Source organism: Denticeps clupeoides, chromosome 6 (genome assembly GCF_900700375.1).
Source record: "Denticeps clupeoides chromosome 6, fDenClu1.1, whole genome shotgun sequence".
Lineage (NCBI taxonomy): Eukaryota > Metazoa > Chordata > Actinopteri > Clupeiformes > Denticipitidae > Denticeps > Denticeps clupeoides.
This window is the reverse complement of record NC_041712.1, coordinates 22,673,930-22,793,335: the sequence shown is the minus strand read 5'-3', so window position 1 is coordinate 22,793,335 and position 119,406 is coordinate 22,673,930. Positions and strand designations below refer to the sequence as shown.

Genomic DNA, 119,406 nt, shown 5'->3' with positions numbered 1-119,406 from the left:
TCACTTACATCTGGGACATTTACGTATAGCCAACAGTACAGACTACTGCTTTGAAGTGAAGTGACACAACATAATGTGTCCTCTGCTCTTAACCCATCACCATCACCCTGCAGTGGGCAGTCACGACAGGCGCCCGGGGAGGGTGTGTGGGGACGGTGCTTTGCTCAGTGGCACCTCAGTAGCACCAGATCGGGATTCGAACCGGCAACCTTCTGATTATGGGGCCACTTCCTTAGCCGCTAGGCCACGGTGTGACCCCGAACTGTATGAATGAGGCATCTGTGGTGACAGAATCCAAATTCTCTTCCTTCTCAACATTGGTTTCCACTCTGAAAGCTTGCATAAGCTCGTTCACCACGTTGGATGAAGGTAACGTTTGAAGCCTTTAAACCATCTGCCCGAGAAAAGTACAGCGGACTGAACGCTGAGCCCTGATGTCATTAAGATCTGTCCTCACCACAGTCATCTGTCTCACGCTCAACCTCAGCGGGGACGCCATGGCCAGTAATTAAGCCCAGCAGAAGTGTTCTGAGTGTGAAGCGGAACGGCAAATTTCTGAAATGAGCACTTGTTCGGTCTACGGCAAATGTTTGCTTTATGCGCCAGTGGCCACTGAAAGTCTCGGCGTTCGTTCCAGTAGCGTCTGGTGTGTGTACCCCACAACCCTGCGAGGTCCTCATCTGATTAATGATGGTGAAACAGCTCAGCACAGCACAAAAACCACAGCCGGGTCATGTGTACGGGTACAGAATGGTTTTTTTTATTGCCAGGAGCCCTCTGCTTGACACAGTTCCAGTCTTTTCACTCTGAAGAGTCAAATAAACAGAATGAAGAAGGATAAAGGTCCAGATCTCGACCACCGCAGGCCCGAGGGCCAAGTTCACTGCTCTGGGACCAGTTACTGCTCGGAAAACCATCATTTAAACATGATACTGCTCTCAGGTGAGTTTTAAAGGACCTTTCCTCAGGCTCGCTGACATCTGATGCCGGCCAGAGATCTGCCGTTTTTTGGTAGCTCGTGGTGTCGGTGTTCCCACATCAAACCGCAAGGTGAAAGCAACAGCTGGAAGTAAATGATCAGCGGAATGTTAAAAAATAAAGAGAGCAGGAGAAAAGTCACTGAGTTTGAGTTCAGACCAGGACGGGGAGGTTACAGGTTTGCATCCATACATTTCATCATAAAGCATGACACAGTGGCTGTAGCTTCAAGTCTCATCTGCAGATGCAGCTGCTGATGTTATAATATTAATAAATCTTCTGAAAAAAGAAAATGAAAAGCTTGCTTTGCATTAAAGGTACGAGTTTGAGCCACACAGCTAGAAGGCATGACTATTACAAAGAAATTCAAATAAAGACGCCCACGTGCGTTTTTGGTCCTCGTACGGGAACAAGCAGAACAGTGAATGGAAGAATCTGGGATCTGAATGGAGGTGCTACAATCAGTTCAGGGCTCAATTCAGGATTTTTACTGGCTGAACCGACCCCTAAAGACTCTGTGACCACCGATGACCGTCCAGTCCGGTGGGACTTGATAGAAAAAAACAAACCTGTGTGAGTCGATAATGATGTAGGCACAAAATGTAGTTATGCCAGTGCTTACCAGTTCCCTTGGGAGCATTTCCATCCATTAAGGCATACCTCATGTCTGACCTCAGATGCAGAGCTTAATTACCTTCACAATTTATAATAAACGCATTAAAGAGAAAGAAAATAACTGTTTTCATCTGACACAATTTAAACATGTCCCTTGTATAATTTCTGTGACTTATTAAAATAATGTTTCTAGGAGGTAAGTAAAAAAAGAAAATGCCAATCACCACCGTCTCAATTTACCATCGCACCAATTTGCAGATCCTCCTATTAGGTACTAAGACATCTAACAATGATTTGCACATCAGTATGATTAATAAATTATTACAATTTCTTGTTGATTTTATACATACAGACACACAGAGGGGAACTCGGAACGCCCCGTTCGGCCACCTCCTCCAGGCTATAGAACTATACAGCACAAAGTCAAATGGAGTATACAGTCTTATACAGTCTCGGCGTTGTAATCAGCGCTGAACAGATCTCCCGCTTCGGAGGGCACACGCAGCTGAACGCACTGACGCTGGACTGGTCCGCTGCACGTAGGTCTTCACACAGAAAAAGATGTTCATATTTATAATTTAATTGTCTTAATCTGCTGGTACCGGTTCATCACAGTGGCTCTAAAATAAAATGCAAAAGGAGAGGGAGCAGCGGGGACTATTTACAACATACAGGTACAGTGGATTTCAGATTTCAGTGCTTGCCCGGAGTCCCTTTGAGATCCTTCAGTAGGTGTGTGTGTGTGTGTGTGTGTGTGTGTAAGTGGCTCAGAAAAACGAGTCCTGTCTGCGGTGGGGGAACGAGCTGCCATGTTGTCTGCAGGCATGGCGGCCGTGGACGCAGCTGTCTGTCTTGCTCCATCATGCGCACCTGAAGGTGAGGTAAGGAGTAAGAATCCTTCCACTGTTACAGATGCAGAGGTGGAATAGAAAATTCCCTGAGCAGCCAGCATGGAGGAGGGAACAACTGGCTGCTCTTCCTGCGGTACAGTGGCGCATTTACACTACCTGACAAACACGTGTCACAAAACAGAAAGGGAAGAATAAAAAAAAATGGCTCAGATAAATCAATGATTAAAGGAATCCATTTCAAGTCATGTCCATTACAGTAAAAGGTCCACTTTTGAAACACAAGCATTTCACGGCATGTCCAGCAGGGGGCACAATGCCATCTCCAGGTATGGGTGCCCTTCTGAGAAGGTGTTGCATGCAACGTTCGAAGAACAGCAGAGTGCCATCTCCATGCGCTGCCATCTCCATGCGCTGCCATCCAGTGCGCGGGAGGGTGGGTCCAGTCACTGAGGCGTCTTCTCTCTTGTGTAAAATCCCCCCATTGTCAGTGTGTGTGTGTGTGTGTGTGTGTGAGCACACCCAGCGGCTCTCAGCAGAGCCAGTTGCATATTTCTGAGGGGGCTGAGGGGAGTTCACAGTACTGATGTGTGGCCTGGGAACATCTGGAGAGCTTCGAAACCGGACTATTGACACAACTTGTTAGCGTCTCTACAGCAGCTGCCATGCATCTCAAATCTCCCAGTTTTGGCAATGAACCCACGTAGCAAATGCTATTCTGCCACACTTGTCAGCAAGAAAAACACTGACACATACACATACATACATCCACACATACAGCCTGCAGTAACACATTTAAACCCCGCCCTCTCCCATCATGCTGAAGTCAGCTGCCTCGCTCCTATTCCTTCTGTCCATTAGCAGACATGCTCGTAGCACTAGCGGGGATCGCAGACGTAAATATGTCCTCCGTGTTGGTAAATACGCTGGTGGGCATCAGTGGGGTTAAGCAAGGTGTGGTTGAGAGTATTTTGGTGGGTGGAAGGACTGTGGAAGCGTCCCTACGGATGTGCAGCATGTAGGCCCAGGCCTTACTGAGCGGCCCGGGCGTCGTCACTTTGACCTGAATATCTACGGGCGTGTGGGTGTGGGTGTGGGCTGGGTTGGGCTCGGGGGCGACTAGCAGGGCTTGTTAACGCTGCACAGCAGCTCGGTGACTTTGATGAGGCGGGCCACGGTGCTCTGGGACTCCTCCTGCAGCCGCTGGTTGTTCTGCCTCAGGCTCTGCACCTCCGCCTGCAGCACCGCCTTGTCCTCTTTCTCCTGACAGGGAGCAGCACACAAGAACAGCCCACTGTGAGAGCTCTCACAGGGGGGCAAAGGGGCAGGACAGGGGGCAAGGTAAGGGTGGAAAACAACACCGGTGAGGGGAAGAGGGAAGAAAGGGAAGGAGCGTGGGATGGATGTACACGCAACCAGGCGACATCTAGGACACACCTATGCTTTTTTTTTGTTCCAAAAACTGCCAAAAATATACATAAATATGGTGAAACCAGCACATATAAGACCAGGGTTGGCATAATACTACTGACATATTCCATTAGAGTAAATACTTTTAGAATACATATAAAAAAATATATTTTAATAGAATGTGAAACAGCTGTCCTGTTTCATTATTTGCTTATACACCCGGGTGGTGAATCTGTCCGTTACTTTTGCATAAATACCCTGGTGTGTCGATACTAGCCAGTTTATTCTTCGTTTTTATTGAGTTTTTTATTTAATTTAGCATGTTAAACGTTGAAGCGTGTGACCCTGGTCACATTTGCGCTGATCTAACACTGATAGAAGGTCCTCATTGTAGGAGTTGCATCAGGTAGACAAGTGAGAAAGATCTACCATGGCCAACAGATAATACATGAAGTCCTAATTTTTTAGAATCCAGGTTAGTACCTTTCAGTACTAATGCTGGCAGATGGTAAGCCTTCCAAAGTCTGATTTCATGAGCAACATTTTGCACTGGACTTCCTGACCACTGACAGATGCAGCCCAAGATATGGTGCTGTCATACAATCCCCCTTCCCCTTCTCCCTTCCTCTTCATCAGCACATGTGAAGAAAGTGAGAAAACGGTAGAAGTACACTAAGGTTGTCTCACAAAGACAGATCCAGAAGTGAAAGGTAATGACCCGTCAACCACCAGTGCATACAGCCAAGTGTCCTGCATGCTGAAAGTCTATTGACCTTGTGACCTCTATTGCCTTCGATTAAAGAGCAGATTATATGACCACAAGGCCATGAGAATAAGTCCGCATACAACTGCCCTTTAGAGGTGAAAAAAATTTCAGGACAAAGATTTTGAGCCTCGTTTCAATATTCAATAATAATGTAACTGAATAATGTCCTCGTCAATTAAATAATTAAGATGATTAAATTAGCTGTGCAGGAAATATGCATTCTGTAATATCTGTAATAAACCCTGTCCATATTACCCGACCTGGTTACACGTGCACTGGCAGACTGTAAGCCGCAGATGTTTGAGGGCATGGCAGGAGTTGGATGGGTTCTTGTTAGTGTATGGTCAATGAGATGAGGGTTAAGGTTGGCATTATCATCAATCTGCTCAACGAGGTGTGTACCATACTCTTATCAGGGGACATGGGGAGTGTACGGCATTTCTGATTGTGACTAGGGGTCTATTGGGAATCTAACAGAATTACAGCTTAACTGTGCATTAGGATCTGGCTGCTGAGTGGTGGTGAACACCAAGGCAAGAAATGGTTTTGTGCACTGATGTCCCAGTTAAGCATTTGTCAGTGCTTAATTAAGCATTGTGGGTAAGTTGGATAACTGTGGGACGCGACACAGGCAACCATGCTCACTCTGAGTCTTGGACACTAGCGCACTGCTGTGATGTTCTTGCTCCTCATGAGTATCTGGATCCATGGCAAGTTCGTTTTGGAAGGTCCCTTTAAGCCTCTCCGTGACTTCCACACTCTGTGCTGGGGGTGGGTGAGTCAATAGCTTTGCCACATAGTTTCAGGGTGGATTGTAATGCTGTGCAAGAGGTTGGAATTTCCCAGCTGAAATTTCCAATTTTCTCAACGTCCAAGCATTCAAGGTACAAAATGCAAACATAAGCATGACTGACCGTGACACACCGATTGGACCAGACTGTTGTCTGGAACCGTAAGCAGTGCAAATTCCTTTCACATATGGTTTAGCACTCATGGCCTGGCAAATATTTACTTCAAATGACTTTAAGTGGCTTGTTCACCATGATACCTCAGGTGACACCATGCTAATGCTAAAGCTAACCATGGCTATGGGCAAAGCTAACAGTTGAAGGAAGTCAGTGTCCTCAGGGCGTTGTGTTAGATTGATGATAATACAGCGTTAAGGGTGAGTCGTGTTAGAAGGAAAAGGATCTTAGAAAGGAAGTGAAGGTTAGGACTTTGTAATGTACAAATTCTATTGACAGCATTAATTGGGTTGGCTGTCATGATTTTTCTTTTCCATGGAAACAAGTTGAGAGAATAGCATTTGCATTCAAATTGGTGGCATCTTGCATGACAGAGACTGGTCCCTGGCTATGGTCTAAATAAAATGACAGTGCTTCCACCAGGGAATGTTTGAAACTGGTTTCTGGAAACGGATCTGTGCCTCTGCCGACTGGATGGGCTGTGTCCGCCAAGAAGTGGCTTCATTCCCAAGGCAAAAATCTGTGCATTTCTGGATCTAAACTTTAAACCCTTTCCTGGTTAGTCGATCAGCAGGCTTCGCTTTTAGTTGCCTGAGGTGTTAAAAAAGGCTCCCCTGGCTCGGGTAAATTTGAGAGAGTGTTATTTGGGTTGGTTTTTTTCGAGGAGGAATCTCATGCTGTACTTGCCTCGACTGTCACTGGTCGCTTAGTGTTGAGAGAGTGAGCATGGCTGCCCAGCGTCCCTCCAGCCATCTTCTCATCTCCTCTGTTCACCCTGCCCAATGACAAGACAGATTTCTTTTGCTTGTCCTGCCCCTACCTCTACAACCGCCCCTTCCCCCTCCTGTCTGATTGGCTGAATGGTGCATCAGTCGGGGTCTGAGGGAGGTTAGGTGGACGGGATGGGGCTGGTTTGGAGAGGGGAGGGGCGGGGTCATTGCGTGGGCAGAATGCTGCGAGCGGGCTCTGGGGTTGGGTTGAAGTTGGCCGTCTGAATGGGCAGTACCTTTTGGAGGTCGTCCTGCAACCGTTTGAGCATAGCTTCCAGTTGGGACACCTTCTCCTCCAGGTGGCCGGGAGAGTCACTGCAGCGGGACAAATATGACAACGCTCACTTTCAAACAAAATGCAGACTCTCCTTTAACTCAGAGATGAAAAACAGTGATTGCGTTACATTAGATGTGATAAAATAAAGTGTGGGTGAAAATGAAAGAAAGATTCCAGCAGACTGAGTCATGGGACACAGGAGAGAATGAAAACAGAGACATCTTGTTCTTTTACTCGGTTTAACTTGAGTGCATTAAATCACATCGATCTGAGGAGTGCTGAGAAAAGACAGAACGAAACAAAGAAAGGCAGTGAATTGATGTGAATGCAGGGGACGGAAGCCCAGTCTGAGCGTAGCGCTGGACCCACCTCTCTTTCGCATCTTTAACCCTGGCATCCGTCGACCCCGGCAGAGCAGGAGAATCGTCCTGGGTTCCGTCTCCTGCCTTCCGGTCTGCACGGAAGATTAGTCACCATTACTCACGCGCTGCATAAAACACCACACACAATGCCCGTCTCCCACGGCGCGAGTATGATGGCTATTTAGCCCGCAACACACACACACACACACACACACACACACACACTCTACTGCACTCGGCTGCATAGTCATAACCAATTCAGGAACAGCGGCGTTTCTTCAGAAGTTCATCTCATACGAGTGTCCCAGTCCTCTTAGTCACTGAGGCATAAATGCCAATACAGGTCCAATCAAATGAAATATTTATATGGTTAAATTGTTCTACTTGGTCTTTGCTGATCTCATCTGAGCATCTGAAGACAAACCGCCGTCGCATTTCAGCAGCATTCGCACCACGACCTCCGGAGAGGGGGTGCGAGTCACCAGCGAGAGCTCATTACAAGCTCCATTAAATGTCACATTACAGGAAGCTAGGACCACATCTGGGTCCTCTCGCTTTGTTTCAGAAGGAAACAGCTCCTACCCTCTCTGGACAAGGCCTCCAAGATGCTTCTGCATGCCGTAGCCAGGTCAGAGATGGACTGCCACTCCTCCTCAGTGGAGTCTGTGGTTTCTGAAAGAACTGAGGAGAAAAAGAGAGGTGAAACATGTTAAAAGTAGACACAAGAATGACTTTGAGGTGTAAATTTGACCTCTAAATTCTCCAGATCGCAACCCAATTAAACGTCTGTTGGATGTGCTGCAAAAACAAGTCCGATCCATGGAGGCATTGTGAGTAAAAGGATCAGCTACTGATCCTTTTAGGATGTGCTTCATTCCCCTTCGCACCCCAAGTCGTGTCACACCTTCAGAGGTCTAGTAGAGTCCATGCCTCGATAAGTGGCATGTTTTGGTGCAAACGTATCATAATTTTACCAAAATTATAATTGACTGTTGTATAGACGCACAAACGAACTTAAGGAGGTACCTTAACAGCGTGACTATCCTACTGTATATTTTAGTAACCAAGCTCCACCATGAGAGGGCGCTGTCACAACAAGCAGAGATTTCAGCCTGAATCAGGCTCCGTCTGCAGCGGCGGCCGCAGCAGTGTCATGCAGAGGGGCAGGGAGTGGGACCGAGAGGGGACGGGGCCCAGGGGCGTCCATGGGAGGCAGAGAGAGACCAGATGGCCTAAAGGACCCCTCAATTTGGGGCAGAGTGAATTGCCCACCCCCCACCTGCCCTGCATTAATCTGGAACTGAAGGGGGGTTTGTAGTGTGTGTGTGTGTGTGTGTGTGTGTATTGCAGAGGGGGGCTGAACATGGACAGAGGGCACTGGAGATGAAAGAAGGGACAAAGAGAACGACAGTAAAAAAAAAAAAGGGAAGGGCACATTGAGGGAGGGGTAAAGATAGCAGAAGGAAAATTCAGAGGGATTTTAGCCATCTGTTAATTCCCAGTCAACTGGAATAAAAAATATTTTCACGCATTGCTTGGTGAAAAAAATGTGTATAATATTTATTGAATTGGAACAAGAAAAGGCTGCTTAAAGCTACTGCATTTATTTATTAACTTATTAACTCATTAATAATGCAGGCGTCATGTGTCTGAACTCACTCTTTGTGATGGAGTTGTGGAGGCTCAGCGCTCTGGAGTTCCGTTCTGCTCGGTCCAAACATGAGGAGCGAGCGACCGGGTCGCTCGCCGATGGCCTCTCCTCGCTCAACTCTTCCGTCCCGGACTGCAGAGACGTCGGGAGAGAACCTTTTATTATGATTTTTATTATTTTATTAACCTCACACATCAACAGTACAGCAGAACCACATGACCCCCCCCCAGCTCTCAGATACACATCAGTGGCCGAAGGCCGGTTTTATACAGATCTATAAGTAGAGAGGCGAGTGTGGCGCAGTAGGATACTGTTGTAATGTTATCTCTTCATGTTCAGACTCTGTATGTATGTTACGTGTGGATATGGGTCAGCAAGTCTATTGTAAGCATGTTGTTTTATACATATTATTATATATGCATTTGAATATATGTGAGTCCTACCATATGAACGTTTTTGTGAATATACTCTGTGTATGTATTCTTGTAGTTTCATTAATGGATATGAAATGCAATGTACCATTCTTTTTTTCCAGTGTCACCCTATTGTAGAACATTTTCTAGTCCCCCTACCAACTACCACCTTCATACAAAACTCATCACCTTTACAGCGGAACTGTTAAGAGATACATACATTGTGCATCTTAATAGTAAAATAATAGTAAAAATTGTTGAGCATGTTTCAGCTGTGGTTCATGCGCATGTATGTACTTCCTGTGTTTTTTGGTTGCACTGTTCTGTGTGTCCGTGGTTTTCTCGGGTCACCTGCTTCTGCTGTGCCTCCTCCTCCACGGTCACTTTGGGTTTGACGGCCAGGATAAGGTCGGGCGTGGCATCTCTCAACTCGCCGGGGTTTTCGTAGATGTGCTGGTCTACCCTCAGGCCGACGTTGTCATAAATATGACTGCTACACAAATACACACACACAGACACACAACAAGAAAACAGGAAATATGTTATAATGAGTCCATTCAAAAGCTGAAAGATCTGAGGAGATTAAAGTGGAATCAGAAACTGACATTTGGTGCCATTATGCTCTGCTGTTTTAACAAGAACACACACACACACACACACACACACGCAGGCAGCAAGAGCTAAGTGAGTTTTATCCGCTTTTAGAATCTTTTGGAGAGCTGATGAAATGGAAGTGTAATAAGATTATGTGGGTGTGGACAGGAGGCGGGGTTTTGTACCCATCATAGAGGTCCTGGTGAGGCGGGTGTCGCTCCAGAGAGTAGCTGCGTGTCAGCGAGGTGGCCGTGATCTCCGGAGCCGAAGTCGGGCTGCTGTCCTGGAGTGACGTCGCCCGCAGGAGGGCCAAGCTGGGCGGGGAGAGCAGGAGCTCTGGCCCCGCTTCTCCCGTGGGCGGGGCCCTGTCTAAGGGCTCATCATTTATCCCATCAGCGTTGTCTCTCGACTCCTCTCCTTCACCCTGCACCCTCTGGTTTTCTCCCATGTCATCCTCCTCCTCCTCCTCCTCCTCCTCCTCTTCCTGCTCCCTCTCGTCCAGAACCCAGGCCTCTCCTGATTGGCCGTCCTCAGACTTGCACTCAGCGTCTTGAATGGATTTTTGGTAGAGCTCAGAGAAACTCCTGCAGGCCCAGAAAACCCCCAAAAAACACCGGTTACAGACACGCCCACTCGACGTGTGAGAGAACAGCGATCACCGTTTCTTTATATTAACATCCTAAATGTTTTCAATGAAATCCCAGTGATTGACGCGTTCATTTTGACAGGCCCGTTAGTTTGGGAATTCGTTGAACGTGGTCTTGTCAGTCGAGAAGCGGACAGTTTGCAGTTAATGAGCATTCCTGCCGGGCACCGGTTCGCTTTAGGATCAGGTTATAAATATTATTACCTCTCTGGAGCTATTTTTTACCCTTTAACTTCCCCTTTTCATCAGCCACGTTTGCACATGGAGCTCAGGGAGGATTTCATTTGCCCTGGCGGCATGTCCGTCTGCCCGACATCGGGAGAATTTGGCGTCTGATGGAGGGCGCATACCTGTTCTGCCATCACTAGAGCTTATTAGGAGGCCCGAGTGGTGGTTTGCCAGCTGGACCCCCTGCGATGGCCGTCTTATGACTCCTCCTGCTTCCTGACCCCGCCCACCCCGATCCACTACATTATCTTCCGCTGTTACCGCACCATCCTATGGCAGATTATGGCAAAAGCTCCTACAGTCGCTGCTATATTGAAATAAAGAGATTCTCCACGTTAAGACGATATGCGATACGTATGAATTGGTAGATGTTTATGGGTCTTAATATTTGAGTCCGCAAAAGCAGAAAATGTTTGACTATTGAAAATACTTTGAAAGTGAAGTGATTGTCATTGTGAGGCACATGCACAGGGTGACATAACAAAATGTGTCCTCTGCATTTAACCCATCACCCTTGGTGAGCAGTGGGCAGCCATGACAGGCGCCCGGCGAGCAGTGTGTGGGGACGGTGCTTTGCTCAGTGGCACCTTGGCGGACCACTGTGAGGTAGGATAGTCACTTCCTTAAGCCCCACCCATCCTCCCCTCACCTGCGGGGTTTGCCGTTCTCATCTGGCGGGATGACGGTGATGTGGATCTTGTGGGCGGTGCGCAGCAGGAGGCTCCTCTCGTCCAGGCTCAAGTGGACCAGCGGCTGCCCGCACAGCCGCACCACCCGCGCCCCCACCTGCAGGCCGCCGCTCTCCGCATAGCCGAAGCGCTGCAGCTCCGTGACGAAGCCCTCCTCGCTCATCATGAAGCCGGGCTGCCCCACCCCGTCCCGCAGTGGCGTGATCTCACGCGCCTCGCACCCCCGAGTAACCAGCTGAGACAGACATAAAACACAAGGCAAGGCTTTTAACAAATTAAATCTAAATCAATCAATGAGAAAAATATTGAAAACAATAGAAACAGAAGGCATATAGAATCATAAGCCATCATTGGGGCTACAATTGTCTACATAAATTGTACAATAATTATTATAATAATATTCGTTTCGTGGTCTGGACACCCACCTCCAGTCTCTGAACTACTTCCTTGACGTCCTCGGTGTGGCTCTCAGGCACACTGATTGACACGGACTCCCCCCTCTCATAGAAGATGTCCAGACAGGGCGCGCCTACAGCGCCCGCCTCCGTCAGCGCCTTCCAGCCAATCACATCGCGGCAGCAGCAGTTGAAGACCACTCGGCGCGAACAGCGCTCGATCAGCACCACCGACTCGGCCGAGACTCCCAGCAGGCACGGCAGCCAGCTCTCGGTCTCCCCGCCTCCGGACGCCGTGACGGCCCACACGAGAGCGCCGGCGCTGTGTAGCTCCGCCCCTTTTGCGCCCTTCAGCTTGTCTTTGCGCTTGCCGCCCAGCGACAGGAGCGGGAACTTGGTGGAGGAGTCGATAGGTGTGGTGGTGACGTAGTTCTCGGCCAGGTCCTTCAGGTATTCCTGCCGCGTGCGAGTGGCCATGGAACGGAACTTCTCCGACTTCTCTGCCGCATTCTCTGCGTTCACCACCTTGGCCAGCAGGAAGTTGCGGAATGCTGGAGAGCGTGGGAAGTGGGCTCCTTTGGGGAAAAGTGGGCCGAACAGTGGGATGTCCTTAGAGCGTGTCACTGCCACCCTGAGAGCGAGAACATTCCCGTTCCGTTGTGATGCATTACAAACAGAGTCTCATTAGAACACTGCAGAACACTTCCTGCCCCAGCCCTCCTACCTGTAGTAGGTGTTCTCTGAGCAGGGATTATGGGCCTGGACGATGATGAAGACGTGCTGGAAGTGGGAGCGGATGGCTTTGGGTGTGAAGGGCAAAGCGCCAGGTTCCTGGAAGACTATGGTGACAATATCGTTGCCGATGTGCCTCTTCCGTAATAACTGAGAGATGGAGAGAAAGGGAGGGGAACATGGAGACACTTGAGGTTCTCCGCAGTACATCACAGGAACAGCACTAGAACTGAACCTAGTTGTTAATTCCAGCATACAATATATAAATATAAAGTGAAGTGATTGTCACTTGTGATACACAGCAGCACAGCACATGGTGCACACAGTGAAATTTGTCCTCTGCATTTAACCCATCACCCTGAGTGAGCAGTGGGCAGCCAATAGTTCCACTTCCTGTATTATAACCCTTTAGCAGTAGCCTAGTGGGGTAACACTCTTGCCTATGAACCAGAAGACCCAGGTTCAAACCCCACTTACTACTATTGTGTCCCTGAGCAGGACACTTAACCCTGAGTGTCTCCAGGGGGGGACTGTCCCTGTAACTACCGATTGTAAGTCGCTCTGGATAAGGGCGTCTGATAAATGCTGTTAATGTAAATGTATGAAACGGAATAGAATCAAAGCGTCCAATGACTCTGTTGCCAAACAGTAATTTCTTATATTCTCAGTCAAAGAATCACGCAGATTTGTCATAAAATTTGTATGCCATGTGATTTGAAATTTGGATATGCATAAGACATTTTTCTATTTTCTATTTTGTACTGCTGATTGGATGAAAAACATGCATGAATGCATGCATTCTAAGTCTGCAACAACGAATCGATTGAATCGATAAAAATCGATTACTAAAAGAGTTGGCAACGAATTTCCTAATCGATGCGTTGTGTCGCGTGACGCGGAGACATTTGATTATTAAAAAAAAAAACTTTATTTGAGGGCGGAGCGGAGTGAACACACTCGGTCTTTCTTGCGCACAGATGCTAGCAGAGTTTGGCGCCTCATAGACAGCGCGGAGCAAAAAAAAAAAAAAAAAAAAAACAAGCGGAGGTAGAGGACAGACACATGGCGGAGGCAGAGAAATCTGTGCGAAAATATGGAAAAGCGACATGGCATGGCACGGGAGCATGTTACGTCCCTGGACGTGTGCTCCCACGTGTTCTGTGTGTCTGGCTGTGTTTTTGCATCCTGTCCCTTTTAGGTTGACTTCGTGGGAGGAGTTGAGGCCTACCGGCTCCATCTACCATTGGTCACCTCCACCTATTTAAAGAGACTTCAGGTGGTGTTCGGGAGGTCCCCAGGGTCTGCTAGGCCCTTATGCTTTTGGGAGGTCCCCATGATCCACGGAGATCTGCATGGAGCTCCGTTGGGGATCTCATTCGTGTTTCTTGTTGCTTTGTGTGACAGACCCTTTGTTGTTAGCCTGTTAGCTGTCATGTGCCGTTTTCGGTAACTTGTACGTGTTTTAGTCATCCCTGCTGTTATCCCATCCCTTCCTTTAAGCTGTTTTGATGTTGGTTAGCTGTCCTGAGTCCTCTGTCTTATTGAACCTGTTAGCACACTGTAAATAAAAGCACTGTTTGTATCGTTTGTTTGGTTGCATGTGTAACAGGGACCTCCTCCTCTCCACACCCTTGTTGCGTTTCCTAGACCCCTAGACTTAGGAACGTGACAGAGCACCACGGCAATGATCCAGCACCTGAAACGCGTGTTTGATGAGGATGAAGGGAGTTCAGCAGCAGGGTAAGTCACTACAGAATCCTACTTTAGTTCCGTTTTGAAGTGAGGAACGTAATGTCCCTGGTGCTGGTGTTTACAAGTTAGCGTTAGCTCGTTAATAACAGTAGTAAAGCAGGGGTGCTATAGTTACTTGGCAATAAAAGACTAAAGAGATGTTTTTATTCACTAGCCGTTTTTGGACCTTTCATTTTCCAATCTGTTGTCATGTATAGACACACTGCAAAAAAAGCTTTTCTTACCTAGTAATTTTGTCAAAAAAATATTCTGTGCTTTGTCCCATATAGGTTATTATTGACAAATATATTTGTGTTGTACTTTTTAATTTAATTTTAAAGTTATTTTATAGCACTTGTTCTGACATTCAAACAAATCCTGTTAAATTTTCTGATTTGTATTGTTTATTTTTTTATAAATGATTTATCGTTCTGGCAGCTCAGGTGGCAATTTATTTAAAAAAAAAAAAAAAAAAAAGTCTATATTTGGCAGATGTAAAGCATACATGTGTATGTTTTTTGTGTTAGTTCATTTTTATTTTATTATTATTATAACAGCTCAAGGAGCAACATGTTTGTGCACTTTCTAAAGATGTTGGTTCTGTTTTTGAATAAAGGGTTGGAAATGAATGCTTTTCTTTTTTTTTTTCCCTTTTCTTTTTAAACCCGATTAATCGAAAAAGAATCGACAGATTAACCGATTATTAAAATAATCGTTAGTTGCAGCCCTAATGCATTCCGTCTCCATCTGGATGGGGGACCATTTCCAACGCAATATGGACGAAATGACGGTTCTTTTCTGAGACGATGCCAGTTTGAGCATGCAGTGGAGGAGAGCAGTGACAGTGACTGATGGCTCAGATGCAGCTTTTTTTTTTTTTTTTTTTTCCCTCTTTGTTAATCGATCGGTGACCGCGTGACTGCAGCCGTATTTCAGGTCTGGCATGTCCTCCTGCTGCAGTCCCCATCCTGCACAGGACAGTGAGGACTTTAACAGACTTTGCTTTCCATTTGGTTGGCAGCCAAAGTGGCATTAGTGGGTGTCACCAGCGGGACTTAACTCTCATTTGACACCCCTGATGCCGCAGAGCACTTTACAGTCAATGTGCAACGAAAGCATTTGATTGAGAGGTGAAAATATATTTTTTTAAAAGCTATTGTTTGTGTATCATTAATAAGCATTTAAACCACATGAAGCACGATCAGACCACCATGCATGTTTACCTGTTGCGTGTTGTTGGCGGTGTAAGGCAGCATCGTGGACACATGGAACATTATCTCGTAGTCCTGGTAGCGCGTGTACAGGGAGTGTGTACCAGTGGAGTCCGCTGCAGACACACACACACACACACACACTCACTAAATTATTTCTGATATCAGAACAACCAACTGATATCAGAACGTATGCACAACACTGTCCATTTGGAATGCCTCTAATAACTTCTAGGTCTTTTCCTATTGGACAATCCAGACATTTGAGTTTCTGCAGCGACCACAACCTCTCGTCTAGGGAATAATGTTAAAAATCACTGTAACCTACGACCCAAAACACAGACTGTTTATACGAGCAGAAAAGATTTAATCAGATTCTTCCGTAATCTATTTCAGCCTGGCTGCAGAGCACTCAGCGCAGACGACCAAGAGTACAAAATGAGCTCATGAACGGTGACTTCTGCGGCACAGAAAAGACAAACGTTCTCCACAAGGACAAAAGGTCATGTGTCATCTATTTCTGCGGGCGCACTTCATCTGCCTGCCACCACGTTAAAAGCAGTGCATTCAGTGCGGTCCTAATTAACATCCGTCCGTGCTGGAGATGGAAGAGCATTTGAAATTCAGCAGCCTCAAAGAATGAGGGCCCTGTTTCTAACATCGATGCTTTTAAACCATTTAAAAACAGCCCAATTAATCTTCTAACTACTGCCCAGGTTTTACATCGTTCATTAACGAAAGAAGCGTTCTTTCCACAACTTTCCACTCTAGTTTTTCTTTGCTTACTTTTCATCATTATCACTAATGACTACATCCAAAATGGATCACGAGTTATTATAGATATGTGACTGCAGTGTCTTGTATAAAAATGCCTGTTATTTTAACAGGTGAAAGTGAACAAATTAAAGTGATTTTTTTTTGTCATTGTGACACACGGCACAGCTCACTGTGCACACAAGGAAATGTGTCCTCTGCATTGAACCCATCACCCTTACTGATGGGTAATGAAAGGGCCAAGGGCCATGAACGGCGCCTGGGGAGCAGTGTGTGGCGATGGGAGCAGTCAGTGGCACCTTGGTGTTTTGGGATTTGAATCCGCACCTTTTCGAGTCCGCTTTCTTACACACTAAGGAAGCCACTGCTGCCCCTGATGATTAAGTTACTACACCACTAAAAAATAAAAAAATAAAAAAACCTTTGACTTTTATCTACTCCAGTAGGTAAGGACCAGACTAGTCCTGAAAATCTAAACATGGATAAGAAGGTTGGGGACTTTTTTCCTACTTGATCACTGACATTATTGTCTATTTATTAAACATTAATAAATAGACAAACCCTAACTCTAAGTTGCAAAGACTTATCAGCATTCAGTGTAATAAATTAAAGTGCCACTACATGGAACTGATTAAAGGAGATTACAGATGAAAAGGTCCACATTGTCTCAGCTAGCTCTCCAGACCTCTTTAAACTAAAGACAAACAAAATAAATAGCATTGTACATATATATCCTGTCTAATCTAAATCTTTCTTTAATGTCTATAAAAAATGTGCAGAGCAACAGCATTAGATAATGAAAAAATGTATATATATTATTATTATATTGGCCCTTTATACTAATACATTAAAGTGTATTATGATGGAGAACGATGCTGCTTATCACACATTCATGGCACATTTTGGTCAGATGGGTCTCTTACTCTTGGTGTCCAGCTGAGCTCGGTACTTCTCCCAGCCCTTCAGCCTCACTCGGTCTCCCAGCAGGTCCAGGAACTCGTCAAAGGCCTGCCCAGCGCTCTCGTTGTTGTACATGTCTTCTTCTGTACTCTGCCCCGCCCTGCAGTACATTATTCCAACCTTCCTCTGGAAATTCAGCTGCACACACAAAGACAATTGTGTGCAGGTGATTATCAACTATCATAAAAAAACTTAAAAGTAAATCATATTTCAGCAAAAAAAAAAATCCTTAACCAACCCCCTGTTCGTCTAGCTTCAGCAGGGTCTCTTTGACCTTTGGGGAGGTGGAGGCCAACCGTAGGCAGTGCAGGTTCAGCTCAGGGATGATATACTCCAGCAGACGCTTGGGCGAAAGGCCACGTGGGGTCGTGTGTCGCGCAGATGACGGCACCGACTCCTCAAGAATGGAGCCACGTAGAGTTTTGAGCTGCCGGAAGAATAAATATGCAGAAGTAACGTGTTTCCCCCACAGTAATAAAGGCGATTTGCATTTTTCTGCAGCGCTCACTGTGGATAGCTTGAGTCTCATGTTTATGAACACTGGGAGTGGACATGTTTTGCACACCAACTACAGGCTAACCGTATCCAAAGAATGCTGAGTGTGACAGACAGAAAGCGTGAGATGGTGTGAGAAGGTACCGATTAGGGAAGTACGAAGAGGACGTTTCTACAGATGATAATGTAAAGGTCTGTTCCAATTCGTGGTCTCTTTACTTCCCTTTCATCTTGTACAAGCCGCGCTTTATTAGGTCCGTAATGAGTGTTCCTACTTCTGTGGTGCGGAAGATGATCCTGTAGTTGTACTGGGCGCCGCTGGATCCCTCCTTCTCTTCCCTGCGGAAGCTGATGGCCACAGGGCCGAGGCGGTCGTCCACGCCAAAGAAGTTCTGGTGATCTGAGGACACACGGCACATAAGGGATTCATAGCCAACAGAGCGTTGCGTAACGTTTCTTACACGTTCGCACCGTGTTGGACATGTGAATATATTCTGTTCTAATACCTTCCTAATTCCAATTCCAATGCAACGCTGGGATTAAAAAAAAAAGCACCTCAACTGCACCTGAACTACCCTGCAGAGTCAGAGTGGTAAAAAACCCGATGCTGGCAGCATGCCGCGTCCCACTTTCACGCCTGGTTTTGCCTTGACAAACGCCGACAGCTTATCAAGGGCCCTTCGGAGCTGGGACGAAGCACGGAGCATCAGCCCACGCGGATGCATGAACGTGCAAGCCAAGTCTCACCTTTGTTGTAGAAGTACTTGTGGTAGTAGCGCGCCCCCAGGTCCGCGTGCTCGACGAAGTAGTTGCTCTTTCCCTGCTGCTGCACGTGACTCTCCCGGGGCTCCTCCAGAACCGACATGGCGTCGTTGGGGCACAGCAGGCTCCTCCACAGGCCGCCGTGGCCCCGGGGCCGGCCCAGGCCCGTCCTCTCCTCCCCGCCCATCTCGTTGCGGAAGTGCGGGCAGCTGAGCAGCAGGTCGTTGTCGTTCCCGTCGCCCTCGTCCAGCAGCATCAGGGACAGGTCGGGGTCCTCGCCGGCCCCCGGCCCGCCGGCGACACCGGTTCCGCCGCATCCTTGCGAGGGCGAGGCGGGGTTCGGTTGGTTGAGCGGCCGGAGCTGGGAGGCGGCCGACGCCCCGGAGGTGATGTTCTTCTTGCGGCCGATGCTGTCGCGGTTGGAGGCCGCCTCGGTCAGGTCGAACAGGATGCTCTGCACGTCGTAGTGCGCGAAGTTCCGCACCCACGAGCCACCGACGTGGTGATCCGAGGGGGGCGGCTGGGGCGGCTGGGGCGGGGAGGGTTTCGCCTTCTTGTTCAGCCCTTCCGGCTTCGGGGGCTTGGCTGGTTTCGGGGGCTCCCCGGCTGGTGCGGTGGGGCCGTCGCTCTCCACAGGAGGACCTTGCAGGCCGAGCAGAAGGAAGGGGTCCTTGAAGCGGAGCTGATTGGGGCTGAGGGCCCCAGGGTCGGCCCCGCTGCGCTCCGCGGCCTGGATCTGCCTTTCCAGAGAGGACAGGCTGCCGTACTCCCGGTGCAGGATCACCCCCGACTCCCCCTGCCCCCCCGCGCCCACCTTGTCCCCCACCGTCCTGGCCGCCTTGGCCCCGGCCTTCGCGGCCGAGTCCAGGTCCCCCAGCGTGACGTCGCTGTTGCTCCTCTGCATGATGTGTCCCCGTCCGACCGAGCGCAGGTTGAGCCCCACTCGGCTTGGGGTGACACTCTCCTCCTCTGTCCCCTCCCGCCTCGGCGGCCACTCTACCTGCGCCTGCGTCCCCGGGCCGTCCCGTTTCGGGTCAAAGCTAACACTGGCCACCGTGGGCCGCGGGCTCTGCCGGCGGAATTTCCGGATGAAGAGGTCGTCTGACTGCATGGCGCCGGGTCCAACGCCTTCCACGCGAGCCGACTCGTTTTCTCACCCCTCCCGGAGAGGAAGCCGCTCCGGGCCGCACCAATCGGAGCCACGCGGCAGCGGGGGAAGAGGAAGTGGCCTGTTCTACCGCCCCGCCCGGTCTGCTATGAAGTGGGAACTCTGCCGTGTCCACTTCTCCATCGGCCGTGTGACTTCGGGGCTCTCAGGTGCTGTCCTGGAACGAAGAGGAGAAACACAAGAGAGGGGGTTTGTGTCCCGTCCCAGATTCCCCCACCAGATTCCCTTCGACCTTGGACACGTGGCTGTATGAACGCAACGATCAAAAAAAAACCTACACAAGCATCCTCAGCGATGCAGCACTGTTCTGAGGACTTGCTTAGGTAGCCACATGGGGACCGAAGACAATGTCCACGCGCTGCGGCTATTCCGAAAGTCCGCCGAGCGAAAAGAACAAGCGGGCGTGACGTCGGAGTCATTGTTTCACTTCAACCTCAGACGCTCTGCTGCGGCTCACTTACGGCTCTTTTTTCCCGTCCTAAAAATAAGCGCACGCCACCCAGCAGCCGCCCCGCAGACCTCCACAATGGACGCTGGGGCGGGGAGGGGCTTTCCTGTGCGCGCTCACACCACTCCGGCATTAAAACGGTAATGCAGCAACAATGCTGGCCGCGCAACGTGATGCCGAGCTTCTTCTCTTTATCGCCTTTCCACAGACGGAAGCCTGGAGAGAACGTCTTTCGGTGACAGTGGCCTTTCCGAAATCCGAGGCTGCCGAGGACCGTCGGGCCCACTGCTTCTCGGCTTTAAAACGAGTGGGCAGCGTGGCACAGGATTCGCTGACAGCGACAATCTAGCCGAAACATCCAAAAAAATAATTAAAATCGCATCAAGACGCCGTCATTTATGCCAGAAGAGGAATGAAGAGGTTTGGCAGCGAACCTGCGCAACACAAACACACTGAAAAATGCTGATTGTTGAAGGAATGCTAAAGGAATACTATAATATCATAGTAATTAAAGGCTAAGACCTTCTTCACTCCTTCCTATACTTGGCACAGACAGGTCATCGAATAATAATCTTCTTGAGGGTGGAAGTAGTAGCCGAGTGGGTAACACACCCGCCTATGAGCCAGAAGACCCAGGTTCGAATCCCACTTACTGCCATTGTGTCCCTGAGCAAGACACTTAACCCTGAGTGTCTCCAGGGGGGGACTGTCCCTGTCACTACTGGTTGTAAGTCACGTCTGATAAATGCTGTAAATGTAAGGAATGAAGACGGGAGTCTGTGTTTAACTTAGGTTGGTTTTATTTGCCAAAAATGCCACTCAGAAACGTCTCCTTGGAAAATCTGCCAACTGTGAGGTGACGGTAGAAAATGGGACGAAATACAAAAAAAAAAAAACTACGTGTATCACCAAGAATTTAAGAATTTCGTTCTTCAGAAACGAGAATATTATAGCGCGGTAGTGGCCTAGTGGGCACAACCCTTGTCTATGAACCAGAAGACCCAGGTTCAAATCCCACTTACTACCATTGTGTCCCTGAGCAAGACACTTAACCCTGAGTGTCTCCAGGGGGGGACTGTCCCTGTAAATACCTATTGTAAGTCACTCTGGATAAGGGCGTCTGGTAAATGCTGTAAATGTAAATGATCCAGTTCAGGATTTTTTTTTTTAGCCAAAACACTCAGACCATCCTGGTCTCAATTTTTCTGTATATTTACATGCCACTGACTGTAAAAATGAACACTACGTGGAACGTGAAGCCACTGCTGGCTGCAGTACACATTTTAGCCCCTCCCATCCCATTCAACGGGAAAATACTTCACACGTCGGATTCCAAAGAAGAACAAAGATCGAGGCTGAGAAAGACTCACAACGCCAAGTACACTACAAGTCAAACGTGAAACCGGGATGATCTGGCTGAAACTGGTACAAATCCCAATACCACTTGATGTCAGATTTCATTTTTCACCAAACTGTCCCTCTGAGAAGGATTTAGTGCCAGATTAGGATTTATCGGTCCTTTGGGTTCTTTTGTTTTTTTTTTGTCCCTCTTAACTCTGCAACGTCTAAACCAATGTACAGACACAATAAGAACGACCAGAAAAAAGTAAAATATTGTGAAATGATGTGAATTCTACAGCCTATAGAAAATCTGCACAAAATAATGAATGAATAAATGGTGCATTTCAAGCAGAAAGGACAGACGCTGGCTGACTGCATCGTGTCTCCAAACTGAACTTCTGGTCACACTGATGTCAGTGACGTTTAAACGGAAACCAGCCTGTCGTCGGTTTGGAGGTGGAGGGACAGTTTTATCCTCTTTTCGAAGCCACTTCCTGTCTTGCTGTGATCTGCAGCCCAGAGCAGGTGCAGCGCTGCAGCGAGAGGGAGGCGAAGGAAGTCGATCTTTCGCCACATCTCTACATGCCACATACAGAAGACCGTGTGCACGTATGAAAAAAGAATGAATCAATATCGCTGTACGAAAGGTACTTACTATCATATTTATTAGCACCCGGACAATATTAACAACTTAAATGAAATTAGAGAACATGGTGCTCATTGTGACATTATTAAAAACATCATGGAAACACCTTTAACTACTAATACCCAGTGGTTGGCCTGCGGGTTCGAATCACGAACTGCAAACGTCCACACACACTGCTCCCCGGGCGCCTGTCATGGCTGCCCACTGCACACCAAGGCTGAAGGTTAAAAGCAGGGGACACATTTTGTTGTGTCGCCGTGTGCTGTGCTGCAGTGTTCCACAAACACAATCAGTTGGCTTTCATTTAAAAAAAGAAAAAAAATATTAATACCTCCCATCTCATAGGCCAAATGGAGGTCTTATGAACATGCATTTACATTTTCATGCATAAACATGTACAAACACACACTCTTACTTGTTTAGACAAGACAATATCAGAATATTAATAACAAGGGAGAAATATAATTATAGTTACTTGGTTATTTTGGTCCTACAAAGCTCACTTTATACCCATCATAACTGGATTGGAGCTGATGATTTCCAAAAAAACATTTCTCAAAATTGTATGCCCAGAAATCGGCGTTCAAAAAACCCTCCTTGTCCTTGACCGACACTACAAGTAAAGAACAGCAAACAGAAAACATCTGCAGCCATGAAGCCAAAGGAAAAAAGTCATTCCGTGATGGCCCATTATTCCAGAGAGTGACCAGGCCACCAAACTCCATTTTCGGGGCATTTCTTTTAATAACATTATAGCACAAAATAAATATTTCATTCTGAAGGGGAGGAGAGTTTTTTTTAAGCATTAAAAATTCATGCATGACGGTTAGCATGAGAGGGTCTGCTGTTGAGACGAGTGATGGGACGAGAAGAACGTGATTCACTTGTCTAGCTCTGATTCGAAGGAACCCAGGATTCCGATGAGCACTTCCTCCTCGGACAAATGACTCCATACTACACGCCGTGGGGAGATCCAAGCTAGACCTGCGTCGTCTCTACCTCTCAATTCAAAGATTGTGGCGACTTCAACTCTACTTGCCAGGTTTTCCTGGGGTTCCTAAACCCCTCGAATGGTATAAATGTGGGCGAGCATTGGTACGGTCAACCACGTATGTCTTCGCGCTCCTTGTCTGTTTCACGTCTTGTGTATTAAATCCCTTTTTCTTTTCTTTTTTTCAAATCCCGGCGTGACCTCAACGCCGACCTTTGACCTGCCGTTTCTGTGTATGTGTATTTTGAGTTGCTGCTGGAGCCTCGTACGGCCCCACGCAGCTCTTATTCAACACCATGAATCACAGGGCCCTGGCGCGGAACCTGGCGGTGCCACACCGACGGCCCGCGATATAAATACGCTTCTGACGCTGCTGACGCACCAGCGTGTTCTCTCCCGACCCCGAGGACCCCGCCCAGCGTCCTGCGTCAACGTGAAAACGGCCGTGGCTTTCTACAGAAACCGCGGGGACGTGCGTGTCACAGTTGTTCCACGGTCTGACCGTGCTGACCACGGGTTCCTCGTAAGGTCCCCCTCACTTCTCACTTCTCGGTGTGTAGCATGACAATTTAATGTCCCCACACACACAGAAACCGTGCGTGTACGGCATTGTGCCGCAGCAGAATGAGTGTCCGTCTGGATCCAGCAGGAACTGCACACTTCCTCTCCTCCTCTGCCGGGGGCTTAAGCAAAGAGGGATTATGTAGGATGGGCAGCCGGGGGATTAAACTGCTCTCCAGGACTCACTTCAGAATGGGACATTAATTACGGAGGCGGGTCCCCACACTTATACTGGTGCAGGCAGAAAACCAGAGTGGGTTTTCATTTCCAGTGGGGCCAACAGGTGGTAGTAGCCTAGTGGGTACCACACTCGCCTGTGAACCAGAAGGTTCACATCCCACTTACTACCATCGTGTCCCTGAGCAGGACACTTAACCCTGAGTGTCTCGGGGGGGGACTGTCCCTGTAATACTGGTTGTGAGTCGCTCTGGATAAGGGCGTCTGGTAAAAAGGCCACTAGGGGAAGTTATTGTTTATTGTGACGCATGACCAATAGAAATATCACACTTGCTGGTTATCTGTACGTTGGAGAGGAGCAGCTAGCTACTCGCCCGGCCCTTTGCGTTGGTGTATAATTACTTCTGACATGCAGATGAACTTTAATTATGGTCATTTAAGCAACGTTTTAAAAGGGGAGGAGCCTGTAGGCATGATTGACAGCTCTCACACACCCCGTTTCCTCATTCTAGGCGGCTGCAACCCAATCCTGTCAAATACGCCACACGCGTAGGCCGCAGGCGTAGGCCGCATCCATCTCCTCCGTTCCTCTCTGTTCTTTACACTCCTAATAACCAACGTTAATCGGCACTTTCATTCAGGCACTCTGATGGGGGAACTAGCACGAGGTCTTAAATGAAGACCATAAAGACAAAAACAGGGGCCTAGCGGGTAAGGAGGTGGACCCGGAAGGTTGCCGGTTCGAATCCCGAGCCGCCAAGGTGCCACTGAGCACACTGTCCCCACATGTCACCGTGTCACTGTGTGCGGTGTATCACAATGACAATGTGGTACATGTGACTGCAAAAGTTGAAACTGTAATTAAATGATTAACCTCCATCATGGGTTTTATGTGGCTTCCGCTTGTTTAATGTAAGGAAGGGGTGAACGCTGTGACCTCTACCTGATCTAGGAGTGTTTGATTTTATAAACCCTGATGCACTCTCGTCGGGGTTGTGATGACCTCTGATTGGCTGCAGGTTAGAAAGGGGCGTGTTGTGAGGGTGTCGTCATCTATCCAGTTTTGTCCACCCGTGCGGTCGAGGCGAAGGCTACGGAGCAACTCGTCCTACCGCATCAGCGTTTGGCAGGGAGGGCTCGGGTGTCGGTGCGGCAGTGCAGGACACTCACTCATTGGAGGGAAGTGCCGCTTCCTGCGCACTCGTTTCCACCATCGCCTTGACCCCTGGCTTCCTATAGGAGGCCTGTTTCCTGCGTGGCGGGAAATGATGTCACAGCCGCGTTAACCCACACGGCCCTGGGAGGACACGCGCCGTTATCCTGTCCAGCACCCAGACTAACTGCTCAATCCCAGCGTGGGACACGTCATTGTCAAGGCAAGAGCGTCCCGGAAAAGAAACTTGTGCGGGAGCAGGGGCGAAATCTGATAGGACGCCGCCGAGCCCTCATGTGACCTGCATCTGCTCAGATCTCCGGCCTTTCGCTGATGTGTGGGCCGGGCCTGGATGAAGGGGAATATTCAAGAAGAGATGACTAAAGGCCCGCCTAAAGAGCGAAGGACCAAAGCATCAAATTTACTTTATTTTTACTTCACAATCACGATGTACAAATCAGTACTCTCCGTTTATACAGAAACCTATTCTAATTTTATTATCATTTTTGAGTTGCATTAAGCATTAATGTCCAATTTCAATTAAGAATGAACACATTAATTACACCTTTACAAACCTTCAACTGATCTTTTGTCCCCTTTGTTATTCTCTTTTTTTCATATTTCTTGTATGATCCGGTAACATTTTTATTAGTTATGGCCAATACCTTGTAATTTTAGTATAAATGAAATATGCAACAACTAATTGATTAAATCGATAAAAATCGATTACTAAAAGATAGTGTTGAGTTGCGTCTACTTTTTTTGCACGCGTCACATGACGCCTGTAGTTCGGTTTTCACAGCTGTCTCAAAATTATTTGGCAGCGCATATTAAACTGCGTGGCTGTTTGAAAGTGGATTTTTGCGCGATGAATTTGCATGTTTGCGGTCCAGTCAAAGCTGTAACATTCTTGAATAATTTTTTATCAGCGTGAGAGTTTGTGAGTGTGTACGTCTGCAGTGTATTGTAGAGAACAACTTCTGGCATTCGAACAAATCCTGTTAAATTTTATGATTTTTACTGTTCTTTTTTTTTTTTAGAAATTATTTATTGTTCTGGCAGCTCAGTTGGCACTTTATTTAAAACCCAACAAGTCCATATATTTGGCAGATGTAAAGGATACATGTGTGTGTTTTTTGTGTTAGTCCATTTTTATTTATTAACAGCTGAAGGAGCTGAATAAAGGGTTTGGAAATTAGTGCTTTTCTTGTTTTTTTTGTTTTTTTTTTTCCGATTCTACGATTAATAAAAAAAAAACTAAAAAAGTAATGTAATTAAACATTTAAATGCATTATATATTACTACACACATACTATGAAAATACTATGAACATATAATATAATAAATATTGTATTGTATTATAGAAATAATCAATATATTTTGGTATGAATACAAACACATTTATTAACATATAATACTCACATTAAGTTAGGGATTGTGAGAGACTTAGTGGATGTCATACATACTGTGTTTGTTTCACTTCAGACATTATTGGGATACGGAGGCAGCTGTATTGGGGTGATAGACACACCTCATTTTGTATTTTCCATGTAATGGTCTCATTGTGTACAGTTGTGCCTTATATTGGGGCCAATACCCAGAGACAAACTTTCTCAATGCGGCATCAATTTCAGCGTTCTGTGGGTATAAAAAGCTGTCATTCCAAGATCATCATTCAAACAGCCATGAACACACGACGTCACTGAACGGACGAGCAGCGTCACCTGGCCATGGCGCGCCTTCGGGTCGGTGGCAGGCAGGCAGGTGTTGCTCGTGAACTTGGTGCATCTCAAAGTGTCACCAGCAGACTTGCATCGAGACACAGAACTACTGGCAGAGTTCATGGCCGACCCGGGAGTGGAGCCCCACGAGTGACAGACCGCAATGACGACCAGAACCTAAGGACCTACGCACTCAGACATCGTTGTGCAACTGCCACACAGCCGCAGGCACGTTTACGAGACGCGAGGGGTACTGGGGTCTCCAGGCAAACCCTTCGCAATTATTCCGCCAGCACACCCCCAACTTTCTGTTCATGGATGATAATGCTCCGCCACATCGTGGCACAATTGTCACAGCTCGAAAGTTGGGGTGCCTCGTATGGCACGGCCATCAATGTCCCCTGACCTGAATCCCATAGAGCAGGTCTGGGACCAGTTGAATCAGAGGCAGAATGATCGTACCCCGACCCCCACGTGACCTGGCAGAACTGCGTGTAGGACTTGTGGAAGAATGGAACGCATCGCCTCGGAACAACATCATGAGGTTAGTGAGGCGCACGAGACGTCGCTGTCAAGCTGTCAACGCGGCAAATGGTGGAAACACCCGCTACTGACAGTCAATTTTTGTTATTTGGGGCTGTCCCTCTTATTGTCCAAATTTTTGGTGTAATGGTGTTTCTTCTCATACATTATTAGTAATATCAAAGGGAACTTTTACATATTTTATTACTATTCTGAGCAAATAGGAAAAGCACTCGTGTAAATAACAATACCGCTAACTTACTAGCGGGTAACCCACTCGCCCATGAACCAGAAGACCCAGGTTCAAATCCCGCTTACTACCATTGTGTCCCTGAGCAAGACACTTAACCCTGAGTGTCTCCAGGGGGGGACTGTCCCTGTAACTACTGACTGTAAGTCGCTCTGGATAAGGGCGTCTGGTAAATGCCGTAAAGGTAAAAATGTAAAATGAACTCGTATATTTGACTAGATAACAAAAGAGAGCAGGCGACTCTTACTTCAAGTCGCTAATTTACAGTAATTGTTACGAACAAATCGCACCCTTCCCAGCAGCAGCCAGTCTCTTTCGTTTCTTGATGCACTTAGCCGCGCGATCCGATTTCGGCGCGTCTGCTCCGAGATTAATGGCGGACTATTTCCAACGTACAATTTAACCGCCCGGGCCTCTCGTTTCACAGGTCGGTTCTCTCTCCCTTCCTCTCCCCCCTCCCTCTGTCTGGCCGAGGGGACGCGGTAGGACCCGGAGACGGCTAAGTAATTGCTTCTTGGCCAGCGCTCTGCCTTTGTCGTGCATTTGGCGTCCTTCATTCCGTACGGTTAGGAATTATTGTCCCCCGTAGACGCTCCTCTGCCCCGCTCGATGGCCCGGCTTGCTGTCAGGACAGGGCCGGAGTGCGGAGGGGCGACTTTTCAGACTCTGCGCCGAAATTCCGGCCGCAGATTCAACCGAGCTGCGACCGCGGCCTCAACGCCTCCATTCGGCGGCGCGGTGGCAAGGAAGACGAGCCGGAGACAAAGTGCGCGTGGCGAGCGTGTGCGGCAGGGCCATTCGCGGCTGTACGGAGACGCTTTCCAAGTTGAACCGAACCTCCAGCGGCGCATCAGCTGAAGTATGTTTGGAAAAACGGCGAAGCCGCCATCGCGACAAGCGGCGTGCGGTGAAAATAATAAAACCTTGCGCGAAGCGGGCCGCGCCTTAATTTTTAATGAGGGTGGATAGGAGGGGGGGTGGGACGCTGTTTAATTATTAAAGCTCTGTCCCGTCCCCTCCGGTCCTTAACCCCCGTGGTACAATCCGACCCGTTCTGCATCAGCACCTTCCCGACGGCTCCGCCCCCCTCGCCGAATATGAGACCGAAAGAGGAAGCTGGCCCCGTCTGTAGCATTGTTTGAGATCTACGCTCGAACCTCCATTTCCTCCTTTTCACCAAGGCCGCGCTCTCTTCGTTACTCGCCCGTGCGACGGTCGGCGTTGCCGCCAATGGTGGAAAATACGTCTGAAAGCTCTGAGCGCGAAGGGAGGGACCGTGGCAGGAAGGCCAGCTGTCCCTCCGCCACGCCGAGACACTGCCTCTCTATCCCCCCCCCCCATCACTGGCTCCATTATCCCCGCCGCCGAGCGCGCGCCGGCGTGGCTCCGCCGCCCCTGCAGCTGGTCCCGAGCGGGCGGAAGCTGCCCCTGTCCCCCTCGCAACACTGTCCCCTCTCTTCTCGCCGCGGCCCCGAATCTGGCCTGGCGCCCTCTGACCTCTAAGTTGAAGCTCAGCTAAAGTGAAGACCCTTTTTTTTCCAAATCGAAGTGTGTTAAGTGAAGTGATTGTCACTTGTGATACACAGCAGCACAGCACACGGTGCACACAGTGAAATTTGTCCTCTGCATTTAACCCGTCACCCTGAGTGAGCAGTGGGCAGCCATGACAGGCGCCCGGGGAGCAGTGTGTGGGGACGGTGCTTTGCTCAGTGGCACCTCAGTGGCACCTTGGCGGATCGGGATTCAAACCGGCAATCTTCTGATTACGGGGCCGCTTCCTTAACCGCTAGGCCACCACTGGCACCTAATATGGAACTTACAGTGGTTGTGTGTGTGTGTGTTGTATACGATTTCATGATTTAACGCGATGGTCGCACCATGATCATTTCAAGCCAAACGAGCCGAAATGACAGATGCGGCGTTCCAAGTTACGTTCCATGTTCTCCGGCTATGGAAACGGACGGTGGCCGTGATCCAATCAGAACACGCAGCACAGACATGGGCGCGGTCTCACACCGGGGAATTTAAACGGATTAACGCGAGGCCATGAGGTCACATCCTCTCCGGCGTTTTCCAACGGGCCACGCAGGTCTGGCTCCAGGGCGCCTTTAAACGGCGTCTCGGGCGAAGGCGAGGACCGGACAGGCGGTTCCCGGCATCCAGAGTCGTCTCCGCATCGCTTGTCACCGCCGGCGATATTCCGGCGAGACGTGGGATGTTTTGTTGTTCCACCGTCGGCCATTGGATCACTTCCCGCCGCCGGAAAGCGACGCGGCGGCTGCGAAGAGTGATGTCATGCGGTCCAGAGCCCCCCCGCCCCCCCGCGGCGTTTTTGACACGTCCCTCTCCCTCCACCTCGTTGCGCAGTCAGCCGCCGCGCCGGCGTAAATCTGAGTCTGACGGGAGCGGAGGGAGGGAGGGAGGGAGGGAGGAGCTCCCGCCGGCAGCATGGTAACAGCGGACAGGTGACAGAGAGGCGGCCCATTACCCATCTCCCCCTGCGCCTCGTACCCCGACCTGGCGCTCCTCCGCGAACGCGACAAAAACTGGCGAAGCAGCGTTTTTACTCCAGACATGCGGATTAGATATATTCCCGATGGGAAGAAAAAAGGAGGCGCGGCACGAAACCCCGACAATTCCGAATAAATAAGCGCGTGTGCACATCCTGCCGGGGCCTCGGGAGGGTCCGAGGAGACCTCCCAAATTTATTCGTACGCACAGGCGTGGCCCTGAGGGCAACGGTGTTTACCGTAGTTAATTACACCAACGAAGGTTTCCTATGCAAGCCTAAGTATGTAGGCCGCAAACACACACACACACACACACACACACTACTGCAAGGCTAAAGCTAATGCTAACACTTTAATACGATGTATAAGATTTGGATGATGGGTAATATTAACTGTGGTTAAGGTGGTAGTTGCCTGGTGGGTAAGACTATGAGCCAGGAGACCCAGGTTCAAATCCCACTTACTACCATTGTGTCCCTGAGCAAGACACTTAACCCTGAGTGTCTCCAGGGGGGGACTGTCCCTGTCACTACTGACTGTAAGTCACTCTGGATAAGGGCGTCTGGTAAATGCTGTAAATGTATAAGATTAGGATGATGGGTAATATTAACTGCGGTTATGGATAGTGAGCGAGTATAAGAATAAATATAAATAAAGTGTAAGTGTAATAACACACACACACACACACACAGACACACTTTCATAAAGTCAATGCGACACTTTGAAGCTCGAAATCCCCGTGTGCTCAAAAGCCAGCGCGTTTGTGCCGCGTTTCCGCCATGTAGGTCAGAGCATCTAATATTTAAGGGCCCCGTGTTAACCAGCTCTAAGTATAGCAGCGCGTTCCGAGACTCTGAACGAGAGCAGCGGCAATTCCCGCCGAGGCCCGCCGAGGCTCGGTTACCGTCTGCGCGCCACATCAGGCCACATCAGGTGGGCGGGGGGTTCCAGCGGCCGCCCATGCCGCTCTGGCCTCTCTTGGAACGAGCGGCGCCCTTCGGATTTGGGGCCAGGCCACAAAATCGCTCGCGGACCTCAACCCGCCACCGGCCCGTCACGCTCTGACCTTCGAAGAGGAGGACCACGACGGAGACGGGGCTTCGCTTCACGTGCCGTTTTGAGGACACGTGTCCCTAATTATGCAACAGCAAGTCGGATCAGGAAGGATCTTCATCACCTGCAGCCGGGAGCCCGTGGGGTAATGAAGGGGATCGGAAGCGTCGGGGGGGGGGGCATCAAGGGGACACTTAAGCCCCATTCGCCTTTTTGACGGGACACTTGGCGCGGTGAAAGAAGCCACGGAGCTGTCCCCCTCTGTCTGGGCGCGCCACGAAATACTTTGTTCTTCCTTCTCCGAAGTTTGGACGCGCCGAGCTGACAGGTGACACGCGCTCGCCAGGCCTGATCCCAGAACAGTGCACTGCGATCCCGGCCCCCTTCGCCGGCCCGGCCGTGTCTCCCACGCGTCCCACCTTGAGGGACGCCAGCGCCTCTCGGCACGGCATGCGGCAGCACGGCGCCCCCACCGTCCTTCCTCATCCGCAGGGACCCCGACAAACGACGCCCGACAACGACGCCTTACCTTTGTGTGTCAGCTCGTGCGTCTCCACGTCACCCCCCCATTTCTGTCCCCCACGTCTCCGTCCCGCAGCTCCCCGAGCCTAGAGCAAGGTCTGCAGCGGCTGCATGTCAATGTCACAACAGACTGCGCGCGCGTGTGTGTGTTCATGTGTGTGTGTGTGTGTGTGTGTGTGTGTGTGTGTGCCTCACACACCGTTTCCTCTTGAGCACAAAGCATTTCCCTTATTGTGTTGACACATCCTCTGCTGGCTGCATATTCTCCATTTCTGTACACGTCAACTGGAAACACACACACACACACACACACACACACACTCGCCCCACCACCTCCATCTTTTTTTCTTTTTTTTTTTTGTCTTTTTTTTTTTGCATCTGGACAGAAGGGCGTCTGGCCGGTTTTACCTCCGCATTTCACCTCCGCCGCATCCAGGCCGCCTCCATCCCGGCCGTGTCCGCGTCCGTGTCCGCGTCTCCCCGCGGCCGCATGTCCCCGCTCTCCGCACCGGCGGCTTTTGTCTCCCCGCCGCTTCCGCTCCGTTCTTTTTTTTTTTTTTTTTTATAAAAAAAGGGAAAAAACGAACCGGCACCGGCCGACAAAGCGAAGCGAAGAAAGACGAAACGACAAAAACCAGGCCGAGAGGAGCGGCGACGGCGCTCAGGAGCTGATCCTCTCCATCCCGTCACGGTGCGAGGGGAGAGAGGCAGGTTGATCTCTCTCTCTCTCTCTCTCTCTCTCTCTCTCTGTGTTCCATCCACGCCTCTCTCGACCCTCTCTCTCCCCTCCTCCCTCCGCCGCAGCGGCAGCGACGCCGTCCGTCCCTCCGTCCGTCCCCTCCCTCCGTCCCCGGCTAATCCGCTCGCCAGACGCGGGCCGCGGCGCGTCGTTCCGCGGCCGTGTGTGTTCGCGGAGGGGCGCTAATGAAGTTCAAACAGCGCAGATGTTTGCCCGGCACGTCGCGGGGCTCCTCTCTCCCGGGGCCCCGGTGGCGCGTCGCGGGGCCCTTTTGTGAGCCTCCGACTTCGGCAAATTAAGGTTTTTTTGGGGTTTTTTTTTTTTTTCGTTCCGCGGGGGATTACGCTGCTTTCGATGTGTCGGCCGCGTCTCCCGTCATTTCTATTTCCGAATTAAAATGACATTCTTGGAATTTATTTGGGCGTCTGCCGGTAAAAATATATTATAACCGGGCGTCCGAGGTGCGACTCTGCATTGTCCCCTGATTACGGGACTAAGACCTCCATGGTCCCCTAATCACTGGCCGAGGCCATATGGCCCCGGTTGCGAGGTCACCGGCTCCGGTCGCCGAAAACGGGGGATGGCGGTGCCGGTGTAAGCGTGTCGTTCTCCGCGTGTTGCTGTTTTTTTAATATTATTATTATTATTTAAAGAAATCAATTCTTTTCTTTGTTGAATAATAAACGTCTTTCGGCGGCCTGCGTGCGCAGTTGTAATCTCCCGTCGTGCAACAGCGACCTCCGGCGGCCGCCGCCCGAATTGCAGGCCGCTCAAGCGCGCCGCCCCGTGGCAGGAGCGACAAATGCATATTCCAAACATGTTCAATCTGAACGCAAACGTTGTGTTGGGTGTTTTTCCTCAACCTATGTGTGAACGTTTACTTACACCGTTTTGTCACAAACAATAACGTTTGATTTTACTGGTAATACGTCCAGTAATCTACACGCAATTAAGGAATAGCTAACTATTCGAAGGAACCCTGACATAAAATAAAACATTTTCTTTCTTACTAACTAACTTTAACCGGTCAGTAAAGACCAAAAAGTAAAGTAAAAGCGAGTAAAAGCGGAATTTGTTCTTGCTTTTTCCCCGCGGCGGCGGCCTCTGCTGGCGACGCGCGGTACTACACGCATGTCCTGGCCGCCATCTGCCCAGGAAGCCTCCCCTGAATCTGCTGCCATCCTTCAAAACGCAGAATTAAATTACCCCGCCGTGGCTCCATGCTGACCAGGCACTACCGCCTGGAGGCTCTGCATCCACACAATGGATAAGTACCTTCAAATAGGGCTCCTAATGAATTCCGATCAGTTGATCACGATAGGGAACTACTTCCCTAATTCAACCATCGCAAAGTCTCTCCAGTTTCGTTCTCACTCACCAATAATTTGTCTTGATGATTACAATGAAAGACGAGGCCACAAACATAATACACACAAATTTTACACAAAGTTCTGTGAATGCAGAACGAAACGTCTCTACATTAAAGAAAGAAAGTCGCCAGTTGCCATGACTCAACTTTCAGACCAATTCACCTGGATGACTGAGAATGTTCACAGACATAATACACACAAAGTAGGAATCTGCTAATGAAAAAGTTTTTTTGTTTTATTGCATCCATTCAAACGCTGTAGAATGTGCCCAAGGGGTCTGGCCTGGAGGATATCTGCAATGCCCAGGAATGGACGTGACTGATTTGGACACGCCGCTGAACGTTTTTAATTGGAAAAGAACAGCAGCAGGTTCCTCCTGGCAGGAGCTCCTGAAGTGGAAGCAGATGCTTCAGATGTGTTTACAACAAAAGGCCGTCAGGCAGGATTCAATTACCGGCACAAACCGTGGACCAGAAAAAGGCAGATTCCAGCGAGCAAGGCGGGTAAACTCAGCTGCTGTCGCAAAATACACATGTGACAAGTGACAGTTTAGCACCAAGCTACAGTAAATGTGACAAAAGTTTCAATCTGTAGTGGTACTAATTAAAGGTTCTAATGAAATTTTCATTTCCTAGCAGTAACTGTGGGCGTTCAGGAAGGGACCATCACACATCATGTCATTGACAATGAGGAAATTGTCCAGTTAATGCTTTAGGCAAATCAACGTTTTATCAATGATTGACATTGAGGTTTTTACAAAATTGCGTGGCACTTAGATAAACAGTGCTGGGAAGTGTGAGCAGTGCGATTCTGAACACGCGGAAAGCCCCAGAATGCGATCTGTAAAATAAAGAGTTTTCCGCCCATTTTCAATCATCATTTTCACCTCGGTAAACACCACCAGGGAACAAACAAGATTTAGGTTTGGGAAAATGTACTATTTAGATGTGCTGAAAGCAGCGTTCACTCTCTGCTGTGCGGAGCCTCGTTTAACTGGACATCCAGGTTAGTGCTGGTCGACTCACATCAGCAACCTTTCCCGCTCATGTAGATTCCTTCTCTACAATATCAGACGAATCCGCCCTTATCTGTCAACCCAGGCCACCCAACTACTGGTTCAGTCCTTAGTAATCTCACGACTGGACTACTGCAACTCCCTTCTAGCTGGTCTACCACTATGTACCATCCGACCTCTTCAACTCATACAAAATGCAGCAGCACGACTGATCTTCAACCTTCCCAAGTTCTCCCACACCGCCCCTCTGCTACGTTCCCTCCACTGGCTCCCAGTAGCTGCACGCATCAGATTCAAAATACTGATGCTGGCCTACAAAGCCAAACATGGAGTAGCACCATCCCACCTCACAGCCCTTATTACACCTCGCACTGCACCTCGTATACTCCGAGCCTCCAGTACTGCTCGCCTGGTCCCTCCATCTCTGAAGGTAAAAGGAAGATGCTCATCTAGACAACGTTTTTGGTTAAGTGTCTTGCTCAGGGACACAATGGTAGCGAGTGTGGTTTGAACTTCTTTGGTCTTTGTGGTCTCCTGGTTCATAGATGAGTGTCTAACCCGCTAGGCTCCTGTTAAAGGTGAGCTATTGACAGGTTTTTCAAGGTTTACAGCGAGAAATGGACATGAACATAAAGTTTAAGTGAAAGTGATTGTCACTTGTGATACACAGCAGCACAGCAAATGGTGCACACAGTGAAATTTGTCCTCTGCTTTTAACCATCACCCTTGGTGAGCAGCGGGCGGCCATGACAGGCGCCCTTTCCTCAGTGGCACCTCAGTGGCACCTTGGCGGATCGCTAGGCCACCACTGCCCCATGCACAGTGTGTTTCATGTCCCCGTTCATGTCCATGAAACACACTGCTCCTTTTCAACTATTTCACAATTGTAATATGTGTCCTTTATACGCAATCCCAACGGCAGTTTGCACGGAAGAACTTAATTAGTTTAAAGCGGCGGTCATGTGACACGAAACCCAGGTTGTCGCATTCTTCTCGTCCCTCCATCTGCGGAATTCGGCTGAAGATTCCTCAACAGGGGTGGGGCGGATGGAGGGCGCGTGTCATCCGATTGTGCGCCACTGAAAGGGGATTTGGTGGGGTGGGGGTGGAGGTGGGTCTTTTGTTCCCCCACTGTGCTGCTGTACAGCTGTATGCTAATGGGACGCAACCCCCCCCACCCCCCTCGACGTCCCGGTCCCGGCCTGGAGACCCGCAGCATACCACGCATTTTATTCATGAAAAAAGAATAAACTCTGCCTCATTCATCGCATAATGATTTCCTGCCTGTTTTTAATATTGATTCAGCGGCTCACGTCTCCCAGCTGTCTGAGGGTACAGTTGGTTCATGTATATACAATTTCTAACATTTATACATTAATAAAAAAATTCTACATTATTAAAAAAAAATACTCGTACTCGTCTTTATTCTTTTTCGTTCACATTTGTCACAATTCGTTCCAGTCCAAAATGTTTTACCACGACTGGTATAAAACTGACCTGCACAATGCAACATTCATCATTGTGGCTCAATTTTACAAAAATGAAAAACACTGTGAGGTAATGGCCAAATGCAATAACACGTTTGCATGAATTCAGTTCGCTTTGTTTTAATACAGTTATAAAAATTGAACAGCTAGACAATAAATGTAAGAGAACCTGAATAAAACATGAACTGTAAAACTCAACCTCATGTGAACTTTTATTATGCTCCCCACAATAATGACCATCATGAGTTGTGTTTGCATTTTATTTCAATATTGCACGCAGCTTGTAGAATAAAAGAAGATCAGGCTTCCTTGTCTGTGTGCTGTCGCGTCTGCAGGTTTCTTGTTGAGCTGGTGCCAGGTGACACCTGGCGAGGACACCTGCTCAGATCTGAACATACCTGGATTTACCTGCCAATCCACCAAAAAAGCCCAGACACACATAGATAGATAGATAGATAGATAGATAGATAGATAGATAGATAGATAGATAGATAGATAGATAGATAGATAGATAGATAGATAGATAGATAGATAGATAGATAGATAGATAAATAGATAGATGGGTGATGGATAGATGGATGGACGAATAGACAGACAGACAGACAGACAGGACCCTGACCCATGCAACCTTTCATTTAAACACTGTCACCAGCACTGTCACCAGCCAGTTCCGGTCCTGACACCTGATTGGCTGAGCCGCATTCTGGTCTCTCCTGGACTCAGGTGACTGTACTCTGTACGTGCTTGGAAGTGCTTATTTGTTTAGGTTATAGGTCCCCGTCGTGCATCGTGACGCTCCACTTTCTGGATTTTGAGGGGACCGGTGGGGCATTTTGTCGTGTAATGTGCAGCTTTATGCAAATTGGGGTCGCGGGGGTCACGGCGGGCGCGTGGCTTGTGCCTCCGAAGGCACACGCTCCAACTTCCAACTCCAACAAAGGCGGAAAGTAAAAGAATGGAGGGGGTTGGTGGGTGGGCATCCCCTCACTCTCTCCCCCCGAGTCCCATCCAGCCTCCCCCGGGACGACAGGCCGGCCTGGGGACGGCGCGCAACGGCTGCGGGGTGGGGGTGAAGGGTCAGGGGACGTCGTCTCGGGGTCGAGTCATGTATATTCATCTCCTCCGACAACGGCTGCTTTTTTTTTTTTTTTTTTTTTTTAAGCAGCAAATTGAACATTTGGAATATTTCTTCAGACGATTCGGATCCGATCATTATAACGCAACTGTGACGAACTCGACGACCCTCTCTTACCGTTGTAACTTAAACCGAATTAAAGCAATTAACCAAGCAAGTCCGATTTCAGGACGGGACTTCTCTGCTTTTGTTCCGTTAAATATTGACTGTATTTACCCCCTCCTCTTCCTCCTCCTCGTCCTGATGAATGGATGAAGGGCGGTGGCACGTGTGCGCTGAATGGACTCCCAGAGGACCCTGCGGTGGGCGGGGTGGGGGTGGTGGGCGCGAATAAAGATGCTGGATACGAGATGCTGGAGTGTGGCACGTCGTGACGGGCACAATGGCGAGGGACCGTCAAGGACGGGGCAAGTGGCCGCGGGGAGGGCGGGGCCGGGGCGGGGCCGGGCGGGGCCGGGCTCCGACATCTGCCGCTCCGCTCCTCTGAGACTTCGGGGAGGATCGTGTCGCTATTGACGCCTGGACCGCGGCCATCTGCGTCCTAACTGCCGCCCGGCGACCGGGCAGGAGCCAGACAAAACAAGCCCGGCCTTCCAGCGCATGTACGTCCGAAATAAGAAATAACAGTAAATCACACAACACACGACTTTACTAAACGAATAAAACACATAAGCGACATAATCTGCTCCCGTCAAACAAACAAAACACTTTTTTATTAAACAGTAGTATTTTTCATAGTTTTAACATTGTTGGAATTATGTTATGACATATATCTGGCACCATATATACCATAAAACTATATATATGTGTGTGTGTGTGTGTGTGTGTTTATGGTATATATGATTTTTTATGTGTGTGTATATATATATATATGTGTATATGTATGTATATATATCATATTTACAAGGTTCCATACATATATACCATAAAACTTTATATATATATGTGTGTGTTTGTGTGTGTGGTTTTATGGTATATATAATTTTGTATATATTTGTGTGTGTGTGTGTATATATGTATATGTATGTATATATATATCATATTTACAAGGATCCATACATATATACCATAAAACTTTATATATATATATATATGTGTGTGTGTTTGTGTGTGTGGTTTTATGGTATATATATATATGGTACCTTGTAAATATGATATATATAATTATAATGGATTTATGTAAACGGAACACGGCGGCCTGTGGTGATCGGCAGAAGGACAGACCGGGGACCGGGGGAGAGGTGTAACCACGCCCCTTCCAACGTACCTCCGGGGGGTTTAAAAGGGACCGAACAAGGGACTGGGGAACAGTGTCGCCCGGCCGTCCCCTGCTCGGAAGAAAGACTCGACTCGCCGGAATCTGGAACCCCGTCATGCCGAAGGGGTTTTTGGTGAAACGGTCCAGGAAGGCCGGTCCGGCCTCCTACCGGGTGCGCGCAGAGCCGGTGGACGCGGCCACGGCGCCGGCGTTCCCGTCCAGCGTCAGCGTGGCGGCCCTGTCCCTCTTCATGGACCGAACCCGCGCGATGACCATCAGGTTCCCGGGATGCCGCGGCCTGGCTCAGCACGTCCCGTCGGGCGGGATGGCGCCGGCTCCCCGCGCCCCCGCGGCCGCGCTCGGTCCGGCGGGGCGCGTCGACCAGTGTCCCCGGGACGCGGCGTCCCCCGCGGCGGCGGAGACCTTCCCAGAGCCGCCGTCCCCGTCCCCGTCCCTGCCCGAGATGACCACCAAACTGGGGACCCCGAGCGCGGCCCCCGCCGACCCCAACAAGGGGAAGCGGGACGCGGCGAGCACCTCGCCGGTCCTGGGTCTGCGCATCAGAGAGGGTCCGGAGGAGGACGCCCGGCGGCGGCCCGGCAGCAGCAGCAGCCCGCTCGGGGAGTTCATCTGCCAGCTGTGCAAGGAGCGCTACTCGGACCCGCTCAGCCTGGCGCACCACAAGTGCTCCCGCATCGTACGCGTGGAGTACCGCTGCGCGGAGTGCGCCAAGGCCTTCAGCTGCCCGGCCAACCTGGCGTCGCACCGGCGCTGGCACAAGCCCCGGGCCGAGGAGCCCGGGCCGCTTCCGGCCAGAGAGGAGCTCGGCCCGCCGCCCCAGGCGTCCGACCCCGGTCCCGGCTCCGGGTCCGACGAGGAGTCGCCGTTCAGCTGCCCGCTGTGCGCAAAGAGGTTCCGGCGCCAGGCCTACCTGCGGAAGCACCTGGCTCTCCACAGCAGGAAGGCGCAGGCGGAGCGCGGCGAGCCCTTCCCGTGCCGCTTCTGCGGGGAAAAACTCTTCTCGTCGCCCGGCCTGACGCGGCACATCAACCGGCACCATCCGACGGAGAGCCGGCAGGTGCTGCTGCTCTCGGCGCCCGTCTGACGGAGCTCCGTTATTTATTCCTGTATTTATTACCGCCTGCGTATTTATTCTAAACCTATTTATTTCACTCGGACCTTTTATGTCGTTTTTTATGCTTTTTTTTTTGTGCCTGCGACGGTTCTGCTGCTCGATGTGACCAAATCATGAGTTTTTTTTTTTTTTTTTTAAACGAAAGTTTATTGCATCGTGTGTACATAACTATTTTTTAATAACCCGAAATAAACTATATTCGCATTCTAAGCAGTGTCTGTGATGTGATTATTTCACGCCGAATTTACACGCCCCTCCTTACTTACAAAGGGCTTCCATACGGCGAACACGAAAACACCGACAACTCATTAAGATGGCGAAATAATTATTTAATCAAGTACATATAATAACGCCAGGCAAATGTCACACTGGAATTTCATACAGTGCATCCGGTTTTAAATTAAATACTTAAAAAGATTTATAATGAAGTGTTTTCCTGGGGTAAATGTTTTTTTTTTTTTTTTTTTTACAAATACAGTTAAACCACATTCATATTAATAATCACTCTCCAAATAAAAAAATAAAAATAATAAACGTATGGAAGCCATTTGAAAGTTCTGTTTTTCTGTAAAATTCTGTGATACACAGTAGACACATACGCACAAAAAAAAACCTTCAACATCACAAAAGTCTTCTTCCCGAGGAGGAGTGTCTGAAGCGGCTGGTGCCTCGTTGTGGACCAGCTATCTTGTTAACTACTTGGGAATTTCACGTTTCGTGCGATATGTGGCCGAGCTCCAGCAGACGGTTCCAAAATTCAGCTTTGCTCTAGAGAACGATGAAACCGATAAGCAAACCTTGTCTGTGAGAGTGGAATTATAAAATGTTCACTTTTCACACCATTATAAAGATCGGTCTCGAAATAAAACCATACGGTTGTAGTTAATACACACTCCTCCTGACTGAATTAAAATAAAAGACACGGTGTCAGAGTGTTTTGCCGGTTTACATTCAGTTAAAAAAAAAAAAAAAAAGACATATGTACAGGTATCCAAATGTACATTCTAGAAACAGTTCAACATGGCTTTTTTTTTTTTTTTTTTTTTTAAATGGACGTCCCTATACACTTTGTTCAGTACACAGAGATGCAACACCATAAAAAAAAATAATAAAATAAAAAAAAAATATGTACAAACACGTATGAACACACAAACACACCGTTTACTTGTGGTCTGGCAGAAGTGGGATTTTTTTTTTTCGTTTTTTTTTTTTTTCCATTGTGCGTTGAGTCCAGTCGGACGCGGAAAACGACGGCAAGGATAGCGTGGGCTCAGGTGAGTATGGAGGGGAAAAATAAAAATCCTGACGACACGGACATCCCCCGAAAAAATTAAAAAAAAATCAAGCCACTAACAAATGGAAGCAGGCAGTCCCAAGATGGGTCAGTATTTGGCCTAGGGCACACGGAAAAGAACGATATAAAAAGAAAGAATAGAGTCCGTTCTCTTCTCCGCTATCCATTCCCTAAGCTCATGAGGGATGATTGTGAGGTCACAACGAGGCTTCAGCACGATCCAAACACAGAGGTCATTAAAAACTTCAGTATGAACCATTATCACCTTTTTCTTTTTATAATGATGCGGGGTTGAATGGATGTAAACAAGCTGCGAGGACCTGGCACGGCTGGCCAGATAGCCTCCCGTGAGAGGAGAGTGAGAGCGCACAGCGGACGCCCTCTGGGACCGGCTCTACCATTTGCCCCTTTTGCTCCAGTCCTTGGGGGTGAAATGTAGGCATTTGGGGTCGATTCGGAGGTGGCGCTTCTGCATGGCCCGCTCATGGCCTTCCACAATGTCCTCAGAGAGAGTCAGAATGTATTGACCCTGAGAGAAAAGAGGAACTGATGTCAAATTTGAATAGTCCAGTGCCTTTGACTTCAAGAATCTTTCAGGATTTAGTTCAATGTTTGCATACTATGTTATGTACAAATGTCTATTTTAGCACAGCATGCCTTACCTTATAATAATTGATTAGGTTGAGGTACTGAAGAGTAGATATGACATCCTCCTTCTTGACGCTGGTTATTTCACTGATCTCGCTGGATAAAACAGAAAAATACAAATACCTAATGACTGCTTTATAATTACAAACATATCTTCACTGACATTATTAACACGTAGACAATGAGCGAAATGTAATTGTTTAATTCCTTTATTAGAGTGACTTAATTTAATTTCACTGCTACCAAATAGCTGCCATATTGTGAGTTCCTGGACCAGATTGGACAACACTAGATGCCTACTTGATGGTGATTTGTGGCCTCTCCCCATTTTCAGACTTGAGGTCCATGAGGATCTCCAGGATGGTCTGGGACCAGTAGGAGCGGTAGGACAACAGGCCCAGGTCAGAAAGGGGCTTCTCTGGCGTGCCCGTCTTCCCCTCCACCTTCGACAGCTCATAACCTGGGGAGATGCAGGAGGAGAGGAGGCTCAGATTTCATGTCCATATCGGTGTTACAAAGCACAAGTATGAAACTTTAAAAATGTCTAGTTCCAGAAAACACACCAATCTGAGAACTTCCTCAACCAGTACTCTCACATTATTCTGGCAAAGCACGAAAGGTTGCGTTAAAAGGAGCAGACTTACTGAACTCAATCAGCAATTTCCCATAACCCCTTCTCTGATATGGCGGCAGGGTCAAAATACAGGCCACATTATAGTCTTCCGTCGACTCTTTCTCCTACAAGAAAAGAAAATTATACACAAGGTACAGATATGTAAAAGATGCATTAAAATATTTTATGCTACATTTTACCTTAGAGAAATAGCCCACAATATGGAAGCCCTTGGGATCATATTCTGTCATGACGTAGAAAAGGAAAGGGTCAGTGTCGTAGTACAGAGTTTTGTGGTCCAGGAAGCACTTGGCCAGCAAACACAGGTTCTGAGAGTACGACTGTCCAACAAAAGAAGGGAAGAACATCAGTTATTAAAAAAAAAAAAAAAAAAAAATCCAAGACTGCACAAAATCCGTGTATAATCTGTACCTTGTTTTTTCTACCATCGATTTCGAAGAAGGAGATTGTCCCTTTGCGGTAAATCTCATTTCCTGGTGGATGCCGAAGGTTGCACTTTGTCTGAAAGAACAATAGATAAACCACAAATTGATGGACTGAATCCTCCAAATGCAAGACTTTTCCTGAATTTGTGAGGTCAGTGGACGTCACCATCCTTACCAGATGTCTCTGTAGACACTTGAGGCTCTTGACATACTTGAGGCAGAACTCGCAGAGGTAGAGGATTGGCAGGGTGGTGAGTTCCTGCGGATACGGTGAGAAGTACCATGGTTTCAGCCGGTGCCGCCCCAGCTCAATGCAGTCAATGTTCTTCATGCGAGTGACTATGTCGTCATGGCTGCGGTCCGACACCAGACTGCCAGTCATGCGAGGGGCTGATGGGATGCCGTCCGAGCTGTCCTGGGAGTCCTGATGAGAACGCATTATTAGGGACAAAGATGGTTACTCATGAAGCCATTATGTAGACATAACGTAAAACCGAAGAAAGAAATGTCTAACATTACATCAGGGAGGCTTACATTACTTTAATTTGCCCAATTTAGTTCATTTCAGGGTGCCAACATGATTATGTAATTGGTTAATTTGATCAGAGAGACATACAGAAAGCATTTTCCACCAACTACAAGCGGTCCTGGTGTTAAACCAGGGTTCTTACAGGATTTTACAAAATAATTTTCATGATTTTTCAACTGCCCTAAAGCAAATAGTCATGATTATATGTTTTCTGATATGTCAAATTATTGTTAAACTAAATTTATGACAACCCTGAAAAGCCTAACAAGGCCTGGAAAATTCTCTTCAAATTCCATGACTTTTCCAGGATTGTAATGGCTGTAGGAACCCTGTTAAACAGTGTGATAAGCAAAGCCTCAACTACTGGAGGACCGTAGGGACAGGCAACAGACCTCTCCTGGAGGCAGACAGCCAGTGGCACATCGAGGGCTGTTGTTATACTGGAAAACCTTTATTATCTAGTAGAAAAACAAGGTTTTAGACAGTGTCGTGTTTGTTAAATGAAGCAGGCGGAAGAAAAATATTCCCAAACAGGGAGAAGGAAATTAAAATAAGAATCACCTTATTTTTTTCCTCACTTCTAAATCAAGAGTATTTCTAATTAATAAAACAAGGTCTTAAGATAAGGCATCAATTCAAACATCACAATGAATTAGTAGATGTTTAAACCGGCTGTGATGTATTTGTATTTTGTGCTAAATAATATATTATTCTATTAAAAGAGAAAACATAATTGCATGAAAGATTTTTATTTTTTTTTTTACCTCATCTGTTCCTCCACAGTTAGCTTTCCTCTTTCTGCCAGGTTGTGAGGGGATGAGGCGACGCGTTGTACCATTCTGCATAAATTTCGAAACAACGCATAATAATAAGCACATGTAAAAATGCAGTACGGCTTCCGATGCTTTTGCTGACAGCCAGCTTACAGTGATGGAAGTGAGCTCGTGCTCCTCACGAGTGGATTTAGGGGTGAACGTTTCTCTTCCTGCCGGGTAGACGGACGCCTGGCTGGCCTCGGCAGGCCCTGGAAGTGATGGTACAGGGGTTGCAGGAGACACCTGTGTAGCCAATGGCACTGATTCTGTTTTCCTCTTCTGTTTAGCAAGACAACAGAGCAACGGATCATATATGTGTATCTGATACACAGAATACATCTAAATAAGAATAATAAAAGAAATAACAACAAAAATCTAACTCACTCCATTAATATCTGTAAGTGTGCATTAAAATAAAACCACCCACACACAATCAGGTCTTTCCAGCACCACAGTACTTCAGAATAAATAATAAACATTCAGTCTAATACTGTTGGATTGGTCTAATTTTGGACATTGAAGATCTTGAGTGATTAATAGCCATTTGTTTTTGGTGTACGTTGGGTGTGATGAGGTTGTACCGGTGTGGGAAGTGTTTTTCCTCTGGAAGGAGCTGAAGGTTGAGACTGAACGTTGAGCTCTAGACTCTTCCTCTGAATTGAAAAACAAAGGAAGAGAATTGGGGAGGGAGGGGTTAAGTGACAGTGAAACTCTGTTATCCAAGGTCTAGAAAACTGCTGCCATTTGTCTTTCAGTAAATACAAGACTAGGGCTGCACGATTTGGGGAAAAAGACATATTGCGATTATTGAGATCAATATTGCGATATGCGATATGATAAACATACAAACTACTTATAACCTGAAATGCCCAGTGCTTTCAAAATACAATATTCTACAAAATTAAATAAATCACAAAAAACTCTTTTACATTACTGTCGAACGACAAACCCTGATAAGGCTAAACAACTGTTTTGATTATATTTGGCCATTATAAAATCCTGTATTATAGTTCTTACGTTTAACCAAAACGTTGTTTGGAGGCTGACTTGAACACAGGGATGCATAGCTTTGCTAACATAGCTAAGGTTAAGATTTGTAAACTGAGGTGAATTTCTTTAGGAAACCTTCAAAGTTTGAAAAAAGTTAACTAAACAGCTAAGAACAGTCTAAATAGTTAATGCCTACGTTTAGCCAAAACGTTGTTTGGAGGCTGACTTGAACACAGGAATGCATAGCTTCGCTAGCTTAGGTTAAGGTTAAGACTTATAAAAACGGGATTTTATAATGGCCAAATATATTCAAAACAATTGTCCCGCTTTACCTATGAAATGTAATCCCCCTGGACCTGGTTTGGAGCGTACAGCGGTTTGTACAGCCCCAAGCAGCACAAGAGTGAGGCATTTTTATTCACTTCTCTCCATAGACATGTATATGCTTCACGCCACTGCAGAGCCTCTCGCAATATGGCGGCGACGTTGACGTACGATGCAGCGCGTCATGCGGCGTCTACCCATATTGGCGTCTCCGAATCGAAAGTCATGTGACCAAACACGTCACATCCGACTGAAGTGAGACTTCAGTCAGCTCGCAAACTTTGAGAGAATGGATCAGATATGTTGCCGATCCAATCCATGTACTAATCATTTAAATCGCAGCTTTTTGCGTTCATGTAATCGCACAGACTGACATCACGATTACGATTAGATTAATCGTGCAGCACTATACAAGACTGTCACATACAGGACATTTGGACAAAAAACACCTGCTAAAATTTGCTATTCAAAAAAGCATAACAGCATTTAAACTGGAACAAAACCACAATAACCATGAGGTCAAGCATGCTGATTTCAGAGGCAAGACCCGATTGTCCATGCGAAGTATGTGTCTTAACAAAACAAAGTCTACATTGTTTGGTTCAAAAATGGCCATTTTTGAGCACATAGATAAAAAAAAAATTCTAAAAAAATAATCAGCATCAGATAAGTCAGCTTGAATATTTAGATACAATTTCGAAAAAATGGAGCACATACCACATCCCTCTCTGGGGAACTTGGCCGTGATCCTGAGAGCCCATTTTTTGTGGGGGTCTTGGCCTCTTTCTTGGGGAACTGAAGCTTCTTCAGATCCAGCCTATCTGGAGTCACCCATTCATCCAAGCGCTTGTTGACTTCGCGAAAGGAACAGAAGGTGGTTTTTAATTTTTCAGAATCCAACACCCATAGTACCAGAAGTAGTGGAAAAAATAAAATACTCACAGTCGATATAGTGGACATAGTATAGCTTCCTCCCTATCGTCTCTTTCACACTGAGAATTTCTGCCAGAGCTGTTAGACAAAGGACACAAAATGCGATTAAATATTTGAACATTTTAAACCATCTAGTGAAAGTGAAGTGAGTGTCATTGTGATACACTGCAGCACAGCACACAATGACACTTAAAAATGTGTCTTTTTAACCAACCACCCGAGGAGCAGTGTGTGGGGACAATGCTTTGCTCAGTGGCACCTAAGCTCGGGATTCGAACCGGCAACCTTCTGATTCAGGGCTTCCTTAACCACTAGGCCACCACTGCCCCAGTCTAGGCACCTTTAAACAGTGTACAGCAGGATGGTAGTAGCCTGGTGAGCGTCTAATACACTCGCCTATAAACCAGAAGACCCTGGATCAAACCCAAATTACTACCATTGTGTCCCTGAGCAAGACATTTAACCCCGAGTGTCTCTGGGGGGACTGTCCCTGTAACTACTAATTGTAAGTCGCTTACAGTAAATGTATGAACCAGAAGACCACAAAGACCCAGGTTCAAACTCCACTTATTACCATTATGTCCATGAACACACTTAAACACACTTAACCCTGGGTGTCTCTGGGGGGACAGTCCCCGTAACTACTGACTAAGTCACTTTCTGTAAATGCTGTAAATTTATGAACCAGAGGACCACAAAGTCCCAGGTTCAAACCCCACTTATTACGAATATGTCCCTGAGCAAGACCCTTAACCCCGAGTGTCTCCGTGGAGGGGACTGTCGCTCTGTATAATGGAGTCGTATAAGTGCCATAAATGTTGTTAAGTAAAAAATGTAAACACGTGCTTGCCGAACCTCCGTGACCGGTTTAAAATATCGCGAGAGAGGCGCCCGCTGCATTACAGCGCCCCCTCTGAGGCGCTCGGCGCACTTCGACTCACGCCGCTTCACTTTGTTTACATGTTCGCACCCTGCGCCGCTCGCGCGGCCATGACAGTTAGCATTCGGTGACGCGTTAGCGCCGCTGCTAACGGCGGCTAGGCTACTCACGCCACTCGTCCTCGTTTTCCTGGTTTTTCCGGAGCACCGGGAGGCGGCAGCCCTCGACAATTTCGACCTGGCAAAAAAGAAGACGGGTTTAGAAGCTCGCCGAGCTCGCCGGAGCGGAGCGTAGTGGCCAATTTCGCAGACGCGGGACCGAGAAGGAGCCCGGGTTGGTAGCTTACCGACGAATCCGCCATTTTGGTCGTCTGTAACTAGCTGCTGGCGCGAAGACTTCTGGGAAGTGAACTGCGAGCGCAGGGTTGGACTGTGCGGCGACGGCCTTGCGTTAAATCTGAAAAATATACCAATCATGCATACTTTACCTTATATAAAGTATGCTTACTTGACTAAAAGCACTCATTTTATTAACAAAATGGTGTTTCAGAATAAAACACATGCTGTGTCCCTGGAATAAATAGCAAAAGTATTTGTCTCTCCTCTCTCTCTCATCTATATAAAATAAAAAATCACATACACAGAGTACAGGCCAAAAGTTTGGACACACATTTTCATTCAACGTGTTTTCTTTATTTTCATGACCATTTACGTTGGTAGATACTCACTGAAGGCATCAAAACTATGAATTAACATATGTGGAGTTCTGTACTGCGTCCACAGAACTTTGTCAATCTGATTCCAAATGTGTTCATTCATAGTTTTGATGCCTTCAGTGAGAATCTACCAATGTAAATGGTCATGAAAATAAAGAATTATTCAGTAAGATGCATTAGTCACCCTGAGTACGTTGAAATAAAACATTATTAAAATGTTAAGGAACCCAGGTTTACTCTCATTTCTGCATAGCACATAAAACTCCTGTACTCAGAGAACATTGTTTCAGAATTTGAATTCTTTGTAACTAACTAAAAAGTGGAAGGTCTCCAGGGGCAGTGGTGGTGGTCTAGCAGTTAAGGAAGTGGCCCCGTAACCAGAAGGTTCGAATCCCAATCTATCAAGGTGTCACTGAGCATAGTACCATCCCGACACGCTGAGCCCCGGACACCTGTCATGACTGCCCACTGCTCGCCAAGGGTGATGGTTAAATACAGAGGACACGTTGGGTCACCGTGTTTCACAATCACTTCACTTTCATAGTGTTTAATTAGAACGAGAAATATTTCATACTTTAGTGGGGAGTATGTTCATTTGGTGTCAATTCCAAACAGCTCAAACTTCATATTCCATAATAACAACAGTGTATGTATCATTCAAAGTGAATAAAGTGGTAAACATATCACAAGACTTTTAAAGAAAATGTCATTTCCACCACAGTCATTTCCACATCAATGTTCAATAAAATGTCAAATGAATGTAAATAGTTGGAAAAAGTCACCACAGCTGCAGCCACAGTTAAAGGCTGTAGCTCCTGCCTATTTAATGTAATTCATTTGCTTGCATATGATGAGTTGTGTGGTTTTTGTGTGCAACTGCTGTGTTACCACAGGACATCTGAAGTTAATAATGAACATGACATTATACACACACACACACACACACACACTGGAGTTTGTAGAACAGGTATGAAGCTTTATTCTGGAGAATAGTACATGATGTTCACTACATCACACCTTTTAAAAAAAGGATTCATTTAAAGGGAATGTTCTCCAGCTTCTCTGTCAGTGTGCTGGCCTCAGAGGGCCTCGTGACCTCCCGTCAACTTGTGGAAGAGCTCCTCATTAAGGGTTTCTCCAGGCTCCTTGCCGCGCGTGGACATGAAGATGTAGCCGCCGATGTACTCGTGAACAATCTTGCAGTCCGCTGTCAGGCAGCTGAAGGCGATGTTCACGTTCCCATTGAACTCGATGGCAACCTACAGCCATCAGCGGAGAAGAGGAAGACGCAACACGGTCAAACGAACAGATCAAGAGCCAAGAGATCCACCCACTCTGGTATATCGCCCACCTGCCGGATGTCCCAGTTGACGTTCCACTGTTTCATGGTGTTGTACCTCCATGTTTTTACCACATCGCCCACACCCAGGTCAATGCGTATTAGACGGTTGTTGGCGATTCCGAGGACTTCATCCTTACGACAGCCCTTGAACCTGCACAGCCACAATTTAAAACTGTGAACTCAGTTCTACAGGGTGGACCATTTATATGGATATTTCTTAATAAAAAAGTGGAATGGTTGGTGACATTAAAGTCCTGTTTGTGGCACATTAGTATATGTGAGGGGGCAAACTTTTCAAGATGGGTGGTGACCATTTACATTTACATTTAGAGTATTTATCAGACACCCTTATCCAGAGCGACTTACAATCAGTAGTTACAGGGGACAGTCTCCCTGGAGCAACTTAGGGTTAAGTGTCTTGCTCAGGGACATAATGGTAGTAAGTGGGATTCTAACCCGGGTCTTCTGGTTCATAGGCGAGTGTGTTACCACTAGGTTACTACCACCATAGTGGCCATTTTGAAGTCGGTCATCTTGGATGCAACTTTTTTTCAGTAGGAAGAGGGTCATGTGACACGTCAGATTTATTGGTAATTTCACAAGAAAAACAATGGTGTGCTTGGTTTTAACGTAACTTTATTCTTTCTGACCACTTATAAAATGTGTTCAATGTCACCAACCATTCCCATTTTATTAAGGTATATCCATAAAAATGGCCCACCCTGTAGGATCTAGAGGCACGTCAAATGCAACGCGGCGTGGCTCACCTCACCACGAAATACGACACTCCGAAATCGGGCAGGGCCTGCCATATCTGCAGAAACCTCTGAACTGCGTCCGTTAGCGAGAGCTGAGCGACATTCTGGTAGGACTCCAGGATTCGAGGGGTCAACTGGGAAGGACGGCAGTAGAACACAGCGCACCTTAAGAGCAGCCCAATCCGTCACAGTTCCCACGCACGGCCGGGGGAGCCACAGCCGTACCTGCTTTGCCTTGTACTTCTTCTGGTACCGCGGCGACACCAGGCTGTGCGTGTTGATGCTCTCGTCGGTCTGAGCGTCGTTGCTCCCTGGGACGCTCCTCTGCATGGCCAAGAAGGACCGGATGCTCTGGACCTCGCTGGGGTAGGAGCTGTCCGCCAAGGTTTTCCCCTTGGAGGCCAGCCGACAGGCGGCCATCCAGTTGCTGTACTGCTGCTCCTGGCAACACGAGGGGGGGGGGTTGGGGGTCGACAGGGCTAGCGTTCATTCGGTGTCGGCATTTTCGCACGATACAGGATATAAGCGGGACTTACGTTCTCACAGCGGAGGCAGACCTCGTTCATCCCGTCCGGCTCTGGGATCAGCAGTTTAATGCAGAACTTCTGATTGGCCACGCTTACATCGGGGGTCACTTCACAGCCTGAGGAATTGATCGGTCACGTTCATATCAAGCTTTCGATGTACAGGAGTGATTTTAAACAGGCAAAGTAGATGCACTTCATGTTTACATTTACATTTACGGCATTTACCAGATGTCCTTATCCAGAGCGACTTACAATCAGTAGTTACAGGGACAGTTTCCCTGGAGCAACTTAGGGTTAAGTGTCTTGCTCAGGGACACCCGGGTTCATAGGCGAGTGTGTTACCCACTAGGCTACTACCACCCTAGAAATCACCATGGAGATGTCTGATAAATGCTTGAACCTGGGACCTCATACATGCAAAGCATGCGCTCTACCACTGAGCTACATCCCCACACCAGAAGGCCCAGGTTCAAACCCCACTTAGTACCATCGTGTCCCTGACATTTTAGGGTTAAGTGTCTTGCTCAGGGACACGATGGTACTAAGTGGGCTTTGAACCTGGGCCTTCTGGTTCATAGGTGAGTGTGTTACCCACTAGGCTACTACCACCCCAGATAATGGTAACAATATTTTTGTATTCAGTAGTATATCAACACTTCGCCTGAACAGGGACTTGAACCCTGGACCCTCAGATTAAAAGTCTGATGCTCTACCGACTGAGCTATCCAGGCTCATGTAAAAGAGAAACAGCTGTTTTTTTCCCCCGACTTCAGGCCGCCAGGTGCATCTGTGTGACCTTTTCATTTTCATACTCTGCACTTCTCTGCTGATGAGGTCTTAACCTTTAAGGTTCATCTGCTGAATGGGCTCCCGGAAGCTCTCCTCTTTGCTTTTGAAGTACGAGATGGACATGTCCTTGAACGTGAACCAGAACTGCTTGTAACCTTTCAGAGTCAGTCTCTTCGGCCTGTAGGAGAAGTGGGAGGTGGATGCAAACGATATCGCAATTATGATCATTGCAGTGATTTTTTTTTTTTTAAAGAAAAAAACAACACACAGGATCTCAAGGTTGAAATTAACGTTGTGTTCAGTCGTGCCCTGTTTTCATGTCCTTTACCCTCACATGACTCTTCTTGTGGGGATTCATTAAAAGGAGGGTTATAAAATCCTACTCCAGTCTCAGGCGCATGCGGGGGATGAACGTAGGAGAGAAACATTTTCACCATCTTACCGACTCACTGCAAATGGGATTTTTATCTTTTAGATGCCATCCTACCTGAAGATTTTCAGGTAGTCGTGTAACTGCGGAGCCGTCATGGATTCCTGAGGCAGAACAAATACATTTAAAAAAATGTGTAGAACGTGTTTTATGTGCTGACAAGCGGCCTGAGCGAGGAGGTTAGGGTCGAGTGGAGTAACTGGACAGTGGACTGTGACTGACCAGCATGTCAACTCCACTGCTCTCCCCGTCCATCTTCACCTCCAGGCATTGCAGCGCAAAGTCCAAGTCGTCCATGGCTGGGGACGGTGTCACCAGGGCCTCTGTGAGAGACACTTTTCCAATGTGGTACTGGTTACACACACACACACACACACACACACACACAGGTCAGCCTCCAGAAATGAAACCACAAATGATAGAATAGTTTTTATACGTCAATTCTGTGAATTCTTTTCTTTATTTCTTTTCCTGGCTTGAATATGGGGTTAGTAGGTGGGGTGGGGTATTGACTGAGGAAAATGGGGGAATATTTTCTTTATTCAGCCACATTTCACTGTTAGTTATTTATTTTAGTGATTGCTAATGGTATTTACTCGTGGTATAATAATTTTTTTGGTTCTGATCTAATAAAAACGTCTCTCAGAAAAAAAATGAACGAAACAGGACAGAAGGGGGTTCCCTCCATTGTCTACCTGTAGGGCAGCGAAGAGCATCATCTCCTCCTCAGTGCATTCGATCTCCTCCAAAAGAACGGCCCATCGCGCCTGCTCATACAACTGCGTCAGACGGACAACATCCACCTGGCCACGGGGACAACGTTTCAGCAGAACTCTATGCGGATTGGTACGGACACCAACCTAATAAAGGACAGCGAAGCTGATCACGCACTCTTCCCTGTCTGGCTTTTTCATACCTTGGGGACCAGGTCGTAGAAACTGAAGTATTTGAAACGCAGCAGCAGCTTGCTGTTTTCCTGGACTCCCTGCTGGAGCAGAGAGCGAGATGAGTCCAGCCACCTAGAGCGAAAGAGGGTGAGATCAGTCTGTCAAAAGAGACGAGTGCTGTTGCTTCACCTCACAAACATCTGAAAGGTTGCAGGTGTCAGTCAAGTATCTACACAAGTATCAAGTATCTCCACTGAACACATACAGTAGAGGCCAAAAGTTTGGACACCTTCTCATTCAATGAGTTTTCTTTATTTTCATGACCATTTACGTTGGTAGATTCTCACTGAAGGCATCAAAACTATGAATGAACACATGTGGAGTTATGTACTTAACAAAAAAAGGTCAAATAGTTTTATATTCTAGTTTCTTTGCTCTGATTACTGCTTTGCACACTCTTGGCATTCTCTCGATGAGCTTCAAGAGGTCGTCACCTGAAATGCTTCTCCAACAGTCTTGAAGGAGTTCCCAGAGGTGTTTAGCACTTGTTGGTCCAGCTCATCCCAAACCATCTGGATTGGGTTCAGGTCCGGTGACTGTGGAGGCCAGGTCTCCACTTGTTGTTAAGTACATAACTCCACATGTGTTCATTCATAGTTTTGATGCCTTCAGTGAGAATCTACCAACGTAAATGGTCATGAAGATAAAGAAAACACGTTGAATGAGAAGGTGTCCAAACTTTTGTCCTGTACTGTACTGTCAGCTTTCCGTTCGTGGATCAATCCTAGTCCGAGACTAAATAAAGCGGAAAAGTGTCACATTTGAAAAACATTTCTCACAGGGGGGCAGTGGTGGCCTAGCGGGTAAAGAGGCGGACCTTTAATCGGAAGGATGCCGGTTCAAATCCTGAACTACCAGGGTGCCACTGATGTCCCCTTGATCAAAGTGCCGTCAGCACACACTGCTCCCAGTGGCTGCCCTCTGCTCCCTCAGGGGAGGGGTTAAATGCACATGACATGTTGTGTGTCACTGTATGTTGTGCTACACATTTTCACAAGGATAATCATTTTACTTAAAAAGGGAAAAAATGGAGAACTTTAATGAAGATCTCTTTTAGTCTAGGACTGGGAAGCTGGGGTGAGACTTGCTTACTTCGATGTGCTAATAGAAACTAATAGTAATACTGATAATAATAATAACTAATAGAATTGAAAAAGAACAGTGTTTGTAAACCTGCTGTTCACTTGCGCCTTCTCCACGACGCTGGTCGGCCGGTAGAGTTTATTAATGGTTTCAGGAGCCGGGGCTGGCTGGCTGACGGACAGCATCTTGTACACGGCCTCGGCCTCAGGAGACTCGGCGAAGTGGGCGGGCATCCCATCGGACAGGGTCACCACGGCTCCTAATCCTGATTCATGTTGATAGTTGAGGATCGTTTTACATTTCTCACACCACGCCAGTGAATGGTTTCATGTTTGGCACCATGAGCATCCAAAATGAAATGAAGACACGTCTTCAGGTTGCACGATACCTGCCGACAGCGGAACGCCGGTGAGGTCGTACAGCTCCTCTTGGGCCGTGTCCTTCTTTTTCTTCTTCTCTTCCGCTGGCCGCAGTAGTGAAAGCTCCTCAGGGTGCCGAATGTCTTAACGCAGGAAAGGAATTAGATTTGATGGACACGAGAACGTTACTACAGGTGACCCTAACCCTAACCTTAACCCAAATTCCAAGCACCCTTTTAAATAAAAAGAACAGAAATCAGCAGACAGGACAAATACATCTAGATCACTGTGTTCTAGACCAGCCTAATCTCTGTCTGATTGGTGAAGAGAGGCATGGAAGCCCCTCCCACTCACTCAGGAGCCGACAGATGCCCATGATGGAGCGGAAGACCGGAGAGGAGAAGCAGGCCCGCAGGCTGACCGTAGCCCCGTTGGGAAGGCCCAGCCTCAGGGGCTTGTGCTGGGGAGTGAAGCAGAGCCGGGCGTCGGCGTGGACCCCACACTTATCCAGCGTCCAGGCCGGCTTCAGCAGCCACTGCTGCTTCTGCTCCCACCACAGAGCATGGTCCGACCAGTCCTTCTTTATGTCTGTGGGATTCAGGTCAGAATCATCAGAATAATACACTGCACAACACTGTAATTGAACTATGAGGGAATGAACGTCATCAAACAACAGGAGCAACTTACCTGTCTTTTGCACTATTTTCAGAATGACCCCACCTACATGGAGGTCGGAGGTCACACTGACTTTCAGAGCGGGGGCTTCGGGACCGAGCTCCTCCACCATGACAGACAGGTCCCACACAGCCATGCCGGGGAGGACTCAGAAACGGCACTTCCTGAGACAATTTATCGCTGTGAATTCAGCATACGTGTGTACGGAACGACAGAAAACGTGTCTTGAACCATTAAGAAGACCTCCAGTGTGCCATGAACAGCATTTTTAAACAGCATTTATACACCAGGTCTTTATATCAGCACATGCTCCACCATAAAAAAAAGTTCTATAAATGCATGTGTACTCACAAGGATCCAAAAATGATATATATATAAAGTATAAATCTGCTGAACTGCAACAGTATTGCTTTTAAATGCAATAAGATTGCAGAACCAGTACACGAGAGAGAGTGCTGTGGTTTTGAAAGTCTTTGTTCTTTGTAGGCCAGAAAGACCCATGGATTCACCCTGAATTCGCCAGTTCCAACGCACACGCATCATCTTTCCTCTGCCCGCTCGTCAAATGGATGACCTACCTTGCGTGTGGCAGCAAAAGTCTTTCGGAAGAAAATGCCCTTGTCGCCGTGGCGATCTCGTTCGTCGCCCTGCCAGACTCTCTGAGCCACTTCCTCTTGTGCTCGTCTCTTTCTCACCCTCGCTGTGCCTTGCCGCGCGGGGTTTCGTCATTTGCGCTGCATAGGACAGGCCTGAGCCTTGAGAAAGCTCTCTTCCTCTTTTAAAACCATTCTTTTCCACGCCCAGCCCAGGGTTTTTTTTTTTTGCGAGGCATTCAGAAAAATATTCACCCATGCACACATTAAAGGAGCGCAGAGAAGGCGGCAGATCCATCAAATACCGTGTCCTATAAGCAACAGGACAGACATGGAATGGAATGAATGATTTGGTCTGAGTTTCATCTGTTTTGGTGGTGGGTTCCTGTTAAGTGGCCTTTTTTGGGGGGGGATTGTGGACATCTTTTGCAAGACGCGGGGGGATTTTTACAGCGACAGGAAAAGTTAATAATAAATGCCACAGAAAAGTGCTTAGCTTTAAAAAGCAGTGCAACTTCCCCCCCCAAGCTGGCCGGCCTGCGCGCTCAGCAGAACTGCGGTCACCTTGCCTGCCTGCACCGTATCGGCTTTAGCACATGCAGGAACTGGCACTCAGTACGACTTGTTTTTTAAATGCCCATTACATCCTAACCTCTACAATGATGATTAGCGCATTTTATCAGGCCCACCCACCTTCATCCTGCCCAGTTCCGAGGTGGACGTCGAACCAACAGATGAAAACTGAGAAAACCCAATACAGCCTAGATTTACATTTACAGCATTTACCAGACGCCCTTATCCAGAGCGCCTTACAATCAGTAGTTACAGGGACAGTCCCCCCCCTGGAGACACTTGGGGTTAAGTGTCTTGCTCAGGGACACGATGAAAGAAAGTGGGATTTGAACCTGGGTCGTCTGGTTCATAGGCGAGTGTGTTACCCACTAGGCTACTACCAGCCTAGATGGTAATAGTCGAAGAGATAAATGAAGTGGCCAGGGACAGACCTCCAGCTTTCATTAAAGTGAAGTGTCTGTCATTGCGAAACAAAGCAGCGCAGCACATGGTGACACAACGAAGTGTGTCCTCTGCATTTAAACAATCACCATCACAGGTGCCCGGGGAGCAGTGTGTGGGGACGGCGCCTTGATCAAGGGGACCTCAGTGGCACCTAACCAACAACCTTCCAATTATGAGTCTGCTTCCTTATCTTGTAGGCCACCACTGACCCTTATTATACTATCGTGGGCACCACCTACAGACCAAAACTGGGAAGATATAGAAATGCCATTTAGAAGGGTAGGGATCACCTCGTTCCCTTGTGTTAATAATCACACAACTCAGTTCCCAATATTTCAGTGGTGAAGGCTTTTTGGTGTTGTGTTATTTAAGGAAGCATCACTAGGATGTTGTGGTGCTGATTGTGAACATGAGAACTTGTCAGGTGACTGAAATAACTGGTCACCAAAAGGTCTATACCACAACAAAACCAGAATAAAAGCAGAATGTGCGCAAGTCTAACAAGCCTCCTAAATACTTTGATAAGATAATGTGAAAATGTGTCTGGACCATAAAAAAAATATTTTTTTTATGATGCTGATACTATCGCATCATGACATTAGCAAACATAGTGAACGTTGAGAACAGCAGACAAAATCCACAGGAGTAAAGCAAAGACACACACACCCGTTGAAGTTAGAAATACAATCAGATATATATTTTAGAACATGATATTGTTACATCACATTTCAGGGGCCATGTCTTCTCCAGAGCGACACGCACCGTGTGGTTGATGCGTTTACGCTCGCCAAATGCGATGGAACTCAATTCTACAGTAATGTGAGTGAACAGCATTTCCTATCCGAACAGTGACCCACCCAACAACGAATCATAATGATCAGCCACCCCCACAGCCATTTTAACACAAACTTATCAAGTCCTCCCACAGCAGCAGATGTGAACGTGCTTCCTCGGAGGGAGAGAGTTTATCGGAGGGAGAGAGTACTGAGCGTGACTATTAAATTTCAACTGCGTGTCCAAGCAGAATTCTGGAGATGCGAAACTGCAGGACTCACCCCATCCCTGTCGTTTCACATGGAAATAAAATGTATGCAGTGAAAAAGGACATTTTATACAAGACATTGCTTTGCTGGAGAAAAAAAAAAAAAAAAACCTGAGCAATCTGCCCTGCACCAGTGGCAGAAATGAACGAACGGATGAAAGACAGCACCTGTGGGCGCTGTTATAACAGGTCATGAGGTACAAATACACCATGTCTCATTTCATACACTAAAACGAGGAAAGAAAGAGAGAGAGAGAGGGGAAAAAAAAAAAAAGTGTGGTGGGGTAATCTGAGCGGTCAGGGAAGGTGGCAGTCCTTTTTTATTGGTGAGCGGGGCATTTTTATCTGCACCACTCCGGCATTCCTGTGGGGCTGGGCTGCCTATTGCTGTGATCACCGGATGGCGATGAGTCCGACGTCAATGAGCTTCTGGATCTTCTGAGCGATGACAGGATTCTTCAGGTGACTGGGAAGTGGGTTAAAAAAAAACGTGAAAAAGAAAATCTGAATAAATAAATAAATAAATTATTAAGCTAATCACATTTCTCTTTATTCACCAAAGCGAGTTACCAAAATTTAGATAAATTTAAGTCCGAAAAGCACATCACTGATCTGGAATGAAACGGTAGTAGAAGGATGAGTAAGAGCGAGGCATGAATATTAATCTTCCTGAGACATGATCACATGACAAACAAGTTTAACGCATGATCTGGGTATTTGATGATAACAATGAATAACATTTTTTTTTTTTTTAACCTTGTTTCACTGGCTCAGGTATTATTCATGTGGTGCTCAATAAACAGTTTATCTGTGTGTGTGTTTTCTTACTCGCTAAGTGCCTGTGGGTCTTTCTGCATCTGTTCCAGGATCATGCGCATGGCCGGATCACTCATGATCTGCTGCACCTCTGGGTCGGCCATTGCCCTCCTCTTCACATCCTCAGGACTGTCGTTCCTCATAGCCTGGTTGATCATGCAGCGCTGAATCCCCTCTGTAGCCTCCTACACCATTAGGAATAAAAATGCCCTCCAGCATTAAATAGGCATGCCCTAATTAATATTCATTATGTCTATTTTCTCATTTGGTACACGTTGAGAACCACTGGTTTAAAATTTTTAATACATAACTCTAAAAGCTGTGATCTCAGTCTGTATTAAAGTAGAGATGAATAAACTGGAACGTAAATGCTAAACACAATCACCATACACATTCCTCCAGATTGTGCTATTCGCAGATCAATAACCAGATGCTGATCTTCTGTACAATCAAGAAATGTTTGGTAGCGACACTCTGTACCTTTGAGTTTGAATCCAGCTCCAGGGCCTTTTGGTACGCGTCCATGGCTTTGGAAAAGTCCTTCATAGCCTCAAGAGCAGCGGCCTTACGCGTGTATCCCTTAACTGCAGCAAGAGGAAAAGAGGCAATAACCTAACGAGACTCCCTATTTCCTCCACTATATAAAAAAATTACGTTTTGGGCCAGAACTCACTAAACATCGGGTCCAGTTTGATGCAGTCTTCACAGTCCTAAAACAAACCAATAAAACGAGTACGTCAGTAACTAAGACAAATTCAGAATACAAAAGAAGTAGAACTATACAAAGAAACAAAGATGAGCTTTCAACACCAGACTTTTCTGACCTGCCACTCCAGAAAGTGAGTAAAGCGCCTACTCTGTCACCTATTTCTAGCTTCTTTCTGTGTGTCCGTACCTTCAGTGCTAGCTGGAACTCCAGCAGTTTGGTGTAGCAAGCTGCCCTGTTGCTGAAGAGTTTAGCGTCTTTGGGGTTCCTCTTAATGGCCTCTGTGTAATGTTTCATGGCCAGTGGATAATCGCCTGTGTAATAAGGGGTAAAGAAAAATACCATTCATTATTAAAAATAAAAAAGCTTGCCTACAAATAATTTCAAAATGAACTAACTAAATGAAACCCAGTAGAGGGTTTCTAACTGAAATGCAATCTTCAACACAACATCTGATTTTATGAAAGCTCTCCTTCACCCTTCTGGAAGGCCTCGTTTCCCTTGTTCTTCTCCTCCAAAGCCAGGTCAGGGTTGATGTAGGCAAGCTTCTCCTGCTCTTTCAAGATCTTCTCTGCCTGTAGAGAAAACCAAGCGAATCAGATGTGCACACATGGATACACATAAAGGCTCACACAAGCGCACAAATCAAAGTCAAGTCAAAGTCAGCTTTATTGTCAATTCTGCCACATGTACAGGACATGCAGAGAATTTAAATTACGTTACTCTCAGACCCATACAAGTAACATTAAATACAAAACAGTAACATTGAATACAAAGGTATAAATACAACCACTAGCAGCTGAACACTTCTTGTATTATAAGTACTGTGTGATGTTAAATAACGTTTAATATTCATTGTTTAGTCCAATGTTTACCATAGACAGGACGTCGTAAAAATTAACCCATTTGTGTGACGGGACCCTCCCCCCCCTTCACATGTTTGGAAGTCATGACCGTTGGAGATAATTTTTAGTGGAGGGGTGCAAAATTCTCTAGGATGAAAAAGCATGAGAAACAGGAGGTAACCTTTCCACTTATGACTACATAAGAGAACAAATTCCACATCAGACAATCTAGACAGGCTAGGGGAACTCGTATTAATGTTAAGTCACATTTTCATTATAGGGTACATTTAGGAAATTAATGGGTGTTTTTTTTTCATTCAAATACGTAAATTACAAATGATAAATGGCTATATTTGTCAATAAATGATTGAGAATTGAACCAAAAACTCTCGTGTGGATAAGGCCTAAAAGATAAGGTCTCCCTGATTATCTAAATTGGTACTGTCAGACTTTTACAACATCTCGTTGAATCCTCTGAATTCGCCTGATGCACGAACTCGTAACTCATATCTGAGCTCACACACGTGAGGCTGTCAGGACGCCTCGCAAAACCTCACCTCCTGACATTTCTTTAGCACATCAGGAGTGCGGTGCTCAGCAAGGCTCTTGTTGTAGAACTGAATGGCTTCTTTGTGGAGATCCTGCTTGAAGTAAGAGTTGCCAATCCGAGCATAAGCTCTAGGAGAAAGCAAGAGATGTTCAGAGATAAGGGTGGGGGAATGACGGGTGGCATTAAATTCAAACAGAGACAGGATTTTAGCTTTGGGCAGTGTGAACCCTGTAAACGCTAATTACTAATTTTTGTTGCAACCGCTTACTTGGCAATCTGTCTGTAGTCCTCACGATTCTCTCGCCCGACTTCGATGGCCTTCTCGCACAGCTCCCGGCACTTGCCAAACTCGCCCATCTCAAAATACACGGCTGCAACGGAGAGGACTGACAGGTTAACGCACCCCAAGCCCAATTCTGCCTAATGACGACTACATTATGCTCAGAAATGATCCGTTTGACATCACAGTGCAGAATGTGTGCTGCAAAAATCAATTTTTACGATTTAATATGGTCATGTTCATTAAATGTCAGAAGCATAGTAAATTCTACAATGCATGCAACAAAAATGAGAGCAATTCACTAGTGTGCTGAACTGTACTAATACAACTGATGCTTAAAGAGACTGGTGGAGCTGGAGCATAACGGAAAAAAAAAAAAAAAGAATATATATATATATATATATAAAATTTTGTTCAATCTTTTACATCAATACAATATAACATCACTGTCTTAATAATTTTCATTTTGCAGTATTTACAATATTTTTTATTTTGGAGCACACATCTGCTCTGATCAAATTGCTTCCAAAATCCAGTTTAATTTCACAGCAGAATGTGTGACCCTGAGCAAGACACTGAACCCTGAGTGTCTCCAGGGGGGACTGTCCCTACTTAGAACGCATTTTAATAACATATGAGAAGTGAAATCACAATGGTTTAAAAATACAACTTGAGGGGTCAGGTCTGGTCACACCACACACAGTGCATGATGTATCGATACTTCTGTGCTTTTTGATGGTCTTGGACGACCTCCGTCCACTGAAATATTCAGGAACTTCTAAAACTGTGCAGCTATCATGTCTTCGCTGAAGCAGAGACTTGGTTAAGCTCGCACTGAAAGCCAAAACCCCCTCATCTCTCAATTAGACGCCTCTATCTGCTAAAGTAACTGAGGGCTGGAGACTTGGTGGGGAAAACTGGTGTTGACAAAAACCATAACTGATGTCATGGATTATTCAACAAGAGCAAAATGTTCCTTCTAAAGATTAATACATAATTATACCAAACGTTGATCATTTCGTGATCCCTTTAAAGCACTAATTGTGCATCTCTCATCATCCAATATTAATGCGGCTACGAACGGGAATACTAAATAAAAGGGTGAAGGAAAGCAGTGAACATAACATCTTACAGTGAGTGTTTTGGGATGTCGGTAAGTCCATTTGGAGTGCACGTGCACTGGTGAAAAACCAACCTGCTTGATTGGACAGGAACATCATGTTTGTTGGGTCGTGTTTGATGGCCTCTTCGTAATGTTTAAGTGCAGCATCGAAGTCCTTCTTCTTGTAGGCAGCATTTCCAAGCTCCTTTGCCTTTAGAGCCTGTAAAGGCAGGAGTGTAAGTGTATAGGTAGGAGGGGTCCTACCCCTCTTACTCAATTGACTAACTAATCCTGTTAAAATAATGGCAAATATCTTCAAACCTGCACCATGTGCCCATGGAACAAAGAAATGAAACTCACAAACTGGTAAGAGGATTTTTTTTCTAGGTGTTATGACATCATGGTTTTGATTATTTATAAATGAGAAAGGTCGAGTAAAAGGTCAGAGGTCAAAGTAAAAGTAACTTCTGCTTGAAAGTAACCTCTTCAGCGATTCTGCTGGACTTGCCTCCCCACAATTAGGTGGATCATCCTTAGTAAACCACCATGATGGTTCAGGATTTTAACCAACAACCTTTTGGTTACAAGTCCATTTCCATACGTGCAGTTTAAGATTAACAGCAGGAGTTTATACCTGTCTCTTGTTCTCTGGGAGGTCTTCCTCTCGAGAAGGGGGAGGCTGTGTCTCTTTAGGCTTTGGGGGTGGAGGAGGTGTGGGCTCCTCCTCTTCTTCCATGCCAGCCAGGTCCAATCCCAGCAGCACAGAGAGCGTGGTCATCACTCGGGGGTCCTGCAGCTTCCTGTGCGTTACACAGGTATCAGGATAAAGTAATGACTGCTGAATCCACCTCACTCAATCTCGGCCACTTGGCTTGCTTGATTCTATGAACTGAAATCATGTCATACTGAATAAGGTACTTCTGTTCAGCTGAGAAACTTTTGTTCTAAAAAGTCCATATCAAAATCCAAATGAATGGACTTTCATAAACTCAAGCTTCACTCGTGTTAATTTACGGTGGTCACTAGTCTTATATGATGGATGGCACACTTAGCTTAATGAACAGACCATTAAAGAAAAAACAAGGTGCCATTCAACACGACAATGCTATACTTATTCTTAATTTTAATTAGCAATGCACAGCAGCATTTGCACATTGTTACTATGCACCTTCCAGAGCCATCTGTTTTATTACTCTTTATTCTTGAGTCCCATGTTTGCATTTTATGTAACATGTTGCACACGTTCATTTGATGTCAGTATGTAACATGTGGCACCAGGTTCCGGGGAAATGTTTCGTTTCACTATGTCCCGTCTAACACGTAGCTGAAATGACAAAGCTTGTGCCTCGTGTGACTGAACACGATCACGTGTTTGGAAGCCATGGCGATTGGTGGAGATCATGTTTTAGGGGAGGGGTGGGAAATTATCGAGGCGGGCAAAGCATGAGAAACAACAAAATGAGGGGACAAATTCCAGATCCGACTGTTCAGAGAGCGGCAGCCCAGACAGGACAGCTGAATGACCAAAGCCCTCTTTACACCTATGTAACTCACTCCTGGCTGGAGCCTCTGCAGTCACCATAAAACCACTCCACATGGTCCAAAATGTGGCAGCCCGTCTCATCTTCGATCAGCCAAAAAACACCCATGTCCCGTCTCTTCTCACCTCTCTCCACTGGCTCCCGGTAGCTGCTCGCATTGAGTTTAAATCCTTGATGCTGCCTACAGGGCTGTAAATGGAACGGCACCCTCCTACATCAACACACTACTAGCCAGCTACACTCCTGCACGCTCTCTCAGATCTGCAAATGAAATCTTGGGTCTCTGATTCCAATCAACTCTGTTCTCAGTTGTTGTCCCTGGCTGGTGGAACAACTTGTCCTGCTCCATTCGACTAGCCGAGACTACTACCACCTTTAAGATGCAGTTGAAAACCCACTTATTCAAAAAGTATTTCAGACAAATCTAACACTTACACACACATGCATACACACTGCACAAAATAAATTTAATTTTTTTTTTCTTTGTCTAGCACTTGATTTCCGAGCATGTTCTTTTCTAACAAGGTCGGCCTTATCAGGGCTCTTAGTTTTTTGTAAACTCAAAATTTATAGAAATCGAACGAGAATTGCTGGTGTCTTCCTCCTGTAAGTCGCTATGGATAAAAGCGTCTGCAAAGTGATTTTCACACAAACCAAAAAGCCAAGTTTGAAAAAGTAACACACTGGGGATGAGTGTTCAAACTTACGTTCCGAGCTCCGAAGGCTTCGTCCGTAGCTGCTCCAGCAGCTCTCGGTAGCTGGGGTCAGTGAGCAGGGCACGAGTGCGGGGGTCACTCTCCAGCTTCTCGTAAAGGTTGGGCATAGCAAATGGGTTCATCATCTTTTTCTCTGTGACAGGACATAAGGTTTGCAGATACTTACATCCTGGTTGGGAAACGTGTTGACATTTTGCTCCTAATGTAGCAAAATATCAACACTTTCAAACTTTTTCCTTCCTTCGGGTGCTCAACCGGGCTTGGGACTGGCACCAAGACATTTCCACTGCTCTGGTTTCTCTCCAATCATAAACGCAATATCTCTTTTTGAGACCTCAAAAACATAAATCAACAACACTTGCCAGCAGACTGGAGAAAGTAGTTGCCATCCACCTTCAGAGCCACCTAAAACTTAAAAACCACTATGACAAATTCCAGTCTGGTTTCCAGTCAACTCACAGCACAGAAACTGCACTTGTAAGGGTCATAAACGACCTCCTGAGGTCACCTGATGCTGGCTCGTCCTCCCTCCTCATCCTCCTGGATCAATCTGCTACATTTGACACGGTCAATCACAAAGTTCTACTAAATCGGCTCCACTTCAACATTGGACTCAATGACACTGCCTTTTACTGGTTTCACTCATACCTCAAAAACCGGACAACACATGTCTATGGGTAACTCCACATCAAAGCTCTTCTAGTTATACGGATGACCCCAGAAACTCATTAAAAACAAGGAATGCTCGTTTATGTTTAGTGGCCGTGACCTGTGACGTGGACCTTATGACTTGGCTCCTGTCTAGTGTAAATGCAGACCAGTTCTCAGTTCCCAGTTCGGCACCAGCCGAGCACCAGTGCAGTGGAAATGAGATAATGGTCACCTGTACCCCAGTGGCAGGATTTATGAACACTTTCTAACTAAATTAATTAATGAGGTCATCATGTATCTTAAGCAAAAAGTTTAAATAAAAACACACAGATGACAGAACTAGGTTTACACTTGATATAGTAAATGATAGTTATGATACAGAAAATTTATAAAAAAAATAAAATAATAATAACCAGGCATATTAAGGACCACAGGACAACATACAGTAAGTCAGGCTGGGCCGAAAACCTTCTGCCAGTTGTTACAAGAATACCTGCTAGCTGTGCCTCAATGTTCTGAAGGCCCTCCTTCAGCTGCTGATTGGCTGGATCATGCCGGAGTCCCTCCTGATAGGTGGATTTGGCATCCTCAACCCGACCAAGGAACTCGAGGGCTGCAGCTTTGCGCGAATAGCCCTGAGGAGGATATGGCATATCATTATTTTAAAAAATAAATAAATAAAAAATGAATCAGCCACGCCACTAATCGGCGTAGAGCGCTGGGAGACGGCACCAACCTTGCCCCAGTCGGGTTTTATTTTGATGGTCTGGCAGGCATCCTTCAGGGCATTCTCATAGTCGCCCTTCTTGGCATAAGCAGCCGAGCGGTTGCTGTAAAGCACATGGTTGGAGGGGTCCAGGGCCAGCGCGTCGCTATAGCAACGCACCGCCTCGTCCACTTTGCCGGCACTCAGTGCCTTGTTCCCCTCGTCTTTGAGCTGTGCCACCTGACAGGGGAAGAGTACAGGGAAGGAATGAAGGATGTTGTGTAGACGTATGGAATAACAGCAACTATAGGCATCGATCAAATCAGCAATCACTGACCTAAGTTACTCCGCAGCAAAACATTAATACCAGCGAGACTGCACATATAAGTTGGATTGTTTAGGTAAAGTGTACTTATAATGCATTCATCACAATGTGTTCAGAGGAGTTGTTATGTCTAAAGTCATATTTCTTGATGGGAAGAGGGCCAATGAGTCATAATTCAATTTAACATTTACTTTGACCAAAATCGTTCATAACAAATAGACTCTTCTCTGTCTTGGCCCCTCGGTGGTGGAAAGAACTTCCCCTCGAGGTCAGAAAAGCTCAGTCACTGAAGAAGTCAAACGACAGCTCAAGACCTTCCTCTTTAGAGAATATTTAGATTAACTTGTAACCTTCTTACTGTCTGACTTATGTATAGAAACTACAGCAGAGTGAATAAAAAGATTGTATTCATAGTCGGGGGTCCCAGTGAACCAGAACTGATTACTTCATTGTATCGTGGAAGCACGTTGTAAGCCGCTCTGGATAAGGGCGTCTGCCAAATGCCTTCAATGTAAAACAATTAAAACTACCAATAATATATTCTCCGTAATATTTTATGGAATTCAGATGTCGTCGATCAAGTAAAAGAGGTCCGCTCACCTTAGCAAGCTCTGAGCTAAAATTGCATCGAGGAAACTTTTACTATGATTTTACCACTAGGAATTACAGGCCTGCCTGATCACAGCAGCAGGTATGAAGAAGTCAACTCGCAGCTGGCTCGTTTTCTCGCACTAGCCGCATCAACAATACGTTTTTTTTTTAAAAGGCGAGGCTGTCCTTCTGACCTCCAGAATCTCCCATTCCCGCTGCGACAGCTGAAGCTGACCGATCCGAGCGGACAGCGGCGAGACGTCATGGCGATCCAGATTCGCTCAGAACTAGCCTGCACACGCAAATGCCAGCAACGGGCTGCGAGCAGCTACCGCTGCCCGCCGTGACATACCGGCGAAACGGGATGCGCCCTTTAATCGTAGCGCACTCGCCACGATTACCGTCTTCGTCACGTAATTCCTGAAACCCGCGAAGCACTGCAGGGCTAGTCTCTGCAGCTAGCTAGCTAGCTAGCTAACAATGAGTTGAGAGAAGACTGCAGTGGCCCCTGAAAATGCGGCTGCTTCGTGGCATTTGGCTAAGTCTGGTCAAGAACACGCAGAGAAAGGCCCATTACACGGCCGGACGTAAATGTGAAGAACAGAAAATACACGGCTATCAAACTACAACTACTTACTTTCTCCATGGTCCAACCATGAGGTTCCAGAAACTACTGTGAAACGACAGCTATTAAGCTCCGCCCTATTTGCGCTATTGAGCATGTTGCCAGATTTCGCGACGACACTAATTTAAAACAAGGACCTTTCGATTCCTGTTATTTGAAGGAGTTATGCTTCACCACTTCAAGAAATCCAGTAGTGTGTTGTAAATATTACTCGCATTCGGAGTGGAAACAGCGGCATCCTTTAAAGTGTACCCCAAACAGATTTAAGTGACACATCTTGACAGGAAACCGTTTCCCACCTGGCAACCACCAGCTCGCCCAGGGTCAGGCAGAGATTCCATGGAGACCTCTAGAATTTTCTCTTCGCTTTCGCACCGAACTAACTTGTGATTGCCCGATTCCGTCACGTGACACCGAGTCGGCCAATCGAATCGTAAAGATGAAAAACGGCGAGAAAAACGAGCCGAGCGTTTCGAACGTTCCATCGTTTTCCCGACGACGCCGCACTACTCAACGCCAGACCACGAATAAGATCAAAACGTCAATTAACCTATATAACAAACTCGATTTTTAAAAATGAACAGATAATACAAATCCAAATGTTTTTATTTTATTTTGTTCATTTTAAATAAAAAGCGTTGATTATATTAAACAATGTAAAGAATGAAAAATAGCACTTGTAATCTGCAATATATTGCATGCTGGGTAATCTGGTTGTATAGTATTATGCAAACTAATACTATAACTGCTATTTAAATGATAGCTAAATTGGCCCATCAGTAAATTTGCAGACCCCAACCAAGTGTCTTGCTTCATCCTAGATGTGTATAAATCCAACACAGACGAAGCAGGCATAGTATATTGAATTACCATCTGAGCTCATTGTCCCTGATATTCGAAAGTAATTTGGAATGCTCAGAATCAAAATGATAGTGTGAATGAGACCCCCCGACCCATAGATCACATGCAGAGTGTCCATTACTTCAGTCTGATTAACACAGCCCGGGTGTGTAACAGCCTGCACATCAGGAGGAGATGAGATATGCCAGAGCGAGGCTCCCAAGCCGTGAGCCGGCCTCATTCCTATGACTGATTGCTTGCTGCTTTGTTATAATGGCAGCCGTGACTGCTGTGGCTGATTGTGGAAATGCTGCCACCCTGACACAAGCCAGCACGGCCCACTGCAGTGGCATCTAATATATTTATATAAGTAAAAATAGATGTGTTCTGTGCAATTAGAGGCAACTGCAGTGGTATTTTTTATAGGCATACATATATACATACAAACATATTATTTAATGAATATGTATGTGTTATACACACACACACACACAGATATATATATATATATATATATATATACACACACACACACACACACACACACACACACACATATATACACACAGGTATATACGTACAAATACATATTTATATTTATGTATATTTATTCATGTTTAATTATTATTGACTGCTTAATTGCTTGTTAGTGATCAGGACACTGTGTAAAAGGCCGTTGAACCAAATCTTCCACTGCAGTCCCGTTGTTCTGAAGTTGCATGCAACCATCAGCAGATGGCACAATAAGCATGTGGTTTTTTTTTTAGGTCTCAAGCGACTGTGGAATGTTGTGCAAGTGTGTGTGGCAGCACGTTTCATTAAGATTTATACACCCGCAATAGCTGTGTGTGAGTGAGTAAAAATGAGAGATGAACCACCCTGCTGTCATGCCTCAGCGTATCACTGACAAAAACCGAGCGAAACCCACCTGGTGCGTCACAGCCAGACAGATGAGAGCTGGATCCCGGATCCCAGATATCACATTTGCATTTCATCCTGCCCTCTGCCATGTTGATTTAGTGATTACTGGTTGCAAACTCTGACTCTAATTTCATCCATTTTAGAAATCAATTTAATTCATTTTTTAAAAAATTTCACATATTTTAAGAAGACGTTGAGTGATTATTCAGACTGCTCTGAATAATAGTATTTCACAGATGTGCCTCTAAAACACAGCCTACAGTAAAATGACTGACAGCGTGAACGAAGCACCAGACTAGTATATTATTGTCACACGTCTTTTAAATAAACCTCCGTTGCCGTTCAGTCACATTGTTATTCTGGCCCTGACAGTTAAATTGAGGTGGTTCGCCTTGATTTAATTCACAGCGATGGCACGGAGACGATGACAGCACCAGACAAGCTGTAAAATGAAAAGCAGTGGGATGGTGTGTCTGACTCCACATGAAAGTCAGGCCCAGACCCGCAACACCCCCCTCCACCAGCCCTATGTATGTCCGCACCTTAACAAGCCCGCAGGAGCCTGTCGGCGGGACGAACAATGGCAGAGCGCCGCGGCTCTGCACCTCTGAAAGGAGGCTGATTTAAGCAGGATGGAGGAGAGAGCCGGCGGGGCGAATCTCGCTTCATCTGTGTATTAGAGGGATGGTGGGAGTTTTAGAGGGACCATGCGCTTCAGGGGGGTGGTGTGTTTTAGGGGGACCACGTTTTAATGCGGACAGTGCATTTTAGGGGGGGTGGTGTGTTTTAGGGGGACTCGGAGTTTTAGGGGGACTGGCTGTTTTAGAGGGACCGTGCGTTTTAGGTGGACGGTGCATTTTAGGGGTACCACACGTTTTATGGGGACGGTGATTTTAGGGGGACAGTGTGTTTTATGGGGACGGTGTGTTTTAGGGGGACCGGGAGTTTTAGGATGACCAGGAGTTTTAGGGGGACTGGCCATTTTTGAGGGACCGTGCGTTTTAAGTGGACGGTGCATTTTAGGGGGACAGTGTATTTTATGGGGACGGTGTGTTTTAGGGGGACCACACATTTTATGAGAGGATGGTGCATTTTAGGGGTACAGTTTGTTTTAGGGGGACAGGAGTTTTAGGGGGCCTAGCCGTTTTAGAGGGACCATTCGTCTTAAGCGGATGGTGCAATTTAGGGGGACCACACGTTTTATGGGTACGGTGCATTTTAGGGGGACCGGGGGTTTTAGGGGGACTGGCCATTTCAGAGGGACCATGCATCTTAGGGGGACAGTGTGTTTTATGGGGATGGCGTGTTGCAAGGGGACTGGGCGTTTTAGGGAGACAGGGTTTTAGAGGGACGGTGCATTTTAAGGGAAGTGCATGTTTTGGTGCGTTTTAAGGGGACGATGCGTTTTATGGGTACGGTGCATTTCGGGGGCCCGCTCACGTTAGGGAGGAGTTGTGACTGAGCGAGTCAGCCGGGGAAGGAGGTGGCGGAGGCCGAGGAAAAGAGAGAGCCTTTCACAGCTCGCTGCACAGCTAGATTGCCTGCAGAAGACACAACAGCATGAAGAGAAAAATGAGACCGGCTGCGCCAGAGAAGAGGCGAGCAGAGAGGCTGCTGGGAAGTGGGGGGGGGGCATGCAAACACACAGCGACACCAAAGCATTCGGTTCACCTTTTCCCCCGATTTCTTCTTGATCTCGTTGATTATTCGAGCCCAAATGCAGCCTCGGGTTCACCAGTCAGTAGTTTCCTTTCACCAGTCTACACAGCCCCCCCGATTTATGAAGAATTCACAATTTCTATCAAAATTTACCCCAGAACCATTAGCCGTCTTCCTGATTAGTTCTATTTTACGAGGACTTTCATTTGTCTTGGCTCCCTTGTTTCCTATTATGTCCATTTCCTAAAAGATGGAGTTAATAGCGTTCTGGGAGACATTTGGACTTATTCCGTTCTCCTGTGTTTGGTGCACGTCCCAGGTTTGCTTTTAGTATTCCTCAGGCTCCCTGATGCTGATTTTCTACCCCTTTTTGGTTTGGAAATGCACTAAAGGAGACGGGTGCATCCGAAATTGTACAGGATATTTTAAACACACACACGGACCCAGTTGTGTTACGCTCGTTCTGCCGTCTTGGGGTGGAGGCCACGAAGAAAGGAGTAAAATCTAATGCAACTGATGCTTTTCATTCTGGCTTATTTAGTTTTATCCCCTTTTGCATAATGGCGCGCTTTGTTCGGATCATTTGCAGAGGCCATTTAATTAAATTTGCAGCATTGCCTTTAAAAGCAGAACTGCTAACCTGATAACAAGGAAAGCCATTCGAGGTGCAGCGGAGGGGACACATGAAAGGCCCTCCCTACTGTGGACAAAGTGAGAGGCAAGTACGGAGGTCAACTTGAGCCAAGTAGAGGTGGCGACCATAAAAAAAAAAAAAAAAAAAAAAAACCCTAATAACCCCGGGCAGGCGGGGTAAAGGGCAGAATGAGAGAGAGAGAGGGGCTGTTGATGTGGCAGGGCCATCGATTGATTTATTCCGGCCACATTGATCAGCGGACAGCCCTGTCCGTGTGGAAAAGCGGCGGGATTAAGGCACTGGCTCGTGTAATGAATGGCTCTTCTGCACCGTGGAGAGAGGGGTCGGCGGTAAATCAGCCTCGCCTGCGCCACTCGGAGGGGGGGGGGATACGCGGCGTGTGCTTATGAGGAATTCGTTTATCCCCTTACCGATACCTGTCTTCTCCGTCACCGGGAAAAAGAATCCACTTAGCCGCAGCTTTTCAATTATACACCAGTGATTTATGGTGCGGCCCCATCACATGGACAGATCTTCCATTAACAATTCATTTGTTGTGGTCTAGAACCTGCACCCGAGCTAAGCAACCCCTGCGCTGGCTGCCTCTCACCTAAGGCATGTTTTTAATCTGCCGATAAAGTAATATTATTTCCCATAATTCAATTTGGTGGACAATTTGCGGGGTAATTAGGGAGCGTGTCTGCTAACGTCTAGACGGAGCATCGCTCAGGGCGGGGCCGGTGGTCTTACAGTAGCCCAGAATGAAAATGGCATCGATTGATCGATTGATCGGCGTGTCAGAGGAAGGACACAGAAACGGGGAGATGGCGTGATTCCTCCGCGATGGAGCCTGGGAGGGGCGGGACGGATGGACATATAGGAACGGTACACAGGGGAGGGCGGGGGGCCAGACGCAGACAAATGGGGAGGGGGGGAGGCAGACTTGGATGCAGGCACAGTGACCTCATCCTCACTTTGTGCTGATCGATACAGAGAGGCTGTTTGTGCCATTTCCCATGGAGAGCAGATATAGTGTGACAAAGAACCCCCCCCCATCCCTCGCCGCCTGCCCCCAGAATCCCCTGCCTCTCCGTGTTTACGTTTAAAGTGGCACCCCCAGTAATCCTATAAACCAGGGGAACAGGGATGGCAGCGGGCATGCAGCGAGGGCAAGCCGTCACTGGCTCACACAGGACACCGAACCCCCCCGGTCCTCACGCGTCGTTCCGTATTTCTCCCCCATCCTAACAAGCAGTAGGTTCCCATGGCGATATGAGGTCTTTTTTTTTTTTTTTCTTCCTGATAAATACGAACATTTATAAAAACAAGCGTGAAGCCGCCCTGTAATTTTGCTCCGCAGGCCGCGTATCGACAGAACGGAGAATATTTCCCGCGGATTATTTCCCAGTGGACTCGTGAACCTTGAATGTGAATTATAGCCCCATTCTCTCCGCACTCGCAACTGTTTTTAAAAATGGCCTGTACACACACACACACACACACACACACACACAGAAAAGAAAAGTCCCCAAAATTCAGGATACCGGAAGCTTCTCGGTACATTTTGCCTTTAATCACATAGAAAAGAAACATACTTTATACAAAATAGTCTTTTTTTTTTTCTCTTTGATTTATATCACACGGCCCAACAGAGGAGGAGAGAGTGATGCTTCAAAACTACAAAAAAAAGTCGCCACTTTTGCCAGAGGGTAGACAAAGACCAAATATCACACTCCGCATAACAGTCAGTGTTTTCGCGTTGTTGTCTGAGTCGAGTTGAGGAATAAGAAGGAAGCAAAATAAATAACTAAATAAATAAAAAAGAATAAATGATCATGGCTCCATTCCGGTTCTCCTTCACCAGGACACCTGCGCCCTTCACCTGCAGACCGCTGCGGCAGAGAGGGGTGGACAGGTCTCTGATTTAAACCCGTCCGGAAGGTGGCCTTGGGAGCTGCCCAGGAATAATTGCCGCAGCATCGCAACACCCGCGCATGCTGTGTACGCCCAAACAAACCCCTTTCGCAGATGCGGAGGGTAATAACGTTAGCGATGATAATGGCAGCGGTGATGATGATTGCGAAAGCGCACCATTATACCTACACTGGCTCGGGAAGCCACGTCCTTACCAACGACCCACGCCGAGAGCCCAATTACGGGGCACAGGGAACATAGAGGAGGCTGTTTATTCGTGGCGAACACAGACGAGGCAAACGCTTTTTCACCGGAGTCAGGCTTCTGACGGGAGGGGGGGGGCATCTGCGTTAATGGGCTGCAGGTGGAACAACTGCTGGTCCGAGTCGGCGGGAGCCGCGAAATCTGCAGATGGTTTCGAAAATGAAATAAATAAATAAGTGAATGAATACATGCTGCTGCTCGTAGCCATTCACAACCTGAACACACACACACACACACACACACACACACACACACAGAATCCTCAAGCATGCAAAAAACGCAGGACAAATGATCAGGTTTGATGGTGAGTGAAATAGAAGCCGCAAGATGAATATTAAAATGATTATTCATACTGCTCATACCCATATTTAATAGAACTTTTAGCAAACATTTAGAAAACGTTTTTTTTTTTCTTGATTCGCTGTAATGAAAGGACATGGCTGGGAAGCATCTGTCATGTTAAATAATGACTGCAGCAGTATCAGAAAATAATTTTTTTGAAGAAGGCTCACAGTGAAATGCACCGGGGCAATTTAATTATAATAATAATATCTAGGCTCGGTGGCTTTTGGTTGAAGGGGGGGGGGGGGGCACACCCAAACCTTGACCTTTCTGTATGAAGAGGACTGTAAAATTCCCTCAGACACAGAGGACAAGGAAGCTCGATTTGTTTCCATCTTTCAGACAACAGCATAATAAATATTTCTTTGCGAGGAGCCGGTGGGGGACACTAATGCAATGCAAGATCGGGGTATGACAAATCGCTTAATGCATGGATGAACGTTGCTGTTTCCAAGCCGTCATTTAAGCTCATCCTTAAGATACATCTTAGAATCTCTGGCTCTATGATGGTTTCCCTGCCTTGTCCCTACAGTAGCATTAAGTGCTGCTTTGTTGACTTTAGTAGTGCTGTGCTGTGAGGCAGAGGAGTTGGGCAGTGGTGAGGTTCTCATCCTGCACTCAGACCCTCCTCTACCATCCCACAGTGCGGGTCCACAGTGTAACGGTTCCCTAAATTTTTCGATTTGTTAATGCTTTTTTGTTTATTTAATCCCCCATCTCTGCGATGGCCTTCGTAACTGATGGCTGAGATGGTCGGGGACATGACACGGACCTGTCCTCATACCCAGCACCATGTCGGGCGATGTGCAGGTGATTTACCGAGTGTAATCTCATACTGAGGCATGTGCAGTCAGCCTCCCACGCCCTCCCACCACCGCCTCAGGAAATTGAATATGTCTGCAGGCAAGAAGAGCCGAGGTTTGTACAGCACATCACATAGGTCCTGGTGTGGCTGAAACTGTGCAGCCTCTGACTACGACACGGTGACTGGGCCACACCAAATAATTAGCAAAGAGCTGAGGTTGATGTCAAGTGACACGCCGATGTAACAAATCCACTGACTTGCACAGTCCTCCCTCTTCACCGGTTTTACAGAATAATTCAATTCGGCTATCCCGATGACTCGGCACTCAATAAAAGAAATCAAACGAATCATAAAAAATTAAATCAAGGTTTACTGTGTGGGGGGAAAATAAATCTACTTGGGAACATATCGTTTGTTTCACACAAATGTCCATTACAGTGAAGGATTTTTTTTATACCCCCTTTATGTATACACCTGCACTGCATTTATTACAGGGAAAGACTTCATCTTTAGATCGCAAAAGAGTCAATGAGCCGACCTCCAACACCCCAGTGCGTTTGAGGCAACGAATCTTGACAGCATCCAGGGTGAGACTGGAGCTTAAAGGGCTAAGTTAACGTAAAGTAGCTCCTCCACTGTAGCTTGTGTTTGACACTTTAGAAATTGGTGTGGTGAACCGCTTTGAGGTGCCCATCCTGGATGCCCGCTACAGCCCAAATCCAGTAGCTATATGAGGCAGACGTGCCTTTGCTTCTGTGGCTGAGAAACCGTTGGGAAGGCCTGTTAACGGCAGTATCCTTTTGGTCTTCACTCGTGTGCTTGCTGCAGCCTTTTACTGCCTGGCTACAGCTGGACAGCTAAGCTGTGGTCTGTGGACAGTTTGCAGGGGTAAATTCAGGTCGGCCTGCTTACGTACCAATCTAAACAGCTACTCGCTTGGATTAGAAAAGAAGAAGAAGACAGTTTGTGAAAAGGAGGTTGGCATCTGTGCGGGCAGCAATTGCATTTGTCTCCCCCAGAGAGCACAAGCAGCGAGGGGTGTAGACACTCCGATCATTACCAGGGTGTGATAATAGCGGTTGGTGTCAGCACCTGAAATGGTGTACTGGAGTGCCCACATCATGCACTCGCTGAGAGCTGCCCCCCCCCCAGAGGATGCAGGGCCAATTAAAAGCCCTGATGTCGTAAACAGCAGGCAATGTTGGAATGGAGACCAGAAGGCACAAGCGGGCCCTTCAGAACCCACACAGATAAAAACTGTGCATCTATACGCTAACAGCGTTTGTAACCGCGAGGCCAGTGAGGTCCATCACGTGTAGGAGTAGTCTATATCTGGGATGCCTCCTTCCCTGTAGCCACGGTTGGTTCCATAGCCCGTGTTGGTCATGTGTTGAGGGCCCTTGTAGAGGCCTGTGCCATTGGAAGGAAAGATGGTGTGTATGATGTAGTCTTCCCGCAGAGGTTTGGGTTGCAGGGGCTGTCTGGCAGCCATCGGGGTCATCTGGAAGCCCGGGCTACGTATCTCCAAGATGGTGTTGTCTTTCTTGGTTCCTGACTCAATGTAGTCATCGTAGCTTTTGCTCTTGCGCGAGCTGTTGCGAGTGTAGTGGTCTCGGGAGGACAGGCGTCCTGCTCGGTGTCCATACCAACAGAAAATGGCAAAGATGAGAGCCAGGGAAACAAGGGCAGTTGCTCCACCTATAATCCCTGCCAGGGGCAGTGAGGTTAACTGATCTGAACCCCCATCCTCATCCTGGCTGACATCTGAGTGGCTCGGATCTGACGTCTCGGCTCTAGCGCACACTGGAGAGTCTTCAGAGTCCGAATCACTGCCAGTGATTGTGGTCTTGGGCACCAAACTGGCTGCCAGGGGAACAATGCATATGATGTAGTTGGTTCCGGGTTGCAGTGCGGTGAGCAGGTACTCCCGCCGCTCTGGGGGGACCAGCGTCTCGGTGATGGAGCCCATTGCTGCACTAGTCCCCAGGCGCAGCCAGCTTAGCCGGAAGGAAGACGAGGGCTGGGCAACACTCCAGGTCACGCGAATGCTGTCGTGGGACAGTGGTTTCACGTTGAGCGCCAGGTTTTTGCCAACACTGCTGCTGCTCAATGTGTAGTCCATCCCAGAGTCTGGGAAACCCAAGCCCGGCCGTTTGGAGCGCAGGGTGAACAGCGAGCCCTGCGGAGGGGAAAGGGTGGTGGAACTGGCTGCTACACCTCCCCCAGGTGTCCTGTCCTTGGATCCGCCGCCAATGCCTCCTCCTGGAGAGGCGCCACCCCCAACCTCACACTCCTCCATCTGGTTGGTGATGTCTTTAAGGGCCATGTCACGCACCCGTTCTGGACCTTGGCAGGTGAGGCCCCGTACTGTGATGGTGTTACCGCGGGCATGCAGCCAGTCATGCAGCCAGCGCAGATTGCAGCCACAATGCCAAGGGTTGCCCCGTACCAGCAGCTGTGCCAGGCTGTCTAGATCCCGGAACAGGCCCTTGGGCAGGGTGGTGAGGTTGTTCCCAGAAAGGTCCAGCCTCTGCAGCCTGCGCATCCCATCCAGCGATCCGCGGGGCATGTGGACCAGAGCATTGTCCTGCAGCGACAGCCGTTGCAGGTGAGCACTCGGCAAGTTCAGAGGTGGTGTCTGCAGGGAGTTCCGCACCAGTGATAGCTCTGTCAGGTTGGTCAGGCGGGAGAAGGTGTCATCAGCAATGCGCTGGTTGGCCAGCAGATTACCATCAAGAACGAGGCGTCGCAGGGAGGACAGTCCCCGGAAGGCATGTGTGGGGATGGTGGAGATGCGGTTGTCGTCCAGGCGAAGTTCCTCCAGGGATGCGGGGAGTCCAGAGGGTATGCTGGAGAGGTGGTTGCGGGAGAGGAACAGCAGACGGAGCCTTGGGTTGTCGGCGAACGCCTGATCCTCAATGCTCACAGTGGACACGGAGTTGTCATCCAGGTGCAGCTTCTCCAGGAGAGGCAGTCGTGCGAGGGCTGCCCGTGGGAGAACTCGAATGTTGTTGTCCTGCAGGTGGAGCTCTCGCAGCGATGGCGGGAGGTGCATGGGAAAGTCGTCCAGTTCATTGTCATAGAGGTAGACCACGCGGACTGTGGTGTGACGCTCCAGAGATGTGGGCAGGCCAGCGTTGTCAATCTGGTTATTCTGCAGGTAGAGGACAGTGGCAGATGGAGGAAGGGGCGGAATGGCACTGAGCCCACGATCGTTGCAGTAGATGAAGTCTTCGTCGCACCGGCACACAGACGGACACACGACATCCCCCACCTCCAGTTCGCCCAGGCCTTGTGCTGCTGCGAATTCAAAGACTTCAGCCAATAAGGCCAGGCACAGTAGCAGGGGAAACAGCCAATCACGAAGCTCTGCCACGCCTTCAGGAGCCATGATTGCCTCTTTCCCTGAGTCCCTGGTACCTTCCCTTCTGTTTCTCAGTGTCTCTGATTGGATGGTGATAGTTCCTTCAGGTTGAAGATGGCCGTTTATCTTGAGTGCATCTAATCCAGCTCTGCCAGCCCTGCAAAAAGCCAAAAAAACAATATTACATCAGTACCCCACAGTTCCTCTGTGTTGTCACAAGGGTTATGTAATGAGCATCTGAGCTCTCGAGATGTATGATTATTGCATCACATATTGGCACCATACCTAACTGATTATTCACACCTTCTGCCCCATTGAATTGCTAGTCTTATCCATCTATATACCACCGGGGCTTAAAGACCTCACTAGTCACGGTGCGAGAGGGTGGAGCGCTGGATTTAACGCAGGTTCCTTGTTTTCTCCGACCCGCAACAGACAGCAGGCGTTCCAGCGGCAGCCAGCACCCGTCAACATGTGGAGAAGCGTGTCGGCGAACGATGAATTAATTATCACGTCTGTCAAAAGGTGTATTATTTCCTGCGATGTCTGTGTGGGTGGTGGTCGACCTCTAGACACGTCTGAGGTGAGCGGTTCTTTGTTTTGAGCGCTGCAAGTTGCTTTTTCCCTCGTTCCCGGCTTGACGGATGCTCTGAGGAATCTTCTTGTTGTGTCTGCTGAAGAGGAAAGGGCCGGGCCGGGGGATTGGGTGTCGGCTCGAGATTGAACAGCTGGAAATGAGTCTGTCAACCAGCACGGAGTATTTGGGTCGCCCCTTTCACCGGCGAGATGGGGAGAGGGGGAGACGCCGATGTGGTGCGGGGAGTGGGAGGGATTAGCGAACATATGGAGTTGTGATTGTGTGGATTAAGCAGGTGTTAGAAAGAATGGTGGGGAGCTAAACAATCACACTTACACTCTTACACATCCTCTCCTTCTCTCTCTGCTACGCCCTCTCCTCGTTCTCCAGCCAGGGCCGAGATAATCCACACGAAATCAAAGAAGAAACACCGCCCTGTATTCCCGTCAGCCAGAAAACTTTAAACTTTCAAAGGAAGGGAGATTTGTAGCTTGTTTCCACACTGCACCATCCCTGATGTGCAGGGCCAGGCTGGAAGTCCATCTGCATGCAGCAGTGGCGCTCATCAGTGTGGGAACGCAGAGTGAATCATGGGAGATCGACGGAAACCAGACACAGAGTCGCCTCGGGCGCAGAGAGAGAGAGAGAGAGAGAGTAAAAAAAAATGGAGAGGCTAGAAGGGCAAGGGGGAGAGGGAACGGCGGAGGCGGAAGGACGGGGAGAGACGGGCAGAGGGAAAATGGGAGCCATATCAGGGGGACCGAGGGAGGGAGAGGGAGTGCAGGGAGGGACTATATCAATTTACATGGAGGGAGCGCGGCAGGCAATGATTGAGTGAGTGCATGCATTTCTCCAATCTTTCCTCATAAAAAGCCAGCGCATAAACCATATCTGGCATCACAAGCTGCCATGTGTGCGGCAGGCGTTATCGCAGAGCCGCAGCGTGCATCGGCACATCCATTTCCATTGATGGTAAAGGCCAGATAAAAGCTGGAATGAATCTTATCGACGCGGCTCCTTGTTTAAATATTTCCGTTTTTTCCTGGAATTTGATGCGCAGACACAGGACTGGACGCAGGGATGGAGGGACGCGGGCATCTGGTCCAGCAAACGAAAATGCAAACACAAGATGTTCTATGGTGTCCGGGCATTATTAGAGATTTCGGAGATTACTGCGTTTGCTCACAGCCAGAAATCAGGTTTACGGACTTATGCTGATCCGTCCGTCCATCCATCCGTCCGTCCGTCCTTTGGTGAACACATTCATTGATGTCCATGTGTTTACGTGACAGACAGCTGTCTCCGTGTAAATCTGTGTGCGGCACAGGCAGTTTGATGGGGCAAATATGTTGAGCGGCAGGCGTGATTCTTGTCACCGGCGCTCCCCGCAGCGAGGGATCAAGACTCTCAAACGTGTGAAGCGACAGCCCGGTTGGAGCCGACTATTGACTTGACTCACCGAAGAATTCCCAAATGGCCACTAAAGCGCGGTGCCACGATCAAACCTGTTGCCACCAAACCCATTTGGCTCGGCGTCTCTTCCCACGGAATTGCAGATTAAAAATAAATCCGCGGAGCGTTAACTGCAAAGTCGTGGCCCCCTGCAGCAAAATGACAGTAAATGGAGACGATGCCTATTCCAGCAGACAATTAGAAGCAGAGGATAAAAAGCAGGAACGCGAGACCCATTTGAAATAAGGAATAGGCAACGACACGAGAATATCTCGCCGATTCAGCATCTTTTTACCGAATGGAGTTTTCCGGGCTGTTTTTTCGGCCAGGCAGGGCCCATCAGCAACTAGAACCGACTGAAATGACTGGATCTTGGGTCTGTGGTGAATCAAGCACTTCCGTTTGGATGATTTTTTTTAATATGCAGGGAGCAGATCTCGGTTGCGGACGTAGCCCAGTTGCACGGTGCAATATAAAAAAACAACAAAAAAAAAACCCTTCTGGTTTCTTTTAATTGAGTCCAGCTCATGTTGGATCTCATCCTATGCCCAGATGGCGACTGGTGCCTCCTTTTCTGTACCCATCCTTGGCTTCATTTTTACTAAATGCTGTGCGTTCTTTTAAAAAAAACATCGATCTTTTATTACTTTTTTTTTTTTCAATCTAATAGACAGCCCATCTGGCGATATGTCACAATGATCATGCAGCCGCCCATCTTCTGCAGCACAGAGCGTCAATATATATAAATAAATAACAACGTGCGCTCATACGCGCACACACACACACACACACACACACAGTGTCGGAGTCGAGGACGGGAGAAATAACGGTTGTGCCGCATGCATATTCCAGACGGATGCGTCCGTTCGGAGCGGCCCGCCCTGTTGCCTCTCCGACCTTGTTCGTCGCCGTGCGCACGTCGGCGCCTCTGGTTGAAATTGATGAGCAGCTGTGAGCCTCCATTGTTTCCTCCATCCTCGATTTGCCCCCCCCCCGCCCTCCCGCACGATGTGACGGGTGCAACTGACGCTCATTTTAAGGAGAGGGATTTAGGCCGAGGCAACGAACTCATGCCCAGCGTGTGTGTGCTGGGGAAGCGGCCGCTCTTTTGTGGGTACATGTGAGTGAAGTCACCCGTTTAAAAGGCAGCGTGCCCCCCCCGCACGCTCTGCATTAGAAACAAGGCAGCAGCTGATTGTGCGGCCGCCCGTCTCTCTCCACACGAGTGGCTGCTTCATCCCGCCAGTCTCCTTCACCTATCCCCAACCCTCTCTCTCTGCCTCTCCTCCACACCCTGTCGTGTATTTATACCGCAGAGTTTCATAATCTCATCCTTCCTCTTCTTACTAAGCCCCCCGTCCTTCATCTTCTCCTCTTCATCCCTCTCATTCTTCCATCCTGCTCATCCCCATTCGGTTTTGTGAGCAATTCAACCTCCTCTCTTTCTCTCTCTCGCTCTCTCCTGCTTTCACCCCTTTTCTCTCCCACAACGCTCCTTTAATCCTCTCTTCCACTGTCCCTTTCTCCTTCAGCCCGATGGCTCTGGAGTGTCCTCCCGCCGGACGGTATGAAGACTGTAATCCGCGGGCCACACGTGGAGAGCCAATCACAGAAGAGCCCTCATCAGCACCCGATCACTCTGCAAAACCCTCAGGAACCCGCGGTTTGCGGGTCTCCGCCCTATTTTACTGTCTGCGATAACAGCCATATAAATGTTTTATATGATTCTCCTTGTTTACATTTCCAAACGGCGGAATGCTGATTTCCAGGTTCATTACGCCCACGGCAGGGACACGAAGAGCGGGTGGGAACAGAGAGGAACGGATCTGTTTTCTATACGAATCCGATATATTTAAAGCCACGTGAAAAATGTGCAGGTGCGTGTACGTGACAGGCGCGTATGGAAGCAGCCGCGAGCTGAAGGTGTGGGGGGGTGCGAGGAGCCTGTGTCCTTTCCGAACTGACCGGGACGCTGTGCCGCAGGGACCGGGCGAAGGTAAGCCTGAGCTCTTACCTCTGATCAGATGACGCGCCTCGCACCTCGGACTTAAACCTTCGACCTGGATCCGTCTCGTGGCTCTTCTCGGAGGAGCAGGTGCTCAGAGGTGGCCACAGGGCATCAGATGAGCATCAGGTGAGCGTCAGCAGGCGTCGCAGATGGTCCGAAGCGCGGGTTCCAGGAACCTGAGGGAGCGCTCTTCACCTCGCCCATCTCCTCCTCATCCAGGCAGAGGCCGGGAACAGCTGGCCTGGGATCGGTCGCTGTCGCCCCGTGATTGATGGGAGAGCGGCAGCGGGGGCTAAATGGGTTCAGGGTTTCTGGTCCACACCAATCCTCAACTGCCAAGAGTTTCAGCCGATTCAACAAATTCAGCCCAGGGGTTTTAATATTTTAGGACGGAGGAGGGCATGAATTTATAAGCTGACCGACTCAGTCCAACATTATAATTCAAAGCGAGTGGGCTGGGGGGCAGTAATGGGTTTCTCTCACAGCCCAGGTCTTGATATTCAAACAATGGGTGATTTGTGCTGTTGGTGGAGAAGTTGCATCGTCGCCTGGTCCTGTCTGTCTCTCCAGCGTATCAAAATTACGAAACGTAGAGCCGTTCAAAAGAAGCGGTCAGAGGAAACCGAGTCCAGGTCGGCTGGTTGCCATGTTGTTTTCTTCCTCTTCCCAACGATCCCTGCCAGTGCTGGGGAGGAAACAGAGGCAGAGGAACTTGTTAGTGCCACAGCCGACGCGAACGTGCAGCGATAGCAGGTCTCACAATGTACGTTTAAAAAAGCTGCTTGGCGTAATGGCCATGTTGCCCCCGTGGTTTTATTTTCGGCTGCTCCATGTTCCCCTGCAGCACCACTCATGACTAACACAGAACATTTAAAACAGTCCTCATTAAGACCGAAAATGAAAACCGGAAAGGTGAAATGCGAGAGTAAAAAATATACTCTGTGTAGGAGTGGGCAATATGGCAGGGAATTATGTCTAATTGATATTTTCTGAAATCATCACAAACAAACATCACAACATGGACTGTACTGTTATTGCACCCTCCACCAACCACCAAACATGATGATCTGCACAGGCATTGTGCCAACGCATGACTACTTCAATAACTGAAAATCCCTAATTGTTATAGATCAGAAAACATTAGTCTTTAACTTATGAGCATTATGGCATATCTTGTGTCCTTGGTATATATTTTATTTTGTCACACTGACTTGTAATCAACATTTCAATAATTATTTTTCTCATACTGCCCTTATCCCTAAGCCAGGCCTTCTAAATTGAGTAGAAATATAAATGAGTGTTACATGAACTCCTGTCCCTTATGACTGACTGTCATTTACACCCTGCAGAATAAAACGTATGCTGAGATTATTCTTTTTGGATTGTTTGCGATACTTGGTAACCATAGCAACAGCAGCTCAAGCGGGAAACACATGGCTAGAGAACAGAGTGGTCATCATTAGGCGTTAGAAAGGCAGAAAAGAAAGATTTCCAAACAGCTCATATTTCATATTCTCTATGAACAACTGTGACCAATTTCATTGTACACATCGGCTTTTATGTGCTAACTCTTCAAATGTCATTAGCACGCTATCAAATCTCTTTGATTTCAAAAGAAACACCATAAAATGTCATTTCCATCATAGTCATTTCAATTGCAGTGTTCTTTTAAGACCGAAATAAATGAATATTATTTAATATAAATGACCATAAATATACAATACTGTTAATGGAAATGTAGGTGTACTTGACTAAATCTCCTTTTTAGTGAGCCTGCACTGTAGAAAAAAAAGAGATAGTGTCCCTGCAGCCGGTGACAGGTTGGGAGATAGCAATAAGAAGGTAGCAGAAAAACAATATAATCACACCTGCCTCACTGGACCGGTGTTTAACCTCGCTGCACAGCATTAAAGGGGGAGCAGGCGCTCTCCTGGCAGGGCGAGGGAGAGAGCCGCGGTTTGGCGGCGCCTCTCATCAATGCAGGATTGATTTATCACGCAGGGCCCCAGTGTCCTCCAGACCCCGTTACCGTGGTTTCCAGGCGGCAGGCCCGATGGCCAGTGTGAAGGGTATCACTGACAAATAAATACCCAGCGGAGCCGGCAGCCAGAGCGCAACCGAATTATCGGCCAAGGCGCTCCCTGACAACACTGTCCCGGAGCCAGAGAGAGCACCTAACGGACACAGATGGGGAGATAGCATGACAAAAAGCTCAGTGTGGGCGTTTGTGTGTGTGTTTTCGACCACCACATCGACTGGTGTGGCTTAACACGTCGCACCACAAGACACCATAGCCCCGAGATATTCAACACATGCCCCGCATTGGCTGGATTCTGCCATTTCAACACGTCCCCTGGAGCCACTGAAATGGATAAAATGCCATTTGCACCAGTGGGGACGGAAGGCATGGAATCCAAATTTGTCACTGTGTACATTTAAACATCAGGAATGAAAAAAAAAAATAAAACCTAAAAAAGAACAGTCTGGCCAACAGGAAGCTTTCTAACAAAATGCTGCCTGTTACCTAGCAGCCTGGAAGAGTTTTCAAAGGCAATCTTAGCATTGCATAGGTGGCAATGGTTGGTTAGGGTTTTTTTTTTTTTCATATTACCTGAAATAATGTTCATCAAAAAAATGCTGGAACTGGTCTCAAACCAGATTATGTTTGTCTATTTACAAAGTAGATTTCAAAAGTGGCCAATAAAGACAAATGCATTAATACCGCTGTAATGTACTAGGAAGGTATTAACCTGGAATAATATTCTCTTCCCTCATCTAGTGACCAACAGCATAGGTGAGTGAACAGATACGAAGGATCACAGACAGCGAAGGACGCAGCCCCGTAATCAGAAGGTTGCCGTTTCGAATCCCGAGCCACCAAGGTGCCACTCTGCAAAGCACCGTGCCCACACACTGCTCCCCGGGCTCCTGTCATGGCCGCCCGCTGCTCACCAAGAGTGATGGTTAAAAGCAGAGGACGCATTTTGTTGTGTCACCGTGTGCTGTGCTACAGTGTTTCACAATGACAGTCACTTCACTTTAGATAAGAAAAGCGCAAATCTGCTAACCCTGGATCACATGTAGCACTTTGAAGCCAAAGTTCAGTGTTTCGTTTCTTGCTTCGCGCACATAGTGTAAATCACTAACTTTCCGAATGTCAATGAAACGGACTAAAAAGTTACTCACATAACAATCATTCTGTCATTTCAGATCCAAGCAGATGGTGTCAGAATTTGCTAAAGATCATCACAGATGTTGCACCATTATTACAATAGTGAAATGTCTCCCTTTAAGCAACTTAACGCAATACTGTTGAGGTCCAATAATGATGTGGTCCACAAAGCACGAGTACAAGAAGAATTTTTCTTTGTTCTGCTGTCAACCAAAAGTAGCCACTATAATAAAGTGTATATGTAACAGACAGGAGCGCATTATGTTGCCATGGAGACGGAATGTTGGCCTTATCACTCACGGCCCTTCTATATCTGGAATTATGAGAGAGGTGTGACTTTATTGAGCTGGTGACTCATATATTCCTGTAGAATCTTCACCCGTGGTGCTGCATCGTCATTATAATCCGAAAGCATCATTTCAGTCACCTGAACCCATCGTTCTAGAACCAAGTGGTGGCTGGATGTGTGAACGGAGGAACATATTTTTCCGATGGTGCCAGCATTGTTCAGCATCGATGTATTTTGGAGTCTAGCTTAGCGCTAGGCTGTGCCAGCGTGGCTCGGTTATAAGGGGCAAACAGATGCCGGAATTGATTGTGGGAAGGGTGCCACCGAACTGTTCACACAATATTCTGTTGTATTAATGGATAATACATTAACTTAAGCTTTGGATATGCCTAAGCCAAGATTTTCTCTGGTTTGCCAAATGGATGGATCTCCACACAAATCTTCTGACCCAAACATGGGCAAAGGGAAATGGAAAAGAGACGGATTATGGAAAAAACCGAAAAACGATGTATGGGCAGAAAACACACAAGCAATGTGGAAATGAAAAAAAAAAAGCATGATTCCCAGAAGAAACATAATCATAAAGCCCTCATAAATCCATGCCCCTTTGTCTTAAGGGCGAATTTTTGTGCAGGCAGCTGTAGATACAGCACAAACCAACAATTCATAATGACAATAACACACGCCAACAACAATACAACATTTTAAAAGCAGCATGACAAAATACTACAGAATTACATGTTTCTTTTCACGTGAGGTGAAATAGCGTAGGCTATACAACAGCATTGTATGCTCGTCCACAAAGCAGATTTTTTAAAAGGGTGGAAAATCACCCAATCTGGCAACCCTCCCTTGCAAAGGTTGAATGCAAAAACCTTGAATGCAAAGGTTTTTCAAGGAATCAAGATATTACCTGAGTCCATCCAGTTGGTCACATCTTTCACACCAACAACAATACAAAAATGTGAAAAACAACAGTGGGCAGTGGTGGCCTAGCGGTTAAGGAAGCGGCCCCATAATCAGAAGGTTGCTGGTTCGAATCCCGATCCACCAAGGTACCACTGAGGTGCCACTGAGCAAAGCACCGTCCCCACACACTGCTCCCCGGGTGCCTGTCATGGCTGCCCACTGCTCGCCATGGGTGATGGTTAAAAGCTGAGGACACATTTCATTGTGTCACCGTGTGCTGCACTGCTGTGTATCACAATGACAATCACTTCACTTTCACTTAAATAATTTAAAAACCTTATGGCAGTGGGCACAAATGAATTCTCCCATGTGTTGGTCCTGCATTTTGGCATCCTGAACCCTTCAGCCTATCTTGACTCCTCATCTCTGCCGAGCCACAGTAATGCCATGCGAGTCCCTTTGACTTCAGAGCGATGAGAGGAATCCGGGGATTAGCATTTTAATTCACATAGAATTTAGCCACTGTCTGTCTCTCAACACAGCTGGGCCTGAAGAACCAACTGGCTCTTTGTGGGCACTAACCAAATGATGCAGCCATGTAGGTGTAGGTGACCATTTTGGTTGGTTGGGTTACAAAAATATCAAACCAGCCTTAATTTTTTTTTTTTTTTTTGTGAGAATTTGCCCAATCTGGGAACACAGAATTTCTTTCAACTTTCCTCAAGCAAATACTGATTTTGTTGCTTCAGTGTTTTTAGATTTTTGTCAGTTGTTTCTGTGGTGTACAGAAGTACAATTACAAGCATTTTATAATTTTCAAAGGTTTTTATTGACAATAACATCAAGTTTATGAAAAGAGTCAATATTTGCAGTTTTTCCCCTAAGACCTCTGCAATTCACCCTGGCATGCTGTCAATCATCTTCTGGGCCAAATCCTGACTGATGGCGACCTGTTCCTTCATAATCAGTGCTTGGAGTTTGTCAGGATTTGTGGGTTTTTGTTTGTCCCCCCCGCCTCTTGAGGATTGACCACAAGTTCTCAGTTGGATTAAGGTCTGGGAGTTTCCTGGCCATGGACCAAAAATTTCAATGTCTTGTTCCGCGAGACCCTTACTTAACACTTTGTTTTTCTTGGAGAGAAGTGGCTTCTTTGCTGCCCTTCTCGACACCGGGCCATACTCCAAAAGCCTTCGCAGAAGTCTTCATCCCTGCCTGCTGCCATTCCTGAGCAAGCTGTGCACTGGTGGCACCCCGATCCCACAGCCGAGTCATCTTTAGGAGACGGTCCTGGCGCTTGCTGGACTTTCTTAGGCACCATGAAGCCTTCTTCACCTGAATGTCTCTCCTTGAAGTTTTTGATGATCTGATAAATGGTTGATTTCATCTTAGTAGCAGCAATATTCTTGCCTGTTATGCAACGCAATGATGACCGCACGTGTTTCCTTGCAGGTAACCATGGTTAGCAGAGGAAGAACAATTATGTCAATCATCACCCTCCTTTTAAAGCATCCAGTCTGCTTTTCTAACTCAATCAGCATGACAGAATGATCTCCAGCCTTGTGCTCCTCAACACTCTCAATTGTGTTAACAAGAGGATCACCGAAATGATCTCAGCAGGTCCATTGGAGGTGTTTTTTGGGGATTAAGTTCATTTTCATGGCAAAGAAGGTCTTTGCAATTCGTCTGATCACTCTTTATAACAATTTCCATAATAATAAACTTGAAAATCAGTATTTGTGTCATTATCAAAACCTTTGGCCACAACTGTATATGTTTAATTGCATCGTAGGTTTCCGTGCATTTACATTCCCGTTCGTTCGTTTGATCGGTGAGTAGTGTGCCCAGATAACAGAAGACAGCATTGAGCAGTTTTTATTCTGTTATTAAAACAACCCGCAACCACCTCTGTCATAGCCAGCAGCCTGCCTCGCCCTCTTTGTCTCTCCTCCCGGCTCCTCGCCCCGCATTGTCTCTCGTTTCTCCCACCGCATTCATCACCGGGCTCTCTCTCCCGTCTCTTTGAAGGGAACACGCTCCCCTGATGTTCTCTGAGTGGCATATTGAGCACAAAAGCCACACGTAAACACGCACAGGCGCAGACTTTTATCACACAGGATGCTTTCAGCGCCCAGTGCTGCACAGGTACTCATCAGCCACAACATTAGGACCTGGTTACAGTGGCACATGACTGGACCATGGAGACCGCAGAAGAGACGTGTCCTGGTCTTTTCACCTTCACTTTTAGATCATGTTGTCACACGCACGTGTGTTGCGTGCCTCAGGACGACATGGCACCAGGATGCAATCTACGAAGAGGACAAGCCGGCAGGGGCGGTGTGACATTCTGGACAAAATTCTGCTGGGAACGTCAGGTCCTGCCACTGAAGCAGATATTACTTTGACACACAGCACCAACCTAAAAATGTTTGCGGGCCACCTTCACCCTTTCATGTAAACAGAATTCCCTGGTGGCAGTGCCCTCTTTCAGTGGGACAATGCACCCTGCCGCACAGCAAAAATTGCTCCGAGGAACACGAGAAGGGGTTCACGGTGTTGACTTGGCCTCCAAAACTCTCCAGATCTCAATCTGATCAGGCAACAGTGGGGTGTTCTAATCACGTCACGACTTACAGTCTCGCTGTCCTATACCCCAGGACATCTTCGGAGAAGTGGCGGAGTCCATGGCTCAGCTGGCCAAAGCTGTTTTGGTCAATTTTTGTCTGTATTTGCACATACAAACGACGATGCATGTGTCCTCTGCATTTAAATAGTCGTCAAGTGAATGTGCATGCATGTATGTGTGGACCGTGTGTTCTTGTTCCATTAAGAACTGAATCATGTATGCAGTGTGTGTGTGTGTGTGTGTGTGTGTGTGTGTTTGGTATATGCATGCATTTATTCAGCTCTGTAGGTGACTGCGTTAATGAGCAAGTTCGCATAATTCTATTCCTCCTATATGCATTGTGTGTGTGTAATTATGCATTGATCTGCATGTGTGGGCGTAGGCATGTGCGCACCGCTGCTTGTTTGTTAGGCCGTCACCGGGATTTGATAATAATTAGCCATGCGAGGCAGCCGGGGGGGGGGCGCAGTAACCTGAAACGATTGGTCGGCACGCACCCACAGATGCGGATGTGACCGGACTGTTAACCGCGCCGCACATAACGGCCATTCAGTGGGAGAGGTGCGCTCCTGGAGGGGAGATAATGAACACGGAGGGAAAGGCGGACATTGCTGGATGTGCTGCTATTAGTGGGCAGCCCCTCTGTGTTTTTTTTCATAGACTAAAAGGAGTCGACGTTGATTTTTTTTCCTTCTTTCTCTTCCCGTCCCTCCGTCGCGGAAAGGGGACGAGTTCTCTCTCGGCAGCATCGGTCTTAATAAGAATGCTTTTAGCGGCATTTATTAAGAAGCCCCCAAATGCACAATGCAACGCTCCCTCTGTCCCCCTCTTTCACCCCTGAGCGGCTGGAAATTTTATTTCTTTTATTTTTCCGACTGCATTTTATCCTCTTGCATCCGTAAATCACTGCGAATGACCTCGGCGTTTGAAAATGTGCCGCACATTTAAAAAACGTGACTTGACTCGACTCCCTCTCTCTCTCTCTCTCTCTCTCTATCGCCCCTGTTCCAATCTGAAGCAGAATCAATCCGTGACTCCCCCCCCCCCCATCGCCGGGTATCGCCTCATAAATCTCTTCCTCTCCCCCTCCCTCCATTTTTTTCTCCATCCTTTGTGCCCAGTTCCATTTTTTTGGGCGCCATTCACACACAGCTAGCCTCTTTTTCCCTGCACCACCTTCCTCACCTTCTCCAAATGGTCAAGCAGATGAGCTGCGACATGCTGGGCGGGGGGGCTCACGGTGACATGGAGGCAGGCTGGGCTTGGTTTGGAACAAAGGTGCAACGGGGACGGGTAAGATGAGATGAGATTTTTCCCTCCTTGAGCGATGATGGGATGGAAATGGCTAGACAGCCAATAATATACGCTGCTCAAAATAATAAAGGGAGCACTTAAACAACACAATGTAACTCCAAGCCGATCACACTTCTGTAAAATAAAACTGTCCACTCAGGAAGGGTGGTAGTGGCCTAGTGGGTAACACACTCGCCTATGAACCAGAAGACCCAGGTTCAAATCCCACTTACTACCATTGTGTCCCTGAGCAAGACACTTAACCCTAAATTGCTCCAGGGGGGGACTGTCCCTGTAACTACTGATTGTAAGTCACTCTGGATAAGGGCGTCTGATAAATGCTGTAAATGTAAATGTAAACAACACTGATTGACAATCAATTCCACACGCTGTTGTGCAAGTGCACTAGACGAGTGGTGGAAATTACAGGCAATTAGCAAGACGTCCCCAATAAAGGCGTGGTCCTGCAGGTGGTGTCCACAGACCACTTCTCCCTTCCTGTGCTTTCTGGCTGATGTTTTGGTCAATTTTGAATGCCGGCGGTGCTTTAACTGTAGTTACAACACACACAAGCGGCTCAGGCAGTGCAGCTCATCCAGGATGGCGCGTCAATGCGAGCCGTGGCAAGAAGGTCTTCTGTGTCTGTCAGCGTAGTGACCAGAGCATGAAGTCACTACCAGGTGACAGGCCAGTACATCAGGAGACGTGGAGGAAGGCAACAACCCAGCAGCAGGACCGCTACCTCCGCCTTCGTGCAAGGAGGAACAGGAGGAGCACCGCCAGAGCCCTGCAACATGACCTCCAGCAGACCACTAATGTGCAAGTGTCAGAAACAGACTCCATGAGGGTGGAATGAGGGCCCGACGTGCACAGGTGGGGCTTGATCCTGCAGCCCAACACCATTTTGCCATTTGCCAGAGAACACCAAGATTGGCCACTGTGCCACGGTGCTCTTCACAGATGAAAGCAGGTTCACACTGAGCACATGTGACAGACACGACAGAGTCTGGGGACGCGGTGGAGAACGTTCTGCTGCCTGCAACTTCCACCAGCATGACCGGTTTGGCAGTGGGTCATTTTCTTTGGTGGGCCCACGCAAACCTCCATGTGCTCGCCAGAGGTAGCCTGACTGCCATTAGGTACCGAGATGAGATCCTCAGACCCCTTATGAGGGGCAGTGGTAGCCTAGCAGTTTAGGAAGCGGCCCCGTAATCAGAAGGTTGCCGGTTCAAATCCCGATCCGCCAAGGTGCCACTGAGGTGCCCCTGAGCAAAGCACCGTCCCCACACACTGCTCCCCGGGCGCCTGTCATGGCTGCCCACTGCTCACTCAGGGTGATGGGTTAAATGCAGAGGACAAATTTCACTGTGTGCACCGTGTGCTGTGCTGCTGTGTATCACATGTGACAATCGCTTCACTTTAACTTATGAGACCATACGCTGGTACGGTTGGCCCCGGTTCCTCCTAATGCAAGACAATGGCAGACATCATGTGGCTGGAGTGCGTAAGAAGTTCCTGCAAAACGAAGGCGTTGATGCTACGGACCGTCCCGCCCGTTCTGGGACATCATGTCTCGCTCCGTCCACCAAACGGCACGTTGCACCACAGACTGTCCAGGAGTTGGTGGATGCTTTAGTGCTTGAGGATGCTTTTAGGATGCCAGGATGTCTTATTTCTGTGAGCAGTGTATATATTACAAAGACACGGATAGATCGCAGTCGTAATATCCACATTCACCGCGTCCCCGGCACGCGCTGCACCCCCCGCCGCAATATCACTCAGCACTCGGACGTTTCATTATGCACCCCCGCGGCTGCAAACATATCATCTTTATGTAGCCACAGTGCAACGCACGCACACACGCACATCGCCGAAATTTACACAAATGTGCATTTGTCCCCGGTTTACGGCGCCGGGCAGGAGACAAATTGCAGCGCTGCAGTCGGGGATTGTTTGTGCCTCCGCTGAGCCGGAGAAATTTTGCCCGCTGAGCCTCACTAATCACCAGAGCCTGTCAGACTCGCGCCGGCGTCCCTCTCGGGGACGGTGTCTCCGCTCCCGGTGTCAGGACCGCGACGGACCATGTCCCCACACGCACACACATGTACATGCATGCATACATATATAAGTACAAATGTATACATACAGACACAGCTTGATATATATATATATATATATATATATACACACACACACACACACACACACACACACACATACAAACACACACACACTACACACACAAATACACACACACGAATACACACACACTCACACACACACACAAATACACACACTCACACACAAACACACACACTACACATGAATACAAACACACTCACACACACACACTACACACACGAACACACACACACTCACACACACACACACTACACACACTACACACACGAATACACACACACTCACACTAACACATGAATACAAACACACTCACACACACACACTACACACGAATACAAAAACGCTCACACTCACACACGAATACAAACACACTCACACACACAGCAGTTTTGCATCTGCGTAAATGATGCGATGAATGGAAATAAACAGGCAATTTAAGTGCTGGACACCTCACTGCTTCTCTCTCCCTCCCTCTGCTCACACACACACGAATACAAACACACTCAAACACACACAAACACACACACACACACGCCACTCGGCCAAGGAGAGGGAACAAGGTCAGCGTGTGCAGGAAGGCGGCGAGAGGGGGGGACCATGGGAGGAGCTGTGAACAGGGACAAAGGCCACGGTAAGAACAAGAGAAGTGAGGAAAATCTCATTAGAGCCCCGCCTTCCCCGCGACACCTTTAAACGGGGATGGCGCGCGAGAGACGCGAAAACACGCCGAACGCACACGTCTGCTCCGGAACCGGTTTCATCAATAACAGCAGGTTCTGCGTTCTATTACCTAATAGATGAGGGGAGGGGGTCTGAGAATCACGGACCAGGGAAGATGGATGAACGTTCTCAATCTTCGCCATTCCTTTAAAGGGGGCCAGAGGGACGTATATTCACGGTGCACCAATCAGAACGCTGTGGTTAAATGCAGAGGGCAAATTTCACTGTGTGCACCGTGTGCTGTGCTGCTGTGTATCACATGTGACAATCACTTCACTTTTTTAAGATAACCTGCATGTTGCTGATGGTAGTGGGCGTGGCTTCATTTGCGTAAAAGGAGTATTACGAGTGTAGAGAACGGAGGGAAACGGAGGAGATGGACGCTGCGCCGCGCCTGGGCGTGTCACGTGTTGTACACGAGGGGCTTTAAATCATCCAGATTGAGGAAGCAGGGGGTGTGAGAGCTGTCAATCATGCGGTCAAAATCGGAAAATAATTACACACCAACGGAGAGGGTTGTGTGTACAGCTAGTTCCTCCTCTAGGCGATATCCAGAAGACATATTTGGTGTGGGATTAAAGAACGTTCCACAAGTGTTACAGATGGGCAGGGGGGACAGTCTCCTCGTCCTCCTCATCCTCCTCTCCCATTGTTCCAGGCTGAAGGCTTCCACTCGGCGATCCGAGCCGAGCACATCGGCTCTACCCAGGGCTCTAGCGGGCACCGAGTCGGCTGGGGCCATGTTTGTGAGCGTCTGCTTATGCAGTATTTAAATGTGTGTGTGTTAGAAGTCAGATATTTGTGTGTGTGTGTGTGTATGTGTGTGTTAGCATTGGACCTTTCCAGTCACAGTCCATGAATATTAAAGGACTGCAGCCCGAGACGTGTGCATCTGGGTTAATAATGAATGCCGACTAATGAGTTAATGGGCCGACGTGTCAACGAGTCCCACTGGCCCCGAGATGCTGGTGCCACCGCACCGTAAGAGACGGAAAAGCGGACTGACGGAAGGGCGCACAGGGGTTGTAAGGGTATTTAAAATTCCGTTCCTCTGCTCCCTCCCCATGCTCTCAGCATCACTTTCCTCTTTACCTTTCCCTGCCTCGCCACCTGTCGGCTTCACGCGGCCCGGGTTCCGTTAACGTTCGACTCCTGCCAATACTCTCCTTCCTCCTCACAATTCCCAGCTCTTTGGGGCTTGTCCACCTCCAGGGTCGTAGGGTGGCCATGCCCGCTTCCACGGGGCTTCAGGAGATGGACGATGCTCCATTAGCTATATTGAGCATTTTACAGCTGGACTGTCTCCTTTCAGCCCTTGAAGTGTCCCTTGGAACAGGCAGCTGCTTTATCAAAGTGCCCCTGTCCCAAATGGAGCGCCGAGGGGAACGTTACAACAATTCCGAGGAAAGGCTTGGGCCGCATTAATGAATTTTGCTCATTTCTTTAAAGGAGGGGAAAAGGACCGACAACAGCAGGAGTGCTGGATCGTGTTCACGGCCATATGGCTCCATACGACCCGCTCAGTAAAAAAACGAAGAAAAAAAAAGACTCTTTCCCACACTTAGCAAAATTGCATTCCTGATATTAAGTGGATTCCGTAATTCTGGGGACATTCGGACAATAATTCAGCAACATGGGACCAACGGCGGAACAATGCAGTTGCAATTCTTCATCTAAAAGCCAGAGAGCCAGAAGGACTCATTTCCATACGGAACAATGCGAGCCACAAAAAAAAAAAAAATAAATCAGCGAGAATGAGAGTTACATGGCGGAAAAAAGGGGGAATATCTGTGTGCAAAGACAGATGTCTGGAGGCTATCGGGAGCAAGCCGCCGCTGCTCTTTATTGTCATGATAATGTGATTAAAGTGGCCTGCATCTCAGAGGCCTTTTCACCCGTCCACTGCCACATATCAGCGGCGTCCATTCAGAGCCGGCAACAAGGCCGCGATGAATGGGGCCGCATTCAGCTGCGGTCGGGGGACACACTGCCGCATTGTGGCCGCCGAGCGGGGCCGGGCCGGTGACGTCGCTCCGGAGACACAGGAGCGTCTCACGGCGGCCGAAAAGGGCAGGCCACGCTGACCGCCGGCGGAACCCCGCGTGAACCCATCAGAGGAGGCGCTGGTCGCTGGGGTTCGATGCCCATGCGGGGTCACTGAGCAACAGGAAGAGCTGAGCAGAGATCGCGGGGCAGCAGGCGTCGGGGTCGCCCAACACGCCTCTATAATAAGACTCTCACAGCATACTCATATTCCATAACGGAACCTCTGAAATAAAGTATGTCGAATTATCTGTACCTACCCACCCAGTCCTTTTTGTTGCTGTGTAGGTAGTTCTCTGACACCCAGAAGATTGTAATTTTAATGATGTTAATAAGTTTAGAAGGGGGAGGAGACTTGATCCTGATCCGCCAAGGTCCCACTGAGGTGCCACTGAGCAAAGCACCGTCCCCACATTTTGCTTTCCGGGTGCCTGTCATGGCTGCCCACTGCTCACTCAGGGTGATGGGATGAATGCAGAGGACAAATTTCACTGTGTGCACCGTGTGCTGTGCTGCTGTGTATCACATGTGACAATCACTTCACTTTTTTTTTTTTTTTTACATGCAGGTTATCAGCGCTGCAATTTAAGCCATACAGAAAGACAATGAGACAAATGTCTTATATAAGTTACCTGAAAAAAAAAGGTTTTATTTTCTCATTAATGGACTAATTTGTTTTAACTGGTCGTAACCATTATACTGATATTCCAGTATGGTTGAGTACCGTGAGTTCTGGAATGACCTGGCCAGTTCAAACCCTTACAATACAATTATTCATCACAAAAGATGTGATTTAAATTGTGCTTCGAGGGATTGTCTTTTCTTGAGTTACGCGGACATCATGATTAACAGTCCGACAGTATATCAAGAAATCGAGAGCTTTGGGTCCTTAGTGATGCTGACAGTGTTTCAACACACACACCCACACACACACACACACACACACACACAGCAGGAACACACATGCAATCTGTATCACTGCAGGTGGCCACTCGCCCACACCTGATCACACCACTTTAACACAAGCCGCTGTGTCAAAATCAGCCTAATTTCATTCAGCCACCTTGTGTGTTGTTGCGAATGTGATCTACTAATGTAATCCACTTACGTCCGGGCCACGCATTATCCCATTACGTTAAGCTTCCACTGGCAGTTTGTTTGCTGCTCGTGTGTCCCATTAAAAAAAAAAAAGCCTCAAATGATCTGGGAGTTGAGCAACATCAGACCGAAGAACAGAAGTTCTGGATGGGGAGAGGAAGCGGATTTCTCTGAAGGGAAAGAACAAATGAATCTCAATGTCATCTTGTTTTTCAGCGACAGGGTCCTCTGCTGTATATGCTGATTACTGACTCCGCTCCAAAACTTTGAAGGCCTGCGTTTCGAGGCTTCAAAAGACCAAACACATAATCTCCTCCACTCGTTTCCCGGCGCAAAAAAAAACCATACGTGCCGAGGCCTGAGATTCCCCCCCGGGTGGACGTCCGGAAGCTTCCAGTGTTCTGTCTGTCATTAATTAGTCCTGACGACTAAAAATAAACCGGCGTCTGAGCCTTCCATCTGATACGGAGGTGTCGGCGAGCCAAGCGTAATTCTCAAATCTGGCCCCCCCCCTCTTTTCTCCCACAATCCCATCTCATCTCATCCCCGCGTTCTCACTCATCACATCCTCGGCCTCCTCCTGCTGTTTCACTTCATTTCCTTTCCATTACCACTTCCTTCCACTCCGGCTGGGCGTCGCGCGGCCTGAGCGGCCGTGAATACGGGCGCCTTGAATTATAAATGGCCGTCTCCGTCCTATTTATTCCATCACGGCGTGGAAAACGAGCCCGGCCTCCGGACCGCGGGGAACAAAGTGAACACTCGGGCAGCTTAAAACATTTCCGGACGTGGTTCTAAAAATCGGAAAATGATGAGAATATCACCCACAATCAACCGGGGAAAAAAAAGGAAAGGAAAAAGGATCTCGGTTTATAGTCGGCACTGTACAAATCCAATTTTTCCAGCTCCGCTAGTGTTTGCACTTCTTTCACTTCTTTCTTTTCATCCGTACCCAGATGAGCGGCAATTTTCTGCGCTTACCCTACCAAAAGAAGCTCCGGACCGTCTCTCCGGCAAACTGCGGCAGTTTCGCCACTGAGATTCGTCTATGGCCCCCGCTTAATCCACTTTTCCCTCTATAAAAGTCCCAGTGCCTGGAACGTCCCCCCGCGAACATGGGTCTTATAGCGCCGGGGCCAAACGGCTCGGCCCTGGTCTTCATCCGCTCGGGCCTGAAGCCTGCCGAGGCCCGGCCCGAGGTCTTAATGTTCCTAACAAGGATTTCTTTTATTCGGGGTCCCCCCCGCCCCGTAGTGGGCGGATCTGAGAAGAGCCCGGGCCATTGTGCCGCGCGGCGAGCGTAGAGCCTCAGCTGTTTCCCGCCAAGAAAGCGTCTTTATCGAGGACAGCCTGTTCCAGAATAATGCACAGCTGTGCCCAGTCCGTTTTTTTTCTATTATGGGACTTAATATTGTGAGGGACGCTGATTTTTATCAGAGATTTTATTTTCACAGTTCTATAAAAACGCATTCAACGTGGACGTTTTCCGATTTGTGGGTGTTAATCCGCAACCTGCTGAATACCTTGGTTCAAACCATCCAATGAAATCATCTCTGGATGTGACAGCTGGTCAGTTCTGGTGTTTAAACGTTACGAAACTAAATCCGAACGACAGAAGAGACTGCAGGGCGAGAGCGTTGCCGAGCGGCCGCCGCGTTCGTGTCAAGTGTTGGACAAGTGCTGCATCTCTAGTGCAATAATCCAGGATTATGCACAGATACAGTATGTGTGTGTGTGTGTGTGTGTGTGTATGCGGGCCTTTGCCATCCCTGGCAATGTGGGCTTTTATTTTTTGGTGTGTGTGTGGGCCTAATCTTGTGCCCCAGTGTGTCTGAAAGTGTAATCTTGTCGGGTGCCACTGTGTGTTTGTGCAGTCATAATCTTGCGCTTTTCCACAAGCCTGGCATCTGTAGTCCCATAATCCAGCGGTCCACAGCGGCATCATCCAAAAAAAAAAAAAAAAACAGAACGAGATTCGACTTCGCTTAACCCTTAGACACACTCAGATGCTTGACCTTATGCAATGCCAACTGATAACGGAATCAATAATCAATAAGGCATTAAGACTAAACGTCCCCAAACCGGAATCCATTGTTTTACACGCAGTTAATGACGTGATCTGAGATTATACTGGTTTAATGCCTTGGTGCCGTGCCCCTACGCTCTGTCTTCGTCACCAGCAGACCCATCTCACCGGCCCACAACAGGGATCACGACATTAAAACGCCCCACGTTTACAAATGCTCGGTGGCTAAAGGATCCACTCCACTGCCAGGACTAGAGCTGGGCTCCAGTAACGTGAAGCGCGAGCAATAATCCCCATAATACCGCATTAGCAGGACACTCTTTTACGATGTGCACATGTGGCAGATCAAGGCAGAGTCGTTTTTTAGTGACCCAAAAACAGCATTTTCTTCTTATTATATTACTATATATATATAAGACTTATAGACTCAGGAATACACTACATCCAGTCCAGTGGCCGCATTTCTCCCAGTGTTGTTCGACCATCACATGTGTGAGGGTGGGTGTCGAAAGTAAGATGGCTACATCAGCAATGTGATTACTTATTGTACTTCCCATTTTCCCATGTGGCAGTGGTGGCCTAGCAGTTAAGGAAGCGGCCCCGTAATCGGAAGGTTGACGGTTCGAATCCCGATCCGCCAAGGTGCCACTGAGCAAAGCACCGTCCCCACACACTGCTCCCCGGGCGCCTGTCATGGCTGCCCACTCCTCACTCAGGGTGATGGGTTAAATGCAGAGGACAAATTTCACTATGTGCACCGTGTGCTGTGCTTAAATAAAAATTTACAGTGAAAAAGTAATATAAAAACCTTTTTAACGCGTTATCTGTACAAACGTTAATATGTGTCGTGAGTAACTAGCCCAACACTGTTGGAACCGGAACTCGATTCTACTTGAAGGTCTTTGTTTTAGAAGCCGTGATGGCCAGTACACTTTTTTTTCTTCTCATTTGTACGGGACAATGATCTTGCAACCCAGTTGCTCAGTGATATTTAGCAAAAAAAAAACCCACAATAAAATTCCCTCCAGCTCACACTGGATCTCACGGCGGTGATGCTTGTATTCTTTGCTTGTTCATAATGCCGTCATTGTGAGCGCCGTTACCTGCATAATAAGAATTTTTATTATTTCTCCAGGTATTATACACAGACAAACTCCAACTCTCAGTTGGAAAGGCTCATTGGTACTGTGATCCTTAAAAAATCAAGTTTAACATCACCTAATTTTAATCTTTAATCTATTTTAAAATATATTGATAAAATAATCAATATACTGATATTCCTGGCTATAACTATTCTATAACGTGGCAGGGTTATTTTTACAAGTATTCCAATATTTTGGGCAAAAGGACAGCAAACTCGGTTTAAGTTTGGCATCCATTTTTGGCAGAAGGGCAACGTTCAAATGAACGAAGATCACGACAGGTCCGTTCTTCCAGGGGCTTTGGGGCATTTTTCTTCTTTTTCCAAAACCATTTTGCTCAAATGTTGATCATTGTGGAGATTCTCCTAAAATTGCTTCAGAGAAACAGCTCGGGATGAAAAAGCAACGGGACACTTTTGAGGCGGAGATTGGAAATGAAAAGAGAAAAGGAATCGAAAGTGTGAGTGACACGCCTGAAATGGAGTCATAATGCAGTTCCTTTAAAGGGATTTGGGGATTTTGCTGAATTAACACGAGGTGTGACCTAGTTGAGATCTGGTATCTGACATTTATGCGATTTACTGACATCTCCTGCCAAGGAATAAGAAGCAGAAGAAAAAAAGCAGGAGACAAACTACTGAGATATTAAGAGATTTTTACTTTACTGTGGACATCCCTGACCCTCCCTGAACGTCAGAGTGCTGAGACGAACAAAGTTCCGTGCCTTCAATGATCCACAGATCCTCCCACAGCCGCCGCTCTGGGCGGACAAGCCGGGCAGATCTGCGGGGAACTTCTGGTCGTCTCAGATGTGGGACGTGGCAGCGGGGCGGGGCACTGTGGCTCCCTGCCCCGCCCCTGCTGCGCCGGTGATGCTAACACGCTCGACCTGACGTCTCCAGTGGCCTTCGACCTCTGTGTGGCGATGATAGCAGCGGCGCGGTGGATTCTGTTTGCCGGCACTCAGCCGCGATGCAAGATTAATGAAGCTCACACACAGAAAGGTCGTGAGAGGTCACCATGAATCATATTCACCCCGACCAACATTAGCAAAGATGTTCTAAGGAGTCATGCACGACGTGAAGAGACGCTAGCGGCTCCGCAAAACTTGTGAGTGAGTGAAGTGTGATACACAGCAGCACAGCACACGGTGCACACTGTGAAATGTGTCCTCTGCATTTAACCCATCACCCTTGGTGAGCAGTGGGCAGCCATGACAGGCGCCCGGGGAGCAGTGTGTGGAGACGGTGCTTTGCTCAGTGGCACCTCAGTGGCACCTTGGCGGATCGGGATTCGAACCGGCAACCTTCTGATTACGGGGTCGGCTTCCTTAACCGCTAGGCCGCCACTGGCCCGTAAAGATCACTTGTATAGTCCAGGTGAGGTAGGTTCCACCCAGATTTGAACTCTGGATCACTGGATTCAGTGTCCAGAGTGCTAACCATTACACCATGGAACCAAAGATATACGTGGCCGCGGTAATCCGCTCAGACCCTGAAGAAGGTTCCCCCGCGAGTGAGATGGTCGGCCTGGAAGCCGATCACTGCGGATGAAGCCGGTTAGGCCCACGCAGGGCGAGCGGCTAAGCCTGGTTTTCTCCACACAGCCGCAAGAAATGCGAGTGAGATGAAGGCGAACGAGACTCCCGACGCGCAAACACACGCCTGCAAGTTCCACGAATTCCGTTATTCATCGAATTTTTCACAATTTACACGGGTCCACAATGCAAACGATGACCGATGAAAGTGACTGTCATTGTGATACACTGCAGCACGGCACACGGTGACACGATGAAATGTGTCCTCTGCTTTTAACCATCACCCTTGGTACTACGGGTAGTAGTAGCCTAGTGGGTAACACACTCGCCTATGAACCAGAAGACCCAGGTTCAAATCCCACTTACTACCATTGTGTCCCTGAGCAAGACACTTAACCCTGAGTGTCTCCAGGGGGGGACTGTCCCTGTAACTACTGATTGTAAGTCGCTCTGGATAAGGGCGCCTGGTAAATGCTGTAAATGTAAATGTAAGTGGGCGGCCATGACAGGCGCCCGGGGAGCAGTGTGTGGGGACGGGACATTGCTTAGTGGCATCTCGTCGGATCGGGATTCGAACCGGCAACATTCCGATTACCACCACCACCGGCCCTAAAGGAAGTCAGGAATTCTTAGCGCTCTCAGCCGACACGGGACAATGTCGTTTGGTGACTGCCACGGTTCCCTTTTATGCTAATGAGCCACAATGCAGCAGCTCCAGTTCCACCATTCAATATGATTTCAGAACAATATACTGCCGACTCGTGATTTCTTTTTTCCTGTTTATCTCTTGTTCCGGCTGTAGCGCAGCTGAACTGTGAGAGACAGGAGAAGGGCAGCGGCACGGCGTTTGGGAAACTAAGGAGTAAGGCTTTCTTTTTCTGGCCACCAAAACCAAGCCGTGCAGCGCACGAACGGCGCGCAGATCCAGTTCCTCCGCTTCTGATTATGAACATCGATTCTGACGTCCTGTAATTTAAGAGGTGCTGAACATCCTTCTTTCATTTGCTCCTGTTCAACGTTTGCTGCTCTTCCCGACTCAGCAATAACGGCAGAAGCAGAGTTGAGCTCTCCGCACACACACACACACACACACACACTCCACATACTCTGGTGTATTATCAGGTGCATGCAGGTAAAGGGGGTGTTTATGAGTAAAATTATGCATTATGTTAATATTTGATGTTAATACTTGGTTGCTGACGTGGTTTTTTTCCACGATTAAAAAAAAAAGACCCTGAGCCCCATCATGCACCCATCATGCTCCATTTCACACCCTCTGTATGCATGAAAAGACGGGCATATTTTCATACCTCGTCCCACCGACCCTGTACTAAAAGCAAGAACAGTGTAACCGGCATCTGTGCACTTAACCATTTAATGGATAATTATTGGCAAGGCCGTTGCTGATTAAAGGCCGCCAGACCGTATTCACACGTCCACCCAAAGGCAGACAATAGTGCAAATGAGCAAATTGTGAAACGTGTTTTAACCATAGCTATTTGAATGTAATTACATTTTCTATCGCCCTGTGATTACGAGTGTGTGATTTAATGCCGTTTAATGTGCTTTTCAAGCTGAATAGGACTTAATGGAATGTTAACGATATTTCCGTACAATACTTAATCCAAGCAGTTACAACCAGGGGTCTCGGACCCATTACAGAAGCTGTCTTCAGGTGCACCGTGCCGTAAAGCCTATCCTGAACGAGTCGACAGGGTTAATCTCATTTCTGGCCGCCTTAAAAGGCGCAGAGCCTGCAAAGACTTGCCGTAATTGCGGGGAAATAGCACAGCCTATGTTTACATTTAAATATGAATCCAGTGTAATTATGTTTTTCGATGAGAGAAATCCTCCCCCACCCCCACTTTTCAATAGAAACCAATCCGGCACATTTAACAGGCCATCACAAATGACGCAGACACCACGAAGGATGTGCAGCCTGCTGTGATTACTGCGGAAATACATATTTTACAAACTTTATGGAAAAGACCCTTGACTGGCTTTCCAGCCATCTTGTCTGTAATACCACTGCGAACCACAAGAGGCAACGCTGAGTTGCTGCGGCGACACAGTCTCACCATAGTTACATTTACAGCAATTTACCAGACGCCCTTATCCAGAGCGACTTATAATCAGTAGTTACAGGGACAGTCCCCCTGGAGACACTCAGGGTTGAGTATCTTGCTCAGGGACACGATGGTAGGATAAGTGGGATTTGAACCTGGGTCTTCTGGTTCATAGGCGAGTGTCTTACCCACTAAGCTACTACTGCCCTACTAGTTCATTTGCTTTGGTCCGAATCAGTCAGCGAGTTTTGAACATTGGGTAATTTTCCTCTTGGTTCAGTTCCGGTTCACTCAGGGTAAAATACGCGGGAACCAAAATGCGTCGCTTGAAACGACTCGGCTGATTGGTCAGCTGTATCGCCACGGGAACAACGGAAGTAAGTACAGGAAGCAGATCTGCCGTTGTGGACCGTATTTGCATGAAATCGGGAGGGACATGATGGCAATTTTATATTATATTACATATTAAGTGAATATTTAAAATTGTAGCGTGGTTACGTCTCGAGAACAATATGCTGACGCACTGGAGTCGCCGAAGGCAGCGTAAAAAGCGGGGCGGGGATTTGAACTCGCAACCTAACAAAATCATAAAAATGACATAAGTGGCCGGCAACGTAATCGTTTGAGCCAAATGCAGCCGAATTATAGAAAGGGCTGCAAGATGTTCCAGTTGTGGGGGGTTTATTTCTGATTTGGCCTCCCGTTGATGGAAATTTGAACAAATCTGCAGACTGTGTGAGGGAGTATTAATCTTACAGATTTCATCAAGGGGCGGCGGCCTAGCGGTTAAAGAAGCGGCCCCGTAGTCAGAAGGTTGCCGGTTCGGATCCCGATCCGCCGAGGTGCCACTGAGCAAAGCACCGTCCCCACACACTGCTCCCCGGGCGCCTGTCATGGCCGCCCACCAAGGGTGACGGTTAAATGCAGAGGACACATTTCGTTGTGTCACCATGTGCTGTGCTGCTAGTGCTTCACAATCGCTCCACGGTTCCTGTCTCTGTGCCACGTATCCGGTACGGTTCTAATTCACTTTGAGGCTTTGGGTGCGCAACGTGACCATTACACTCTATCACAGTAAATCCTGGTTTTACAACATGGCAGCTGCAGCAGTCGCCGAGCCCACGCGGTTCAGGAAGTCCCGGCACAGATCGCGGGGTCACATGTCGCGCGGCGCGTCCGCTGCTTCCGTCTCGAGCTCGATAGGCCTGGCCCCGCGCCCCACCGCCTGCCAGCTGTCACCGAGCGAGAGCGGGAGCTTCGGCGGAGGGCGGGGACGAGTGGGGGGGGGGAGGGGGGGGGGGGGTGTCAGCGCGAGGACACAAACCCTGAGGCGCCGATGACACAGGACGCACATAAGCCACGAGGGCGAGGAGGGACCACGGAGACGGAACCCAATGGGGAACCTCATAATGGCGTTGCGCGCTCAATGCTCTTTAAACGTAAAAAACGCATTTACGAACACGATACGCAGATATTAACGCGCACCCCCTTTGTGCACGAAGCCACTGTAAGCGTTCAGGTGATTACGCACACATCTCGCATCCTCGGACGCGGCTCTGTACGTCTACGAAAAAGCCCACGCCGGCTGGCAGAGCGGGGCACTAATCGCTCAGCGGAAGTGTCCCCGTGTCTCTGCGTACGAGGGAGTGTGTGCAAGTGTGTGTGTGTGTGTGTGTGTGTGTGTGTGCGCGGGGCACGACGAAAAGCCCCCAACGCTGCGTTTCCAGCGTGGCCGTGTAGCAGTGGCGGGCCACGCCGCACGGGACGTTTCATGCGCAATGGACGTGGTGACATAAAGACAGAGCTGGACAAACGGGACCAAATCCCAGCACTATTACGCAACAAAAGCCTTCCTGCGGACAGGAAGGGGAACCGGGCGAGATGGAAGGCAGAGGCCGCAGCCGTTGCCATCTCGTAGTGGACGCAGGGGCCGGACCGCCAGACCGTCTCATCCCGCCTGGACCTCGTCCCAGTCCTGTAGGCTCAGCAGGCAGGACCGTCCCCGGGACGGGACTCTACGGAGGGCCCATTAGGAATAATCCATCTTCGCGACGCGGGCCAGAGCCTCCGGGAAGGTGTTCCGTTATATCCCGTTATATCCCGTTATATCCCGTCATTATGCATGCATACCACCGACCCGTCGCGCATTAAACACGCACAATAACCGCATTTATTACACGGGCACGAAAAAAACACGCAGAATAACCGCATCCACAATTCCAAATCCACAACTCTACAAGACGTATTTCCACAAATGTTAGGGGGGAAAAAGGGAAGAGCCCCCGACCAACTGTAGCGCGACGAAGAGTTAATGATTATTTTCCGCACGTCGCCTCCGGTTCCCCGAGAACCCCGCTTTTACATGGGGGGTTCATCACGACACGGACACGTCCCGCTCCGATTAAAGAGTGGGAATCCATGAACAGCGACGACCGTCTTTTACGCACCGGACCGCTGGAGCGGCCGCCACCAGGACACAGGAGCATATTAACATGAAGCGAAAATAGCGAATTATAAAATGCAATTACACTCTCGGTGTAAAGACGCTGGATGGTGATGAATTGTTGGCGCGCGCTTCGTGCATCGCCACAAAATAGCGAAAACGCCGCCATAAATTGCAAATCCTGTCATTTTCGGCGAGGACGAAATAATAATAATAATAATAATAATAATAAAAACAATTGCACGTTTGCCGGCATCTTACCCTTTTTTTTTTAACCGGCATCCGGCGCTGGGCTCCTGCTTTATTTCCCCCCGACACCCTCGTTTCTTCCTGCGGTCAGACCCACGCGCCGTGGGGAACGGAGGGCGCGCGCGCGCGCGCACCGCGTCGTACTTCCCAAATTCCGCCGCGACGAGCGCGTCAGCCGGTCATCATCGCCGCGATCATGTGCGGCTTCTCTCTCTCTCTCTCTCTCTCTCTCTCCGTCCGTCGGTCCGTCTCTCGCTCTCTCTCTCTCTCTCTCTCTCGCTCTCCCCTGCGCGCCCCCGCCCGCCCCGCCGCGCGACTCCGAGCGATGCGGGACGGACGCGGCGCGCTTCTAAATTCACGCTCGTTAACGCCGCGCTGCGTCACTTCCGGGAGAGAGGTGACTTTCTTTTCACAGGAGAGGGTCTCTGTTAGATTTCAGAATACTGACAAGAGACACTTCTCAACTGTGTACACAGTAAACTGGAGCGAACATCACACAAACATCACCCATAAACAGGAGCAGCACAGCAAACGGTGCACACAGTGAAATGTGCCCTCTGCATTTATCCCCTCACCCTTGGTGAGCAGTGGGCAGCCATGACAGGCTCCCGGGGAGCAGTGTGTGGGGACGGTGCTTTGCTCAGTGCCACCTTGGCGGGTCGGGATTCGAACCGGCAACCTTCTGATTTCGGGGCCGCTTCCTTAATCACTGGCCCTGCCACTTCTCAACTCCCAGCGTGTGTGTGTTTGTATGTGTGTGAGAGAGAGAGAGAGAGAGACAGAGAGTAATTCTGTGCAAACTAAAGTACACGTCAGAAGGCCAAGCAAACATTTGCATGTTGGAATTAGTGTTAAATGAGGGTAGGCGGGATCTGTGAAATAAAAGAACGGACTGGCGTAGGCCTCATCCCGCCGTTTCAGACGTGCCCACAGGGTAGACCTCGCCGCGACTGTGTCACCGACGTCACCGCACACCTCGCAGGAGGTATCCGATCCCCTCAAACACCTGCACCTGAGCAGAAATGGGAATTCGGTCGATGAATTCGGTCCTGGCTGCTTCCACAGGTGACGGATCATCTACTTATCCGCCTTTTTAAAGGCCGCCGTTTTTAAAGAGCCCCGGATTGACCTTGGATGGGCCATTGATGAGCCGGTGCAGGCCCCTGTTAGTTTAGGAGCTTTTTAGACACCGAACGGCACCAGGAGAATGGAAACCGTTTACATATGTACATTTTATACGTATAAAAACAGGGAATACAGAGAACACGGAGACGGCGGGCGGGTGCGTGGAGGTCAATAGTAATAATATTCAGCCAGAATCCTGCGCCGTGGAGTGATGTCCAGGAAACCGTTTTTCTACAGATTGCTCGTCCATTACGTAATCGCCAATATACAGAATTCAATAGCAGAGCCGGTGACGTTTGACCTTATCCTGTGCCGCAGGCTCTTCTCCGTCACATTGTGCTCTCCGGAGGGCTGCTCCACCCAAAGTCAAACTCAATTACACCAAGGAGCAGATAAGGAAAATGAAATATTTAGTTGCCCCGGATGCATTATGCACCGGAATGCGCCGCATCTTCTGTCGAACGGCAGCGCCTGGATCTCGGATGAGGAATCCCAACTCAATGAACCCCCCCCCATCACAGCAGTTTCTGGGCCTCGTTTTATTCATGTACTTTCTCATTCTTGATGTTTCTGCGCAATAAAACAGGAGCAGAATCGGAACCCTGGCCCAAGTTTCACTCCCTCGCCGGTGTTTTGTTCCTGTAAGTTTGCTGAGGAGATGGCGGGACGCGAGATTTACATCCTCGCCCACTTCCCCGGCAGAACCGCGCCCGGCGTATTGACAAGCGCGAGCAATTACGGCGAGATGGGCTCCAACAGCAGCAGTGCAGGCAGGAGAAGATGGGTGGAGAAACAGAGAAGGAAGCGGCGTCGGGACACGTTGGATCCCTCTCTGGGTCTCATTTCTTCCGTGTCTGGCTATATGACCAGTGCACAGGTCAACCTGACCTTATACGTTCTGGTTATTAATTAAACATGGCCAGAACACCCCATGTAAACCTATATTTACCTGTCTAATTTATAAAAAATATAAATTACGGCACAGCAGTTTACACTAGTTTACTGCCCCTATTGTGGGGCAGTGGTGGCCTAGCGGTTAAGGAAATATTTACATTTTACATTTAGAGCATTTACCAGACGCCCTTTTCTAGAGCGACTTACAATCAGTGGTTACAGGGACTGTCCCCACCCTGGAGCAACTTAGGGTTAATTGTCTTGCTCAGGGACACGATGGTAGTAAGTGGGATTTGAACCTGGGTATCCTGGTTCATAGGCGAGTGTGTTACCCACCAGTCCACTTCCAACCAACCCAGGAAGGAAGCGGCCCCATAATCAGAAGGTTGCCGCTTTGAATCCCGATCGGCCGAGATGCCACTGAGCAAAGCACCGTCCCCACACGCTGCTCCCTGGGCGCCTGTCATGGCTGCCCACTGCTCACCAAGGGTGATGGTTAAAAGCAGAGGACACATTTCACTGTGTGCACCGTGTGCTGTGCTGCTGTGTATCACAATGACTACACAGGGAACTGCAACTGTAATAAATGCTTTATTGTCCACAGAAGTAGACATTTGGTGCCACAGGTGGGCTCTAAAATGACAGACAGACACAGTAAATACAACCTGGAAGAGCACACGTACATAATACAGACAGCAGCACAAATATGGATTCCCAGGAAGTGGGATATTAAGCAGCGTCATTCCCCTTGGTATAAATGACTTTTTATCGATATTCTGCAAACCCTTAACACCTTCAGGTTGTGAAGGTTCATCCTACACAACAAAAATACACAGCGGGAAGTGAATTGGTTACAGGTCATAGCACGTGTGCACATCTATTCTGTATTATCATGAAATATATATGGTGCGTGCCAAGCGTAGTTTATTTTGGTGTGAGTACATGAAATCGCATTTGTGTTTAAAAGAAGTATACTGATGGTGCGTGGTGAATAAGCGCCCTTTTTTCGGAGGTTTTATTTGCAGTAAAGGTCGTTGCTCGTGAGCGGGAGTTTAAATCCCAGTTGCGCTGAGGGGGCACATTGCAAAACTGTGTTCTAATTTGCCCGCTCCGAAGGAACGTGAGGTGATATATTTTTGTACATGATTTATTAGAGCATGAGGAACAGGGCGCAAAAAAAAACTACAAACCTGCTGACATTCTTCTGACATCGAGAGGTAAAATGAAACGGTATGAACATGTACGTGTACATAATCTCATCCATTAACGTGTTTGGAAAATTCCATAATTGGCCTCATAATTAGGAGGTGTGGTATAAACCGTAGAATCTGACCTCAGCAGAGCTGGTGTCATTTGTCGCCGGTTTTTCCGACTTCGTATGAGGCAGCCAGGTCGGAATTAGCTCGGGGACGGATATTGCCCAACTGCATCATAAACGAGAGTCTTATTGATGCATGAGTTCCCGAGAAGGCAAATTTGATTTTGCTCTTGTATCCTGTCGCGATCGATCAATAAGAACTCCCACCCCAACACGCCCGGCATCACTGTACCTCACTGTAACCAGACCCCTCACTGTAGCCCCGCCCCACCCAGCCTGCCATTCCGAGCGCCTTGCACACGCCAGTCACGCCGTGGACCCCCGGCGGCCCGTTCCCCAGGCCCGGCCTCGCTCTATCGCTCTTTTCATTTCGCTCCCTCTCTCCCGCAGCCCTGCCACCGGAGCGGGAGCGAGATAGAGCTATCTCCTCCCTCGCCGTAATTAACTCGGTTTCAGTAACTAGCCGTCGGCCTCGGCAGTTTCCATGGTTACCCCATGTCCACAAGTTTTTCATCTGCGGCTCTGACAGTGGATGTGCTCGGATGCTCTCCATCTTGCTCTGTCACTCTCTCTCTCTCTCTCTCTCTCTCTCCTTCTCACACACACACACACACACACACACACACACACACTCACTCACTCATACCCACCAGTAGACCTCTGAGTGCTACGACAACAATCCTAAAAACACATTGTTGGTTTATTAGCGCTTGAAAGCGTTCCCGGGATGGGGCGGGTCGCTCCGGCCTGCTCCGCGCTCCGCGGGCCCTCGTTGTTATTCCGCCGCACGCACGTGGCCCGAGCCACGCCCGCTTTTTAACAGCGCGGGCCCCGAGTGTCGCCCGCGTTATCTAATCAGCCGCTCCGTTCCGTTAATTAACGCCGCTTGTTCGCCCGCCGCGGAACGGGAGCGGCCCCTGCCCGCGGCTCAGCCGGAGTCCCCCCCCGGCCCCGGGGAGCGGCTGCTTGATGGGCTCCGCTTTTCGGTCTGACAAGTTGACTCGCGGCCCCGCGCGAAGAGAATCAACTTAACACAGATCAGTGTCTCCCGCTGGGCTATTTGTGTCTTTTCGCGGAGAATAACCGGCCTAATCAGGGCCCGCATCGCACCAGCGGCGTAATGCGGCCCGCTCTCGCAGAGAGTCGCCCCGTCCTCGTCTATTTGAATTCTCCAACGAGACGTAATCTGCTTCATATTTCATCCCGCTCGGCCCCGGCGAGATGAGGACGGCCGCCGCCGTCATGTGCTCGTTTTTCTCCGCCCTCCGGAGCCCCGATGGCTTCTCGGCCATGTGTTCCCGCTCGGTCCATCACCAACTGCGATGGGGCGGCGGTGCTTCCGTTTCGCCGTGTGTGTGTGTGTGTGTGTGTACACAAGCAGGTGCATCAGCACTCGTATGTCTGCACATCAGGACATTAAAGAAAATGGCGGCGAAAGCCCAGGATTTGATGACGGCAATTCAGGCGCAACACCAAAACTCCATCTGTTAAGTGCTGTGGTTTTATGATTTCTCGGTTAAAAGCAACAAAACATCATTTTAACCCAGACGCTCCCTGTGAGCTGCCTGAAATCAGCGCCGTAAACTCAAACCGTGAACTTCGTGCCAGGACCAAAGACAAATACAGCCGATGTAGGAATATGATTTTGCACAGATTTTTGAAAGCTATAAAGCATAACTTCACACTGCTTTAACATCCAGCAGTATGGTACGTCAGTTTGGTCCGTTTTGGGATGGTAGTGAACCAGAAGACCCGGGTTCAAACCTCACTTACTACCATCGTGTCCCTGAGCAAGACACTTAACACTGAGTGTCTCCAGGGGGGGACTGTCCCTGTCACTACTTACTGTAAGTCGCTCTGGATGAGGGCTTCTGGTAAATGGTCAGTTTGGTTTGCGTTTTGCACCGGTTTTCCAAGGTGTGTCCTAAATTGACCTTAGAGTAAGTGTACGAAATACCAAGTTTTAAAAAAACGAACGCCTGGATGTGATGTACTTCTTGACTGTGCAGCTGTTCTTGCTAATTCCGTGTAATGCATTTAGCTAAAAAAATTGATGGTGCATTGTGTCCAAAGCTGGTCAAACTACAACAAAACCCGTCCCTTTGTAACATGGCTGCCAGGTGTCTGTTGCTGTGACAACCCCACAACCGTCTTTTGCCTAAGGGGCAGACAAACAAACTAAATACTTTAAACTTTAATGACATGTTTTGGCTGTCACTCAGCACCAGTTTCCATGATGCAGAGTTGGTGCTTTATTTCTGACTGTATGCCACTGAGTCGAGTAGTCTAGCGCCCCTGCTGGAAGACTGCATGGCGGTCTTTAGCTCCGCCCATCACCCATGGCCTTGTCTATCTAGAGGGTAACTGGCTCCGGGTTTGACAGCATGGTGGCAGAATTTTGGCTTCACTTCTACAGACCGAAAAAGCAGTTGAGCAGCGGCGTCCGTGGTTTCTTTCTTTTTTTTATTACAGTCAGTGGTTTCCGTGAGCAACCAGATGACAAAATCCTCAGTTCCTCGCTCTCGTTGATGATGAATCACTGCGTCACTGAAGTGTCCCCATGACTATTCACACTTTTCAGAGTGAGGAACAGGATGATCTAGTTTGTTGCCAGTTTCAGGGTTTGGGGACATTTTTTTTTTTTTATCATGTAGCCGGATCCGGGCGTCAGCACCTTCTTTTGTGTATGCGGTGTAATTTATGGGCGTGCGGCTCGCTGTGTAAATATTCATTAATTTCTCCCTGTTGACTCAGTGCTTGGTTGGGAGGGGGTGTTAAGTGCTTGGATGCGTGCTAATCAATATCGGTCATAAATCTTCACCGCTGCTAATTCCAACTCGTCAAAGCCTCCCTCTCTCCTCCTCCACATCTCCTTCCCTCCCACCGGTCCTCTCTTATTGTCCTTTGTCTGCCAGAATGCCATATTTGTTTTCCTCCGGGATAATGGCTTCATTTCGCCAGCAAGGCCTGGATGCACGAAAGCCAATCGCTGAACGTCCCCACAATGCACCCAGTGGTGGTGTTACGATTAATTATTAATAAATAAAGGCTTCATTCATTAAATAAACTTCTGTTCCTATTTGCCAAGTCTATTTAATTGATTATTTTATATTATTAGATTTCCATTTAATTTTTTGTATTGAATAGGATTTATATATATATTTTGTATTTTTGTATTTTCCAGCCTTATTAAAGTAAGTTACTTTAAGTTAAAGTAATATACTAATTACAAAGTACAAGTATGTCAAATTGGCCTGCTTTTTGACATATTTGTCCTTTTGACATAAATGTAAACTCTACATTTCACACAATGGTTTTACTTTACTTACATTTACTATATGTAGTACTATTTAAGTATACTCTGAAATACACCCAAAGTAAGCATAATATGTGTACTGTTAGTTTAGTAGTTATATAATTGTTGTGCAACTTTTAGTTTATTAAATTACAGGTTAAGTATTTATGCGTGAGAGAACCCCAATTTGCGGTTTATTGTATTATAGATAGCACATATAGATGGTACAGATTTACAGATTTTTCGCTTGTTAATATTCTGTCAAAATTGTAAAGTGAAAGTGAAGTAATTGCCATTATGATGCACTGCATACAGCTTTGCATTTAACCCATCATGAGCAGTGGGCGCCATGGAAGGTGCCGGGGGAGCAGTGTGTTGGGACGGTACCTTGATCAAGGGGACCTCAGTGGCATCTTGGCGGTTCTTGTAGTACACACAACTACAAGTCTAATACACTTGTGTTCCTCAAGGGGCAGTGATGGTCTAGCGGTTAAGGAAGCGGCCCCGTAATCAGAAGTTTGCCGGTTTGAATCCCGATCTGAGGTGCCACTGAGCTAAGCACCGTCCTCACACACTGCTCCTCGGACACCTGTCATGGCTGCCCACTGCTCACCGAGGGTGATGGTTACATCACATCACATTACATTATATTTACAGCATTTATCCAGAGCGACTTATTAAATGGAGAGGACACATTTCCCTGTGTCACGGTGTGCTGTGCTGCAGTGTTTCACAATCCCTTCGCTTTCACTTTTTTTAAGTGAGGATTATACTTTCCCCATCACGCTATTTATGTAATACATGTATTAGCCAAATACTGTGTACTCTGTATTAGCCATGTATTAGTATGTACAATAAACGGTACTACAGACAAATGAAAGTATTTTAACCCTTGACCACTTGAATAAACTGGATGCTGAGTGGCTGAACGTGTAACTCCTGGCACCTCGCTGCTGTTTTCGTGCACGGAGGTGCCGAGTCGCGCCGTTGCAGCCTGGACCGGGCTTGTTTGATCCGGGCTGCTGGGAATTGGGCTCCTGTCGGCGCGGGCAGCTCTGGCCGGGGCTCAGTATTAGTTTGCCGGGAGGCGTCTCGGGGGAGGACTGGATGCTGCTCTGCAGCGCGTGAGCAGGGATGCTGCTGGAGAGGCCTGCAGTAATTGAATGCCGCCTTCGTCGGGAGTGAGATGGCAGATATCTGGCTGTGCCGCGACGGCAGACGCTGCCTTGTCAGGTTCTTTTTAAATTGCCAGACGGTCTTAGGGAAATCAAGACAGGTTCTTTGTTGCCATCTCTCACTAACAAAATAGACTAACAGGCCTCTTCCGCTCACTGTAGCACAGTTGGACAAAAGGCAAAAAGTGGGTGTTTATTTCATCTTCAAATTGGGGATTCGTGTCCTTCTTTTTCGAAATGAAACCCGAGTTCATTAGAATTCCTCCAGATAGGCCAGCACCTGCATATTAATGATGGAGATAATAGCTGCGAGAGGAGTCCCAGCGGCGAGGCTTGTGCACCAAACTCTGCTTTTTCTGCTTCATTCTCTGCCACCAGCTCTCGTGTGAGGAAGTCCCAGTGGCTGCTCTCACTCGCTATTACACCTGCAGGTGAATTCAAAAGCGAGCGCGAAGGGCCCAGTTTGTGAGTAATGTTGTGGCTCACGTCTGGGGCGGAAGCCAGTTTTCGATCTCCTTCGGTTGAGTAGCAGAAGTGTGCGGCCTCACCGGGTGGGAAAGTGTATAAAAAGAGCACTCGGTGAAGGCAGGGAGAGGACGCGCTGACACCCCGAGGGCGCAGGCCGTAGGCGGGGAGGTCTGCTCTAAATTAGCAGAGGAGTCACATGTCAGAATGGTCCAAACGGTCAGAATGATTTTTTCCTGATTTTACCGGTGTCCGCATAGTTTTTGCTGCTGTAATTGATCCAAAAAGTGTGTTTTATGTGCTAAAGATAATTTATTGCATGCATTTATCATACACACGTTATTTGAGGTGGTAGGGGGTTCCCCCACGAGGTTCTACATCCATCATGCTATTTAGTGCCTTTAATGTTATAGATGGTCCAATATATTTTATTGCGATTTATGTATGTGTGTCTTAAAACAAACAATTTGATAACAACATTTTATTCCAAAGGTTAAAGTTCATATTTTGAGTGTACATTTATAATTGAAGAATGGTTTTACAAATGTAATAATTGTAATATAAAAAAATCAGGTATGTATTTTTAGATGCATTGTTCGTCGGTAGATGACCAATTTAGATGGCTTCCATCATGAAGATTATTAAGACCACGACTTTCAGCCTCATCGTATCACTGCGTTGATGCACAGTGTTCACAGGCGGTTTCTGTTTACCCAGCGCTGCGCACGTCTGTGCGTCAGTGGCCTGAAAAAGCAGCCTTACTTGAAGTGTTCCGACTCGTTTGTGTTTGGAGGAAGGTCACGGCCATCTCTGGCCCTCGGAATGACTCACTTCCTGATTCTGACACGCGGAGCCCGAGTCCGACAGTCCCTCACGTCCATATGCCGCTGTGATGACTCCAGCGGCAACGCTCCTTTCGTGTGATTCCTTCCATCGCTTCCAGCTGTCTGTGTGTATGGCTGCTGTTCGAATGTATACCCAGTTGTATCCTGTAGGGTCTCGGAAAGCCAGATGTAACACCTTTTTTGGTGTTTCAGGTGTGCAAAACGTCAAGCCTGTAGATTTTCAGAAGCGCCGGAGGATGCGGTTCCGTGGAACACGATCCCCTGTGCTGATGAAAGCGTCATTAAGATGCGCTGAGTGGCGAGCCGAGTGCAAGTCGCTCGCTTCACCCCTCTCTTCACCTCCGCAGCCCTCTCTGTATGTGCATGCGAGTCTGTCTCCCTTTACCAGCTCCCCCTGGGCTTTGCTGAGAGCAGACGGGCAAAGAACCTTGGTGTTAATTATTGAGGGACTCCAAGATGGGAAGGGAAGATCATTTTGAAAGGATATAGTGTGCAATTGATGGAGTGGGAGCGCCCAAGAGAGAGGGAAAAGCGAGAGTCAAAAGTCAGGAGGAATGCAGTGGGTCAGGAGATTTTAACAGAACAAATTTTGCCATAAAAAAATGAAATCTTACTTAACAATTCAAGTATTGAGTGACATTCGTTCAATGGCATGCCTCCCAGGAAAAGATGGCTGAAAGACACATAAAGTGTCTGTAACTGCTGGTACTGGCATGGTTGTTCTTCAATCTTGGGTTGCATTGTGATGACACGATGGGACCATTTACAGCACATGGGGTAGAGATCTTGATGTTGTATTGGTAGCGATGGATGAAACCAACTGCCAGGACTTATACATTCCTGGTGATATTTAGGACATTGTGCAAGGGGTATGTTTCCCGATGTCACAGCCCTTATGTCATTATTTAGAAGGGGAGGGGCCTACTGGGGTGATTGACAGCTCTCACACACTCTACCTCCTCATTCTGGAGGATTTAAAGCCCCTCCTGTCAATACGGCACATGCCCAGGAGCAGCGCAGCCCACGCCCACTACCAACACCAAAATGCAGATTATCAGCGGTTCATGCATGTGGTTCATTCATCGCTCTGACGCGTGAACTCCCGAACGTGACAACGTGAACACTGTGAACGTGAACCCATGTTTCCACAGCCACAATCCTTACAAACACTTGGGGTCCTTTAATGAAAACGTCCTGGTTTTAAACAGCAGTCTTTATTAAGTAGGGCAGTGGTTGCCTAGCGGTTAAGGAAGCGGCCCCGTAATCAGGAGGTTGCCGGTCCTGATCCGCCAAGTGTCACGTCCCTGTCTAGGGGTCAGGAGACGCGACAACAAACGAGGGGAATATGTGCAGTGGGAAGACACAGATACCAAACCCAAGTGAAATATTGTGCTTTTATTTACAGTGAGCAGTGAACATCAAACCAAACCAAAAGTGCTATATACAACAACTACACAATTCACAGGAGGACAACACACCATGAAAGGAGAGACAAAACAACTACACAACAAAGCCACAACTAACCACACTAATCACTAACACACACAACAAATGCTTATCCAACTCTAACAACTCTATCCAAAACTCCAATGCCAAAACTCTCCTCTCGCTGCTGCTGCTGCTTCCTCTTCCTCCTCTTCCTCCTCCTCCTCTTCCTCTTCCTCTTCCTCTTCCTCTTCCTCTTCCTCCTCCTCCTCCTCCTCCTCCTCCAGCTCCACAACAATGAGCCCTGAATGGTGGCTGGAACAGTCCTTAAGTAGTTCTCTGTCCTGTGAGCTGATTGGCTGCCAGTTGATGAGGGAATTGGTGGGTGGAGCTATAAATCCAAATCTCCTCCCCCAGCAGACAGCCTAAAAGAGAACACGCACAAAACAGAGCACCCCAAGTCATTCTACGGCCTAAAGGACGTAACACAAGGTGCCACTGAGGTGCCACTGAGCAACTCACCATCCCTACACGCTGCTCTCCGGGCGCCTGTCATGGCTGCCCACTGCTCACCAAGGGTGATGGTTAAATACAGAGGACAAATATCGTTGTGTCATCGTGTGCTGTGCTCACTTAACTTTAACTTTCTAAATCCTAGTACACTAAATGGGCATCATTGAAAAAAGCCAGCCTTGGCCTACGCTGCAACCTTAGTTTTCTAACAAGATTGGTATTAATGAGCGTCTCGTCTACCCAGGGATTTGGTACCTGGCTAACAGATGTGCAATAGCTGTTCTGACTGATGACTCCATACCAGCGTCCTCACCAATCAAAAGGCAGCTTGCTCCAACCGGCAGAATGGTGGCGCGGCGAAGTGTCACGGCGTCAGCGGTGAAGGAGCTGAGCAGCAAGTGTCAGAATAAAAACGTGGCTCTCAACTTGTTGCAGCCTCCCGGCCTCGTTACGTGGTTAACTCGCGTTCACACCTCCGCCTGACGGCCCCCGGGGGCCGACCCTCTATCTGCCCGAGTCACACAGAGCTTGCATGGCTCCTCAATCAAGGGGGCGCTGATAAGACTGCCAAAAATGGCAGCTCTCTCTCTCTCTCTCTCTCTCTCTCTCTCCGCCTCCACTCCTCATCCTCCCCTCCCTCCTCTCCTTCATTATCATTCCATTTTTACCCCTCCCTTTTCATTATTCCCCCCCCCCACAGCTATCTCTCCATGCCTCCGCTGCAGCCACGGCAATCGCCCCATCTGTTCTCCACTACCCTTCATCTGCATGAGCCGCGTCTCCTCATCTCGGCCCCCACCGGTGATGTCGCCGGGGCACTAATCAGCTCTGTCATATCACGCCGGCTGGCCGCATCACACGGCTCCGCCGGTTCTTTTTGACTGACGTGGGAAACCGGCGAGGCGCCTTGGTGTCACCGCGGCCGCGCTGATGACTGATTGAAAACGGAGGAGCACTTTACTGGATTCTTGATTGACTTGACGCTGTTGAAGCCGAATCGGCATGTGTCACTTCTTCTGAGATCCCACCGTAAAAATGCATGATAAGAACTCCAGTGTTGGGAAGCCTTTCAGAAACACTCGCTGCACACCACTGCAAAGGTTCCCCAAAACCCCCCACCAATTCCCAGTAAACTCTCAATAACGAATGCTTCGTAGTTCCTGTTTGCGGCCATCGTGGTTCCGCTTTTGCAGGAGGATCTGGAATGTCTGGTCAGCCTTCAACACTTCATATGGCTCATCTGTCCTTGGCTTCAAGCATCCTCGAAAAAGAAACCAAAATGCAATATTTTAATACCTGTGTGGAGAAGAGTAGGGTTTGCCTGCAGCAGATTGGTGAGAGCAAATGCTAACTTTAACTAGCGTGGAAGTTCAGAAGTTCACAACCTTGTTTCAGATGACGTAACATTAGCAGATGTGTGGATTTGTATGGTTTTTTTTTTTTTTTTTTTTGCTAAAAGTGCCACCATGACACCATTTTTTATTTTACTGGACCATTCTGGCCTACTTTCCCCCGACTATACTGCACGTAAATCCACTAAAGCTAGATGCAGCTTAGTTATTGCCGTTCATAATTCAACATCTTTGTGTCACACTGATACAGTGATATGCAGTGTTATTGTGTGGTATTTTGTGCATTTTTATTGCAATCATGCACCGTAACGTCATAAAGTGCCTTTTGGCACCGCAGTGTTCAAGCTGGCACTTACGTGAGCCGGTGAGTGCGTTGCACGACTGGCGTGCACACATCACGGTGTGCGTGCACGCGCCCAACAAAAACCCAATTACATCATGTCACGGCCGTTTACGCACTTCACATAGACGCGCAGAGGCAATAAACCCGCGTGCACGTCTGGACCACTCTGGAAAACAGAGTCTCGCTCTGTCGATCTGTTCCCTTCCATCTCTCCCCTCCTCCGTCTCTCAGTAGGGGTGTGCAGTAATTACGCAGTCAGGCTGTGTTTACAGATGCAAAAGCGCTTTAATTTATTCCAACAGTTAGCAGTAATTCCCGACTTTAATTTATAGTTCCCCCACCCCACAGGGAAGGAAGGAGGGAAGAGGGGGCGGGGGGAGCGAGGAGGAAGAGAGGAAGAGTCTGCATTATCGACCCAGATCCGGGGCCTCAAAAACCCTTCTGTCCAAGGAGGCCTCACATTTTGGGTGAAAATTGGCAAGGATCTGACCTTTTCTCCAAAAAAACACCAACTGAAATACCGTGCACCTGAAAGAAAGTATGAATGCGACGTAGACGGTGTAGGTTCGACTGGTGATGCACATGACAATAGGAATGGAGCCGGATCCACATATATATATATATATATAGAAACAGCCTGGTTACAAGCCAGCAACACCCGGACTGGTCCTGGCACTCCGGGCCAGGTTTGCATCATGGTTTTGATCCTTGAGTGTTATCAGACGTTTTGTTAGTATAAATGTATCCCGTATCTGTGTAGTGCCTGCGTTGGTCCTGTCACCTGGTGAGTGTTCCCGTACTGTCATCGAATCTCTGTTTTGTTTTTGGAACTGTGCATTTGCGTCCTCTCAGCCCTGCACTGCCGTGACACATACTAACACAACACTTTTTTTTTTTGTGATTGTGAAACTCTGCAGCACAGCATATGGTGACATAACGAAATGTGTCCTCTGCATTTAACCCATCACCTTGGTGAGCTGTGGGCAGCCATGACAGACACTCGGGGGGCAGTGTGACAGTGACTAAAGCTTGCTGAAATATTTAAACCCATTACAGAGACTAGTGTGGGAACGGGAACATGTTGGCCAATCAGTCGAGTTTATTGTGGGCTGTTGTGAGCGAGAAATGATTGGTTGCCGCTCCTGTGGTCCCGCCACGTCAGACACAAGTATGTGTGAGTGCACAGCAAAATAAATACAGTTGCATTAACTGCATTTAAATTTTTTTTTTTGCAGTGGGTCATGTATTATTTTTGACTAGCTTAATTGCTATATATAGGAATAAAACTGCCTTAAACTACTTAAATAGGCATTCAGGGGGTAAATAGTTTGAGATCTACTGCTATATATAGATAAGCATTTCAACAAATGCATATATAAATATAAATAGTAGCATCCTTACATGAAAAACTGCTGAATATACAAGAAGAGGACCCCTGTCACCTGTT

General features: G+C 47.9%; 6 protein-coding genes and 2 non-coding genes across 13 annotated transcripts; 1 reads left to right on the top strand and 7 right to left on the bottom strand.

Moving 5' to 3' along the window:
• Window positions 1–738: 738 nt before the first annotated feature.
• On the bottom strand, window positions 739–18,665 carry sipa1 (signal-induced proliferation-associated 1). 3 transcript variants are annotated; one of them, XR_003750097.1, is made up of 16 exons: window positions 18,258–18,665; window positions 17,786–17,910; window positions 17,254–17,442; window positions 16,979–17,153; window positions 15,294–15,397; window positions 12,332–12,489; window positions 11,638–12,238; window positions 11,173–11,447; window positions 9,835–10,233; window positions 9,407–9,548; window positions 8,651–8,774; window positions 7,574–7,672; window positions 6,999–7,083; window positions 6,589–6,667; window positions 6,270–6,357; window positions 3,580–3,704 (listed from the first exon to the last, which is right to left on the bottom strand). XR_003750097.1 is itself a non-coding variant. In XM_028983085.1 (15 exons), exons 1-15 carry the CDS (start codon window positions 18,526–18,528, stop codon window positions 3,561–3,563), a joined length of 2,967 nt encoding a protein of 988 aa, XP_028838918.1. In that variant the 5' UTR covers window positions 18,529–18,665; the 3' UTR covers window positions 739–3,560. The 3 variants fall into 3 exon arrangements, 2 of the variants coding, with proteins under 2 accessions (XP_028838918.1, XP_028838919.1); XM_028983085.1 differs by lacking the exon at window positions 6,270–6,357 and having other exon boundaries at window positions 739–3,704; window positions 9,407–9,545; XM_028983086.1 differs by lacking the exons at window positions 6,270–6,357; window positions 17,786–17,910; window positions 18,258–18,665 and having other exon boundaries at window positions 739–3,704; window positions 17,254–17,729.
• Window positions 18,666–38,414: 19,749 nt separating this feature from the next.
• LOC114792214 (insulinoma-associated protein 1-like) lies at window positions 38,415–39,503 on the top strand. Its single transcript, XM_028983135.1, has one exon. It carries the CDS (start codon window positions 38,455–38,457, stop codon window positions 39,442–39,444), a length of 990 nt encoding a protein of 329 aa, XP_028838968.1. The 5' UTR covers window positions 38,415–38,454; the 3' UTR covers window positions 39,445–39,503.
• A 1,144-nt stretch (window positions 39,504–40,647) lies between these two features.
• Window positions 40,648–47,313, bottom strand: kat5b (K(lysine) acetyltransferase 5b). Of its 2 annotated transcripts, XM_028983407.1 has the most exons (15): window positions 47,293–47,313; window positions 47,117–47,183; window positions 46,076–46,144; window positions 45,851–45,987; window positions 44,401–44,472; window positions 43,931–44,098; window positions 43,769–43,843; window positions 43,397–43,462; window positions 42,651–42,899; window positions 42,462–42,551; window positions 42,230–42,370; window positions 42,061–42,154; window positions 41,717–41,876; window positions 41,431–41,512; window positions 40,648–41,297 (listed from the first exon to the last, which is right to left on the bottom strand). In XM_028983407.1, the coding sequence occupies exons 1-15, from the start codon at window positions 47,305–47,307 to the stop codon at window positions 41,163–41,165; spliced, it is 1,620 nt and encodes a 539-aa protein (XP_028839240.1). In that variant the 5' UTR covers window positions 47,308–47,313; the 3' UTR covers window positions 40,648–41,162. The 2 variants fall into 2 exon arrangements, with proteins under 2 accessions (XP_028839240.1, XP_028839239.1); XM_028983406.1 differs by having other exon boundaries at window positions 42,462–42,899.
• Window positions 47,314–48,616: 1,303 nt separating this feature from the next.
• fermt3a (FERM domain containing kindlin 3a) lies at window positions 48,617–55,350 on the bottom strand. 3 transcript variants are annotated; one of them, XM_028983177.1, is made up of 15 exons: window positions 55,150–55,349; window positions 54,584–54,735; window positions 54,251–54,484; window positions 53,926–54,039; window positions 53,628–53,802; window positions 52,424–52,526; window positions 52,203–52,310; window positions 51,730–51,858; window positions 51,565–51,611; window positions 51,131–51,255; window positions 50,298–50,404; window positions 49,987–50,202; window positions 49,771–49,895; window positions 49,013–49,154; window positions 48,617–48,920 (listed from the first exon to the last, which is right to left on the bottom strand). In XM_028983177.1, the coding sequence occupies exons 2-15, from the start codon at window positions 54,705–54,707 to the stop codon at window positions 48,741–48,743; spliced, it is 1,929 nt and encodes a 642-aa protein (XP_028839010.1). In that variant the 5' UTR covers window positions 54,708–54,735; window positions 55,150–55,349; the 3' UTR covers window positions 48,617–48,740. The 3 variants fall into 3 exon arrangements, with proteins under 3 accessions (XP_028839010.1, XP_028839009.1, XP_028839008.1); XM_028983176.1 differs by having other exon boundaries at window positions 54,251–54,751; window positions 55,150–55,350; XM_028983175.1 differs by having other exon boundaries at window positions 54,251–54,735; window positions 55,150–55,350.
• On the bottom strand, window positions 50,947–51,019 carry trnak-uuu (transfer RNA lysine (anticodon UUU)). The gene has a single exon. It is a non-coding gene; the product is annotated as a tRNA-Lys (tRNA).
• A 1,500-nt stretch (window positions 55,351–56,850) lies between the features above and the next one.
• stip1 (stress-induced phosphoprotein 1) lies at window positions 56,851–66,750 on the bottom strand. The gene is made up of 14 exons (XM_028983320.1): window positions 66,690–66,750; window positions 65,167–65,376; window positions 64,924–65,065; window positions 63,771–63,912; window positions 62,157–62,322; window positions 61,616–61,742; window positions 60,409–60,511; window positions 60,148–60,268; window positions 59,224–59,320; window positions 58,935–59,059; window positions 58,713–58,749; window positions 58,520–58,623; window positions 58,052–58,224; window positions 56,851–57,689 (listed from the first exon to the last, which is right to left on the bottom strand). The coding sequence occupies exons 1-14, from the start codon at window positions 66,696–66,698 to the stop codon at window positions 57,617–57,619; spliced, it is 1,629 nt and encodes a 542-aa protein (XP_028839153.1). The 5' UTR covers window positions 66,699–66,750; the 3' UTR covers window positions 56,851–57,616.
• A 7,658-nt stretch (window positions 66,751–74,408) lies between these two features.
• Window positions 74,409–105,557, bottom strand: flrt1a (fibronectin leucine rich transmembrane protein 1a). Its single transcript, XM_028984825.1, has 3 exons — window positions 105,222–105,557; window positions 81,464–82,142; window positions 74,409–77,577 (listed from the first exon to the last, which is right to left on the bottom strand). Exon 3 carries the CDS (start codon window positions 77,445–77,447, stop codon window positions 75,366–75,368), a length of 2,082 nt encoding a protein of 693 aa, XP_028840658.1. The 5' UTR covers window positions 77,448–77,577; window positions 81,464–82,142; window positions 105,222–105,557; the 3' UTR covers window positions 74,409–75,365.
• Window positions 100,301–100,373, bottom strand: trnaq-cug (transfer RNA glutamine (anticodon CUG)). Its single transcript has one exon. It is a non-coding gene; the product is annotated as a tRNA-Gln (tRNA).
• Window positions 105,558–119,406: the final 13,849 nt, after the last annotated feature.

Coding starts and splice junctions, on each gene's coding strand:
- sipa1 (XM_028983085.1), bottom strand. CDS start 18,528: ATGCTGCTGGACGAGGGCGACGGGAACGACAACGACCTGCTGCTCAGC. Junction 17,154..17,253: donor TGAAGCTAGACGAACAGGGG/GTTGGTTAAGGA, acceptor TTGTGTGTGCAG/CTGAATTTCCAGAGGAAGGT. Junction 8,775..9,406: donor AGGAGGCACAGCAGAAGCAG/GTGACCCGAGAA, acceptor ACGTCTCTGCAG/TCCGGGACGGAAGAGTTGAG.
- LOC114792214 (XM_028983135.1), top strand. CDS start 38,455: ATGCCGAAGGGGTTTTTGGTGAAACGGTCCAGGAAGGCCGGTCCGGCC.
- kat5b (XM_028983406.1), bottom strand. Junction 45,988..46,075: donor CTATGTCCACTATATCGACT/GTGAGTATTTTA, acceptor CCTTTCGCGAAG/TCAACAAGCGCTTGGATGAA. Junction 42,900..43,396: donor GCTGTCTGCCTCCAGGAGAG/GTCTGTTGCCTG, acceptor CGTTCTCATCAG/GACTCCCAGGACAGCTCGGA.
- fermt3a (XM_028983176.1), bottom strand. CDS start 54,707: ATGGCTGTGTGGGACCTGTCTGTCATGGTGGAGGAGCTCGGTCCCGAA. Junction 54,040..54,250: donor GGGCATCTGTCGGCTCCTGA/GTGAGTGGGAGG, acceptor TCCTGCGTTAAG/ACATTCGGCACCCTGAGGAG. Junction 52,311..52,423: donor TCTACGACCTGGTCCCCAAG/GTATGAAAAAGC, acceptor CCCCGTGGCCAG/GTGGATGTTGTCCGTCTGAC.
- stip1 (XM_028983320.1), bottom strand. Junction 65,066..65,166: donor TAAAACCCGACTGGGGCAAG/GTTGGTGCCGTC, acceptor TATCCTCCTCAG/GGCTATTCGCGCAAAGCTGC. Junction 62,323..63,770: donor AAGCCTTCGGAGCTCGGAAC/GTAAGTTTGAAC, acceptor TGTAACGCACAG/GAAGCTGCAGGACCCCCGAG.
- flrt1a (XM_028984825.1), bottom strand. CDS start 77,447: ATGGCTCCTGAAGGCGTGGCAGAGCTTCGTGATTGGCTGTTTCCCCTG.